This window comes from Neoarius graeffei, chromosome 19 (assembly GCF_027579695.1).
Source record: "Neoarius graeffei isolate fNeoGra1 chromosome 19, fNeoGra1.pri, whole genome shotgun sequence".
Classification (NCBI taxonomy): domain Eukaryota; kingdom Metazoa; phylum Chordata; class Actinopteri; order Siluriformes; family Ariidae; genus Neoarius; species Neoarius graeffei.
In genome coordinates this window covers 24,243,007-24,382,286 of record NC_083587.1, presented here as the reverse complement: position 1 = coordinate 24,382,286, position 139,280 = coordinate 24,243,007, and the positions used below count along the sequence as shown (strand labels likewise).

Below are 139,280 nucleotides of genomic sequence, written 5' to 3'. Positions count from 1 at the left end.
TACTTCGGTCCTTTCCGATATATTCCGATTGGTGTGTAAACAATGCTATATTTACCGCAGTGCTTGCTAGCTGGTGCTGACAAATTGATACGCACAAGATTCAGTAAAACGCGACTACATGCTCTCTACTTATAAATGCGTGACAAAATGAATAGATACACGATATCACTCTCGTGCCCAAAAAGTGGATGTGCAACAGACAGATAAAAACACACATATTATCGCGTATTATGCGCCCTAGATTAGGCTCTGAGGCTGCATCCTGGCCCTGTTCATAGTTTTGATTTTCATTGATAACTAAATGTTACTATACATTCAATACTTAAAGTTTTAACAAGTACTTTTTAAATTGAGATAACCTGTAGACACCCTGAGGTACAGTACGGGGATACACAAATAACACACTGTAAATTAGGGGTGTGCAAAAATATCGATACGGCGGATATATCGCGATACTTTGTCTTCTGATTCAATATCGATACTCAAAATTTGAATATCGATATTTTTTCAAATAATAAATCATGTTTCAGGCGGGTTGTAAATCCAGTACGACTTCCGCACCTCCGCTCCGCGAGGTGTCGCTGTGCCGCTCCCTCACTGCAAGGCACTCTTCGTCTTCTCTTTTTTCCCCGGCGGTTGCAGTGAGGAAAAAAAACAAGCAAGCATGGCTGTTAACGTAAACCTAGAGACGCCGCCGAACTTTAAGGCAGATGTTTGGAGGCACTTTGGATTCCAAAGGAAAGGAGAAAAAAAACAGTGAGCCGGTGTTCTGTAAAGTTATCCTACCTCTTGGATTTGTCCTACCAAGCCTACTGCGCATGCACAAAATCCAGGAGGGTAGGAAAATTCAACAGTAGTTTTGTCCTACCGATCAGCTGGGCTGATAGAAAATCGGTGAGTATTTCACGCATTTGCCGATTTTTATGTTTTGTGCGTATTGGTCGAGTCTTTGGCCGAGTCAAATAATTTGTAATGCCTTGTTTTGAATAATGAACCGGTCTGTATGAGAACTTGCTAATTCATGTGTTCTGCGCATGCGCAGTAGGCTTTGCGCATGCGCAGTAGGAGACTAAGATGCACACTGCACTTTTCAATGTGTTTCAGACAGTGTGTTGTTCCTGCAAAATAAGCACAAGTTAAATGTTCTCCGGTATATGTTCTCAAGTTTACAAAGAACAAATTGATAGTGTTAGCACTGAAATGTATGTGCAGTCTGCAGTGCAAGTTTTAAGTTTTCATAAAACAATTTGATTCTGCTTGTTAAGCAGCACTGATGTGTCCATGCTTACAGAAAAGTTGATAATACTAGCACAGAAATGGGAATTTTCTGTATGTTGTAGTGAAGCAACTCTTGGTTTTGCCAGCAGTGGAATAGAGACAAATATATGTCTGGCAAGAGTGTGTAGTTATGTATGTGAAATGTAATTTTACAGTGGTCAATAAATTCTGATTTTCTTCAGTGACACAGATATCGTGATGTGGTTGAAATTTCTTGCAATATATCGATTATCGCAGAATCGCTGTACCGTGATATTATCGTTATCGTGGGCAAAATATCGCCATAGTATCGTATCGTGAGGTATCTGGTGATACCCAGCCCTACTGTAAATGGGAATATTATTCTGGTATCACTCTATTAATCAGTCCCCCCAGGATTTCGCAGGCCTTTTTTGTGATTGTTGTGGGCTAAAATGTCTGATATTGCGGGGTTTTTCCAAAAAATTGCGATGAAAGTTGCGGTGTTTTTTAGGTTTTTGTTGCGATTACATTGCGGGAGTAAGTGAAAGTTGCGAGAAACTGTTGCAATTTTCTCTTTTTGTGATTAAAATTGAGTGATATGTTAAATATTAAGTTATTACTGAAAAAAATTTATTAAAAAAAACAAAGACACTGAGAAATGGTCCTATAAACATCTTTACCAATATAAAAGATTACCAGGACTACAAAAATGCAGAAAAATAGGCTTTACTTATCCAAATGCACCTGTTGGTTCAAAAGTTAAAGTGCATAGAACCTCACAGCACAACATGAAGTTACCTTAAAAGATAATATAAATGCCTCAGCCAGTGGCGACCCTAGAGTAATTTACTCCCTGGGCGAAACCCCCTTCTGGTGCCCCCGCCCGTCTTTTTTTTTTCGGGAGGGTTTTTTTGGGGACCTTTTTTTTGGGGGGGACCGTTTTTTTTTTCGTGCCCGCGCTCGTGCCCCCCCCCCCCCCCGCGTTGGGCTCTGTATTAGCCAACAGAATGTTAACAGCTTTACATGGTCGTTTAAACATTTCTCGTCGTGTGTTGTACATCGCGGACACGGCCCGTTATAAATTTGCTGTTACCAAAATGGCAATGATCAAGTCGTAGTGTATTACTTAAGATTGTGTGTAATGTCATAGTAGTGTAGTACTATGGTAGTAAAGTCTTTTTGATGACTAGTACAACGTTCCGCTGGCGGGATTGTGCATATTATGGGGCTACGACAAGTTAGGCACACACACACACTGATGATGTCACCTGCGCAACTTTGGTATAGAGGGCCATAGACATCCTATTATTACGTAGACAGAGCGTTGGCTGTTCTGACGCGAGAAATACAGTCGCCATCTTGGAGTCGTGAGATAAGCGCGAGATCATAGACATCCTATTATTATTATACTGTCTGCAAGGGGGTGTATGGGGGATGCAAGTGACCGAAGGCAATGGAGGAATGGGTGGTCTGCTGTAAGTGTGATAAGTGGTTTCACGAGTCATGTTTTAATGTTGTATGCTAATATTATATATATTGTTATTAAATGTTTATTCATATACTACCTTTTTTATTTATTTACTAGTTTATTCATTTACTACATTGTTATATGTTTTATGTTTGACATTAATTTGTTATAAATAAATGTTTTGATATGCTTTAAAACAAAAAAAAATGTTTGTGGTCAATATATGGTCATCGCACATTGTCCTACATACCAAACAAAGTGCCCCACTCAACCTGAATACATCAGCTTTGCTGAAGGGGGGGTCAGATTGTGTTGAAGGATGTAAAAGGCTCTTATAAATTCACTGACTAGATTAATTTCCCCTTTGATATGTTCTTAACAATCTATTTAAAGAAAACATACACACATTTGAATCATTATAATGGATTTAGATTGTTAAAACCACATTTTATTTAAAAAAGTGTCCCACTTTACCTGAATTTACCCTATCCATTGCAACAGATTGGTGGTTGTAGCCGATAGAAAAACGTTAAGCTGTTTATATCTAATGTATTTAGTATTCACACATTTTTTGTAGGATATTAATCACCGTTTCCTCAACTTCAACAATCTCTGATGTCTGTTCACTTAATATCAGGATATTCTATTAACGTGAAGCCAACTATGAATAATAACCCTGCCACTATCCTTTTTTGTAAGACAAAAAAAATGCGAGCCAGCGCATTACACTGAGTGCAGCGTATCACCACTCCAAGATGGCGGCCCCGCGTCTCGTCAGCGCTTTTAGAATTTACATTGGATGCTCCGTCTACGTAATAGGATGTCTATGTAGAGGGCTACCGCATTACATCACCGCGCCGCGAGATTTTGTTAAGCGTCATATTGGAAGACCAAGTACACATCTATGCAAGTGCATACATTCATAAAACAAACTACACCTGAAATGTAGCCAGGGCCGGTTCTGCCCTAATCTGGACCCGGGTGCAACATCGCGCAAACCCCCCCCCCCCCCCCCCCCCCCCCCAAAAAAAAAACACCAGTCTAAATCAGGACAACCATCACATAACTATAACTATAAACATTTTATATCAACTATTTTAACTAAATGGGCTATAATAAATAAGCCTGCAGGCAGCCACGGCGGGTTGCCTCAGAAAAGTAACCATTCAATGACACAACTGAAAGCCTGCAGCCACGGCAGGCTGCCTTAAAAAGTAACCATTTGTCCTACCTTAAAACTTGTTTTGCATTTTCTGCCTCCTTTTTTGTATTTTTGACCCTCCGTTTATTTTCTTTCCTTTTCTGAAAACCCGATTTGTGTCCAGACATTTTGTTCTGCTACCAACGAACTAACTCGTCAGGTCTCGTCTCTCGAGCCCACGATGATTCCCGTGGGAAGGGCAACAACTGATACATTTTTACAAACAACCAATAAACAGCCAATAGGGAGGTTGCAACGTTCAGGCTCTCCTTTGCTCACAGACACTCAGTAATGCACTTATTCTCTGTCTCCTGGCAGAAAGCTCCTTGGTTCGCTTGTGTCTCAATCACAGCTGGTATTCTGTAGAAAGACTTCTTTTCACCTTTCCCATCAGCTTTGTTGGAACACCCTAACACAGCACAAAAGTTTACCATTGTAGGTTTATGATGAATCAAGTGCCTCGTGGGTTTAAATTCCAAGCGCTGCCATTATTTCCCCCTAATCACAAGTTTGTTGGTCTTCCAATATGGCGCAGGGTTTGTTTACTTCCGGTTTCTGGTGACGTCAGTGAAAAGGGTCTATTAGGCTTCCCCATCCAAAATGTTCACACACACACACACACCCGCCCGTCTTGTTTTTTTTTTCGGGGTTTTTTTTTGTGGGGACCTTTTTTTGGGGGGGGGAATGTTTTTTTTTTTCGCGCCCGCACTCGTGCCGCACTCGTGCCGCCCCCCCCCCCGCGATGCCGCCCCAGGCGGCTGCCTGGTTGGCCCGCTCCCAGGACCGCCCCTGGACTCAGCTTTCATGTAAGAAAAAAAGCTATTAATACTAGTACTGTGTGCAGGCAGTCTCTCCTGAAGACTAAATTAAACAATAATTATAAACTAATAAAATAAATGGCTCCGGCTTCATAGAAGAAAAAAAACAATTTGAACAGAATCTCACAGTATGATGCTGAAGCTGCCTAAACAATGGAAAATAAAATACCGTTTTGGCAAAAATGTTGGCATCCATTAATTTCTTGTATTAAGTAAAAAAATAATGTAAAGTGCACACAGTCCTTCACTGTAAACATAACACACTTTCAGTAACAGAATTTAAGCCTATATAAACACTGACTCGCACATGCTGCTTCTCTTGAACCTATACACGGAAGTAAGGCATAAGGTAGTTTGTCGACGTCACCTCAAGACGACGCCAACGATTGGTCAAATTTGCGGGAACGTTGCGGTGATTGGATATAATTGCAACACCGCCCTGAATTCGCGGGGATTGGTTGAATTTGCGTTGAAGTTGCAAATCACAACATCCTGGAGGGTCGGATTAATTTCAAACATCCATTCATGATCTGTAGCCACTTATCCTGTTCTACAGGGTTGCAGGCAAGCTGCAGCCTATCCCAGCTAACTGTGGGCAAGAGGCAGGGTACACCCTGGACGCATTCAACCATTCACACCTACGGTCAATTTAGAGCCACCAATTAGCCTAACCTGCATGCCTTTGGACTGTGGGTGAAACCAGAGCAAACCCAAGGAAAGCATGCAAACTCCACAAAGAAAGGCCCTTGTTGGCCGCTGGGCTCAAACCCAGGACCTTCTTGCTCTGAGGCGACAGTGCTAACCAATACACCACCGTGCCACCTTATTTCAAACAGTTCTGTCCAAATGAATACATTCAAACCAGAAAACATGCATCAATGTTTATTCTTACCTTTAATTTTTATTACAGGTACAAACTGGATATATAGACAAACATATTGTACCAAATATAACTTCATATATTCCCTTTAACACTGATCCAGATAGATAGATAGATAGATAGATAGATAGATAGATAGATAGATAGATAGATAGATAGATAGATAGATAGATAGATAGATGTGGTCAGAAGTTTACATCAAGTGACATGAATGTCAAGGCAACATTTGGGCTTTCAGTAATTTCTTTGAAATGTTCTTTTTCTGTGGCAGAATGATTGTACAGCATACATCTTTAATTTAAAGAAAAACACTAGAATGTGGTGCACTTGTAAGTTTTAATTTTCTTTAGCTTTTCTGAAATCAACACAGGGTCAAAAATTTACATAACGCTCTCTGAGGTTATTAATTCAGAGGTGCTGAAACTTCCAAAATGTCTCTTATCTTGCCACGGCTGAGGTCTCTTAACTTCCTGTTAGTGATCATGATTGACTACAGCTGGTAGCTTCTCTGTGCCTTCATAAAGAGGGTTTGTTTACAGCACTCATTGAATTGACCAACACACAGTAAAATGGGGAAATCCAAGGAACTCGGTGCAGATCTGAGAAAGAGGATTGCAGATATACACAACTCCAGAATGTCTCTTGGAGCCATTTCTAAACAACTGCAAATTCCAAGATCAGTTCAAACAATTGTATCCAAGTCACTGTAGTCACTTTGCTTCAAGAAAACCCAAACTGTCACCCTCAGCTGAAAGGAAATTGGTTTGGATGGTCAGGAACAACCTGGGAACCACCATGGCACAGCCCTGCCATGAACTGGCAGCTGATGGATTACTGTCTACAGATCAGATCACCATGGACTAAGAGGCTGCTATCCAAGAAATAACCCCTCTGCTCCAAAATTGACACCTTCAAGCTTAACTAAAGTTTGAACCTGACCACACGGAAAAAGCCTTCTGGAGGATAGCTGTATAGTCAGATGAGACAAAGATTGAGTTTTTTGGCCACAATGACCACCATATACAGAGGGACACTGTACCAGCTGCTGGTGATGGTAGGATCATCAAGCTCTGGGGCTCTTTTGCTGCCAGTAGAACTGGTTCATTGTACAAATTGGATGGAATAATGAAGGAGGAGGACTACTGTGGTGCTTGAAAGTTTGTGAACCCTTTAGAATTTTCTATATTTCTGCATAAATATGACCTAAAACATCATCAGATTTTCACACAAGTCCTAAAAGTAGATAAAGAGAACCCATGAGACAAAAATATTATACTTGGTCAAATGAGACAAAAATATTATACTTGAAACAAATGAGACAAAAATATTATACTTGGTCATTTATTTATTGAGGAAAATGATCCAATATTACAGATCTGTGAGTGGCAAAAGTATGTGAACCTCTAGGATTAGCAGTTAATTTGAAGGTGAAATTAGAGTCAGGTGTTTTCAATCAATGGGATGACAATCAGGTGTGAGTGGGCACCCTGTTTTATTTAAAGAACAGGGATCTATCAAAGTCTGATTTTCACAACATGTGTTTGTGGAAGTGCATCATGGCACGAACAAAGGAGATTTCTGAGGACCTCAGAAAAAGTGTTGTTGATGCTCATCAGGCTGGAAAAGGTTACAAAACCATCTCTAAAGAGATTGGACTCCACCAATCCACAGTCAGACAGATTGTGTACAAATGAAGGAAATTCAAGACCATTGTTACCCTCCCCAGGAGTGGTCAACCAACAAAGATCACTCCAAGAGCAAGGCGTGTAATAGTCGTCAAGGTCACAAAGGACCCCAGGGTAACTTCTAAGCAACTGAAGGCCTCTCTCACATTGGCTAATGTTAATGTTCATGAATCCACCATCAGGAGAACACTGAACAACAATGGTGTGCATGGCAGGGTTGCAAGGAGAAAGCCACTGCTCTCCAAAAAGAACATTGCTGTTCGTCTGCAGTTTGCTAAAGATCACGTGGACAAGCCAGAAGGCTATTGGAAAAATGTTTTGTGGACGGATGAGACCAAAATAGAACTTTTTGGTTTAAATGAGAAGCGTTATGTTTGGAGAAAGGAAAACACTGCATTCCAGCATAAGAACCTTATCCCATTTGTGAAACATGGTGATGGTAGTACCATGGTTTGGGCCTGTTTTACTGCATCTGGGCCAGGACGGCTTGTCATCATTGATGGAACAATGAATTCTGAATTATACCAGCGAATTCTAAAGGAAAATGGCAGGACATCTGTCCATGAACTGAATCTCAAGAGGAGGTGGGTCATGCAGCAAGATAACAACCCTAAGCACACAAGCCGTGATACCAAAGAATGGTTAAAGAAGAATAAATTTAATGTTTTGGAATGGCCAAGTCAAAGTTCTGACCTTAATCCATCGAAATGTTGTGGAAGGACCTGAAGCGAGCAGTTCATGTGAGGAAACCCACCACCATCCCAGAGTTGAAGCTGTTCTGTATGGAGGAATGGGCTAAAATTCCTCCAAGCCGGTGTGCAGGACTGATCAACAGTTACCAGAAACATTTAGTTACAGTTATTGCTGCACAGCAGGGTCACACCAGATACTGAAAGCAAAGGTTCACATACTTTTGCCACTCACAGATCTGTAATATTGGATCATTTTCCTCAATAAATAAATGACCAAGTATAATATTTTTGTCTCATTTGTTTAACTGGGTTCTCTTTATCTACTTTTAGGACTTGTTTGAAAACCTGATGATGTTTTAGGTCATATTTATACAGAAATATAGAAAATTCTAAAGCTGGCCTCACCAACACGGTGCCCGCGGGCACCAGGTAGCCTGCCAGGAGCCTGGGAGGCGCCTGCGATGGATGTTCTAAAAATAGCCAGTGACTACTGCACTGTTCAAATCATATTTGGTAATCTTTAAAAATAAATTTTTTTTTATTGTTTTCATGTTTTAAGATGCCTTGAAGTTTAATCCAGAAATACAGTTAGGTCCATAAATATTTGGACAGAGACAACATTTTTCTAATTTTGGTTCTGTACATTACCACAATGAATTTTGAACAAAACAATTCAGATGCAGTTGAAGTTCAGACTTTCAGCTTTAATTCAGTGGGTTGAACAAAATGACTGCATAAAAATGTGAGGAACTAAAGGATTTTTTAAACACAATCCCTTCATTTCAGGGGCTCAAAAGTAATTGGACAAATTAAATAATTGTAATTAAAATGTTCATTTCTAATACTTGGTTGAAAACCCTTTGTTGGCAATGACTGCCTGAAGTCTTGAACTCATGGACATCACCAGACGCTGTGGTTCCTCCTTTTTAATGCTCTGCCAGGCCTTTACTGCAGCAGTTTTCAGTTGCTGTTTGTTTGTGGGCCTGAAGTCTGAAGTTTAGTCTTTAACAAGTGAAATGCATGCTCAATTGGGTTGAGATCAGGTGACTGACTTGGCCATTCAAGAATATTCCACTTATTTGCTTTAATAAAGCTCTGGGCTGCTTTGGCTTTATTTTTTGGGTCATTGTCCATCTGTATTATGAAACGCCGACCAATCAGTTTGGCTGCATTTGGCTGGATTTGAGCACACAGTATGTCTCTGAATACCTCAGAATTCATCCGGCTGCTTCTGTCCTGTGTCCAGAGTGTTAGGGTTTTGCTGGGATTCGAACCTGGTTCACTGGTGTGATAATCCAGCAAACCCCCACTAGGCCACCAGGGGGATGACTCAAGTGCAGAGGCATGAGGCGGAAGTAGAAAAGTATCAAAAACAGTTGATTTACACTATGTACAATCCAAGGGAAAAAACAAAAAGAATAATCCAAAGCTCAGAAGATAAACAAAAATAAAATATCCCAAGGTTCAAAGTCCAAAATCCAAATAAGAAAAAAGGCAAAAATTCAAACGCTCAGAAGATCAAAAAGGTCAAAAACAAAATCCACAAAGTCCAAAAGAAAGAAGCAAAAACCAAGAATACAAAGACACAGGCAAGGTACATGGGACAGAGGGAACTAGCACTAACAGCATAACATAGGAAAAAGACTCTGTGACAAGGGAAAAAACAGAGGGGTATTTATACACACACTAATTAAGGAACAGGGCGGGGCAGGAAACAGGCAATGAAGACAAACACAAAAACACAGTGGCGGCCTCTAGAGGCCAAAACAAACATGACAAGATGGAAATAACAGTGGCCTCTAGAGGCCAAAACAGTCCCAGTCCTAACAGGACCCCCCCCCCAGGAGCGTCTCCTGACATTCCCAGGGCGATCCGGATGGGCCGAATGGAAGTCCCGGCATAGTCCTTTATCTAGAATGTCCCGGGCGGGGACCCAACAGTGTTCCTCAGGGCCATAGCCCTCCCAATCAACTAGATATTGAAGCCCGCCGCGGACCCGGCGGGAGTCAAGCAGGCGATGCACGGTGAACACAGTCTGACCCTGGAAGATGCAGGGGGGTGGGGGGTTCCTAGGGGCAGGGGCATACGTGGATGTCAGTACGGGCCGCAACAGGGAAACATGGAATGTGGGGTTGATCCTCAGAGTCCGGGGCAACTGGAGCCGATAGGTGACAAGGTTCACCCTGCGCACCACCTTGAAGGGGCCAAGGTAGCGAGGAGCAAGCTTGCAGTTCTCCACCCACAGCGGAAGGTCCTTAGTGGACAGCCAAACCTGCTGCCCAGGGCGGAAAGCGTGGGTAGGTCTTCTATGGCGGTTGGCCTGAGTCTGGTTGGTTCTGGAGGTCTGGTTGAGGGTCCTCCTGACCTTGCTCCAGGTCTTGCAACACCGTCTCACATATTGGTTGACTGAGGTCACCCCCGCGTCCTCCTCCTGATCCGGGAAAAGAGGTGGCTGGAACCCGAATTGGCACTGGAATGGCGACAGCTTTGTGGCCGATGACTGCAGGGTGTTGTGGGTGTACTCTGCCCATGGCAGCCAGGTGCTCCACAATGTTGGGTTATCCATAGCCAGGCCTCACAGGGTGGTTTCCAGGTCCTGGTTGAGCCTCTCCGTCTGGCCATTGGACTGTGGGTAAAACCCAGAGGAGAGGCTGGCAGTGGCTCCGATGACCTTGCAGAACCTGTGCCACACTCGGGAGGAGAACTGGGGCCCTTGGTCTGAGATGATGTCCTGCGGGAGACCAAAGATTCGGAAGACATGAGTGAATAATAGTTTATCAGTTTCAAGAGCAGAAGGGAGCTTGCACAGTGGTAAAAAGTGGCTGGCCTTGGAGAATCTGTCAACTATGACCAATATGACAGTGTTACCTTGTGACTCAGGGAGATCCGTGATGAAGTCGACTGCCACGTGGGACCAGGGACGCCGGGGAATGGTTGGAGGATGCAGGAGACCCTGGGGGTGCTGTCGTGGGTTCTTGCTTCTGGTGCACACTTCGCAGGAAAGGACAAATGACCTCACTTCCTTCTCCATGCTAGGCCACCAGAAGCACCTTCTCAAAAAGTCCAGGGTCCTTCGAGCTCCCGAGTGGGCGGTGAGAGGGGACGAGTGACCCCACTGGAGAACCTTGGCCCGGGCTTGATGTGGGATGTACAAGAGGCCCGGTGACCCCGTCCCAGGACCAGGGTCCTGGCGTTGGGCTCATCGGACGGCCTCCTCAATACCCCAGCGGACAGGGGCCACAATCCGGGACACAGGAATAATAGGCCCGACTTCACTCCCCCTGTTAGTGGCACAGAACAGCCTGGACAGTGTGTTAGGTTTGGTGTTCTTGGAGCCGGGGCGGTACGATAGGATGAAGTCAAACCGACTGAAAAACAGGGCCCACCTAGCCTGTCGTGGATTCAATCTCTTGGCTTGCTGGAGGTACTCCAGGTTCTTGTGGTCTGTCCAAACCTGGAATGGATGTTGTGCTCCCTCCAGCCAGTGCCTCCACTCCTCAAGGGCCAGTTTGACCGCTAGCAGTTCTCGATCCCCCACATCGTACCGGGACTCCGCAGGACTCAGGCGGTGGGAGAAGTAAGTGCAGGGGTGCAGCTTTCCTTCCGAACGTTGAGAGAGCACAGCACCGACACCACTGTCTGAGGCGTCCACCTCCACGATGAATGGGTGCCGTGCAGAAGCAGTCCTTGAGGTCTTTGAATGCCTTTTCTGCCTGAGGAGACCAGACATAAGATCCACCTGTCCCTTTGGTGAGGTCCGACATGGGTGCTGCTACAGAACTAAAGTTCCTGATAAATTTGCGGTAGAAGTTAGCAAATCCTAAGAACCGCTGAACCTCTTTGACGGACTTGGGAGTGGGCCAGTCCCGGACGGCCAGGGTCTTGGCTGGGTCCATTTGGAGTTGGCCTGTCCATACAATAAAACCCAGAAAGGAGACCTCGGGAACATGAAATTCGCATTTCTGGGCCTTGGCGAACAGATTGTTCTGTAGCAGCCTCTGGAGAACCTGGCGGACATGGTGGCGGTGCTCCTGCATGGTCTTGGAAAAGATAAGGATGTCGTCGAGGTGGACAAAAACGTACAGGTTAATCATGTCCCTCAAGATGTCGTTGATTAGGGCCTGAAAAACAGCTGGTGCATTGGTGAGTCCGAAGGGCATCACCTGGTATTCGTAGTGCCCAGACGGGGTGTTGAAGGCAGTCTTCCACTCATCTCCCTGTCGGATACGGATGAGGTGGTATGCGTTCCGTAGGTCCAACTTGGTGAAGACGGTGGTGCCTTGGAGCAGGTCGAATGCTGTGGACATCAGCAGAAGGGGATATCGGTTGTGCACAGTGATCTTGTTCAGGCCCCTGTAGTTAATACATGGTCGGAGCCCCCCATCCTTCTTGCTGACAAAGAAGAAGCTGGCACCAGCGGGTGAGGTGGAGGCTTGAATGAACCCAGAGACCAGGGCGTCTTTGAGGTATTCCTCCATGGCCTTGCATTCTGGCTGAGAGAGGGAAAACAGTCTGCCACAAGGAGGGGTAGTCCCAGGGTGCAAGTCGATGGCACAGTCGTAGGCACGGTGCGGAGGAAGAACGGCGGCCCTGCTCTTGCTGAAAACTTCCTTAAGATCCCAGTACTCTGTGGGAACTTGAGATAACTCGGTGAGATCAGGAGGCTCAGCAGGAGACACAGGAGAGTTAGAGAGCAGACAAGAGGCATAGCAAGCAGGACCCCACTCCACAACCTGGCTAGTGACCCAGTCTATATGAGGGTTGTGGCGGGTAAGCCAAGGAAGACCTAGAATAACTGGGAACTCTGGTGAAGGAATCAGGTGCAGGGATATTTCTTCCTTGTGACCTTGAGACTGGAGGAAGACTGGAGAAGTTACTTGGGTGACTCTTCCGTCACCTAAGGCTTGGCCATCGAGGGCAGACACAGACAGTGGGACTTCAAGAGGTCCAGTCGGGACATTGATACTTTGGGCGAAGTGAATATCCATAAAGTTTCCAGCCGCCCCGGAGTCTAACAAGGCCTGACAGACTCACCCCAGGAGATGGAGACCGGGATGTAGACTCCTTGGCCAGGGAGTTCAGGAGAGAGGGTAGGCCCCGTCACAACCCTCCCTCAGCTGGACGGGGCGGTCCTTTTCCCAAGAGTTCGGGACATGATGCTCGGAAGTGACCAGGCTTGCCACAGTAGATGCAGCACTTGTCCCTCCTTCTGCGCTCCCTCTCAGATGCGGAGAGGTAAGTACAACCCACTTGTATGGGTTCTGGACAGTCACTGGAGGAGGTAGACGGGCTCCAGGTAGAGGCAGGGAGCCTGGGGAGGCTCAGGACTTGGCGGCATTCTCTCATCCTGTTGTCCAGACGAGTAGAATGTGAGATCAGTGTTTCAAGGTCACTTGGGCATCCGATAGAAGCCAGACCATCTTTGATGGGGTCAGACAGACCATGGTGGAAGGCTGACACCAGGGCAGTCTCGTTCCATCCACTTACTGCTGTGAGCGTCCGGAACGAGATGGTGTAGTCTGCGACGCTTCCCCCTTGCCGGATGGACATGAGCTTTCTGGCTGCGTCTTTACTGATGTCTGCTTGATCGAAGACACGAAGCATCTCCTCAGTAAACAGCTGGAAATCAGAGCACTCAGAGCACTATCTGTCTCTGCCAGATAGCAGTGGCCCAGGCTCATGCCTTACCAGCTAACAAGGTTATCACAAAGGCAATCTTGCGGCAATCCGTAGTGTAGGTGGTAGGCTGAAGCTCAAAGGTGAGTTGGCACTGGGTAAGGAACTCTCGACACTCACTGTGCTCGACACCTCTGTGGTGCAGGAAGGCTGGGTTCACGAGGTGAAGAAGGCAGCATGGCAGGAGGCACTGGAGCGGATGGTGGAACAGAATCAGGCGGAGGAGATGGGGGCAGAGAAGTCATCTGTGCCAGGGTTTTCCCAATCTGCTGAAGCAGTGCCTCGTGGCGAGTTAGGGTCTCACGTTGGCTTGCGGGAGTCCATCCATGAGTATCCATTGTGGATCCAAGGCGTGTTAACGCAGCCATCATTCCCTGAAGGTTGGCCGGGTAGACAGATGAAGCAGCCTCTGCTGAGTCAGTCATGACGGAGTCTTTCTGTTAGGGTTTTGCTGGGATTCGAACCTGGTTCGCTGGTGTGATAATCCAGCAAACCCCCACTAGGCCACCAGGGGGATGACTCAAGTGCAGAGGCGTGAGGCGGAAGTAGAAAAGTATCAAAAACAGTTTATTTACACTATGTACAATCCAAGGGAAAAAACAAAAAGAATAATCCAAAGCTCAGAAGATAAACAAAAATAAAATATCCCAAGGTTCAAAGTCCAAAATCCAAATAAGAAAAAAGGCAAAAACTCAAATGCTCAGAAGATCAAAAAGGTCAAAAACAAAATCCACAAAGTCCAAAAGAAAGAAGCAAAAACCAAGAATACAAAGACACAGGCAAGATACATGGGACAGAGGGAACTAGCACTAACAGCATAACATAGGAAAAAGACTCCGTGACAAGGGAACAAACAGAGGGGTATTTATACACACACTAATTAAGGAACAGGGCGGGGCAGGAAACAGGCAATGAAGACAAACACAAAAACACAGTGGCGGCCTCTAGAGGCCAAAACAAACATGACAAGATGGAAATAACAGCAGCCTCTAGAGGCCAAAACAGTCCCAGTCCTAACACAGAGGTGGAAAAACCCGGGTTCAGAAAGTAAAAACCCTGCCACATTTTTGCTCCAGCCAATTCAATGAACCAGCTGATCCTAATTACCACATCCCCTAAGCCAGGTTGATGAGCTAATTGGTGAAATCACCTGTGTTGAGAGCACAGGCAGAAGGAAAACCTAAGCAGGACTTTTACTTTGTCAATCCAGTTTTTCCACCTCTGCCTGTGTCACATCATCAATAAACACTAGTGACCCAGTGCCACTGGCAGCCATGCATGCCCAAGCCATCACACTGCCTCCGCCATGTTTTACAGATGATGTGGTATGCTTTGGATCATGAGCTGTACCACGCCTTCACCATACTTTTTTCTTTCCATCATTCTGGTAGAGGTTGATCTTGGTTTCTTCTGTCCAAAGAATGTTCTTCCAGAACTGTGCTGGCCTTTTTAGATGGTTTTAGCAAAGTCCAATCTAGCCTTTTTATTCTTGAGGCTTATGAGTGGCTTGCACCGTGCAGTGAACCCTCTGTATTTACTTTCATGCAGTCTTCTCTTTATGGTAGATTTGGATATTGATACGCCTACCTCCTGGAGAGTGTTGTTCACTTGGTTGGCTGTTGTGAAGGGGTTTCTCTTCACCATGGAAATTATTCTGCAATCATCCACCACTGTTGTCTTCTGTGGGCATCCAGGTCTTTTTGCATTGATGAGTTCACCAGTGCTTTCTTTCTTTCTCAGGATGTACCAAACTGTAGATTTTGCCACTCCTAATATTGTAGCAATTTCTTGGATGGGTTTCTGTTTTTGCAGCTTAAGGATGGCTTGTTTCACCTGCATGGAGAGCTCCTTTGACCGCATGTTTTCTTCACAGCAAAATCTTCCAAATGCAAGCACCACACCTCAAATCAACTCCAGGCCTTTTATCTGCTTAATTGAGAATGACATAACGAAGGAATTGCCCACACCAGCCCATGTAATAGCCTTGGAGTCAATTGTCCAATTACTTTTGGTCCCTTTAAAAACAGGGTGGCACATGTTAAGGAGCTGAAACTCCTAAACCCTTCATCCAATTTAAATGTGGATACCCTCAAATGAAAGCTGAAAGTCTGGACTTTATGTCCATGTCCATTATATAACTATAACTTGAATATGTTTCAGTAAACAGGTAAAAAAACAAAATTTGTGTCAGTATCCAAATATATATGGAACTAACTGTATATTCTAAAAATCCCCCAACATTTTTTATATTAAAATAGAAGCTTAACGTAAATCATTTTCTTTACCAGGTCAAAGTTAACCCTACTATGCCACCGTGCCAACTCCCCCTTGCGTTTCTCAGTCATTAGCCCGCCAATGGATAGTGATCAACACAGTGCGATAAGTTGTAAATTTTCTGTAAAAGGAAGTTTTGTAAAAAAGTGTTTAAAAGTGATGCTGGAAAGCAAGAAAAAGAAGACTTACCACTTTCAGGATGAATGGGAGAAAGAGTTCTTCTTTACTCCAGTTGGTGAACATTGTCTGTGTCTGATCTGTGGAGCTGCCGTAGCCTTGGCTAAGAGACACAATGTGGAAAGAAATTTTTCTACATGCCACAGAATGTTTGATGCTAGCTATCCTCCAGGCAGCGTATTACGTGCTCAAAAGACTCGTGACCTCAAGGCAGCTTTGGGCAGACAACAGTCTTTTTTCACCAAGCCGGCAAAGCAATCAAAAGCGGCTACGGAAGCTTCCTTCAGAGCAGCACACTATCTGGCTAAGCACAAAAAGGCATTTTTGGATGGAGAGGTGGTCAAAGGGGTGATGTCAGTGGTTGCAGACACTTTGTTTAAAGATCACAAGAATGGGAAGGAGATCCTCACTGCCATCATGGATGTTCAGCTAAGTGCCAACACTATCGCCAGGAGAGTATCAGCAATGTCCACTAACTTGGTGGAACAGCTGAATGGTGACATGAGTACATGCAGGTACTTTAGTATCCAATGTGACAAGTCGGTGGATAAAACCAGCACGGCGCAGCTGATGGTCTTAGTCAGAATGGTGTTCAGTTATTTCACTGTGAAGGAGGAGATGCTTACTTTGCTGCCCCTGAAAACCACAACAAGGGCTGTTGACATCTACAAGACCATAAAGCACTATTTTACAGAGAAAAACATCCCACTTCAAAAGTTGGTATCGGTAACTATCGACGACGGCGCCGCCGCAATGACTGGCCATCATTCTGGTCTTACTGCGCACTGCAGAAGTGATCCAGATTTTCCCCGTTTCCTCAGTTACCACTGTATCATCTATCAGCAGGCAATTTGTGCCAAAGTGATGGGTTTTGATCACATCATGACTCTGGTAGTGAAGATTGTCAACAGTATCTGTGCGAATGCCACACAACACCGGGCATTCAAACTTCTTCTGGAGGAGCTGTCAGTTCAGTACGGTGACCTCTTGCTGCACACAGAGACACAATGGCTCAGCAGGGGTAGAGTTCTGCAGCGCTTTTTGTCACTTCTGGATGAAATCAAAGAGTTCATGGAATCCAGAGGGCAGGACACTACTTTGCTCCAGGACACTGAGTGGGTGCTTGACCTTGCCTTTCTGACAGACATCACAGGGAAACTGAATCACTTGAACTGTGAACTGCAAGGCAAAGGTAAGACTGTATCGGACATGATCAGTGCTGTGAACGCATTCAGAGCAAAGTTGAACATTTTCTCTGTGCATTTGCAAAGTAAGAAATTCCTGCATTTTCCATCTGTGCAGTCAGCTTTGAATGGAAATGCCCCTGCATCTGTAGCCTTAGATGGGGCTGTAGAAAAGTATACCCACCCAGCTAATATCTAGGCTTGAGCAGGAGCTTGAAGAAAGATTTCATGACTTTGATAAACTGCAGCCTTGTGTTGCATTCATTGCTAATCCTTTCATGCAATGTGACATCACATACATTTCTGAACAACTAGGTGAAGTATTCAACATGAATGCTGATGAGAGTGAAATGGAAATCATTATGTTGCAAAATGACATTACTCTCAAAGCCCACCAGGGATCCTCAAACTTCTGATATCTTGTGGACTCAGAAAAATACAAAGGTGTGCACACAGTAGCCTTGAAAGTTGCGTATCTGTTTGGTTTGATGTATCTCTGTGAGTCAGCTTTTTCTAACATGAATTTCATTAAAAACAAACACAGAACTTACTTAACTGATCTACACCTTGATTCAATCAGAGTTGCTGTGTCAAGCTACAGCCCTGACTACAGTGGACTGGTGGACTCAATGCAGTGTCCGGCTTCCCATGAGGAACCATTTGCATGCAAAAATCAATGCATGAAATGCATTTTAAAACTTAGAAGAGAAAAGAATATTAAGAGAATGCTAAGAGAATGATTTCTTGAATGTTATGAATCTGCAATAAGGTGAAATCATTTAAGGATGCAGTTAAGAGTTTCAACTTGTATGCTGTGTTAGAAGTGCGAGTGTTATATTACTGTTGCAGTGCAGAACTGTTGTATGTTGAAAAGGGATAATTATAGCCTTTTATTATTGTGCCTTTGGCATTTCCAGACCTGTTTAACAGCTATTAATTGCTGTGAGAATATCAGAATGTCTTTTTGTTTGAATAATTCTAATAAGAGGGCAAATGTACTTTCCCAACATGAGATTACAAGAAACAACAAAATACAACAGAATATGTTCATTATTATCATTATTAACTTATTAGCATTAGCTAATAAGGGTTAGCATAATTAAACTTTGGAATTTGCAAAAAAAGTTGGTAATTCCTAACAGTATTGATATGTTGAGATTATGATTATTCATAATTAAAATGTTCATGTTAAAATGCCAGTTTCTATTCCTTGATTGTTGTTAATTAAAAGCACATAATCCTACATAGTTTTATTTTAAAGGGATGTTAAGCCTTTCATTTATTTTAAGTAAATTATTTTGAATGACTAGCCCTCCATATAGTTTCTCATCCTTTGGGTAGCCCTCAGTCCCAGAAAAGTTGGAGACCCCTGTTCTAAAGGGTTCACAAACTTTCAAGTACCACTGTACCTCAGAATTCTTCAGCATAAACCATCAGAAACTTGAACACAACTTGGGAGTTATAACAGGACAATGAACCCAAATACACATCAGAGCTGGTTGTGGAGGATAATGTTGTCATGCTCCGCCCCGGACATCCACTACGGAGATTACGGATCTCTCACGCCAGCACCGATCCAGATCTGGGACAGAAAATCCTTCTCCCCTGTACTCACTTCCTGGTTTTCACTGCTGCTTATTTAAAGGCCATTCTCAGACTCTGTTTTTGCCAGAACGTCTCATTGGCTTCTCTAGCCGTTTCTGTGCCTCTCTTGCTCCTCATGGTTTTCCTGTCTAGCAATTTTCTCTTTTCCATGGTTTTTGCACTAGTGTTTTTCCGGTTCTTGTTTTTTTGCACTGTGGCAGCGGGGCGTGGTCAACCGTCGGTCTGTGACCGGACGGCGGAGTCAGGGAAGGTAAGTGGCAGAATCACTGCACCTGACATCAATTAAACTGTTTGTGTGTCTTCCCCAGTGACCACGCCACTGGCGGCTCGTTAATAGGGGCGATTTGGGCGACGCACTCCCAAACAGGGAGGGAGAGGGGTTTTTTATCTACTCCTAATACCACGGCAACAGTAATGTCATTGTCCAATCAGGCTAAGGTCGCGCCTGGTGTAGCCACGCCCTTTTGGGGCGATTTCTGTCAGGTTCAGATTTGCCCCAAAATCTCCCATTGACACTAATGGTACGTACGTTTTTTTTCGAAAATCATGCTCCCAATGCATTTTCTATTAGGTTTTATGTGCTCGCACAAGCAACGTGCTTACGTCATACACCTGTTGCGCCGTGCAAGTGTTGCCAGATTGGGCGGTTTTAAGTGCATTTTGGCGGGTTTTGAACATAATTTTGGGCTGGAAAACGCAACTTGCGCGGGAAATATGTGAACATTCTATGAAGAAGATGGTGGCGAGTGTTGAGTGCAACAATACGATAGCGTCTCTGAAAGAAGTTCCCTTTAGTCATCGTACCAATGAGGAGAAAACGGCAATCAAACAGCTAGGACCTCCTAGACCGAATTTAAACATCAAGCAAGTGTCTACGAAGGGGGAGAAGACCTACTCAAGAGGTTTTAACAAGAACTGGTACCACCGGAAGGCTTGGCTAGCTGGCTGTGATGTAGTCAATGTTCTTTTTTGCTACCCTTGCATTCTCTTCCACCCTGGAAGTAGCACAGCAGACGGTACAGTGATATCTGATATTTGAATTTACTAGGCAAAAGTTGTTTTCGTGTGTGTGTGTGTGTGTGTGTGTGTGTTACCAATGGCAGTTTAACAATGTCATGCTTGGAATATTTCAGTAGCCTCAAGTTCTCTCTGACTTGGTGTAAATTAAGCATATTTTCAGTTTTTATATTTTGTACAGTATGTGGTCATTGGAGCCAGCAACACCTTACCTTTTTTCCAACTTGTTAAGCCAAGTTGCACTGACTACAAAACCTTGTGTAACCTTGTGTGTATATAGCTAAATAACTCAAGCCTTTTGTGTTCATTGACATGCTTGTAATACTTTAAATTTCCTTTTAAGGCATGGCTTTCTGGAGGAATTCTTGGGAAAAAAACTGCAGAATTTATTTAGAATTATTATTTGTTGTTAAAATGGTGCAATTCCATATAAAAAACATATAATTGAGCTGCACGTTTGTTTGATAGTTATGCTTTTCTTCATCTTTTTCAAAACTTAAATAAACACTTGTTTTGGATTTATATCCTGCCACTTTAATTGCATTCTTTAGAATGAAGAAATTAGAATATGTTTATAATTAAGAATTTGTGCCTACTTATTATAGAATACTGGAATAATATGAGAAAATAAATGAGTAATGTAATATTAATTGATTGTGATGCCAAATGTTTTGCTTTGAAGGCTTCACAATGAATCTTCCTTAGTTTTAGCCTGGCAAGCCAGACTAAATGTGAATATTTGCCACTCGTAGGCAAAAATATTTTTGGCCGCTAGGTGGGTGGGTCTAGTTTACTAGGCTACCTTAGTTTGCCACCTTTAACTTGTTTAGTGTTGCCACCTAGTGGAGAGAAGAGATATTGTCTATATTGATATCTGAATTTACCAGACAAAATCAAGTTCGGCCAATTGATTTGCTACCTAGGTCAATTTACTTCAGTCCTGTGGACATTTACGGTCCGTGTAGACATAACGGGGGAAAATTGCCCCCCCTGAAAAAAAATTCAGGAGCCGCCACTGGACCATGCCCTATATAAGGAGAGAGAGAGAAGAGGAAGGGGGCTCTCTCCCGAACCAGATGGCTAATGTGTATGTGCGCGTGTCTGGATGACTGGGAGTTTGTGTGTGACTGAAAAGTAACACAATAAAGAGTTTTGACAACTCAGTTCTGGCCTGCCGTCCTTCTGTGCTCCACCCACCCGCTCAAACTCCTACAGTGGTGCCGAAACCCGGGACGGAGCACAGAGGAGAACAGCCCCATGGAGTCGTCCCCCTTCGCAGACCTGGTCCACACCCTCACCATGGCCCAACAGAGCCAGCACCAGGCGTTGGTCGCCCTCCGAAAGGAGCTAGAGCAAAGGTTCGAGGCCCTGGTACTGGCACAACAGGAAGATCGTCAGGCGTTCCGGCACCTCCTCGCATCAGTGGGGTCCACCACCTCCACGGGCCCTCCCCACCTCACCCTAATGAAGATGGGCCCGCACGATGACCCCGAGGCCTTCCTCGTGCTATTCGAACAAGCAGCAGAGGCCTCGGGCTGGCCGGTGGAACAGCGCGCGGCGCGCCTCCTCCCCCTGCTAACGGGTGAGGCACAGCTGGCTGCACTACAGCTCCCCGCCGACAGCCAGCTGGTCTACGCGGACCTGCGCCGGGCCGTCCTCCAGTGTGTGGGGCGCACCCCTGAACAACATCAATAGCGCTTCCACACTCTGCGCCAAGAGGTGGTCGGCTGCCCGTTCGCGTTTTGCCAGCAACTCCAGGATGCCTGCCGGCAGTGGCTGAGGGCTGACAACCGCGACGCCGAGGGAGTCGTCAATCTGGTGGCACTGGAGCAGTTCATCGCACAACTTCCCAAAGGGACCGCAGAGTGAGTCCAGTGCCATCGCCTGGCGTCGCTGGATCAGGCCATCGAGTTGGCGGAGGATCATTTGGCGGCTGTTCCCACAGCAGGATCACAGATCCCCTCTTTGCTTCTCTCCTCTCTCTCTTCCCCCCCTTCTGTGTCTCGTCCTTGCCCCGTTCCCCCACCGCGGAGGCGGGGGCCGGCTCCCTCACAGCCGGCTTGCCACACCCGCAGTGCCCTCCCGTTTCCCACTTCTGTGTCTGTCTCTCCCCCCCTCAGGTGAGTGAGCCCCAGAGCGCTGGTGCAAAGAGAGAGCCCGGGCCGGTTTGCTGGCGCTGCCGACATGCCAGGAACCACCCTCGATCGGGCCGGAGCGTATCGTATACTGGTGAGTGTCCAAGGGGATACATATCAGGCTTTGGTGGACTCTGGCTATAATCAGACCTCAATCCACCAAAGCCTGGTGCAAGACAAGGCATTGGGGGGAGCACAATTGGTGAAGGTGTTGTGTGTGCATGGGGATGTTCACAACTACCCTTTAGTGTTGGTCCACATTCTATTTTGAGGGGAGAAATTTAGTGTAAAGGCAGCGGTTAATCCTCGCCTTACCCACTCAATAATTTTGGGGACTGATTGGCCGGGATTTGGGGAGTTAATGAGTCATTTAGTGAAGAGTGGGTCCTGCTGTAGTTCAGCGGGGGGAGGTCCTGGTGTGGCATTGGCGGGAGCAGCTGTCACAGAGCCGTCTACGTCATCTCCACATCAGAGTGAGGAGCAGCAGGCTCCCCCTCCCTCTCTCGGGGAATCCCTCGCGGATTTCCCATTAGAGCAGTCACAAGACGAGACTCTGCGGCATGCGTTTGACCAAGTGAGAGTAATCGATGGTCAAATGCTCCAGCCAAACGCCACCCCGTCCTTCCCCTATTTCTCTATTATGAAAGACAGATTATACCGAGTGACGCAGGACACTCAGACTAAAGAGCAGATCACGCAACTTTTGATCCCAAAGAGCCGCCGGGAATTATATTTCAGGTGGCTCACTTTAATCCCATGGCTGGATACTTGGGGCAGGATAAGACACTAGCCCAAATAATGTCCCGGTTCTATTGGCCAGGGATTCGCGGCAATGTCCGTAGGTGGTGTACGGCATGCCGCGAATGCCAGTTAGTAAATCCAGCGGCCATTCCAAAAGTGCCTTTGTGCCCTCTACCATTAATCGAGACCCCGTTTGAATGAATTGGGATGGATCTCGTTGGGCCATTAGATCAGTCAACATGAGGGTATCGCTTTATTTTAGTCCTGGTGGACTATGCAATGCGATACCCGGAAGCAGTGCCTCTTCACAATATCTCAGCACACAGTATTGCGGAAGCACTCTTCCACGTCCTCTCCCAAGTCGGAATCCCCAAGGAGATTCTGACTGATCAAGGCACTTCATTTATGTCACGCACACTGAGCGAACTGTATGGGTTATTGGGAATTAAGCCGATCCACACCAGCATTTATCACCCACAAATGGACGGTTTAGTCAAAAGGTTCAACCGCACACTCAAGAATATAATTAAAAAATTCATAAGCGAGGATGCACGCAATTGGGATAAATGGCTCAAACCCTGTTATTCACAGTGCGAGAGGTCCCCCAAGCCTCCACGGGGTTCTCCCCATTCGAATTATTATATGGGCATAAGCCATGCAGCATCCTAGATGTACTGCAGGAAAATTGGGAGGAGGTACTGTGGCAGCGGGGGCGTGGTCAAGTGCCGGTCTGTGACCGGAGGGCGGAGTCAGGGAAGGTAAGTGGCAGAATCACTACACCTGAGGTCAATTAACCTGTGTTTGTGTGTCTTCCCAGTGACCGCGCCCTATATAAGGAGAGAGAGAGCAGAGGAAGAGAGCTCTCTCCTGAACCAGACGACTTGTGTGTGTGTGTGTGTGTGTGTGTGTGTGTGTGTGTGTGTGTGTGTGTGTGTGCGCATGGAAGAGAGTAATTTTGCATCTGAAAAGAGCAAAATAAAACAGTTATTGAACTTTATTCTGGCCTGCCGTCTTTCTGTGCTCCTCCCCCTCCTACGAACTGCTACAGTGGTGCTGAAATCCGGAACTGAGCACAGGAAAAGAACAGCCCCATGGAGTCCTCCCCTTCACAGACCTGGTCCACACCCTCGCCACGGCCCAGCAGAGCCAGCACCAGGCGCTAGTCACCCTCCGGAAGGAGCAAGAGCACCGGTTCGAGGCCCTGGTGCTGGCGAAGCAGGAAGATCGACAGGCGTTCCAGCACCTCCTCACGTCGGCGGGGTCCACCATCTCCACCGCCGCGGGCCCTTCTTCCCTCACCCTAACTAAGATGGGCCCGCATGACGACCCCGAGGCCTTCCTTACGCTCTTCAAGCAGGCAGCAGAGGCCTCGGCCTGGCCGGTGGAACAGCGCACGGCATGCCTCCTCCCCCTGCTAATGGGAGAGACGCAGCTGGCTGCACTACAGCTCCCCGCCGACCAGCGGCTGGCCTATGCAGACCTTCGTGGGCTGTCCTCCAGCGGGTGGAGCGCACCCCCGAACAGCAGCAACAGCACTTCCGCGCTCTGCATCTGGAGGAAGTCAGCCGGCTGTTCGCATTTGGCCAGCAGCTCCGAGACGCCTGCTGGCAGTGGTTGAGGGCTGACAACTGCGACGCCGAGGGAATCATCAATCAGGTGGTGCTGGAGCAGTTCATCACCCGCCTACCAGAGGGAACCGCGGAGTGGGTCCAGTGCCACCACCTGGTGTCGCTGGATCAGGCCATCGAGTTGGCGGAGGACCATTTGGCAGCTGTTCCGACAGCAGGACAGCAGACATCCTCTTCCTTCCTCTCCTCTATCTCCTCCTCTCTCCTCCTGTGTCTCGTCCTCACCCCGTTCCCCCACCGTGGAGGCGGGGGTCGGCCCCACCCCAGCCGGCCCACCGCACCCACAGTGCCCTCCCATTTTTCCCTTCTGTGTCTGTCTCTCCCCTCCCCCAGGTGAGTGAGCCCCAGAGCGCCGGTGCAGAGAGGAAGCCCGGGCCGGTTTGCTGGCGCTGCGGGGAGCCGGGCCACCTCCAACAGCAGTGCTCGGCAATGGAAGTGGGCACGATGGTTCGGATCCCCGATGCGCCAGGAGCCGCCCTCGATCGGGCCGGGGCGTATCGCATACCGGTGAGTATCCAAGGGGATACATATCAGGCGTTGGTGTGCTTTGGCTGTAATCAGACCTCAATACACCAAAGCCTGGTGCAAGACGAGTCATTGGGGGGAGCACAGGGGGAAAAGGTGTTGTGTGTGCACGGGGATGTTCACAGCTACCCTTTAGTGTCGGTCCACATTTTTTTCCGAGGGGAAAAATTTAGAGTAAAGGTGGCGGTTAATCCTCACCTCACCCACTCGATAATTTTGGAGACTGATTAGCCGGGATTCGGGGAGTTAATGAGTCATTTAGTGAAGAGTGGGTCCTGCCGTAGTTCAGCAGGGGGAGGTCCCGGTGTCGCATTGACGGGAGCAGCTGTCACAGAGCCATCTACGTCATCTCCGCGTCAGAGTGAGGAGCCGCAGGCTCCTCCTCCTTCTCTCGGGGAATCCCTTGCAGATTTTCCATTAGATCAATCACGAGATGAGACTCTGCAACATGCGTTTGACCAAGTGAGAGTAATCGATGTCAAATGCTCCAGCCAAACGCCACTCTGTCCTTCCCCTATTTTTCTATTATGAAGGATAGGTTATACAGAGTGACGCAGGACACTCAGACTAAAGAGCAAGTCACACAGCTTTTGATTCCAAAGCGCCACTGGGAATTGGTATTCCAGGTGGCTCACTTTAATCCCATGGCTGGACACTTAGGGCAGGATAAAACACTAGCCCGACTAATGGCCCGGTTCTATTGGCCAGGGATTCGTGGCGATGTCCGTAGGTGGTGTACAGCGTGCCGCGAATGCCGGTTAGTAAATCCAGCTGCCATTCCAAAAGCGCCTTTGCGCCCTCTCCCATTAATTGAGACCCCGTTCGAAAGAATTGGGATGGATCTCGTTGGGCCATTAAATCGGTCAACACGAGGGTACCGCTTTATATTAGTTCTGGGGGACTATGCAATGCGATACCCGGAAGCAGTGCCTCTTCACAATATCTCAGCATGCAGTATTGCGGAAGTGCTCTTCCGCATCATCTCCTGAGTTGCAATCCCAAAAGAGATTCTGACTGACCAAGGTACCTCATTTATGTCACGTACACTGAACGAACTGTATGGGCTATTAGGTATTAAGCCGATCCGCACTAGTGTGGATCACCCACAAACGGACGGTTTAGTTGAACGGTTCAATCGCACCCTCAAGAATATAATTAAAAAATTCTTGAGGATGCAAGTAATTGGGATAAATGGCTCGAATCCTTGTTATTTGCAGTGCAAGAGGTCCCACAAGCCTCCACGGGGTTCTCCCCGTTCGAATTGTTATATGGGTGTAAGCCGCACGGCATTCTAGATGTGCTGCGAGAAAATTGGGAGGAGGGACCTTCACCAAGTAAAAACAAAATTCAATACGTTATTGACCTGCATGCAAAACTCCACACACTCACACATCTAACCCAGGAGAACTTGCGGCAGGCCCAAGAACGGCAATCCCGCCTGTACGACAAGGGTATGCACTTTAGGGAGTTCACACCGGGAGAGAAAGTACTCGTACTGTTGCCCACATCGAACTCCAAATTGATCGCCAAGTGGCAAGGACCCTTTGAGGTCACACGGCGAGTCGGGGACGTCGACTATGAGGTGAGGCGAATGGACAGGGGTGGGGCGCTACAGATTTACCACCTTGATCTTCTCAAACTCTGGAATGAGGAGGTCCCCGTGGCGTTGGTATCGGTGGTTCTGGAGAAGGCGGAGCTGGGGCCGGAGGTTCAAAAAGGGGCATTGGCATCACGTACCTCTCCGGTCCCCTGTGGAGACCACCTCTTCCCGACCCAACTCACGGAGGTTGCCCAGTTGCAGACCGAGTTTTCAGACGTGTTCTCACCCCTCCCCGGCTGCACCGACCTCATAGAGCACCACATTGAGACGCCCCCAGGGGTGGTAGTGTGTAGCCGCCCTTACAGGCTACCTGAACACAAGAAAAAAGTGGTTTGGGAAGAACTCGAGGCCATGCTCGAAATGGGCATCGTCAAGGAGTCCCACAGTGACTGGAGCAGCCCAGTGGTCTTGGTACCCAAAGCCGACGGGTCGGTCCGGTTCTGTGTAGACTATAGAAAAGTCAACGCGGTGTCTAAATTCGACGCGTACCCAATGCCTCGTATTGATGAGTTGCTTGATCGAGTAGGCACGGCTCGCTTTTATTCAACACTGGATTTGACAAAGGGTTATTGGCAGATCCCCTTGACTCCATTATCCTGAGAAAAAATGGCCTTTTCCACACCATTTGGCTTACACCAGTTTGTCACACTTCCTTTTGGGCTGTTTGGGGCGCCCACTACGTTTCAGTGGCTGATGGATTGGGTCCTCCGCCCCCACGCCACCTATGCGGCCGCATACCTCGACGACATCATTATTTATAGTAATGACTGGCCGCGGCACCTACAACACCTGAGGGCCATCCTTAGGTTGCTGAGGCGGGCAGATCTCACAACCAACCCGAAGAAGTGGGCGATTGGGCGGGTGGAAGTACAGTATCTGGGCTTCCACTTGGGCAACGGGCAGGTGTGTCCCCAAATTAACATGACAGCAGCAATTGCGGCCTGCCTGAGACCCAAGACCAAAAAGGGGGTGAGACAGTTCCTGGGACTGGCTGGCTACTATCGTAGGTTTATACCTAATTATTTGGATGTCACCAGCCCGCTGACTGATCTCACTAAAAAGGGAGCACCAGATCTGGTCCAGTGGATGGAGCAATGCCAGTGGGCTTTCTCTGAGGTGAAGGCTGCACTGTGTGGGGGGCCACTTTTACACTCCCCTGACTTTTCTCTCCCCTTTATGCTGCAGACAGACGCGTCGGACAGAGGGCTGGGGGCTGTTTTGTCCCAGGAGGTGGAGAACCATCCAGTGCTGTACATCAGCAGAAAGCTGTCGGAGCGTGAGGGGTGCTACAGCACCATCGAAAAAGAGTGCCTCACGATCAAGTGGGCTGTCCTCGCCCTCCGAAACTACCTGCTGGGACGCCCTTTCACCCTCTGTTCGGACCACGCACCCCTCCAGTGGCTCTACCGCATGAAGGATGCCAATGCGCGGATCACCCGTTGGTATCTGGCACTCCAACCCTTTAACTTCAAGGTGATCCACAGGCCGGGGGCGCAGATGTTTGTGGCGGACTTTCTCTCCTGTCGGGGGGGGGGGAGTTGGCTGCAGGCCGGACAGCTGCCCGGCCTGAGTCGGGCGGTGGGGGTATGTGGCAGCGGGGGCATGGTCAAGCGCCGGTCTGTGACCGGAGGGAGGAGTCAGGGAGGGTAAGTGGCAGAATCACTACACCTGAGGTCAATTAACCTATGTTTGTGTTTCTTCCCAGTGACCTCGCCCTATATAAGGAGAGAGCAGAGGAAGAGAGCTCTTTCCTGAACCAGACGACTTGTGTGTGTGTGTGTGTGTGTGTGTGTGTGTGCGCACGCGCATGGAAGAAAGTAATTTTGCATCTGAAAAGAGCAAAATAAAACTTTATTGAACTTTATTCTGGCCTGCCGTCTTTCTGTGCTCCTCCCCCTCCTACGAACTGCTACAGGTACCTTCACCGAGCAAAAATGAAATCCAATACGTTATTGACCTGCGTACAAAACTCCACACACTCACACATCTAACCCAGGAGAATTTGCGGCAGGTCCAGGAACGGCAAATCCGCCTGTACGACAAGGGTACGCGCCTTAGGGAGTTCACACTGGGAGATAAAGTACTCGTACTGTTGCCCACGTCAAGCTCCAAATTGATTGCCAAGTGGCAAGGACCCTTTGAGGTCACACGGCAAGTCGGGGACGTTGACTATGAGGTGAGGCGAACGGACAGGGGTGGGGCGCTACAGATTTACCACCTCAACCTACTCAAACTCTGGAATGAGGAGGTCCCCGTGGCATTGGTGTCATTGGTTCCGGAGAAGGCGGAGCTGGGGCCGGAGGTTCAAAAGGGAACATTGACATCACGTACCTCTCCGGTCCCCTGTGGAGACCACCTCTCCCCGACCCAACTCACAGAGGTTGCCCAGTTGCAGACCGAATTTTCGGACGTGTTCTTGTCCTTGCCCGGCCGCACTCGCCTCATAGAATAGAATAGAATAGAATAGAATAGAATAGAATCTTTATTGTCATTGCACATCAGGTATACAATGAAATTGCAGTGCTTCTCCGGCCGGTGCATAATAAATATAAAAAGAAAAAAAAACAGTAAAATATTAAAAGAAAACAGTAAAATAAGAATAAGAAAGGAGTAAAACAGAAATAAGAAAGGAATGCATATTTACATCATTTACACATTACACTAGCATACACTCTCTTATGAGTTCAGGGACCTGATGGCCCAGGGAAAGAAACTGTTTTTAAGTCTGTTTGTCCTGCTTTTGAGGCACCTGTATCTCCTGCCAGAGGGCATGAGGGTAAACAGGTGCTGTCCCGGGTGTGAGGGGTCAGCAGTGATTGCCCTCGCTCTCCTGAGACACCGTGTGCTAGCGATGTCTTCTAGCAAGGGTAGAGGACTGCCAGTGATGTGTTGTGCAGTTTTAATGACCCTCTGCAGGTTCTTTCTTTCTGCCACAGAGCAGTTGGTGTACCAAGCTGTAATGCAGTATGTCAGGACACTCTCGATGGTGCTGTGGTAAAAGGCCACTAACAGTTTCTCCTCCAGATGGTTCCTTCTGAGTATCCTTAGGAAGTGGAGTCACTGTCGGGCCTTTTTTACCACCGTGGATGTGTTGGCAGTCCAGGAGAGGTCCTCGGCTATATGTGTCCCAAGAAACCTGAAGGAGGACACCCGCTGGACACAGTCCCCATTGATGCTCAGTGGGGCTGGATCCCCCCTGTGTTTCCTGAAGTCAATCACCATCTCCTTAGTTTTGCTGGTGTTGAGCAGCAGGTTGTGTGCAGAACACCAAGCTGCCAGCATGTTGACCTCATCCCTGTATGCAGTCTCATCCCCTCCGCTGATAAGGCCGATGACTGTGGTGTCATCCGCAAATTTAATGATGGTATTGGAGGGGTGGATGGGTGTGCAGTCAAGCGTATACAGGGAATACAGGAGACGGCTCAGCACACAGCCCTGAGGAGAGCCTGTGCTGAGGGTCAGGGTGGAGGAGCAGGTGGTGCCTACCTTAACCGTTTGAGGGCGGTCAGTCAGGAAGTCTTTGATCCAGGTACAGATGGAAGGGAAGAGAGCGATGTTAGTCAGCTTTTCCACCAAGATGTCAGGAATAATGGTGTTAAATGCTGAGCTGAAGTCTATGAACAGCATCCTGACGTAGTTCCCTGGCTGCTCAAGGTGGCTGAGTGCTGTGTGCAGAGCTAGAGCGATGGCGTCCTCTGTCGATCTGTTAGCTCTGTAGGCGAACTGATGTGGGTCCAGGTTTGAGGGGAGGCAGTCCTTGATGTGGTGAAGGATGAGCCTCTCAAAGCATTTCATGACTACTGATGTTAAGGCAATAGGTCTGTAGTCATTGGGACACTTTGGGGCAGGAGTCTTTGGGACAGGGATGATGGTAGCTGATTTCAGGCACTGGGGGATAGTAGCCTGTGACAGTGAGAGGTTGAACAACCTGGTCCGGCTGCTTTACTGATGTTCACAGTCTTCAGCACCTGCCTCACCTGGTGTTCCTGGAGTGTGAGTGTGCTGTGACTGGAGGTCTGTGGTGGTCGTGCAGCTGTGTGTGGAGCCTCTGCTTCGAAGCGGGAGAAGAAACTGTTTAATTCCTCAGCCAGCGATGCATCAGCGATGGTAGTGATGGGTGTGGAGCCTTTGTAGCTGGTGATGCTCTGTAGCCCCTGCCACACCAGCTGCGGGTTATTGTTGGTGAGATGGTCCTCCACTTTCCTCTTATAAGCAGCCTTAGCAGCTTTGATGCCTCTCCGCAGCTCTGCCCTCGCCACGCTGTACTGTTCTCTGTCACCTGATTTGAAGACAGAGTTTCGGTTTCTCAGGAGTGTCCGGACATCCGAGGTCATCCATGGTTTTTGGTTGGGGTAGATCAGGATGCGCTTCACCACAGTAACTGTCAGTGCAGTTCTTTATGTAGAATAGAACAGTCTCTGTGTGCTCCTGTAGGTCAAGATGATCAAATATGCTCCACTCAGTGCGCTCAAAGCAATCTTGAAGCTGGGAGAGTGCTCCTTCAGGCCAGGTTTTAATGTTCTTTGTGACAGGTTTGGATTTCTTCCTGAGGGAGGTGTATGCAGGGACCAAGAGCAGTGAAAGATGGTCTAACATGCCCAGGTGAGGGAGGAGTACTGCTCTGTAGGCTTGCTTCAGGTTGGAATAAACATGGTCTAATGTGTTCTTCCCTCTGGTGGATCACTGTGCGTATTGTACGAAATTAGGGAGCACAGTCTTGAGGCAAGCTTGGTTGAAGTCCCCAGCAACAATAAAAGCTCCCTCTGGATGGGCCTGCATTTGTTTATTAACGGTGGTGTACAGCTGAGAGAGCGCTGTGCTAACATTAGCATCTGGTGGGATATACACAGCAGCAATGATCACTGTTGTCAGCTCTCTGGGCATGTAAAAGGGTCTACACTGCACAATCATTACTTCCAGGTCAGGAGAGCAGAGTGTGTGTATGACCCTACTGTTTGTACACCAGTCCATATGAACATGAATACAGAGCCCCCCTCCTCTGCTCTTACCGGAGCTTTTATTCCTGTCGAAGCGGTGCATGGAGCAGCTGGTTAGCTGAACGGCCGAGTCCGGGATGAGCGGATGTAGCCAGGTTTCCGTGATAATCATCACACTGCAGTCACGAATGTTCCGGTCGTGTGCCATCAGTAACTCCAGTTTGTCAATTTTGTGGATGATGGATCTAGCATTTGTGAGGAAGATGCTTGGTAGCGGGGGTTTGTAGGGCTGCTTTCTTAGCCGTGCTAGTAGGCCGCCCCTGCAGCCCCGCTTCTGCCTCTGCTCTCCGTGCCGCCTCCGGCATCTCTTTGGCCCAACAACAATCCAGGGTGTGACTGGCGATCTTGCTATGTCCAGCGGAATGCTGTGGAGCTGCTCGTAATCCGTCGTAATGTCCACATGACACGAGAATCCCACCTTCCTCAACATAGCTGGGGTGTAGATTTGTTTTTTCTCACCCACACACACTTGTACACACAAAAACATCCATGCCATTATGGAAACTATACACTGAATCCGAGAGCTCAGAGCCGCTGCGTCCTTGCGCGCCACCATCTTGTCAAAAAAAAAAAACACCACGCCCCCGGGGGTGGTAGTGTGCAGCCGCCCTTACAGGCTACCCGAACACAAAAAAAAGGTGGTTCGGGAAGAACTCGAGGCCATGCTCGAAATGGGCATCGTCGAGGAGTCCCACGGTGACTGGAGCAGCCTGGTGGTCTTGGTTCCCAAGGCCGACGGGTCGGTCCGGTTCTGTGTGGACTATAGAAAAGTCAACGTGGTGTCTAAATTCGATGCGTACCCAATGCCTCGTATTGATGAGTTGCTGGATCGATTAGGCACGGCTTGCTTTTATTCGACACTGGATTTGACAAAGGGTTATTGGCAGATCCCCTTGACTCCACTATCCTGAGAAAAAATGGCCTTTTCCACACTGTTTGGCTTACACAAATTCGTCACACTTCCTTCTGGGCTGTTTGGGGCGCCCGCTACGTTTCAGCGGCTTATGGATAGGGTCCTCCGCCCCCATGCCACCTATGCGGCCGCATACTTGGATGATATTATAATCTATAGTAATGACTGGCCGCGGCATCTACAACACCTGAGGGCCGTCCTTGGGTCGCTGAGGTGAGCGGGTCTCATGGCCAACCCATAGAAGTGTGCGATTGGGCGGGTGAAAGTACAGTATCTGGGCTTCCACTTGGGCAATGGGCAGGTGCGTCCCCAAATTAATAAGACGGCAGCAATTGCGGCCTACCCGAGGCCCAAGACCAAAAAGGGGGTGAGACAGTTCCTGGGGCTGGCTGGCTGGCTATTATCGTAGATTTATACCTTATTATTCGGATGCCACCAGCCCGCTGACTGATCTCACTAAAAAGAGGGCACCAGATCCAGTCCAGTGGACGGAGCAATGCCAGCGGGCTTTCTCTAAGGTGAAGGCTACACTGTGTGGGGGGCCACTGTTACACTCCCCTGACTTTTCTCTCCCCTTTATGTTGCAGACGGATGCATCGGACAGAGGGCTGGGGGCTGTTTTGTCCCGGGGGTGGAGGGGAGGACAGCAGGAAGCTGTCAGTGCATGAGGGGTGCTACAGCACAATAGAGAAGAAGTGCCTCGCCATCAAGTGGGCGGTCCTCGCCCTCTGCTACTACCTGCTGGGATGCTCTTTCACCCTCTGTTCGGACCATGCACCCCTCCAGTGGCTCCACCACATGAAGGATGCCAACGCGCGGATCACCCGTTGGTATCTGGCACTCCAGCCCTTTAACTTCAAGGTGATCCACAGGCCAGGGGCGCAGATGGTCGTGGCGGACTTCCTCTCCTGTCGGGGGGGGGGGGGGGGGGGGAGTCAGCTGCAGGCCGGACGGCTGCCTGGCCTGAGTCGGGTGGTGGGCGTATGTGGCAGCGGGGGCGTGGTCAAGTGTTGGTCTGTGACAGGAGGGCGGAGTCAGGGAAGGTAAGTGGCAGAATCACTGCACCTGACGTCAATTAACCTGTTTGTGTGTCTTCCCTAGTGACCGCGCCCTATGTAAGGAGGGAGAGAGAGGAGGAAGGGGGCTCTCTCCCGAACCAGACGACTAATGTGTGTGTGCATGTGTCTGGGTAACTGGGAGTTTGTGTGTGACTGAAAAGTAACACAATAAAGAGTTTTGACAACTCAGTTCTGGCCTGCCGTCCTTCTGTGCTCCACCCACCCGCTCAAACTCCTACATGCATTAAGGGTTATTTCTAGTTCATGGTTTCTTGCACTAAGGGTCTTTTCTTGTTTATGGTTTTTTGCGCTTGCATTTTTGTCTTTGCCTGTCTCATGTTTTTCTCAAGTTGTTTGTTCTCATTTTGCCCAGGCTATTTTTGCTATTTGTTTTTCATCCTGTTTTTCTTTTGCCACACCCTTTCTTCCCTGTATTAAATCATCTTATTTATTGAATTACTGTCTGTGTTCTGTTTTTGGATCCTAACTTCACCATACCTCCACCAGCCCTAACAGTACGTTCTGGCCAACATGGATCCAGCGGAACTCGCCCATCTGAGAATTTTTTTATTTGTATTTGTCCTTTATTTTACCAGATGATATCCCATTTGAGAATGGCCATCCAGCAGCAAGGGACTCTCCTCAGGACCCACCAACAAGACCTACAACAAATTACCCAGAACCTCGCCACCCTGTCCAATGCACTCAACCTTCTCACCACGCAGATGCAGTGTTGTCAAGCCATGCCTACCCCTGCTCAGCCGTCTCCTACTTCAGCTCCTGCCACCACCTTTCTCCACGAACTGAGACTTCCAGCACCTCAGCCCTACAATGGAGAACCAGGTACTTGCAGATCATTTTTGTCTCAGTATTCATTGATCCTAGAACTGCAACTTCTGGCCTTCCCCACAGAACGTTCCCGGGTAGCATATACAATAACGCTTCTCACCGGCAAGGCCAGAGAGTGGAGAACTGTGGTTTGGGATGCCAATGCACCCTTTTGTTCCAGTTTCAAGGATTTCTCAGAGGAGATGAGGTGAACTTTCAACTGCTCTCTGTCCGGCCGGGAGGCAGCAAGAGAGCTCATGGAGCTGTGGCAGGGGTCCCAGTCTACCTCGGATTACACCATCGAGTTCCAGACGTTGGCGGCTTTGTGCAGTTGGAACGAGAACGCCCAGATTGACGCGTTCCTGCACAGCTTGTCCGACGCCATCAAGGACAAGTTGGTATTGCGGGAACTGCTGTCAGACCTCTCCAGCCTCATGGACCTCACCAACCGCATCGATGCTCAGATCCAGCAACAGAGGAGAGAGAAGAACTGCCCCAGATTCACCTCCTCTCCACCTCCCGCCGCGTCCATTGAACCCATGCAGGTAGACCGGGTTCGGGTGTGAGCGGAAGAATGACATCGCTGGTGGAGCATGGGGGCCTGCTTCTACTGCGATCAGCTGGGACACATCTGCCGAGCCTGCCCGCTAAAAGGACGAGCCCACCAGTGAATCAAGAGGCCCTGGTGGGCAACGCTCAGAACCAGTCCCCCGCTAATCGTCCATTACTTCCTGTCATCATTATCTGTGACAATCAGCGTCACCACCTCCAGGCCCTCGTCGACTCAGGGGCGGACAGGAACCTGATCTGCTCTGCCACCGTCAAGCATCTGGGAATCCCACTACTTGCTCTTGACGTCCCTCTCACTGTCCTGACACTCAATGGCACCAGCTTGACCAGCATCACCCACCTTACCGCCCCTTTCACCCTAAGGATTTCCGGTAACCACTCAGAAACCATCCAGCTTCACATCATGAACAACCCCCACATACCCATCGTCCTAGGATTACCATGGCTAATGCAGCACAACCCCCACCTTAACTGGGCTGACAACACTATCCTAGGCTGGAGCCAGTCCTGCCTAGCTTCCTGTCTGAACTCCGCTCTGCCTCCTGCCAAACCACCTCAGCCTTCAGACAGCGAGATTCCTGACCTCTCTCATGTGCTTTTGGAATATCTGGATCTCAAACTTGTTTTCAGCAAGACCCAAGCAGTGTCCCTTCCTCCTCACAAACCCTATGACTGTGGAATCGACCTCCTACCCAGGACAGTGCCACCCAAAGGATGACTCTACTCTCTCTCTCTCTCCCGTCGAAAGGCAAGCCATGGAGAAGTACATCTCCGGATCTTTGGCAGCTGGGATCATCCATCCTTCCTCTTCCCCAGCAGGGACGGGATTCTTCTTCATGGAAAAGGACAAGTCGCTCTGCCCCTGCATTGACTATCGGGGTCTCAACACCATCACGGTCAAGAACTGCTACCCACTACCGCTCATGACCATGGCCTTTGAACTACTCCAGGGAGACAAGGTATTCACCAAGCTAGAGCAACGCAATGCATACCATCTCATCAGGATCAGGGAGGGGGACGAGTGGAAGATGGCCTTTAACACCATGTTAGGACTAGGACTGTTTTGTCCTCTAGAGGCCGCTGTTATTTCCTTTTCATGTCATGTTTGTTTTGGCCTCTAGAGGCCGCCACTGTTCCTGTGTTTTGTGTTTGTGTTAATTGCCTGTTTAGTCCTGATTATCTTCACCTGTGTTCAATTTAGTTTGTGTATTTATACCCCCTGAGCTCAGTCCTCTTGTCACGGAGTCTTTGTGCTGTTATGTTTATCTCCAGTTTCCTCTGTACTGTGTTCTTTGTTTTGCACTTTGCTTTTCTTTTGGATTTAGTAGTGACTGTGTTTTTGGATCTTCTGAGCTTTTGCATTTTTGCCTTTTCCTTTTTGGACTTTGAACTTTTGGATATTTTATTTTTCCGTTTGTCTTCCCAGTGTTGGATTATACGCTTTGTTTTTTTTTTTTGTTTTTTGTTTTGCCCTGGATTGTATATAGTGTATATAGTATAAATAAACCTTTTGATACTTTTTCTACTTCCGCCTCACGCCTCTGCATTTGAGTCATCCCCCTGGTGGCCTAGTGGGGGTTTGCTGGATTATCACACCAACGAACCAGGTTCGAATCCCAGCAAAACCCTAACACACCACCACTGGTCACTATGAGTACCTCGTGGTCCCTTTCGGCCTGACCAACACGCCCGCAGTCTTCCAGGCACTCGTTAACGACATCTTAAGGGACTCCCTAAGCATCTTCGTTTTCATGTACCTGGGTGACATCCTGATCTTCTCCCGCTCCCTGGAGGAACATCAGGGTCACGTCCGTCAGGTCCTCCAGTGCCTGCTAGAGAACAAGTTGTTCATCAAGGCGGAAAAGAGCGAATTTCACCAGAGCTCTGTCTCGTTTCTGGGATTCATCATCTCCCTGGCAAGGATTCAGATGACCCCCTCAAGCTCGAGGCAGTTGCCAATTGGCCCACCCCATCTTTGAGACGAGAGCTCCAGCGCTTCCTAGGATTTGCCAACTTCTACAGGTGCTTCATTCGCAACTTCGGCATGGTGGCTGGACCTCTCTCAGCCCTGACCTCGACCAAGACCCAATTCAAGTGGGGGGAGGAAGCAGAGAAAACCTTTTCCACACTCAAGCACAGGTTTACCACAGCATCCATTCTCACCATATCCGATTCTACCAAGCAATTTATTGTCGAGGCCAAAGCTTTCGAGTCAGGGGTCAGAGCTATACTATCCCAGAGGGCCAGTAACGACAAGGTCCACCCATGCTTCTTCTTCTCCTGCCGGCTATCCCCAGCCGAACGGAATTATGACATCGGTGACTGAAAACTACTGGCTATTAAACTAGCCTTGGAGGAGTGGAGGCACTGGCTTGAGGGGTCGGAGCTTCCCTTCCTAGTCTGGACTGACCATAAGAATCTGGAGTATCTCAAGTCCGCCTTAATTCCTGTCAAGCTTGTTGGTCTCTCTTCTTCTCCCAGTTCAACTTCACACTCTCCTACCGCCCAAGCTCCAAGAATGGCAAACCCGACGCCCTGTCCAGGATGTTTTCTTCCCACCAAGAGGAGTCTAAGCCGCCCGAGACCATCCTTCCTCCATGCTGCCTGGTGGGAGCTGCCATTCTAGAGGTTGAGATGCTTGTGCAGAAGGCCCTGGAGCAGGACCCCGGTGAAGGTAGCCCCAACAACATTCCTCCTAACCATCTGTTTGTTCCCTGTCCTGTACGAACCCAGGTGCTGCAGTTGGGTCATGAGTCCAAGCTGGTCTGTCATCCGGGAACCGCCCGAACCCTGGCACTCATCCAGCAGTGCTTTTGGTGGCCATCCATCAAGGAGGACGTCCAGGAGTTCGTGGCAGCCTGCGACACATGCTCCCAGAACAAGACAACCAATCTACCCCCTGCCAGCTTACTAAGACCCCTCCCAACTCCATATCAACCTTGGTCTCACATTGCCCTGGACTTCGTCACAGGACTCCCCATCTGGTGGCAACGCATGCATCCTCACTGTCATTGACCGTTTCTCCAAGACCGTCCATTTCATTCCTCTGCCCAAGCTCCCCTCAGCCAAAGAAACCGCAGAATTACTCATCCACCACGTCTTCCACCTACATGGACTACCCACTGACATCATTTCTGACTGGGGCCCTCAGTTCACTGCACAGTTCTGGAGGGCCTTTTGCAAACTAATTGGGGCCACCTGTAGTCTCACCTCAGGCTTCCACCCACAGCCCAATGGCCAAGCAGAATGGGCAAACCAGGCTTTGGAGGTTGCACTCAGGTGCATGGCATCCAGGGATGCCAGTTCTTGGAGTAAGTACCTATCCTGGATCGAGTACGCTGATAATACTCTTCCTTCATCTGCCACAGGTCTCTCACCCTTCCAGTGCTCCCTAGGTTACCAACCACCACTCTTCCCCAACCAAGAGGAGGAGGTCGTCGTACCCTCAGCCCAGGCCTTCATACACCGCTGCAGGAGGATGTGGGCGTTGGCCCAGAGAAAACTCATTAGCTCCACCCTAGCATCCAAGAGGCAGGCCGACAAACGCTGCTCTAAGACGCCCACTTACCGGGTGGGGCAACAAGTTATGCTCGCCACACGCCATCTGCCACTCAGAACCGTCTCCTGCAAGCTGGCTCCCAGGTACCTAGGACCCTTCCTCATCAAAAAGGTAATCAACCCATGTTCCATCAGACTGGCACTACCAGTCACCATGCAACGCATCCACCGCACGTTCCACATGCCACAGCTTAAACCTCTGGTCTCTAGTTCTCTTCCACCAGCAACACCCCAACACTCTTCCTAAAGCACCTGGAGGCGCTCGTTGGGGGGGGGGGGGGGGGGGTACTGTCATGCTCCGCCCTGGACATCCACTCCGGAGATTACGGATCTCTCACACCAGCACCGATCCAGATCCGGGACAGGAATTCCTTCTCCCCTGTACTCACTTCCTGGTTTTCACTGCTGCTTATTTAAAGGCCATTCTCAGACTGTTTTTGCCAGAATGTCTCATTTGCTTTTCTAGCCATTTCTGTGCCTCTCTTGCTCCTCATGGTTTTCCTCTCTAGCGATTTTCTCTTGTCCATGGTTTCTTGCACTAAGGGTCATTTCTTGTTTGTTTTTTTGCGCTACCATTTTTGTCTTTGCCTGTCTCATGTTTTTGTCAAGTTGTTTGTTCTCATTTTGCCCAGACTATTTTTGCTATTTGTTTTTCATCCTGTTTGTTTATCTTTTGTCACACCCTTTCTTCCCTGTATTAAATCATCTTATTTATTGGATTACTGTCTGTGTTCTGTTTTTGGATCCTAACTTCACCATACCTCCACCAGCCCTAACAAAAGTAAGCCAACATTAAGCTTAAAACAAGTCCTGACTTCAACCCTGTTTGAAAATATATGGATCGTGCTTATAAGTTGAGTCCATGCCAAGAAAAAAAAATGTAATTGAACTCTACCAATTCTACCATGATGAGTCGTGAAATATCCAACCAGAATTCTGCCAGAAGCTTCTTCATGGTAAACAAAAATGTTTGGTCAAGGTGAATCTTGCAAAGAGACATTTTACCCAAATATTAGGTGTGCTGTATGTATATTTTTGACCATGTGTTGATTTCAGAAAACGCAAAGAAAATTAAAACTTATGCACCAAATTCTAGTGTTTTTTTAAAGATGTATGCTGTACATTCTGCCACAGAAAAAAAACAGTACAAAGAAATTACTGAAAGCCCAAATATTGCCATGACATTCATGTTACTGTATGTAAACTTCTGACCGTGTGTGTGTAATTTATTTTAAAGAGACTGTAAATGACTGATATTTATCACTGCCATTTTATTCATTGAAGCAGCTCATTGCTTGACAGTTCAGGACTTAATACATGTTCAGAAGTATTCGATGGCGTCCTGATGGGTTTTGGCTGTCTGTATTCCATTAAGTTGCAGGCTGCCGCCAGCATGTGGCAGCATTTTATAGACACGCAGGTGAACAAATTCCTCACCACCTACATGGACCTGCAAAGCACACATGTAAACAGATATTTACCTCTATTGATGATCGTTAAACACAAATTCAACTGTGCAAGCGTGTTTGAGTCCTACCTTGATGAAAAAGTTTGTCCCAGCTACCACCTGTGACTTGTAGGATTTAGCAGTGAAGATGTCAAATGTTTTTCCAGCTTTTTCCTCTGCATGAGGTTTCATCTGTGATTTCAAAAACAGTCATTAGTAGTCAGGACTTCCATGACTTGACTTATGACCTCTACACATAGCAGTTATTGATCATGTTTGTGATTCAACAATATGACTCCTAATAACCTTTTACTGACTGACACACACACTTTTAACCAGCAGTTTTACTATGAATGGAACAGCCTACATTTTTCTTTACAACCCTATTTCCAGAAAAGTTGGGATGTTTTCTAAAATGCAGTAAAAACAAAAATGTGATTTGTTAATTCACACAAACCTTTATTTAACTGACAAAAGTACAAAGAAAAGCTTTAATAGTTTGACTGACCAACCTAGATGCATTTTGTAAATACAAACAAAGCTAGAATTTGATGCTTGCAACACAATCAAAAAAGTTGGAACAAAGGCTTTATTACCATCGTATTACATCACCTTTCCTTAAAAAATTTTAAATCAGCTGGGATCTGACAATACTAATTGTAGCAGTTTTGCAATTGGAATTTTTGGCCATTCTTGCTGGATACAAGACTTCTGCTGCTCAACAGTCAGTGGTCGCCGTTGTCTGATTCTCCTCTTCATGATGACACATACATTCTCAATAGCAGACAGATCTGGACGGGCAGCAGGCCAGTCAAGCACACGCACTCTGTGTCTACAAAGCCATGCTGTTGTAGCCTGTGTAGAATGAGGCCTGGCATTGTCCTGCTGAAATAAGTATGGACTTCCCAGGAAGAGACGCTGACTTGAATATGTCTCTCTAAAATCCCAATATATCAAAAGGTACCTTCACACACGCATGCAACTCACCCATGCCGTGGACACTGATGCCCCCCCACACCATCACACATGCTGGCTTTTGCACCTTTCTCTGATAACAATCTGGATGGTCGTGTTCACCTTTGGCACTGAGAACACGACATCTGGTTTTCAGATGCAGTGGTGGACTATTAAGAGACAACAGTTTTCCAAAGTACTCTCAAGCCCATTAGATTGATTTTATTATCATTGTAAATAAATACAATGAAATTAAATACAATCCTTGGTGCAAAAAATGTGCAAAAATGAAAAAAATTCATTGAAGGAAGGCAATTAATTTTCTTTGGGTTTTCTGAAATCAATACAGGGTCAAAATTATACATACCTTGTCAAAAATATACATACAGCACACCTAATATTTGGGTAAAATGTCTCTTTGCAAGATTCACCTTGACCAAACATTTTTGTTTACCATGAAGAAGCTTCTGGCAGAATTCTGGTTGGATATTTCACAACTCTTCATAGTAGAATTAGCAGAGTTCAATTACATTTTTTTTCTTGCCATGGACTCAATTTATAAGCACGATCCATATATTTTCAACAAGGTTGAAGTCAGGACTTGTTTCCAGCTTAAATGTTAGCCTACTTTATCCTCCACAACCAGCTCTGATGCGTGTTTGGGTTCCTTGTCCTGTTATAATTCCCAAGTCGTGTTCAAGTTTCTGATGGTTTATGCTGAAGAAATCTGAGGTAGTCCTCCTTCTTCATTATTCCATCCACTTTGTACAATGAACCAGTTCCACTGGCAGCAAAAGAGCTCCAGAGCTTGATGATCCTACCACCACCAGCAGCTGGTACAGTGTCCCTCTGTACATGGTGGTCATTGTGGCCAAACAACTAGATCTTTGTCTCATCTGACTATACGGCTATCCTCCAGAAGGCTTTTTCTTTTTCCGTGTGGTCAGCTTCAAACTTTAGTTAAGCTTGAAGGTGTCAATTTTGGAGCAGGGGGTTATTTCTTGGATAGCAGCCTCTTAGTCCATGGTGATCTGAACTGTAGACAGTGATCCATCAGCTGCCAGTTCATGGCAGTGCTGTGCCATGGTGGTTCCCAGGTTGTGCCTGACCATCCAAACCAATTTCCTTTCAGTTGAGGGTGATAGTTTGGGTTTTCTTGAAGCAAAGTGACTACACCTCACAATAACTTGGATACAATTGTTTGAACTGATCTTGGAATTTGCAGTTGTTTAGAAATGGCTCCAAGAGACATTCTGGAGTTGTGTATATCTGCAATCCTCTTTCTCAGATCTGCACTGAGCTCCTTGGATTTCCCCATTTTACTGTGTGTTGGTCAATTCAATGAGTGCTGTAAACAAACCCTTTTTCTGAAGGCACAGATAAGCTACCAGCTGTAGTCAATCATGATCACTAACGAAGTTAAGAGACCTCGGCCTTGGCAAGATAAGAGACATTTTATTCTTAAAGGTCTTTTTTTTTAGGGTGTCGCAAGCATCAAATTCTAACTTCGTTTATATTTACAAAAACACAATTAAGTTGGCCAGTAAAACTATTGAAAATCTTAGCTTTATACTTTTGTCAGTTAAATAAAGGTTCACATGAATTAACAAATTACATATTTTTGTTTTTAATTACATTCTGGAAAATATCCCAACTTTTCTGGAAATGGGGCTGTATAAAGGAATCCCCATTAAATTGAAATCCAGTTTAAAAATGTATTTATTTTCTCAGATATTTAAATATTAAATTAATTGATATATAATAAATTTTTTGAGGTCATGATTTTCATGTGGTTAGTCAGCTGGGATAGGCTCCAGCTTGCCTGCAAGCCTGTAGAAGAGGCCAAGCATACTTGCCAACCCTCCCGATTTCGGCGGGAGGCTCCCGATTTTAGCCTCCGTCTCCTGCCTCCCGATTGTATTTGTTAAAAACTGGGTAATCTCCCGGTTTTGGGAAATCCCTACCGCCAAGTTAAAAATACTCCCGATTATGTCCAATCAGAATCGTATGAGAAACACTGCTGACATCAACTGATTTTTAACCAATCAACGAACAGAACGACAGTCACTTCCGTAATGTAGGATTCACCCAGGCTGTCCGGCATTTTTTACAAGCAGTCATTCATCATGGCCACTAAACCTAATACCAAATGGCAAAAATATGAATGCAAATACCAGGTTGCATGGGAGAATTAATTTCCATGGATAAGCAAATTTCGACCAGCCAGACCAAAGCATTTTGCAAGGTAAGCGATTCACTGACCGCACAGGTCAAAGTTTAGAAGTCTGTATGTTTACATCCGGGTCTCACGAATTTATTTCAGTTGGAAAATTTTTAACGCTGGGTTGGGTGGCCGTAACTATCGAATTTGTTTGGTGAGTGTATTTGAATAGTGTGGCAGTGTCTTAGTGCTATTTTGAATTTATGTTTGAAAGTTTTAAGCGAAAGTTTACAAGTGAATTATCTGACTGATTTTGATAGAGTTTTGAGGTTTTAAGTGAAAGATTATTAGTGAGTGTATTTTGGTAGTACTAAAATTTTGCATTCGAGTGAATTCCTTTGTGGAGTATATTTTGATAGTATGGTATAGTGCCATTTTTAAATTTTGTTTGAAAACTTTCAGTCAAAGTTTGCAAATGAGCAAATTCCTTTGATGCATTCCGATAGGATTTTGATAGGATTTCTAGTGCTTTTTAAAAATTCTGTTGGAAAGTGTTTAGTGAGAGAGATTCATTTTAGTAGTATTAAGACAGTGCAGTATTAATTTAACTGAGTTGTTACTATTTTGGTTAAATCTTATTAAAATTTTATTTAATTCATATATGATATTATAGGGGGCGGCATGGTGGTGTAGTGGTTAGCGCTGTCGCCTCACAGCAAGAAGGTCCTGGGTTCGAGCTCCGGGGCCAGCGAGGGCCTTTCTGTGTGGAGTTTGCATGTTCTCCCCGTGTCCGCGTAGGTTTCCTCCGGGTGCTCCGGTTTCCCCCACAGTCCAAAGACATGCAGGTTAGGTTAACTGGTGACTCTAAATTGACCGTAGGTGTGAATGTGAGTGTGAATGGTTGTCTGTGTCTATGTGTCAGCCCTGTGATGACCTGGCGACTTGTCCAGGGTGTACCCCGCCTTCCGCCCGTAGTCAGCTGGGATAGGCTCCAGCTTGCCTGCGACCCTGTAGAACAGGATAAAGCGGCTAGAGATGAATGAATGAATTAATTAATTTATTTATTTTTATTTTGAACATGTATAAAAAAAGTATGTAACTATTTGTACATACAAAAGAAAGAAAACGAGAAATTAAAAATAAATAAATAAAATAACATAAAGAGCTAAGACATTACAAAACACCGCACATTGTTCGAAAAAGGAGTGGGAAGAAGTACAATACTTTTTTAATTTCCCACCCTTTTTTAACTACCCCAAAATCCAAACTACATTAATACACCTATAAAAATATATACCATAAATACACTTCATGAATATCTATATAAATATATAATTACAAAAATAAATATGTGGGCGGCACGGTGGTGTAGTGGTTAGCGCTGTCGCCTCACAGCAAGAAGGTCCTGGGTTCGAGCCCCGGGGCCGGCGAGGGCCTTTCTGTGTGGAGTTTGCATGTTCTCCCCGTGTCCGCGTGGGTTTCCTCCGGGTGCTCCGGTTTCCCCCACAGTCCAAAGACATGCAGGTTAGGTTAACTGTTGACTCTAAATTGACCGTAGGTGTGAATGTGAGTGTGAATGGTTGTCTGTGTCTATGTGTCAGCCCTGTGATGAACTGGCGACTTGTCCAGGGTGTACCCCGCCTTTCGCCCGTAGTCAGCTGGGATAGGCTCCAGCTTGCCTGCGACCCTGTAGAAGGATAAAGCGGCTAGAGATAATGAGAATGAAAATGAGAATAAATATATACTACATACCATATATATATACACACTTCATAATTATCTATATAAATATAATTACAAAAATAAATATATACTACATACCATATATACACTTCATAAATATCTATATAAATATATAATTACAAAAATAAATATCTACTACATACCTATCCCTGTAAATATGAATATATAAACTATCCCCATAAATAAATACCATACATTTAGAGATAATGAGATGAGATTACTATGTACTTTTTGACAGAGACTTGTTTAAAAGCAGCTACATTTGAATTAGTGGTGGAGGAAAACACTTAAAAAAAACAGGTCAGATGCATCTACATTTGAGATCTACGTGACACTTCAACCAGTCACATGATACTTTGTGCCAATCCGCCCTAATGATGTCATCATAATTACACATCATTATTTTCTATTGCTATTTTCCTGTGGAATCAGGGTCGGGACATGGAGAATATACACACTTAAAAAACTACTACTAAACTGCATCATTCCTTGTCACCTGGGTGGCAGCCTAAAAGAGTATTTAAAATATACTGTACATTATCTACTTCCGACAAAGGTGCATGCTGTGAACCCCAAACCCCCACCAAACTCCTAAAGCACACAGCTACCTCTTCACAGATTTTCTGCACTTCCTCAGTGGCATCCTTTTCCTCGGTGGTTCCTCCGCACAACAAAGGCATTTTCGATGTCTGGAAGCAAAAGTAAATAAAATTGTTTACTCTAATGTTCCCAAAGCCTTCCTAAAGTAATGAAACACACTGGATAACCACAACCTGCTACTCCTAAAATCACCTGACAGGAAATACAGACCTCCAAAAACAAATACGTGTTTCTTAACAGAAAAGGAGCTGCACAAGATAGCCAATCATAGGGTTAGAACCCGCCCCTAAAGAGAAAATCCAGCCAATCATAAGGCTGCTTCCTGTGTCGAAAGAAATTATCTTAACGTCATTACATGTGTCTAAATCAAAAGCACGTTTTAACAACATTCAGAAATGGTTTATTGTTCTTATTCTGCTTATTAAAAAAACAACCGGGGAGGGATGCAAAGTTTGTAAAATGCATAAACTGTGAAACACACTGTGTCCGAAATCACTCCCTACTCACTCACTATTTAGTGGACTACATAGTGAGTTCGCCATTTTGTAGTGCTGTCCGAATGTATATTATACATTAGGGCTTTTCAAAGTGTGGGGCGCGCCTCCCCTAGGGGGCGCCAGAGTTCTTCAGGGGGGCGCAACGTGAGGAAAACAAAATGGACCGATTTTTAGTATCTAAAGCCATATGCCTAAAGCTACAGTGAGTGAGGAGACAGAGTCTGGGCCAAGCAAAAAAAGAAGGAAGTATGACCACGATTATTTAAAGTTTGGATTTTCATGGACTGGATCTGAAGATGCTCCACTGCCACAGTGTGCTGTCTGCCAAGAGGTGCTAGCTAACAATGCTAGATGTTTAAAATGTGTAAAAAAAAATGTTTTAAAAAAGCACAGATGTTTAAAATGTGTAAAAAAAAAAAAAAAAGAGGTTTTAAAAAGCACAGATGTTTAAAATGTGTAAAAAAAGAGGTTTTAAAAAGCACAGATGTTTAAAATGTGTAAAAAAAAAAAGAGGTGCTAGCTAACGATGCTAGGAGATGTTTAAAATGTGTAAAAAATGTTTTAAAAAAGCACAGATGTTTAAAATGTGTAAAAAAAAAAGAGGTTTTAAAAAGCACAGATGTTTAAATGTGTAAAAAAAGAGGTTTTAAAAAGCACAGATGTTTAAAATGTGTAAAAAAGAGGTTTTAAAAAGCACAGATGTTTAAAATGTGTAAAAAAAAGAGGTTTTAAAAAGCACAGATGTTTAAATGTGTAAAAAAAAAAGCGGTTTTAAAAAGCACAGATGTTTAAAATGTGTAAAAAAAAAAAAGGTGCTAGCTAACGATGCTAGGAGATGTTTAAAATGTGTAAAAAATGTTTTAAAAAAGCACAGATGTTTAAATGTGTAAAAAAGAGGTTTTAAAAAGCACAGATGTTTAAAATGTGTAAAAAAAGAGGTTTTAAAAAGCACGGATGTTTAAAATGTGTAAAAAAAGAGGTTTTAAAAAGCACAGATGTTTAAAATGTGTAAAAGATGTTTTAAAAAGCACAGATGTTTAAAATGTGTAAGAAAAGATGTTTAAAAAAGCACAGATGTTTAAATTGTGTAAGAAAAGATGTTTAAAAAAGCACGTTTAAAATGTGTAAAAAAAAAGGTTGTAAAAAGCACAGATGTTTAAAATGTGTAAAAAAAAGAGGTTTTAAAAAGCACAGATGTTTAAAATGTGTAAAAAAAAAAGAGGTTTTAAAAAGCACAGATGTTTAACATGTGTAAAAAAAGAGGTTTTAAAAAGCACAGATGTTTAACATGTGTAAAAAAAGAGGTTTTAAAAAGCACAGATGTTTAAAATGTGTAAAAAAAAAAGAGGTGCTAGCTAACGATGCTAGGAGATGTTTAAAATGTGTAAAAAAAGAGGTTTTAAAAAGCACAGATGTTTAACATGTGTAAAAAAAGAGGTTTTAAAAAGCACAGATGTTTAAAATGTGTAAAAAAAAAAGAGGTGCTAGCTAACGATGCTAGGAGATGTTTAAAATGTGTAAAAAAAGAGGTTTTAAAAAGCACAGATGTTTAACATGTGTAAAAAAAGAGGTTTTAAAAAGCACAGATGTTTAAAATGTGTAAAAAAAAGAGGTTTTAAAAAGCACAGATGTTTAAATGTGTAAAAAAAGAGGTTTTAAAAAGCACAGATGTTTAAAATGTGTAAAAAAAGAGGTTTTAAAAAGCACAGATGTTTAAAATGTGTAAAAAAAAAAAAGAGGTGCTAGCTAACGATGCTAGATGTTTAAAATGTGTAAAAAATGTTTTAAAAAAGCACAGATGTTTAAATTGTGTAAGAAAAGATGTTTAAAAAAGCACGTTTAAAATGTGTAAAAAAAGGTTGTAAAAAGCACAGATCTTTAAAATGTGTAAAAAAGAGGTTTTAAAAAGCACAGATGTTTAAAATGTGTAAAAAAAGAGGTTTTAAAAAGCACAGATGTTTAAAATGTGTAAAAAAAAAGAGGTTTTAAAAAGCACAGATGTTTAAAATGTGTAAAAAAAGAGGTTTTAAAAAGCACAGATGTTTAAAATGTGAAAAAAAGAGGTGCTAGCTAACGATGCTAGATGTTTAAAATGTGTAAAAAATGTTTTAAAAAAGCACAGATGTTTAAAATGTGTAAAAAAAAAGAGGTTTTAAGGTTTTAAAAAGCACAGATGTTTAAATGTGTAAAAAAAGAGGTTTTAAAAAGCACAGATGTTTAAAATGTGTAAAAAAAAGAGGTTTTAAAAAGCACAGATGTTTAAAATGTGTAAAAAAAAAGAGGTTTTAAAAAGCACAGATGTTTAAAATGTGTAAAAAAAAGAGGTTTTAAAAAGCACAGATGTTTAAAATGTGTAAAAAAAAGAGGTTTTAAAAAGCACAGATGTTTAAAATGTGTAAAAAAAGAGGTTTTAAAAAGCACAGATGTTTAAAATGTGTAAAAAAAAGAGGTTTTAAAAAGCACAGATGTTTAAAATGTGTAAAAAAAAGAGGTTTTAAAAAGCACAGATGTTTAAAATGTGTAAAAAAAAAAAAGAGGTGCTAGCTAACAATGCTAGATGTTTAAAATGTGTAAAAAATGTTTTAAAAAAGCACAGATGTTTAAAATGTGTAAAAAAAAAAGAGGTTTTAAAAAGCACAGATGTTTAAATGTGTAAAAAAAGAGGTTTTAAAAAGCACAGATGTTTAAAATGTGTAAAAAAAGAGGTTTTAAGGTTTTAAAAAGCACAGATGTTTAAATGTGTAAAAAAAGAGGTTTTAAAAAGCACAGATGTTTAAAATGTGTAAAAAAAAAGAGGTTTTAAAAAGCACAGATGTTTAAAATGTGTAAAAAAAAGAGGTTTTAAAAAGCACAGATGTTTAAAATGTGTAAAAAAAAGAGGTTTTAAAAAGCACAGATGTTTAAAATTTGTAAAAAAAAAGAGGTTTTAAAAAGCACAGATGTTTAAAATGTGTAAAAAAAAAAAGAGGTGCTAGCTAACGATGCTAGGAGATGTTTAAAATGTGTAAAAAATGTTTTAAAAAAGCACAGATGTTTAAAATGTGTAAAAAAAAAAGAGGTTTTAAAAAGCACAGATGTTTAAAATATGTGAAAAAAAGAAGTTTTAAAAAGCACAGATGTTTAAAATGTGTAAAAAAAAGAGGTTTTAAAAAGCACAGATGTTTAAAATGTGTAAAAAAAAGAGGTTTTAAAAAGCACAGATGTTTAAAATGTGTAAAAAAAAAGGTTTTAAAAAGCACAGATGTTTAAAATGTGTAAAAAAAAAGAGGTTTTAAAAAGCACAGATGTTTAAAATGTGTAAAAGATGTTTTAAAAAGCACAGATGTTTAAAATGTGTAAAAAAAATAGTTTTAAAAAAGCACAGATGTTTAAATTGTGTAAGAAAAGATGTTTAAAAAAGCACGTTTAAAATGTGTAAAAAAAAAGGTTTTAAAAAAGCACAGATGTTTAAAATATGTAAAAAAAAAAAAGAGGTTTTAAAAAAGCTCATGTTTTAAATGTGTAAAAAAAGATTTTTCAAAAAGCACAGATGTTTAAAATGTGTAAAAGAAAAAAATAAAAATGTGTACAACAACCATTTTTTTTAAATACGAATGGAACATTAAGTATAGCAACAAACAAAAATTGTAAGGGGGGCGCTGTTGTTTATTTGCTCTCTGAGGCGGGGCTGACTCTCCCACACTTTGAAAACCCCTGGTATACATGTATGTATTTATTATTGATAAATCTGGCACGTTTTAATTGTGTGTCAGTAATGACGTAATTAACAACGCGACGGAGTAGGAGTAGTTTTTGTTTGTTTTTTATCTTTATTGAAAACAACAGCAACAAAATACAAATACAGTTATTAATACAAACCAAGATCCAGGGGGAATTTTCAAATAAAAGCACTGAATAATGAGCACAAATTAAACGTTTTAGCAGCTTTCTTGTTTTTAGAGTCAGAGATGATTTTGATATACTCTTCAGTTTCCTTTTCAAATGAAGGTTTTGAATGACTAAACTTGGCTTTATGAATGTGGTATTTTCCTAAAATGATCAACAAATTTATTATCGATAACTATTTCTGTTTTTGCTTTTGTTGTTATGGAAACTAAACAGTACATATTTCCAACACAGAGAAAAATCAGAGTCAAGCTTGGCTGTAATGTACCGGGCTATTTCTGTCCAGAATGTCATGGTAAAGGGACATTGCCAGAACAGGTGCATTATTGTTTCTGGGTCCATCTCACACAATGAACAGTCCATACAAATGTCTCTCTTAAGCATATAATGCTTGGCAGGATAGCATCTATGAATCAGTTTGAAAGACGCCTCCCTTACTTTGTTTGTAAGGTATCTGTATGGGAGGTTCCACACACTGGTCCAGTTCAGGTCACCAACAAGACCAGTCCAGTACTGAAGCACAGAGGGGATAGTGGTGATATCTGCTTGGAATAATGCGCGAATATTGCGATTATTGTTCTTGGATGTCACAGAGAAGCATACATAAGATAGCCTTTTATTATCCCACAAGGGAAAATTTACATTGTTACAGCAGCAAAATATATAAAGAGAGAAAGATAAGGCAGTGAAGGAGTAGTGCAAAAGGACTATACCGTTCAAAAGTTTGGGGTCACTTTGAAATTTCCTTATTTTTGAAAGAAAAGCACTGTTCTTTTCAATGAAGATCACTTTAAACTAATCAGAAATCCACTCTATACATTGCTAATGTGGTAAATGACTATTCTAGCTGCAAATGTCTGGTTTTTGGTGCAATATCTCCATAGGTGTATAGAGGCCCATTTCCAGCAACTCTCACTCCAGTGTTCTAATGATACAATGTGTTTGCTCATTGCCTCAGAAGGCTAATGGATGATTAGAAAACCCTTGTACAATCATGTTAGCGCAGCTGAAAACAGTTTAGCTCTTTAGAGAAGCTATAAAACTGACCTTCCTTTGAGCAGATTGAGTTTCTGGAGCATCACATTTGTGGGGTCGATTAAATGCTAAAAATGGCCAGAAAAATGTCTTGACTATATTTTCTATTCATTTTACAAATTATGGTGGTAAATAAAAGTGTGACTTTTCATGGAAAACACAAACTTGTCTGGGTGACCCCAAACTTTTGAACGGTAGTGTATATAAGAAATAAACTACAAATTTAGAGATAAAAAAATTTAACAAATTTGCATAAATTAAATGGTTTGCAGATATATAGTTAACATAAGTGTATTACAAAGGTGGTACTGCACGTGTAAGTATTGCACAGGTATTATTACCAGTATTACCCAGATAGTACTGCACAAGTAAGTCGGTATATTGCACAAGAGCCATTTTAACCATGTGTAGCTAGCAGTTTGCTGTCAAGTACTAATGCTGATAGTCAGTACACACAGTATACGTTCAGAGGGGTTTCTATGGATGTAGAAGTGATCTGGACAGTATTGTTCATTATTGTGAGGAGTGTCTGGTGCTGTGCTTGGTGAGGTGCCGGTTGTACAGTCTCACAGCAGTAGGGAGGAAGGAGCTGCTGTATCTTTCCTTAACACACCGCAGATGGAGGAGCCGGTCACTGAAGGAGCTGCCCAGTGCTGCTGCTGTTTCCTGCTGTGGATGGCAGATGTTCACCATTAAGGATGACAACTTGGCCAACATCCTCCCCTCCCCCACTACATCCACTGAATCCAGTGCACAGCCCAGGACAGATCCTGCCTCCCTAATTAGTTTGTTCAGTTTTTTCCTCTCTGCTGTTGTGATCCTGCTTCCGCAGTAGACAACTCCACAGAATATGGTTGATGCTACCACAGAGTCATAAAAAGAGTCCAGAAGTGGACCCTGTACTCCAAAGGCCCTGAGCCTCCTCAGCAGGTGGAGTCTGCTCTGGCCTTTCTTGTACAGGGCATGTGTGTGATCAGTCCAGTCCAGTTTATTGTTCAGATGAACACCCAAGTACTTGTAGCTCCTAACAATCTCAATGTCCTTTCCCTGAATGTTCACTGGGGTAGATGAAGAGAACCTCGTCCTGCGGAAATCCACCACCAGTTCCTTGGTTTTACTTGTATTGATCTGGAGGGAGTTCCGTTGGCACCAGTCCACAAAGTTCCTTGTCAGTTCTCTGTACTCGCCATCATCACCATCTAGGATATAGCCCACAATAGCAGAGTCATCAGAGAACTTCTGTAGATGACAGGTAGTTGTATTGTATCTAAAGTCCGTAGTGTAAAGTGTGAACAGAAATGGGGCCACGACTATCCCCTGTGGAGCCCGTGCTGCAAAGAATGGTGTCTGACACACAGTCCTTTAGTCTCACATACTGTGGTCTGTTTCTGAGATAGTCCATAGTCCATGAGGTCAGATGATGGTCCACCCCTGTGCTCTGTATCTTACTCCTCAGAAGAGTCGGCTGGATGGTGTTGAAGGCACTGGATAGATCAAAGAACATTATTCTAACAGTGTTTCCAGCCTTTTCAAGATGAGAGAGAGATCTATGAAGCAGGTAGATGACTGCATCTTCCACCCCAATGCCTGGCTGGTAAGTAAACTACAGGGGATCCATAGCTGGCCCCACCAGTGTGCGGAGATGTGCCAGAACAAGTCTTTCCAGAGCCTTCATCAGGTGAGAGGTCAGCGCCATGACCCACTGAGGTCAATATGGGGTCCATATTGGGGTCCACAAACCGGTTTTTCAGCCCCTCTTAGAAAGAAATGGACTAGTGTCCAAAAGTGTTTTTAAATTTGATCAATGATCTCACTATATAGGAGCCATTCCACCGAATTGGTGCCATTTCTGTCCATAGAAAATTATATATATATAAATGCACATAAAAATTTACTTTAAAATACATTTCCTTATTACGCAGAATGTCCTGCACATTAATCTGATTTCAAATTTAAGATATATAATTGTAAGGATTAATAAAAACTACCTAAAACACTGAAAAATAGCATGTGTTACCTGTCCCCACACTCTAACTTACTTAAAGGGATAGTTCGGGATTTTTGACATGAATCTGTATGGCATCCCCATCGATAGTGTCGTGCAAACACACTGACCTTACCCCTGACAGCATCCTGTGAGTCCAGTTCTTGTCCAGTTTTGGTCCAGACGAAAGTAGTCCGGCAAGTTTGTTGGGGTCACGAAAGTAAAACGTTTTTCGTCTCAAAACAGTATGTGTTCAAAAGAGTGATATATTTGCATCACAAAACCATTGTCAAATAAAAAGTCAGACCTCGAAATCGCTTGGTGCTATTTTCTCTCCCTTCTTATCACTGCGCGCTGCCGGCTTCATCCAGCTGCGGCTCCAGCTTCAAGAATAAGCTGGAGCCGCATAAGTAGGAGTCCCGGCGGGTGGTTTGTATTCGATTCGTTTATATCCCGACCTTGTCAGCTGTCAGATTTATGTTCATGGACCCGGTAAGCTGGTAAATAATATTTATTTATTTTTTCTTTACCAAATTCTAACAGAAAACGAGAGCGCCCGAAAGGGAAAACCGAGCCGCCTCACGGCTGTAATGCAAATTGCTTTCCTCCTCAGTATACAAGTGCGCTTCCATGGCAGGGAAAAAGAAACTACCACTGCTGCCTATGTAGTGCCCTATTTATACAAATAGGAGTCATTCAGGATTCAGCCATGACACGGAGCAAAAACATGGCTGAATCCTGAATGACTCCTATTTGTTTAAATAGGGCACTACATAGGCAGCAGTGGTAGTTTCTTTTTCCCTGACATGGAAGCGCACTTGTATACTGAGGAGGAAAGCAATTTGCATTACAGCCGTGAGGCGGCTCGGTTTTCCCTTTCGGGCGCTCTCGTTTTCTGTTAGAATTTGGTAAAGAAAAAAATAAATAAATATTATTTACCAGCTTACCGGGTCCTTGAACATAAATCTGACAGCTGACAAGGTCGGGATATAAACGAATCGAATACAAACCACCCGCCGGGACTCCTACTTATGCGGCTCCAGCTTATCCTTGAAGCTGGAGCCGCAGCTGGATGAAGCCGGCAGCGCGCAGTGATAAGAAGGGAGAGAAAATAGCGCCAAGCGATTTCGAGGTCTGACTTTTTATTTGACAACGGTTTTGTGATGCAAATATATCACTCTTTTGAACACATACTGTTTTGAGACGAAAAACGTTTTACTTCCGTGACCCCAACAAACTTGCCGGACTACTTTCGTCTGGACCAAAACTGGACAAGAACTGGACTCACAGGATGCTGTCAGGGGTAAGTCAGTGTGTTTGCACGACACTATCGATGGGGATGCCATACAGATTCATGTCAAAAATCCCGAACTATCCCTTTAACTCTACTCAACTATGAAATATTATGATTAAAATCCTTCAGAAACAGTATTTCTTTTGCACTGTTGTGTGACTCCGTATCCTATCCATGGTTTAAATATATTTTTTTCATAAGAAATCCACAATATCTTAGTTAAAATACACATTTTAGTCGTGTCCCTGGGTTTTCACTCAGTCCTGTTACCCAAACATATTACCCCATCTGACAAATTTGGAACATCCCATAAATCACATGTTCAACATGAAGTTACATCAGTTGTGTCTTCTGAAGGCCATGGGAAGACCAAAAGTTAGTTCTCTTATTTACTTTTCTGTATATTTGATGATTTTTTAACTTTGACTGATAAGGCTAATGTCAACATACTGTCCTGTTACTTAAATTATTTCTTAGATGATATTTGTTTATTTTAAAAATACATATTTTTGGTAAATCACTAGAATGTGCTTAGTGTTGTCATGCTATTAGCGATGACGCCATGTGGCTTAATTCCATGTACAGTATTAGCTAATCCTAGGCTAAAAACTCAGTCCTGTTACTTTCAGTCCTGTTTCTCATATAAAGAGTATGCAGCCATCTTTGACTTCCAAACCTTGTTAAAAAAAATGAATAATGTAGCCTGACGTTGACCAATACACATTTTGAATAGTTAAATATGTGTGTTATTATAATCAGTGTTGAAAAGATATAACAAATTAATTTGGGAGTGGTACAACAAGCAAATGGCACCCATTCGGTGGAATGTCCCATAGTCTTCTATGTAGTAATCCCCTATTTAGTGAATAGGGAGGAGTGAATGAGTGAGTGATTTTGGACACAGGGACAGAGTTGCTTGGTAAATTTGCTGACCGTTGCCTACCAATGATGTGCTACATCATGATCACCCATTTAAGAATTGGACATACAGGGCTTAACTATTCTCTTAACAAAACAGGCAAACACCCAACCGGGAACTGTGAATATTGTAGCCATCCGGAATCAATAGATGTGATACTTCACTGTAAGAAATATGAACGTAAAAGAAATTAGCTTTATAAATCTCTCAGAATGGTTAATCATCATAATTTCACATTACCTGGTTTATTAGGGAGAGCATCAAATTTCTGAAACATTCAGAAAGCTAAAAGAATGTCTTTCCCCCCAGCACCTGTTCCACACTCCAGCCCAGTCGGTGGCGGTAATGCACCTTTAAGTTGGTTTGCCAACCACCATAAAACCATAAAGAAGAAGAAGAAAACCTTAAAGAAGAAGAAGGATAAGAACGTGTCTGTGCTGAACGAGATAGAAAGCTGAAGTGTCGTTTATTTTCATCTCATCTCATCTCATTATCTCTAGCCGCTTTATCCTGTTCTACAGGGTCGCAGGCAAGCTGGAGCCTATCCCAGCTGACTACGGGCGAAAGGCGGGGTACACCCTGGACAAGTCGCCAGGTCATCACAGGGCTGACACATAGACACAGACAACCATTCACACTCACATTCACACCTACGGTCAATTTAGAGTCACCAGTTAACCTAACCTGCATGTCTTTGGACTGTGGGGGAAACCGGAGCACCCGGAGGAAACCCACGCGGACACGGGGAGAACATGCAAACTCCACACAGAAAGGCCCTCGCCGGCCACGGGGCTCGAACCCGGACCTTCTTGCTGTGAGGCGACAGCGCTAACCACTACACCACCGTGCCGCCCGTCGTTTATTTTGATAGTATTTATTTATTACTAGTTTGTTTGTTTTTATTATTGGATATTTTAGTCCGTGAAACTCGACCCTCGGAAACAGAACTCTGGAAAATAGTTCCGCAAACATTGGTTCCAATGTCCATGTTGTATCCCAGTACTGTAATATACATGTATTTTGTTAGCTTTTTTTATGTTTTGCCATATGTCATACTTTTACAAAGAAAGAATCTATGCTTATTCAATTTTGCAATTAAATGTTACGACCAATTAAACTACAAAACGCAACATAGTTAATATTGTCACTGTTTTATTTGTCTTTATGAGACAACTGGTTTCATCAGTGTTTTCACAGGTAAAAGTTGCTGTCATTTATATCACTTTTATAGTATGTTTCATTTCCTGATGCACAAATCAGGCTCAGTTTTGTTTTATTTCGCCATTTAATTGTAATATGAAGTATCTCTATTTATACAGACACTTGTGTGAAACGTCCTGTTATATTCATTCTTAATGTTTAACTCTGGTGTTGGTGTGATAAATAATACACAGTCTCACGGTTTTGAAGAGTTTTAATTGTGCATTTTTCCTGGTTGATCGCTGATTTTCTGTATTTTTGTCGCAAAAAACTAATTGCAGTCCGGTTCCAACCACCAGAGGGAGGCAGAGACAAAAAAAAACACCCTCTAAACTGCCAGGTTCAGTTGGGTGTCGATCAAGTATCAGTGATAATACAGTTTAAGTACAGTATAGCTCAAGGGAATGCAGATATCTATAATGTTAAGTGTAGATAGATCACACATCACATATTCTGGCACATCATACACTCATAGTTGAGTATTTTTAGTGGGGTAAATATTATTATTACTGGCAGTTAGTAATTTTAACTGTTCAGCTAATCCTATATAGACCTTAAGACTATAAATTTAGTCTGCATTTATACAAAACCCTGAGGATTTAATTACACTTTGGAATCAGTTTTCTCACTAGGATACTAACATTAGAGCAGAGGGTGCGTCGGGCACAGTAAAGTGCAGAAAACCCACTGGGAGAATCAAGTCAAGTTTATTTGAAGAGCACTTTTAACAACAGACATGGTTGCAAAGCAGCTTTACAGAAAATTAAAGACTTTAAACATGAGTTAATTTTATCCCTAATAAATTTATTTATCCCTGATGAGCAAGCCTGTGGCAACGATGGCAAGGAAAAGCTCCCTCAGACAACATGAGAAAAAAACCTTGAGAGGAACCAGACTCAAAAGGAACCCATCCTCATCTGGGTGATAACAGAAAGCATGATTATAAATCTCATCTCATCTCATTATCTCTAGCCGCTTTATCCTTCTACAGGGTCGCAGGCAAGCTGGAGCCTATCCCAGCTGACTACGGGCGAAAGGCGGGGTACACCCTGGACAAGTCGCCAGGTCATCACAGGGCCGACACAGACACAGACAACCATTCACACTCACATTCACACCTACGGTCAATTTAGAGTCACCAGTTAACCTAACCTGCATGTCTTTGGACTGTGGGGGAAACCGGAGCACCCGGAGGAAACCCACGCGGACACGGGGAGAACATGCAAACTCCACACAGAAAGGCCCTCGCCGGCCCCGGGGCTCGAACCCAGGACCTTCTTGCTGTGAGGCGACAGCGCTAACCACTACACCACCGTGCCGCCTATGATTATAAATATTTATATAAATAAATATTCCATTTTCAGAATCACAATCAACTCAGACATTCATTACATTGCAGGCATTTAACAGATGCTGTTATCCAGAGCGATATACAACATACCAAGCACAACCTGGGGAGCAGTTGGGGGTTAGGTGCCTTGCTCAAGGGCACTCCAGCCATTCTTGTTGGTCCAGGGAATCAAACAAGCAACCTTTTGGTCCCAAAGCTGCCTCTCTAACCATTATGCCATGGCTTCCCGTTTAATTCAATTCAGTTCAGTGCCTTTATAAATTTTTTTGCACAATGTACAACAAAAATTAGGTGTCTCCAGTGGTACATAAAATAAACAGACACAGACAAGTAAACAAATTACATACTATATGAAAATAAGCAGGGGTGGCATGGTGGTCAGTGATGTCGCCTCACAGCAAGAAGGTCTGGGTTCGAGCCCCGTGGCTGGCGAGGGCCTTTCTGTGCGGAGCGTGCATGTTGTCCGCGTGGGTTTCCTCTGGGTGCTCCGGTTTCCCCCACAGTCCAAAGACATGCAGGTTAGGTTAACTGGTGACTCTAAATTGACTGTAGGTGTGAATGGTTGTCTGTGTCTATGTGTCAGCCCTGTGATGACCTGGCAACTTGTCCAGGGTGTACCCCGCCTTTTGCCCGTAGTCAGCTGGGATAGGCTCCAGCTTGCCTGCGACCCTGTAGAACAGGATAAAGCGGCTAGAGATAATGAGAATGAGATAAAAATAAGCAGTAAAATAGCAATAAATAACTATAAAAATAAAACAAAGGGGTACTAAAGCAGAACAAATGTTGTACATATCCAGTATCTTATTGCACTATCCAGGATATCCACTGTGTTGTTATTGTACTTATTGTATCATGATTACTTAAAGGTTTATTTCTTTAATGGCACTTCGGTAAAAACTTCAGAAATCTGGAAGTGTGAGTTTTTAAGGACCTGTAGCGCCTTCCAGAGGGCAACAGGGTGAAAAGGTGGTGACCTGGTTGAGACGAGTCTCTAATAATGTTTGTGGCCCGAGAAAGACATCAGGTTCTGTAAGTGTCCTCTAGTAATGGTTACTGAGTGCCAGTGATTTGTTGTGCCAATTTTGTTACTCTCTAAAGAGCTTTCTGGTCTGCTGCAGTACAGCTGACAAACCACACCAGCATGCCATATGTGAGAATGCTTTCAATGGAACAGTGGGAGAAAGGCAGAAGCAACTGCTGGGACAGGGTGGCTGTTTTCAATGTCCTAAGGAAATACAGTCACTTCTGTGCCTTCTTCACCAGAGCAGTGAAGTTTAGGGTCTAATGTGGTTTAATGTGCCTCAAGACCAACCTCTCAAAGTACTTCATGACAGTGGGAGTGAGAGCTACTGGTCTGAAGTCATTAAGGTGAGTGATAGATAAGGTTAGGTTAACATGGGGTGGCCTTAGGCTGAGGTGCCCTTGAGCGAGGCACCTAACCCCCAACTGCTCCCCGGGCACTGTTAGAATGACTACCCACTGCTCTGGGTATGTGTGTATGCTCATTGCTCACGTGTGTGCGCATGTGTGTGTTCACTGCTTCAGATGCGTTAAATGCAGAGAGGAATTTGACAAGTGTGTGTGTGTTGAATAAAGTTCTTCCTCTAGATGTTTTCTTTGGGACAGGCACAATGGAGACAGATTTTAGGCATTTGGGAATGGTGCACATTGCCAAGGAAAGGTTTTGCTGAATACCTCCACCAGCTGATCTGCACAGTATCCAAGTGCCCTCCCTGGAATACCGTCAGGACCAGCGGCTTTCCTGGGGTTACACCACAATGCAACTTCCTGACCTCATCTGTACTAACAGTAAGTGCCAGGCTGTCTGAGGGTGAGAGATTCCTAGTCTCTGTGCTATTCATCTCAAAATGGGCGAAGAAGTGGTTCAGTTCCTCTCCTAAAGAGTCACTGCTGCTGGTGGTTGCATATTTGTTTATTTATTATTGATTTTATTTATTGTTTATTTGCACATAAAAGAAACAAGTCATTTTGTTAAAACAGAGAAAAAAGAACATGCAGGGGAAGACCAGAAACCTCCAAGGTTTTTTGAGGGTTTTCCCCTATACTATGATTAATTACTGTATGGTCATAACAATTTCTGTGGTTATAACATACATACGGCGGCACGGTGGTGTAGTGGTTAGCACTGTCGCCTCACAGCAAGAAGGTCCTGGGTTCGAGCCCCGGGGCCGGCGAGGGCCTTTCTGTGTGGAGTTTGCATGTTCTCCCCGTGTCCGCGTGGGTTTCCTCCGGGTGCTCCGGTTTCCCCCACAGTCCAAAGACATGCAAGTTAGGTTAACTGGTGACTCTAAATTGACCGTAGGTGTGAATGTGAGTGTGAATGGTTGTCTTTGTCTATGTGTCAGCCCTGTGATGACCTGGCGACTTGTCCAGGGTGTACCCCGCCTTTCGCCCGTAGTCAGCTGGGATAGGCTCCAGCTTGCCTGCGACCCTGTAGAACAGGATAAAGCAGCTAGAGATAATGAGATGAGATGAGATAACATACATACATAAATAAGATCAAACAAAAGAAAAAAGCAAATCATTATCGAAATACAAGAAAATAAGGAAAAACTAACGAACTAACTAACTTATGAGATAATACAATCAAATAACATATCAAATTAAACAGAAGTTTAAGAAAACCAAATACACAATTTAAACTAATAAGTAATAAATCATAAGTACATAGTAGAAAAAGTAAAAAAAAAAAGAGTAAATACCAAATCTTTACGCATATAAGTAAACATAAAAAACAAGAAAAACAAACAAATCAGGAGGTGGTAGTTGGCTTGTCTATGAAGTCATTTTTTATATACAGTTAGGTCCATATATATTTGGACACTGACACAAATTTTGTTTTTTTTTTTACCTGTTTACTGAAACATATTCAAGTTATAATGGAAATGGACATAAAATCCAGACTTTCAGCTTTCATTTGAGGGTATTCACATTAAAATTGGATGAAGGGTTTAGGAGTTTCAGCTCCTTAACTTGTGCCACCCTGTTTTTAAAGGGACCAAAAGTAATTGGACAATTGACTCAAAGGCTATTTCATGGGCAGGTGTGGGCAATTCCTTCGTTATGTCATTCTCAATTAAGCAGATAAAAGGCCTGGAGTTTATTTGAGGTGTGGTGCTTGTATTTGGAAGATTTTGCTGTGAAGAAAACATGCGGTCAAAGGAGCTCTCCATGCAGGTGAAAGAAGCCATCCTTAAGCTGCGAAAACAGAAAAAACCCATCCGAGAAATTGCTACAATATTAGGAGTGGCAAAATCTACAGTTTGGTACATCCTGAGAAAGAAAGAAAGAAAGAAAGAAAGAAAGAAAGAAAGAAAGAAAGAAAGAAAGCACTGGTGAACTCATCAATGCAAAAAGACCTGGACACTCACAGAAGACTCACAGAAGTAGTGGATGATCGCAGAATAATTTCCATGGTGAAGAGAAACCCCTTCACAACAGCCAACCAAGTGAACAACACTCTCCAGGAGGTAGGCGCATCAGTATCCAAACCTACCATAAAGAGAAGACTGCATGAAAGTAAATACAGAGGGTTCACTGCACGGTGCAAGCCACTCATAAGCCTCAAGAATAAAAAGGCTAGATTGGACTTTGCTAAAAAACATCTAAAAAAGCCAGCACAGTTCTGGAAGAACATTCTTTGGACAGATGAAACCAAGATCAACCTCTACCAGAATGATGGAAAGAAAAAAGTATGGTGAAGGCGTGGTACAGCTCATGATCCAAAGCATACCACATCATCTGTAAAAAATGGCGGAGGCAGTGTGATGGCTTGGGCATGCATGGCTGCCAGTGGCACTGGGTCACTAGTGTTTATTGATGATGTGGCACAGGACAGAAGCAGCCGGATGAATTCTGAGGTATTCAGAGACGTACTGTGTGCTCAAATCCAGCCAAACTGATTGGTCGGTGTTTCATAATACAGATGGACAATGACCCAAAACATAAAGCCAAAGCAACCCAGGAGTTTATTAAAGCAAAGAAGTGGAATATTCTTGAATGGCCAAGTCAGTCACCTGATCTCAACCCAGTTGAGCATGCATTTCACTTGTTAAAGACTAAACTTCAGACAGAAAGGCCCACAAACAAACAGCAACTGAAAACCGCTGCAGTAAAGGCCTGGCAGAGCATTAAAAAGGAGGAGACACAGCGTCTGGTGATGTCCATGAGTTCAAGACTTCAGGCAGCCATTGCCAACAAAGGGTTTTCAACCAAGTATTAGAAATGAACATTTTATTTACAATTATTTAATTTGTCCAATTACTTTTGAGCCCCTGAAATGAAGGGATTGTGTTTTAAAAAATGCTTTAGTTCCTCACATTTTTATGCAATCATTTTGTTCAACCCACTGAATTAAAGCTGAAAGTCTGAACTTCAACTGCATCTGAATTGTTTTGTTCACAATTCATTGTGGTAATGTACAGAACCAAAATTAGAAAAATGTTGCCTCTGTCCAAATATTTATGGACCTAACTGTATTTTTTGAAAGTGGGTAGGGACAAACAATTTCTTAGGGATTGGCTTAAACTGTTCCATATGAAGGGGCCTCTAAACATTACTGTGAATTGCCTTAGATTAGATTTTGTCATTACTGTCCTTAAATTGTTTTTCTGTCTGGTACTGTGACTATGGATATCTAAATTGAATTTGAATAAATCCTTGTAATGCTCTGGTAAATAAGAACTTTTATGGATTACTTTATGAATGAAAACGGCTGTTTGAAGTTTGTTTACGTCATATACTGTCAAGACTTTCAGATCATAAAATAGAGTCGCTGAGTTTGCTAAGAAAGAGACATTTGATGCAATTCTCACAAAGCACTTTTGTAACTGGTACAGCGGTTTGATGGAAGTAGTATAAGTATTTGCCCAGATAATATTGCAATATGTTAAATAGGGGTATATCAAGCTGTAATACAAAGTCATAAATATTTTATGTGAAAGGCAACTTGCAACTTTTCTTATGATTCCAATATTCTTGTAAATCTGTTTGCAAATATGATCAATATGAAACTTCCATGTGAGTTTTTCATCTATTATGACTCCAAGAAAATGTGTATTAATTACCTGTTTAATGGGTTTGTCATCTATGAATATCTTAGCCGTTTCTATACTGTATTTCTTATTTCTTCCTGTAAAGATTATGAAATTTGTTTTATCTATATTGATGGACAACTTATTTGCCTTGAACCAGTGATTTAGCTTGCCTAGTTCATCATTTATCATTATTATAAGTGTATCAAAATTTTTATGAGACATGAATAGATTAGTATCGTCTGCAAATAGTAATGTAAAGAGTTTGTCTGATACCAAGGCGAGGTCATTCACATAAATCAAGAACAAAAGAGGACCAAGTATGGATCCTTGAGGGACTCTACATGTTACAGTTTTATGGGATGAGACAAAACTATTACTAAAAACATATTGCTTTCTATCTGACAGATAATCTTTTAACCATTAGAAGGCAAAACCTTTAAAACCATAGGAGTTTAGTTTATCGAGTAGTATATTGTGATCTACAGTGTCAAAAGCTTTAGATAAGTCGAGAAGAATTCAGACAGTAAATTCGTTATTTCCAGGGCTGAAGTAATTTGCTGCTTTCGTAACTTGTGAGGTGCTGAATGCCTTGCCATACCCATCATGGGTCCTCATCACTAAAATGTCATAATATTTAATGTCTACATGTAGTCTGCCTTATCCTCCCTGATGGCCTTTTTCACACTGGACCTGGCAGTACCATATAGATCGCTGTTGCCTAATCTAAAGGCTTGGTTGCATTCCTGCAGCCAACGTATGACATCCTTGGTCATAAATGGTTTATTGTTTTGAAAACACCTGATGTGTTTTTCTACTCACACAATCAACACAGGTCCTTATATAGAACAGAACAATGGATGTGTACTCGTCTATGTTGTGCAAATAAATCCTAGTGCGTGTGCTCAAAACAGTCCTGGAGTTGAGTAGAATGATTTATGGTTTTCATATGAGGTCTGTATGGAGGGGAGAAGAAAGAGGGATAGATGGTCAGTGGGGGAGAGTGGAGACTTTGTATCCTGTAGACATCTTCTTTTTCGGCTGCTCCCGTTAGGGTTCGCCACAGAGGGAATCATCATGATACATATATTTGATTTGGCATAGGTTTTTACACCAGATGCCCTTCCTGACACAAGTCTCCCCTATCTATCCAGGCTTGGGACTGGTACTAAGTATGCACCAGCTTGCACAACCCCAATGGCTGGTTATTTTTACCTAATCTGCATGTTTTTGAACTGTAGGAGGAAACCAGAGCACCCGCAGGAAAACCACACAGACAAGGGGAGAACATGCAAACTCCACACAGAAAGGCCCCCATTGGCTGTGAGGTTCAAACCCTGAACCTTCTTGCTGTGAGGTGACAGTGCTAACCACTGCACCACCAGGACACCACTCTAGACATGATTTAATGTATTTAAACCTCTTGGAGGATATGTCACATGTTGGTGTAATTTAGGGAGGACAGTTTTAAGATTTGCTTGGTTAAAATCTCCAGCTACTATAAATATCCCATTAGGGTATGCCATCTGTGATTTACTCATGGCATTTAGCAGGGCATCCAGTGCTGGCTTGATGTGGGATGTACCGTATACAGCCATAACAATATAACAGCTAAACTCCGAAGGCAGATAGAAGGGCTGACATCTAACTGTAATATATTCCAAATCTGGTGGACAATGTGTGTCAATGATGATTGCATTTGTACACCATCGATTATTAAGAGTATATGCATATTCCTCCTTTTTTGCTCTTATCTTTGAGCAGCCAAAATTCTCTCAAAATCTTTTGTTTTTAACAAAGCAACCTTGGTGGCCATGTTTGTTTACAAATTGTCACTGTCGCTCGCTAACGTGGAAGTTTTACATCTCCAATGTGTGACATCATGTTGTCTTGACAACGTGCAATATTGTAACAATATTGCATGCTCATTCTCCATTGGGTAGAGTGGCATAATACACAGAGGATAAGCGATATGATAACAATATTGTATGCTATCAATAAACCCACTAGAAGGGAATAGAATACATGTTTTTATTCCATGGAAAAAGTGGCCCGTATGTATAATAATATAGACTAGTATATCTAACATAAGCAGTATATAGTATTCATAATTATATTTTTAATCATATATTATCACCTGTAATTATGAATCACTGTGTTTTCATAAGCTTAGAATGAGCCCTTCATGTGTACATGGGAAGTGTAAATGCCAGATCATGCCATGGACCTCCCAGCCTTGAATACTCGCACCCTGGACAGAACTTTCCTCCACACTGCTGTCCAGGTATGGAATAGCTTTCCAGAACATGTAGTTGGACCCGTAGACACTGGCCCCCAGGCCTTTAAATCCAGGGTCCACAGGCGTTTTCTGACCACTCCTCCCACTACCTGATGAGCTACAGTGAACCAGATGATTGGCCAAGTGGAATTGTATTCTATCTTGCTATTGTTCACAATTGTACACAATAAAAAAAAAAAAGTCATAGCCTAAAGGTTAGAGAAGCAGCTTTGGGACCAAAAGGTTTCTGGAACAGCAGGAATGGCTGAAGTGCCCTTGAGCAAGGCACCTAACCCCTGACTACTCCCTAAGCTGCCCAATGCTGTGGGTATGTCAGGGTCTTGTTCAAAGTGTCTATTGTCATATACACAGTAAGGACATGTCCACTTGCACAATGAAATTCTTAGTTTGCTGTCCACCATGAATGCCAGTTATAAATAAATAAACAAATTGTTGTACATTGGTCTGGATAAGAGCATCTGCTAAATGCCTGTAATATAATGTAATAAGCTGGTGATGGAGGAATATTCAGTTGGTTGTCTTTGAAGATTCTCAGTCATCCAGGTCATAGTAAAATGTGGGTGGTAAAAGAGAGCAACTGGACTTGCTTGAAGATTCTTGAAAACATTTCACCTCTCATCCGAAAGGCTTTCGGATGAGAGGTGAAACCAGGGCCGTAGCTAGCATTTTAAAATCACTGAGGTCCGTGATGCGCAAAGCGCACGCTGAAAAATTTTCGACATACTTAAATGAGAGGGGTGAATTACACACCACACAAGAGATCTCATCTCATCATCTCTAGCCGCTTTATCCTGTTCTACAGGGTCGCAGGCAAGCTGGAGCCTATCCCAGCTGACTATGGGCGAAAGGCAGGGTACACCCTGGACAAGTCACCAGGTCATCACAGGGCTGATACATAGACAACCATTCACACTCACTTTAGAGTCACCAGTTAACCTAACCTGCATGTCTTTGGACTGTGTGGGAAACCGGAGCACCCAGAGGAAACCCACATGGACACGGGGAGAACATGCGAACTCCGCACAGAAAGGCTGTTGCCGGCCACGGGGCTCGAACCCGGACCTTCTTGCTGTGAGGCGACAGCGCTAACCACTACACCACCATGCCGCCCCCGTTTTAATGTTCTTCTTTTTTTTATCCAGTTGAATATTTAGCCTACAAATGTATTTTCAGCTCTTAAAAATGACCGAGGTCCGGACCTCAGTGGCCTCATAGCTGGCTACGGCCATGGGTGAAATGTCTTCAAAAATCTTCAAGCAAGTCCAGTTGCTCTTAGCCTGGGCCCGCCCATCCTAAGCGTGACGCAACACGAGGGCCTGTTGCGAGCTTAGTCTGGCCAGGCAAGCTATCTACAGCTCTTCCAAGCTCCCGAAAAATCGGGAGCCAATCAACTTTGAGCATCTCCAACGGCCCTGGGTAGAGGCGTGTTCAAGGCAGTGACGTAGTAGAACTGCGACTGGAAGCCATAGATTGTTTACAGAATCTATGCCGGAAGCGCTTCATTCACATCATGAACATGGAGCAGTGGCAAGCCTTTGACACAGCGGTAGATGCTGTATTGAAAGCATTCAACGGGAAGTTCTCATTGAAAATGGAGCAAAGAGCAGCCCTGGAGGTATTTATCTTCTTCCTATTACTTAAGCAGTTTCCATCGCGTCACATACGTCAGAGGAAAGAGTGATGTGATTGGTTTAAGCTTCGTCACAGCCTTTTCTGGCTTCGGCCAGTAGCAAACTGAGGCATTTCAGAGAGGCGGGTCAACCACGTGCTTTGGGAAACGGTTGGGCTTAATATCTTTGCCAGACCAAATGCTCACAGAGCTTTGAAGTCGCGTTAGCCAGACTAAGTTGCTCTCTTTTCCCACCCACAATTCAGTTGGTTGCAATCTGCTACCTTCTTCTTCTTCTTTCGATTATTGGCGTTTCACAATATTTAATTGTATATCGCCACCTACTGTACAGGAGTGTGTGAGTTGGTCAGGTCAAGTCATCGGCATGAGGAAGAGAGAAAAAAAAGGGGAATAGGAAAGTATACAAACTAAATTCTTCCCATTAGTCCAGTGTCTGTAAGATACATCATAAGGGCTTTAATCCTCTTTCCCTGCATTCCCTCCTCCTTCAGAATGTTATGTCTCCTTCTTGTTCTAACCATTTTTCCCTATGATCGTTATACTTCTTAAGACCAATTTATGCTGACAACGCAGTCCTCGCAGACGGTGTTGCAGATAGCGTCTGCGTAGCCCCCCCACCTTCACAGACGCTCTGCGTGCACCTCCCAAAAATTGTGACCACCGCAGAAGCCTCGCAGACAGCGTCGCAGACAAGAGGGCTCTGATTGGTCCACTCTACATCCGCTGTACACGCACTTCCGCTTCCCTACTTTCCTGGTTTGGTTTGTTTTCACGACCGCCATTTTTAAAAACACGAGCGAAGATGGAGCAGCACGAAGAGCAGTTGATCGAGGAAGTGAGGAAGTACGTACATCTATACGACTCCAGTTCTAGTCATTATAAGTAACCGGAGGATAAACACTCCACTAACCACACCCACCAACTACTCCTAGCGATTTCGCGACTTCGCGCCCCCTTGCATTGTAGCGGTGAATAACATCGCACACGCCTATTACTCCCCGCTCAACGATAAATTACAACTGTCTGCCAAAAGCTGTCTGCGAAAGCCTTGTCGCAAGAGCATGCAGAGGCCTTTACAGCTGAAGAGAATGTGTTCTACTGCCGCTTTTCCACTACCAACGCGGCTGAGTTGGGCTGAGCCGTGCCGTGCTGAGTCGGGCTGAGTCGAGCTGAGCGGGGCTGTTGGAGTTGCATTTCGACTACAACCGCGCTGAACCGTGCTGGCTGGAAGTGGGTGGACACATTGGGTGGAGTTAGCGAAAGTGGGTGGACGTCAGGTGATGTCGTTAGGCAGCACAAACAGTGACATCAGTGATCTTTTAAGCGGTAGTCTCACGACCCGAATAGTAAACAATAAACATGGAGGACATGGAGTCGTTAGTGTTGCTGGTCTTGGTGCTGTGGCTTGTTGTCACCGACAACGCCAAAAGATACTGGCAAGAGCGTATAGATGAGGCGAGGCGCATAAGGCTTCAGAAATTCTTGTAATTCGTAATTATTCTTCTTCCGGGTTTACGGTGTTTACAGATCCCAGCGTGCTCGCGGGGCGTGTGTGGGCATGTGAGGACACGCCTCCTCACCAATCAGTGCACAGGGGAGTGTCTGCTCACGCCCCCAGCCTCACTCGGCTCGCTTTGGCTCGCTTCAGCCCCACTCCAAAACGGTGCGAGTTTTAGGGGCTAAGCAGGGCTGAAGCGAGCTGAGTCGTGCTGTTCTTTGGTAGTCGAAACGCGAGCCGTGTCGGGCTGAAGCGAGCTGATGTGAGCTGAAAAAGGGTAGTGGAAAAGGGCCATAAGTCTTCCTTGACCTGACACTCAGCACAAAGCCCATCAGTTTTATCTGCTACCTCATCACTAGAGGTCACTAAAGCCTCCATAGTTCACCTTTAACCGTGAGGTTTCTATTCATGTCCAGTAGGTGATACATAGCCATGTCACATTCAGTAAATCAGGTTATGCTGGGAGACAGGAAGAGGTATGGTTTTCCAGATTAAGGATAGGCCACACAGGGCTGAACAGCAGCCTATTTAAGATTCAGAAACATCTTACTGGTTTGTGTGAGGACTGTGGAGGGACAGAAGATGTAGAGCATGTTTTACTTAAATGTACGCATTATTCAAGGCAAAGAGAAGGACTGAAAAAGGCTGTGGAAAAATCTAAACTGACACTGTCTTTAGAAAATCTACTAGTTGAACCTAGATCCAAACACATCACCGATGCAGTATTAGCATTTCTCAGGGACAGTCAACTATCTAAGCGCATCTAGGGGATTTCAGCTTTCACGTTTTGCAGTTGGTCATTTGTTTCTTTGATTTACTTTTGTTTAATTATGCAATTATTTATCTGGTATTCAGTTGGAATTTTTTTTTCTTTCTTTCTTTCTCCCTCTCTCTCTGGCTACCGCACCCTCTCCTCATTTACATCTCTCTTTCATAGCACATTATGAGGAGTGCAAGTAATTAATTCAAGTGTACACACCCCAGTCCTGTAGATGGCGGTAATGCACTGCGTTTGCCAACCGCCACATAAACCTGACTGAAGAAGAAGAAGAAGATGTCCAGTAGGTGGCGATGGTTGTTACTCATGTTCTCCAAGCCGAAAATGCGCCGAAGAAGAAGAGCGAAGTGGGCGCGGGAATTTGTGTTGACGATTATTTAGCGAGTTAGCTTCTTTATCGTTCGTTTGCAGTTTCTTAGTTCTGGAAAATATCGTAATGTTGTAAAAGTTTTATTTATAAATAAGAGAAATGTTAACGTTTACGTTGTGGTTGAAAACTTTCCAAACTGAGCCAGCTAGTTAGTTAATGTTAGCTAGCTAGCTAGCTAAAAACAATATTGAAATCAATGAGTAGCTAAGCTAAGCTAGTACTTTGTGCTGAACAGTTTAGCCTTCAGAATAAACTCCTCCGGCGCTGACGCTTTTCTCTGACAGCAACGCACTCAAAGATGATGAACTTGGTCAGTTGCTAAGAACGTTAGCTAGTTAGCTGTGTTGTCAGCTAAGTTGACTCGGGTTAAAACATTAGCATTGGACTGGACGCTGAAGGAAAACTGACATAAATTAAACACGGACCAGTTGATGATAATGCACGCAGCTTGTATGATTGTATTAATCTCATTTTTATGAGTGACTTACACTGACGGCATTAATAATGTTCTTCTAGGGGAGAGCGAAGAAGAAACTTCGTTACTTTCAGTCAGAGGAAAGGTCAGTGATGTGATGTGATGTACACTTAATGTGGAATACAGTACACAGGGAAGCTGTCAGGTTAAAGGAGTAAAGTGTGTGTGTGTGTCCTTCCCTTCAAGAACTCCATGTCAGCTGAAGATTAAAGATGTCTTTAGTGTACGAGACCTTGACAATATTTTTGACGATTTAGGTAAGTCTTTCCTTCTTTTAATTATTATTCCTGATGATGGATCATTTACCTTCCCCCTAAGCATAGCCCTCATCCCCTCTATATTTATTTTCAAATATGAAATTATTATTATTATTATTATTATTATTATTATTATTATTATTGGGGCGGCACGGTGGTGTAGTGGTTAGCGCTGTCGCCTCACAGCAAGGAGGTCCTGGGTTCGAGCCCCGGGGCCGGCAAGGGCCTTTCTGTGTGGAGTTTGCATGTTCTCCCCGTGTCCGCGTGGGTTTCCTCCGGGTGCTCTGGTTTCCCCCACAGTCCAAAGACATGCAGGTTAGGTTAACTGGTGACTCTAAATTGAGCGTAGGTGTGAGTGTGAATGGTTGTCTGTGTCTATGTGTCGGCCCTGTGATGACCTGGCGACTTGTCCAGGGTGTACCCCGCCTTTCGCCCGTAGTCAGCTGGGATAGGCTCCAGCTTGCCTGCGACCCTGTAGAACAGGATAAAGCGGCTACAGATAATGAGATGAGATTATTATTATTATTATTATTATTATTAGTGTGCTTGCAAAAGCACACTATTGTTCTTAAGTATTATTATTATTATTATTATTACGTTTCACCAGGTGGCACGGTGGTGTAGTGGTTAGTAGGGATCGACCGATATGTGTTTTTTTTTTTTTTTTTTTAGGACCGATACCGATTATTAAGATATGGAATTGGGATGCCGATAACCGATAAATGTAAACATTATAATTCACATGAAATTAAACATAGCACACACTGACACAGACATGAAATTTTGTGCAGGGAGATGCCAGCAGCATTTGTACAATAAAGTCAAACATTAGTTAGAATAAAAAATAATAATAAAATAAATATCCACCAATAAAAAATAAATCCCTCCCTACTATATTACAGCTCACCATTTTCAGTGGAAAATAAATGAAAACACACTCTGGATTCTTTTACACTAAGAACTAAGTAAGACTTACCAACTTCAAGTAGTTTTTAAATAACACATCAAGTGTAGGGAGCTGCCTGCAGCATTTTTTAAAAAGTCAAATCAAACATAAAGTAGGCTATCACTCCCTATTATGTAACAACAGTATTACATAGCTTACTAGCACCAGATCACACCTGGCTTGTTTAAATGTTCAAATAGCGCTTTATAAAGTTACCTAACATATACAAGTGCAATGCGCTTTTTGAGCACGAGTCACGTCGTGAAGTTTACTCATCACCATAACAAATAGCCAGTAGGCTTGCGCTAGCCTACAGAACACAAACACTACGTTTTATTTCGTCTTCCCTTGACCACCTCTCTGTATGGCTGTCATTCTACTGTTCGAGTAGAACTACTGACACATTCACAACGTTTCCAGACGGGGATTTAAAAATGACTGCAGCCTACGTTATGCTGGGGACTGCTTACTATGGACGTTACATGTAGTTTCAGCGAGACTAGTTGGTTGTAGGCTAATTCAAATGCTTCCTTCCGTAAGCTAAGTTTGCCTGGCTACACAGATGCAAATGGACAATTTTAACAAGTAGTAGATGAAGAATGTAAACATATAATGATGTTGTGCTTTTGCAACTTGTGTGTTTGTGACTTATTGCGGCAAAAGCAGCGTGCCCTTACCTTGAAGTGGGATCTGCTTCTACCCGAGTGCCCATACGGCCGCCTTGAAACAGTTCACAGCGTTCAGCTACGCGTGTCGATTGGCTATATCTCTTGTGCCAAACAAATCAGATGTTGTGGTGGGCGGGACCGTGTTCTTGAACTCAGAGAGGCGAGTGCAGGAAAGGCCGTGCAGTGACAGTCGCGTTAGGAACGAAATGGCTGCAAAAAGGCATGTTATCGGCGTATCGGTGGAAATTATGGCCGATACCGATAACCCTAAAAATGCAGAATATCGGCCCGATATATCGGCCAGGCCGATTATCGGTCGACCCCTAGTGGTTAGCACTGTCGCCTCACAGCAAGAAGGTCTGGGTTCGAGCCCCGTGGCTGACGAGGGCCTTTCTGTGCGGAGTTTGCAGTGTTTCCCACAGACCAGGTAGCAATTTGTGATGCTCCACTGTGCCGATGAGGGAATCGTGCGCTGTGGTGTCGTGGCGGTCGGTGGAGTCGGTCATTGGGGTGTATGCAAAGTGTTTACAGCGGGCGGTGTTCAAACACAGTATTTTTTCTTCAGAGTCACCTGCTGGGACTATTTTAAAGCTACAAGAAGCATTTGAGATTATTCAGTTCAATCTAAATTCTTTTAAGTTCTTTAAGAGAAGACAGCTAAAACAATTTTTACCAGAACCCTGCCTGGTTTCATTCCTCGACCCAACTTTACATTACAGGGCAGGCCACTAGTTTGCTGGGCTTGATGTTGGTGGAAAACCTGTCTTTTAAATTTATGAAAATTACTCACCAAAATTGAAGTTAAAGTTTAAAGTTATTTTTAATTAGCCTAACAGGCCTACTTGCAGTCCAGGTATATGCGCAACGGCAGGCCTGTGGACACGCCTCTCTGTCTGTCTGTGCGCGCGCGCGTGAACGAGAAGAGCGAGCACTATGAATGAACGAAACGATACGCAACGGAGTTTTTTTTTTCAAAATCGCGAGTCTGATTGTGTGGCGATAGGAATCCATTGTGTGGCGCTGTGCCACACAATGGTCTATGTATGGGAAACCCTGGTTTGCATGTTCTCCACGTGGGTTTCCTCCGGGTGCTCCGGTTTCCCCCACAGTCCAAAGACATGCAGGTTAGGTTAACTGGTGACTCTAAGGTGGGGTTTACATTAGACCGTATCAGCGGATCATCAGATTAACGTTTTTAAAACGATTAGCGTGCACACAGCAATGCCAATACATGATTCGCGTGCACACAGCAACGCCAATACACGGATACGCTCGGCTCCGCAGGCATCCTGCGCTCCAAATCACTCTGCCCTGAACAGCGAGTGCCCTCTGGAGGGTGCGCACTCCAGCCCTGCGCAGCTCACAGAGCGCGCGAGTGAAGCGCGCAAGCAGTGATTCGGGACTGAGCCGCTGTGTGTGTGATCCAGTGCATATCGGGCATGCGTGTCACTTACCACTTGCAAGTGGAAGGATGGCAAGCCTAAAGACAATCATAACTACACAATGGGCAGTATTTACATCAGTATTTGCAGTATTTTCATACTTTTATACTCTTTAATGAAAGGTGATACAAGGCGGAAGTCCGCGCCGTTTTTCAGCAGTCGCGTCACATGACCAACGCCAGCGAATCAGGAAGGTGGATGTCACAGTGACGTTGTCCAATGAGACGCCAGCTAGAGCTCAGCACAGCGTATCCGCGTATTCTGAATGTTTACACAGCACCGGACCAGACACGATCTGGATTGAATACGTGGACCCTGGCGGATTCCCGTTTCCAGGCGTTTTAATGTAAACGGACAGTGCATCCGCGAAGAAAACGAGACAGATACGGTCTAATGTAAACTTGGCCTAAATTGACCGTAGGTGTGAGTGTGAATGGTTGTCTGTGTCAGCCCTGTGATGACCTGGTGACTTGTCCAGGGTGTACCCCGCCTTTCGCCCGTAGTCAGCTGGGATAGGCTCCAGCTTGCCTGCGACCCTGTAGAACAGGATAAAGCGGCTACAGATAATGAGATGAGAATGAGACGTTTCACCCGTTTTTTTTTTGGAGCCGCTACTCCTCCTACAGCTTTTGAGATACCAACACCATTCCAACTCCGAAACGTCCATCCTGAAGCAGTGTAGTGTGCTTTTTTTTTTTTCAGCTTTTGGATCGAGACACCTGTTCTCTTGTTCTTGTCATTTTTTTTCCCCCCATAGAGAATGAATAGGGCTCACGAATCGAATCGTCCTGCTCGGACACGCTTCATCGCAGACACACCAAACCTCATATGATACCTCAGGCCAACTCCCCGGACACACACATGCATTCAGTTCTGACCCGCACTCATTTTTTTCATGCCCCACTTTTTCATCCATTCACTTCATTCATTTTTGGCCCCATTGAAAATGAATGGCGTTTCGGGGAAAAAAGCTTTCACTCTCTCTCAATTTTTTTAACTGAGTGACCAAACTTCAAAAGACTTCATATGATGCCTCGGGGCAAGTCCCCACACATATCCATCCCCTCATCTGAGACCTGCACTCATCTTTTTCTTGGTTTTCTCACATCCTTTTTTCCCTCCGTAGGCTTCCATTGATTTTTGGCCCCATTCAAATGAATGGAGTTTTGCTCAGTAACACTTCATCACATATCCACTGGTGCAGTGTGCTTGTATACAGCTTTTGGATCGATGCACCCGTTCTGTCATCCTTGTCGTTTTTCTGTTGCTTTTTCCCATAGAAAATGAATAGGACTCACGAATCGAGTCGTCCTACTCAGACACGCTCCATCGGAGATGCACCAAACTTCATGTGTTACTTCAGACCAACTCCCCTAACACATTCATGCAATCGGGTCTGAACTGCACTCGTCTTTTCCTTTTTTTCCTTCTTTTTTTTTTCTTCTGTTCTGCTACAGCTCAGCAAGCACACTTTGCATTTTCTTTGCGGAAATGCAGTCTAGTTGCCCATACAACCCTTTCACTTTCACACTCTGCATTGTTTACACGAAATACATGTTCCAACTACTCAGCACTATAACTCTGGCCAACTGCATTAGTATAGGTAATCGTATGGGGCCGAGTAAAATTAAGGATTAATTTCACGAGTGATTTCGAAGTTCAAAATGTTGAAATCACGAGTGAAATCGATGGGTCATTCCATGTCAAATCTCCGAATGCTCCCACTCGACCATCTCAGATTTGGCTGAAAAAATTCCAGTAGGTTCTCACACTTCACAATAGGAAAAGTCCCAGATTTTAGCTCCCAACTCCTTAGTTTTGTCATGAAAAATATATTTTTGCAACTAACCCCGGACCCGTTTTGAGCAGAGTTTTTTGGAGAGCCACTTTGAGATTGCTGTATCGAGAAAAGTATTTAAGCTAGGTCCTTCACATTTTCAAGGGTCAAAATCTGGCACCAGTACTTGTAGAATATGGACTTTTACACGTGTGCTTTTGGGTTATCATAGAATTCTGGGGGGTTTGAATTTGCTCGGAAATTCTACACTACGCTCTGTGGCAGCATATTTGAAGGACTGTAGAAAGTGCAATTTCAAAGACAGAGGCTTGATATTGCACATACACCTTCCCATATATATACTGTGTACTTTGTATTCTAAAACTGCCCCTCTGTGATGAGCGGTTTGGAAGATATTAAAGTTTAAAAATGGAAAAAATTAATTTGGTGACATTTTCGGCATGTTATAGCAAAAACATGACAGCATCCACCAACATAAAATTGACCGTTTTAGAAAGATTAGGTCTCTGTTTTTAACATATCCAAAATTTGTGATGGTGTTCTGCCTTATTTTTGCAAAATGATTTTTTGAAAATGTGGTGTTCGCATACACGCACAGCATTCATGGCCTGTGAAAGCATTTTCAAATGCTAACAAAATGCCCTGAATTTATAACACACAGCTTAAACTCAACAAAATGCTTCATTTGGTTCATGGTAAACTATACCTGAAGGACAACCTATATGCAACCTTTAGATATTGAAATATTGGCACTCCAATATGGGTGAAAACTGGAACTTGTTTTCATTGCATTTCTGTTGTACCATAATTTAGAAGAAAAAGCAACCTGTATGCTTCAGTTAGTATTTATCCATGATAAAAAGCCTTTGACAGTCCAGTAGAATTGATTTATTTATGACACTTATTGAATTTATTATAAAGCTGGTGTGTGAACCTGGAATTTTTTTCAGCCAAATCTGAGATGGTCGAGTGGGAGCGTTCGGAGATTTGACATGGAATGACCATGATCCTTAATTTTACGAGGAACCATACGATTACTTGTTTATAACATCTCATCTCTCACCTCATTATCTGTAGCCGCTTTATCCTGTTCTACAGGGTCGCAGGCAAGCTGGAGCCTATCCCAGCTGACTACGGGCGAAAGGCGGGGTACACCCTGGACAAGTCGCCAGGTCATCACAGGGCTTGACACATAGACACAGACAACCATTCACACTCACATTCACACCTACGCTCAATTTAGAGTCACCAGTTAACCTAACCTGCATGTCTTTGGACTGTGGGGGAAACCGGAGCACCCGGAGGAAACCCACGCGGACACGGGGAGAACATGCAAACTCCGCACAGAAAGGCCCTCGCCAGCCACGGGGCTCGAACCCAGACCTTCTTGCTGTGAGGCGACAGCGCTAACCACTACACCACCATGCCGCCCTGTTTATAACATATCGGGCCAAATTCATACTTGGGAAGCCATTCATGTTCACATTTGTCATTCACGTTTTCTGAACCAATCACGTTTGAATCGGTTTCTAAAGCATCTTTCATCATGACACGGCGACACGACACAAGGATTTTGAGGTTTATCATTTCTTCGTCAAATATAGCGAAATGCGGCATTGCTGAGTCAGCAGAGTCGGCCATTTTGTTGGCAATTTGCTAATTTTTGTAACTGTAACCAAGCAACGAATTAGCCAATAGCATTTCAGAAATACGGCCCCGTGTTAAGGAAAAAAGCCCTCCTTGATTGACCAATCAGAATTGAGTAATTTGGCCCTATGTATTATAATCAGTGTAAATGTATCCTGTTAACAAATTGTAAATGTGCAGTTATTTCGAGCAGTATTAATCTTGGGGGGGAGAATCTGTGAGACCATGGGAACCCGTAATGATATTTGAACATTGAAATTGATTATATAGCCCAGTATTGGTTTTTGTACTGTTATCAGCAGCCTGGGCTTGGCCACTGGAAACCTCGACCGTGCCGTGGATTGTGGGATATGTGAAAGGGGCGAATTTTGGATTGTTTTCTGGAACCAAGCGATACTCGAATATCTAATATTACAAGCAGCTGTCAGTCACTGACTGTGTGAAAACTGTGCCATGATGTAGATTCTGATCCAGGGACACCGCTGCTCTCGCCACTGCCCAAGAGCCCGGGGTTAGATGAACATCATCGGAGATGCCAGACACCAGTTCTGAAGCCAGCCCCACCTTTCAGAGGGGCGATCAGTCCTCTCAAGGTGTGTTGTGTTTTATTTCCTGGATTTCATTAGGCAGAAACTTACACATCAGATTACTTGGGGGGACACACACACCTCTGACACTTAGTTGGTCCAGAAGGCCATGAATAGTATAATTCATTTTTAATAAATATTTGTGAATATAATTATGATCAGGGCATGTGGTAAGGAAGAAAACTATTATATACAGTATATTCAGAATCTGGTCATGTCATCACATGTTGCTATGATTTATAATTTAGTTACGATGTGACACATTCATATCTGACTTGTGTTTTTAAGTGTGTGTACATTTACAAATAAGAAGACTAATTAATTTAAACTTCAACTTGATTGACCTTTAAATCTTTATAATTTGCATGGACTGCTGCACTTTTATGTATGGAAGATACTGATGTGCTTTGCAGTTGTTTTCAGAAATATCCTCGTGCTCGTTCAGGGAGTCTAGGACTAAGGATACCATCAAGAACATTGTGAGAGCTCGTCATTTATTATTATTCTTGGCACTTAATAAAAATATAACATCTTTAAAAAAAGTGAGCTGATACAGACCTATGAATAAAACAGATCAAGTATAAGAAAAGAAACAGTGGTGTATAAACAGGACCATTTGTCTGTGTGTAGTTGACGGAAGATTCTTAGAGCCTTAAGACGGAAGAGCCTTATTATTATTATTATTATTAGTAGTAGTAGTAGTAACGTTATGTATTGTTGTATCAAACAAAAAATATATGTAATTGTTATACCTAATACAATTATTATACCTAATACAATTGTTATAATTAACTTAAAAATGTTATTGAAATAAAATGCTAATTAAAAAAAACCTAATAAAATATAATTGTTTTATTTATATTGGCATAGAAGTGAATCAAAATAATTTCCACTTCTGTTTTGCAGCCTTTACACTCGTTCATTTTTTGCTCCCAGCTCTCTGTCCATTTGACCAGGGATGAAAGTCTTCCGGATTTACCCGGAAATCCAGATAATTGACAAAACTCTTGAAAATCTCCGGTTTTCCGAATGGAGAAATTTATTTTTCGGATTTTTCACGTTCCTAGACGCGGTGTAATACTTCGCATCGTCCTTGCATGGGCGCAGTCCTTAAATAGCCTAAACACAGTTCATTGATTAAAGACAGGTGTTCTTTGTTAACGGCGCGCATGCCGGAGCTCGTTAGGCGCGCCTTCAGGTGCACATGCTAAGGCGTGCAGGACTGACGCCGTTCTGCGCAAGCGCAACACGATCGCACTAGAAAGCATGGTGTAGCTGCAGTCTTTTTAGTTGCAAATTACAAGCATTTCCTCGTGTTAATAATTCGCCATGTCACAACAAGCAAAACTTTCCTCCTTCTTTTGACGTGAAGAGAGGTCAGCAATTTATTATAGATTTTTTTCCATCAAAGTTGCATTTTGTGGTTTCGAAGCTAAGTTTTAGTGCCGTTTCTAGAACACAACATCAAGAAAACGTGGAAGAAACAGCAATAATAGAAGAGCCGGTTTCTAAGCTACCTAAAACTAGCAATGGTAATTATTTTGTTACATAATGTACTCAGGCTGCCAGTCAGTGTGTGATACACACACACACCCTACGCCCCTGATTTATATGAGAAATTTGGTATTTATTGGTGTTTTAAATTTACAGACAATACGAACTAATGTAAACAATTGGCTTCAACTCGCATAAATCTGAATTGGAAATGTTTAGTTCACTTTAGCTTCTGCAAACGCACAACTCTACTAAAAGATTGATAAACGAGGCTCAACGTGCCCAACATTGAAACCTGAAAGCTTTAGAAACTCTAACAGACCTTTACTTTTTAACAGCACTGTTTTGGGATTTTGCTGAGTTTACCTTCAACTGTCTCTGATATTTTTCAAAGTAATGAACTGTGTAGCAGGAAAATCACCGCGTTTTCTAAACGCACTCCTGAAAATTACTCATTAACTAGGGGAATTAAATTTGATATTTTTGACATGTTAATCATTAATGTACATGAAAGAAAAAGGCTTAAAAGTTATAACTTGTTTTAGTGAAAATAAGTACTAGAATGCAGAATTTTGCGTGTTTGTTATTAAAATATTTTCGGGGCACGTTGCCCCCCAATCTTAGTTTGACTTTCAAAAGTTCAGGGTTTTTTTTTTCTTTGCTCCACTTTCATTTCTAATTTGACATTTTATGGAGTTTTGTAGGCATCACTACAGGCACCTGAGCTGTGTCACAAACACATTGTGCATGTTAAGGCTGGTCAACATACACATTCAAGTCTAAAGAAAATCAGCGTTTCTGAAACTTTTGTAAATCTGGGGGAACTTTTTAATTTACACACAACTTTACTAAAAGATTGATAAATGAGGCCCATTGTGTGTGGGGGGGAAATAATAGAGCTGCTTATAAATATGAAGAATTAACATAACTCATTTCACAGTTCCACAGCTGCATGCATTATTTGGCTTATGGCAGTGTTTTCCCCAGAAAAAAATTAAAGCCCTAAATTCTGGCATGATAATACACAGACAATTAAGTGCCAATGGTGTGAAAGCAAGCTCCAAAGGCGCGAAGCAAAACTAGGGGGGGTGCAGGGGCATGCTCCCCTGGAAAATTTTTTGAAAATAGATGCTCTCAGGTGCATTTTCAGGGTCTCTGAGAGGTTTTAGATCCATGATTATAGGATAGATTTTAACAGTGCTTCAATGATTTCTGATCTAAATAGTATTAGTGTATACACATTTGAAATTTCACCTTAAAGTTCAACATGCAAGTTAAACTGTTTTGTTATAGATTACTGAGGTCTATGATAGATTGAAAATCTACGGGGATACCTTAATTATCTATGATCAAGTAGTGTTGTAACAAAAATGTGCATGAAAATATGAACAGTGGTTTGCTCCATCTTGTGCAACCCAATGAAGAGAATCGATCATCATGACCTCCTTTTGATCACAAAGGGATCTGAACCTAAGAACTGCCACCTTAAAATAAGTTGCTGTATTACTATAACTGTAATGATTTAGAATGTTTCTGATGCAATTACCGTAATATATGTATAACTAAGATGCACTGAACAAAGTAAGGCGACTGCCTATTATAAAGTTTAAATTTTGGCACTTTATTAAATGGACTAGATTAAGATTAAAACATATATTTAAAGGAAAAGAAAACTTAATTTCTACAGTTTAAGTTTGCAGAAAGATTGTGCTTTTAAACACATTTCATGAAGGGAATTTGTTAAGTATCAAATGTAGCATAATTTCGAATAATAATGATAAGCGTATTTGGCAGTGTGAGGTCACTGTGAGCCTTTAACAAAAGAATAATCCGGAGCCTTCTTTTGTTAAATGGATCCCAGTGACATCACACTGCCAAAAATGCTTATGATTATTATTTGAAATTATGCTGTATTTGACACATTTGGACAACTTCACTTCGTGAGAGTGTTTATAAGTACATAATCTTTCTGCAAACCCAAACTAACGAATTAAGTTTTCTCCTCCTTTAAAGCAGATTAATTCTCCTTGGCTTTTGCTTGGCCCAATGTTGGGCAGCCCTCTCATAGTCCATCTCGCTGTCATCCCTGCTGATGTGGATCAAATTGTCCAGCGAGTCTTCTCCTCGCTTATTAAAGTCAGTCGGCTTTGTCCGTCTGGTCGGGGACAGCATCGGCAGCCAATGAGATCGCTTATAATGAATTGGAAGCTTCCGGGATGTCTGACGTTTTCTTTCGATATTTTTATTGGACGGTTTGAACACGTGATCTTGACGTAGCCAACAGATTAGTTTGTTTACATCATACCACGCGGACATATTACTTTGGCAGAATCAACAGAAACATTGGTAAAAAAGACCGCTTGCTTAACACAAATATCAATCAATATGTAAATGGATCTGTTATTTGCTCTCCTATGTATCTAGTTACTTGTGGGTAGGAAATTTAACGTATCGGTATAAATCTAAGCGTGTCGGATTTTAACTAAAGCGACTAAGCGTATCGGCAGGCAGAGCAAGTGTATCGGGCCTGATACGCTAAAACGCTTTGGGGAAAACCATGTATGGTCTTTTTTTTTTTTTCTTCTCTCTTATCCTTAGAGTTCAGATGTTTTGGAAGCAGAAGCTTGTATTCAGACGGACCATTTAAGCAATAAAGGTAGTAGATTTTTTGTGTGTATTTATCTTATTTTAACAGCATTTATTAAGGCTGTAGTTTGTGCCAAATAGCTTTCACTTGTGCACTTGTTTTCTTGTATCTGTCCTCCATCAGGAAGTCCATTTGAAGAAATTGCTCCAATTAAGACCTCTAGTCCGATTGAGCTATTAGCAGCTGAAGGTGTTGGAGAGCATGCAGAAAGGCGTAAAACCTGTCCACTGCTCTTTGGCATTGAGGATGAGGAGCCAGTTGTGGGTGACTTGAGCAAACCACAGACAAATCAGAGATCAGAATCCCCAAAGGATGTTCCTCAAGGGTGGGAATATCAGAATTGGTTTTCTTTTGCAAAAGTTGGTTGATTTTGACATTTAAAAAAAAAAAAAAAATTTTTTTTTTTAAAACAGGGATAGTGAATCATTGGAGTCTCCTCCAGTGCGATTGAAGTTTGGAAAGCCCACAAAGCAGAATGATCCTGTAACAAGGTTGGTTATTTGATTTGAAGTGTAGATTAATGGATTTGCTGATCTGTCCATGCTAGACTTCACATTATCTCTTCCCCCCCCCCCCCCCCCCCCCCCCCCCAACTTTCAGCTCAACACTGCCAGAAGCACCAGGCCAAGTGTGCAAGACCTCAGCACCGGAACCTGAAGGACTGCAAACGTGAGAGCTTCTTGATTTTGTAGAAATGTTCAACCATGAAATAGTAATTGCAGTTTGTAACAGATATTTAATACTGTACACCCGCATTCTCATACTGAATCGGCTTTTGTGTTTGTCAGAGCTGCACACTTAAGTTTATCCCCTGTAGTTTTGATACAAAAGCGCCAGCCTGGCCCTCTTCCACAGGAGCAACCTGACAAGCAGGTGCAGGAAATGGCTATGGAAGTAGGGATGAAACAATCATTGTTCCACAAAAAGCTCAGAAATTCCTTACAACCTAAAGCCTCATGGTGAGTTTGTAAATTGATTGAGTTTTTTGTTTTGTTTACAGTGTGCATTATATCAGTGTACAAAAACGTAACCTGCTAAAACAAAATACAAATGGAAAGAAATTTCATGCAGGATGAATCGCAAAACCTGTTTGATTTATTTTTAACAGCGCAAAATGTGAATAGCTTTCCGGAGAGTGAATTCCAGCAATTATAGAAGCTGAAAGTTTAGATCGTGTCCCGCTTTGGGTAAAAGAATGACATCTGCATGTACACTACCGTTCAAAAGTTTGGGGTCACTTTGAAATGTCCTTATTTTTGAAAGAAAAGCACTGTTCTTTTCAATGAAGATCACTTTAAACTAGGGGTTTTCAAAGTGTGGGAGAGTCAGCCCCCCCTCGGAGAGCAAATAAACAACAGCGCCCCCCCTTACAATTTTTGTTGTTGCTATATTTAATGTTCCATTCGTATTTTTTTTAAAAATGGCTGTTGTACACATTATTTTTTTCTTTTTCACATTTTAAACATCTGTGCTTTTTAAAACATCTTGTTTTACACATTTTAAACATCCCATAGCATCGTTAGGTAGCATCTCTTGGCAGACAACATACTGTGGCAGTGGAGCATCTTCAGATCCAGTCCATGAAAATCCAAACTTTAAATAATCGTGGTCATACTTCCTTCTTTTTCCAGTCCCCCCAGGATTCCGCGGGCCTTTTTTGTGATTGTTGCAGGCTAAAATGTCTGATGTTGCGGGGGGTTTTCCAAAAAAATTGCGATGAAAGTTGCGGTGTTTTTTAGGTTTTTATTGCGATTACATTGCGGGAGGAAGTGAAAGTTGCGAGAAATTGTTGCGATTTTCTCTTTTTGTAATTAAAATTGAGTGATATGTTAAATATTAAGTTATTACTGAAAAACTATTGATTAAAAAAACAAAGAGAAATGGTCCTATAAACAACTTTACCAATATAAAAGATTACCAGGACTACAAAAATGCAGAAAAATAGGCTTTACTTATCCAAATGCACCTGTTGGTTCAAAAGTTAAAGTGCAGAGAACCTCACAGCACAACATGAAGTTACCTTAAAATATAATATAAATGCCTCAGCTTTCATGTAAGAAAAAAAACTATTAATACTAGTACTGTGTGCAGGCAGTCTCTCCTGAAGACTAAATTAAACAATAATTATAAACTAAAAATAAATGGCTCAGGCTTCATAGAAGAAAAAAAAACAATTTGAACAGAATCTCACAGTATGATGCTGAAGCTGCCTAAACAATGGAAAATAAAATACCATTTTGGCAAAAATGTTGGCATTCATTAACAACTTGTATTAAGTAAAAAAAATAAATAAAGTGCACACAGTCCTTCACTGTAAACATAACACACTTCAGTGTTGCCAGATACTGCTGACGTTTTCCAGTCCAAAATATGTTCAAAACCCGCCAAAATACACTTGAAATCGTCCAATCTGGCAACACGACGCGCATGCTGCTTCTCTTGAACACACGGAAGTAAGGCGGAAGGTAGTTTGTCGACATCACCTCAAGATGACGCCAACGATTGGTCAAATTTGCGGGAAAGTTGCGGTGATTAGATATAATTGCAACACCGCCCTGAATTCGCGGGGATTGGTTGAATTTGCGCTGAAGTTGCAAATCGCAACATCCTGGAGGCTCTGTTTTTTTGCTTGGCCCAGACTTTGTCTCCTCACTCACTGTAGCTTTAGGTACTAAAAACCGATCCATTTTGTCTCTCACGTTGCGCCCCCCCTGAAGAACTCTGGTGCCCCCCAGGGGGGGCGCGCCCCACACTTTGAAAAGCCCTGCTTTAAACTAATCAGAAATCCACTCTATACATTGCTAATGTGGTAAATGACTATTCTAGCTGCAAATGTCTGTTTTTTGGTACAATATCTCCATAGGTATATAGAGGCCCATTTCCAGTAACTACAGTGAGAGTAAAAAGTATTTGATCCCTTGCTGATTTTGTTGGTTTGCCCACTAATAAAGACATGATAATTCTATACTTTTAATGGTAAATGTATTCTAACATGGAGAGACAGAATATCAAAAAGAAAATCCAGAAAATAACTTTAAAGAATATATTTTAATTGATTTGTATTTCATTGAGGGAAATAAGTATTTGATCCCCTAGTATGCATTAGGAGTTCTGGCTTTCACAGACCAGTTAGACACTCCCAATCAACTTGTTACCTGAATTGAAGACACCTGTTCTAACTAATCACCTGTATGAAAGACACCTGTTCACAGAATCAGACAATCAGACAGATTCCAAACTCTCCAACATGGGTAAGACCAAAGAACTCTCTCAGGACCTCAGAGACAGGATTGTTGACCTGCACAAATCTGGAATGGGCTACAAAAACATTAGCAAGATGCTGGGTATTAAAGTAACAACCATTGGTGCAATTGTGAGAAAATTTAAGAAGTATAACATGACCATCAATAGACCTCAGTCTGGTGCTCCACAGAAGATTTCACCTCGTGGGGTGGCAATGATCATGAGAACTGTGAGAAATCGGCCTGCAACCACACAGCGGGAGTTAGTGAATGACCTCAAGGCAGCTGGGACCACAGTCACCAGGAAAACAATTGGCAACACTTTGCGCCGCAATGGATTAAAATCCTGCATTGCCCGAAAGGTACCCCTGCTTAAGAAGGCACATGTGGAGGCCCGCCTAAAGTATGCCAATGATCACCTCAAAGATGTACAAAGTGATTGGGAGAAGGTTCTGTGGTCAGACGAGACCAAAATTGAACTATTTGGCCTAAACTCTACTCGTCATGTGTGGAGGAAGAAAAATGCTGCCTATGACCCCAGTAACACTGTGCCCACCGTCAAGCATGGAGGTGGAAGCATTATGTTTTGGGGGTGTTTCTCTGCCAAGGGCACAGGGCTACTTCACTGTATCAGTGGGAAGATGGATGGAGCCATGTACCGTGCAGTCCTGAGGGACAACCTCCTCCCCTCTGCCAGGAAGTTGAAAATGGGCCATGGTTGGGTCTTCCAACATGACAACGACCCGAAGCATACAGCAAAGGCAACAAAGGAATGGCTCAAGAAGAACCACATTAAAGTCATGGAGTGGCCCAGCCAGTCTCCAGACCTCAATCCAATCGAAAATCTATGGCGTGAGCTGAAGGTCCGAGTTGCCAAGCGACAGCCCACCAACCTTAATGATTTAGAGAGGATCTGCAAAGAAGAGTGGGCCAAAATTCCCCCTGATATGTGTGCTAACCTTGTGGTTAACTACAACAAACGTCTGTCCGCTGTGCTTGCAAACAAAGGCTTTGCCACCAAGTATTAAGTGCTTTTGGCTAGAGGGATGAAATACAAATCAATTAAAATATATTCTTTAAAGTTATTTTCTGGATTTTCGTTTTGATATTCTGTCTCTCCATGTTAGAATACATCTACCATTAAAAGTATAGAATGATCATGTCTTTATTAGTGGGCAAACCAACAAAATCAGCAAGGGATCAAATACTTTTTACTCTCACTGTATCACTCCAGTGTTCTAATGGTACAATGTGTTTGCTCATTGCCTCAGAAGGCTAATGGATGATTAGAAAACCCTTGTACAATCATGTTAGCACAGCTGAAAACAGTTGAGCTCTTTAGAGAAGCTATAAAACTGACCTTCCTTTGAGCAGATTGAGTTTCTGGAGCATCACATTTGTGGGGTCGATTAAATGCTCAAAGTGGCCAGAAAAATGTCTTGACTATATTTTCTATTCATTTTACAACTTATGGCCCTTTTCCACAACCCTTTGTCAGCTCACTTCAGCTCGCTTCAGCCCGACATGGCTCGCGTTTCGACTACCTCATTACAGCACGACTCGGCTCGCTTCAGCCCTGCTCAGCACCCAAAACTCGCACGGTTTTGGAGTGGGGCTGAAGCGAGCCAAACCGAGCTGAGTGAGGCTGGGGGCGTGAGCAGACACTCCCCTGTGCACTGATTGGTGAGTAGGAGTGTCCTCACATGCCCACACACGCCCCGCAAGCGCGCTGGGATCTGTAAACCCGGAAGAAGAAGAATTACGAATTACGAGAATTATGAAGCCTTATGCGCCTCGCCTCATCTATACGCTCTTGCCAGTATCTGTTGGCGTTGTTGGTGACAACAAGCCACAGAACCAAGACCAGCAACACTAACGACTCCATGTCCTCCATGTTTGTTGTTTACTATCCGGGTCGTGAGACTACCGCTTAAAAGATCACTGATGTCACTGTTTGCGCCGCTTAACGACATCACGTGACGTCCACCCACTTTCGCTAATTCCACCCAATGTGTCCACCCACTTCCGTTCAGCACGGTTGTAGTTGAAATGCAACTTCAATAGCCCCGCTCAGCTCGACTCAGCCCGGCTCGGCTCGGCTCGGCTCAGCCGCGTTTGTAGTGGAAAAGCGGCATTATGGTGGTAAATAAAAGTGTGACTTTTCATGGAAAACACAAAATTGTCTGGGTGACCCCAAACTTTTGAAAGGTAGTGTATTCATCTGACAAAGAAAAAGCTGTTTCTTTTGTCCATTTCCAGAGTCATGGCACAACTAGCAAATTGTTAAAAAAACAAATTAAGAAGCAACCTTAAAATCGGCTTCATCTTTCCAATCAGTGAAGTTAGAGAAGTTTAGAAGTCGTCTAAAATTATATTATTCATTATCCAAGTGATACAAATGCTATTGTTACGTTATATTTACAGTATTATATGAAAATGTAAAGGCTAATTTGAATTGCCAGAATAAAACCATTTACATCGGAGTACATGATGAGTTTTTATCGCTCAGAAATACAAAAAAACCCAAAACTTTGCACCCAATAAAAATGGCAGAGAAGCCAATCATGTAAATCTAGTATGACTGACAGTTGCACAGGTGTTTTGACCCTCTGTAAGCCCCACCCCTTTCCCCAAACCTCATATTGGTCTCTCCATCACTTTCAGTTTTCCTGCGAAAGATGTGCTGGTGTAGCCCCCTCACTTTTACTACAGTTTCCACCTCATACAAGTGATTTGTGAAAGGACGACTACATACAAAATATAGTTGTTGATTAAAAGTGGCTGTTTAATGTCATGAATGATTACTTTTTATACTCTGTATTTCTTTGTGACATTCCCCAACCTTGAAAGTCAGTTAAATTGCCTTTCTCATGGTTAGTTTCAGGAAACCGGAAACTCTGAAACAACCAGCTCATGCTCCTTCACCACATGTTCAGGAGGAAGACTTCATGATCCTGGAGGATGACCATCCCATTCGCTTCACCATTCCAAAGAAGACTGGGATTAAAGAAAAACCTGCACCGCCGACTGGATCTGTGGAACCAGATTCGCAAGAGGAAGCTTTTCCAAAGCAGGCCGAAGGAGCCGAGAAACAGAAAGATGAAAACAAAAAGAAAACCAACAAGAAAACAAAGCAGGGAAAAGCTAATGCTACGGCCACTAAAGACGCTACGGTTCAGTTAGCTCCAGAAGAGAGCAAGGATGAGGTCATCGAAGATGTGGGAGGTGGAGAACAGATCTGTCTTTCTCCAGACACCAATCAAGATGCTGATACACCCGGTATGCTTAGAAAATAGAGACCATGGATGGTTATTTCTTCACTGCCCAGATATTGCTATCTCTTAGGGTGTTACTGTACATTGGCAGGTGTGTAGGTTGCTTGAAACTGTAGCACTTGGTAAGGACAGCTAATGTCTGAATCGGAGTTAAATTGAGAGGCTGTGGCTGAACTATGTTATTCTTTGGTCTGAAATATGGAGATAAAAAACGTAAACATATAGAAATCAAGGAAAAGCGGCACAGTGGTGTAGTAGTTAGCACTGTCGCATCACAACAAGAAGGTTCTGGGTTCGAGCCCCATGGCTGGCGAGGGCCTTTCTGTGCGGAGTTTGCATGTTCTCCCCGTGTCCGCGTGGGTTTCCTCCGGGTGCTCCGGTTTCCCCCACAGTCCAAAGACATGCAGGTTAGGTTAATTCGGGGGTTTTCAAAGTGTGGGAGAGTCAGCCCCCCCTCAGAGAGCAAATAAACAACAGTGCCCCCCCCCCTTTACAATTTTTGTTGTTGCTATACTTAAAGGAACAGTCCACCTTACTTCCATAATGAAATATGTTCTTCTCTGAATTGAGACGAGCTGCTCCGTACCTCTCCGAGCTTTGTGCGACCTCCCAGTCAGTCAGAAGCGCTGTCACTCCTGTTAGCAATGTAGCTAGGCTCAGTATGGCCAATGGTATTTTTTGGGGCTGTAGTTAGATGCGACCAAACTCTTGCGCGTTTTTCCTGTTTACATAGCTTTATATGACCAGTGATATGAAACAAAGTTCAGTTACACAAATTGAAACGTGGCGATTTTCTATGCTATGGAAAGTCCGCACTATAATGACAGGCGTACTAACACCTTCTGCGCGCTTCGACAGCGCATTGATACCTTCACTCCTGTTTTCCCCCTCTCCCCCGCCCCCGTCACGTTGGTTGTATTGACGGAAGTTAGGGGGGGCTGGGGAGAGAAAAAAAAAAAACAGGAGTGAAGGTATCAGTGCGCTGCCGAAGCGCGCAGAAGGTGTTAGTACGCCTGTCATTATAGTGCGGACTTTCCATAGCATAGAAAATCGCCACGTTTCAATTTGTGTAACTGAACTTGTTTCATGTCACTGGTCATATAAAGCTATGTAAACAGGAAAAACGTGGAAGAGTTTGGTCGCTTCTAACTACAGCCCCAAAAAATACCATTGGCCATACTGAGCCTAGCTACATTGCTAACAGGAGTTACAGCGCATCTGACTGACTGGGAGGTCGCACAAAGCTCGGAGAGGTACGGATCAGCTCGTCTCAATTCAGAGAAGAACATATTTCATTATGGAAGTATGGTGGACTGTTCCTTTAATGTTCCACTTGTATTTTAAAAAATGGTGGTTGTACACATTTTTATTTATTTCTTTTACACATTTTAAACATCTGTGCTTTTTTAAAACTTTTTTTTTTTTTACACATTTAAAACATCTTGTTTTACACATTTTAAACATCTCCTAGCATCGTTAGCTAGCACCTCTTGGCAGACAACACACTGTGGCAGTGGAGCATCTTCAGATCCAGTCCATGAAAATCCAAACTTTCAATAATCGTGGTCATACTTCCGTCTTTTTTTGCTTGGCCCAGACTCTGTCTCCTCACTCACTGGAGCTTTAGGCATTAAAAATCGATCCATTTTGTCTCTGGCAAAGGCTAGCTGAAGTTCGCTAAATGTCCGCAATAGTAACTTATTCTGGTTTATTTTTCCTCACGTTGCGCCCCCCTGAAGAACTCTGGCGCCCCCTAGAAGAGGCGTGCCCCACACTTTGAAAAGCCCTGGGTTAACTGGTGACTCTAAATTGAGCGTAGGTGTGAATGTGAGTGTGAATGGTTGTCTGTGTATGTGTCAGCCCTGCGATGATCTGGCGACTTGTCCAGGGCGTACCCCGCCTTTCGCCTGTAGTCAGCTGGGATAGGCTCCAGCTTGCCCGTGACCCTGCACAGGATAAGTGGTTACAGATAATGGATGGATGGAAATCAAGGAAAAGCATGTGGCATGAGCCATGGTGCTCAACAAATTGTCTATACACACATGCAAACTCCTCACCTTTCGGCGAAATTCGCCGTTTTGGTCCCAAAATAGGTCACTTGTGTGAATCGTGTAGATCCGAAGAGTTTTTTTTTTTTTTGGGGGGGGGGGGTAGGCAGGCTACAACGCTATTGTTGCCAAACACTTCACTTACAAGGTTACAGCCAATCAAGATAAACAGTTACTAACACGCGCTTCTTTTCCATTGGAGTTCTGATCAGCTGGTGCACAACCCACTGCTGGTTGCCAGTCCTCGCTTACGAATATTCCACAGATTCAGACCGCAAAGTCACCTTTTTATAGAGAGATCTGGCAACCTCATCTCGCGACTGAATCTGAATACCAATGGAACAGTTTCCAGCGCGCTCGGGGGTGAATAACCATGGGCGGATCTACCGGGGTGGCATATGCCACTCTAAAAGAAAGCCTTGCCACCCCTGCTGCTACCCCAGTTGGCAGCGACGAATTCAAAGAAAAATTACGGCCAATTTGACATTTACGTGCGCGAATTTCCAATGTCCGACTGCGGCGAATGCAGCACGAGATAACGCCAGAGATTGGTTGTTTAGGAAAATTGAGAGGCGCGAAGCGAGGGAGCCAGGAGTCGCGAGGAAAGGAGACACGGGAGGAAAGGGGTAAAAGCTGATTAACTATCTATCAAAAAATGAAATTATAATGAATGAACAGTGCTAGTATAGTTGCGATGCTGATTTTGAGAGGATAAAAATCAGGTTGGAGAACGTTATTTAGCTAACTATACATGTAAGGCAAAAAAAAAGTGTTTCCGGTAACCCGACCGATCGAGAATTTCCGCGTCGAAATTGCCGACCGTAAAGTTTTTATTACAAATTTCCCTCGATATTTTAGTGTAAGTGGCGTTAGTTTGTCATAATTTTTTGTTTCAACGCATTCAAGTTGTGAAAGAAACGATAAAAAGTAAAATGTTTTGCCACTTCTATCAGCCCTCCTGGCTGTAATGCAAATTGCTTCCTCTTCAGTATACAAGTGCACTTCCCTGGCAGGGAAAAACACTACATTTTGCCGCCTATGTAGTCCCCTATTTATACAAATAGGAGTCATTCAGGATTCAGCCATGTTTTTGCTCCGTGTTTTTGCTCGACCCAAGTTCTACAGTAGGCTCGGCGAGGCCGGCTGCTTTTAATGGAAGTAGCCTAGCCTAGGACGTTAAACCATATTTTCACGTTATTTCTTGATAAGGTGTTTTCACATTATCACATGAAAATATCATGAAATTACGTGATATGTTATTACATGATAAATATATTGTAAAAACGTGATAACTCTGTTAACAATATCTTTTCACGTAATTACTTGAGTCTAAGCCAATTTTTTTTTTGAGTGTGGCAGCAATACGCTTCCGCAGATCATAACTCGAACTCTTGCGATATTTTTTTTATTCGTTTAAAGATTTAAAACACTTATTTTATTATAATGTGTGGTATAAAGGATTCTGTGCCAAAATACTATTTTGTAAGATGTTTACTTGTGTTAATTTTTTCGAACAAAATAAAACAAATTAAGAAAAAAAATTCCCTACCTACCGACCTTATTTTAGTATTTCATGTTACCTGAAACACTTTTTTTTTTTTTTTTGGCCTAATGTTAGCTAGGTCTGACATTAGTTTTGTGTAAAGTCGGCCACAAAAGTTAATATTGATTCACCGTCTGTCAAGGAAAACATTGCTATTGGCTGAAGCTTATGATTCAAATATTGAGGATCTTAAACATGAGTTACATCAGACGAGGAGAGTACTAGACAGAAAAAAGGGGGAACAGGAGAGTCCTACCACTCTCATGGAGTTCACTGTTTTTGGACCCATACAAAGATGTTGTTGTTTTTTTTTTTTAGTTGTTCAGGTTGTGTAAAGTAGCGGTTGTCTTGCCTGTGAGCAGTGCATCCTGTGAACGAAGTTTTTCATCTCTCAGGCTCATAAAGACTTATTTGTGGTCGACTATGACAGAAAAGAGACTATCAAGTTTGGCTGTACTCAGCATTGAATCAAAGCGCACAAAAGCATTAGATCTTGATAAATTTGTGAAGCGTTTTGCTGAGCAACATGGAAATCGCCGCATTCAGCTGTTGTAGGCATGACAAGTTCATGTTATGCTCACTGGTGAGCCTTTACAAAGCGTGAGGAAAAAAAACTATAAAATGTGACACTGGTGTAAATGGTTTAAATCATGCTGAACTTGAAGCAGTGTTGTTATTGTTGTTTTTTAGTGTCTGTTCTTTTGCATATACAGTATAAAACTGTCCAGAAACGGTATAGACCTCATCTGAGAATGTGTGTTCTTCGTGAACAATAAAAGCATGAGATTAAGTTTGTCTGTATGAGTTTGTAAATGGCAGTCTGTGCCCTTTTGTAGTGTGTACATACTATTTGTCGTCAAACTGTGATTAAATTCAGTATATATACATGTCTGTAATACGTTGCCACCCCTCAAAAATTCCTGCCCCCCTCTTGCCACCCCATAAATATTTTTCTAGATCCGCCCCTGATTTCACATAGGTGATGTCTTTAAGAAAATTGACAGACAGGGATTGGCCAGGTGTGTCCTCTGGGGTAGGTCTGTTAGATAGCACAGGCAGTAATATATACCTTTTTGTAAATAGCCCACTGTGTTGTACACAGGGGTGAAAATTAACTTCACAAAATATCAAACTTTACCGGCCACTGACAAATAAATGGTACAATTTACCGGCCACTCAACAGTAACTTATTAAGACATGTTTATGGAAAGTTATTTTGTACTGTATTAAATTCAAGATGTCACTGGTTGCAATTTTTTTTGTAACGTAGACTACGAAATGTACTTTTGCGCGCGTGCCGTGTCCCCGTGCATCCTTCTCACCTTTTTCACCCCTGACCAGTTTGCATGCCTGCTATAGCTTAAATTATATTGTAAATAGCTAGCTTAAAACATTGTGTGTACGGTGTTCAGGATTTATTTTAAATATTGTTTGTTCTCTGATCTACAGCACATCATAATATTAGAGAAATAATGAATTTATGCAGCAATTATGTGGGTTAGTTTAACAGCACACACATAAAAAACATAATACATATACATGGAAGGTGAATGTTGATTCCATTTACTTTGTTCACTTACAGTGGATCGTTCAACAAACTGAGGCATATACACCTTATATTACACAGAATACACAACCCTCTCGTGTATGTTTATTACAATGGAGTCAGAGTTGTTTATTTGACAGCTCGTCTTGTTAGATGTCTGGTGACCACTGCTTAATAGCAAGGTTTTTATTCCTCCTGTTCGGCAGTCTCATCTCATCTCATTCTCTGTAGCCACTTTATCCTGTTCTACAGGGTCACAGGCAAGCTGGAGCCTATCCCAGCTGACTACGGGCGAAAGGCGGGGTACACCCTGGACAAGTCGCCAGGTCATCACAGGGCTGACACATAGACAACCATTCACACTCACATTCACACCTACGGTCAATTTAGAGCCACCAGTTAACCTAACCTGCATGTCTTTGGACTGTGGGGGAAACCGGAGCACCCGGAGGAAACCCACGCGGACACGGGGAGAACATGCAAACTCCACATAGAAAGGCCCTCGCTGGCCCCGGGGCTCGAACCCAGGACCTTCTTGCTGTGAGGCGACAGCGCTAACCACTACACCACCGTGCCACCCTGTTCAGCAGTCTTTTATACATTTGTTTTTTCATTCACAGTTATAGGAAAACAGAGACCAAAAGGCAAAACCTCTAAGCCTGAACAGCATAGCAGGAAAGATGGAAACGATGGTGGTGCCAAAATTCCAGCTGAAAAGCCTCCAGGTAAAACGAAGAAATCTGCAAAATTGCCCAGCAGTACTAATGCAGGACAAGAAGAACCTGTGTCACATGTGAAGAAGAAACCTGCTACAGGTTTAAGCTCTGCAAAACCAAAGAAACAAGATGAAGACAGGAGTGCGTTAAAGAATAAGAAATGGGCTAAAGAGCAGGAGCGTATGGTCGAGGTGCAAAATCACACTGAACCACCACCGGACCGTGCTGAACAACCAGAGGTTCAGAGCACAAGTACAGGTAATGGAATGATAATGATAATTTTCTTTAAATTTAACGTTCATCAGCCCTTTTGCTTTGTCAAAAAAGATTTTTGTTAATTGTATGCAAACTGTTTCAAGATTTAAAACCTCTGGACATTTTGTTGTATTGTTTTCCTTTGGAGAGCTTGTTGAATATACAGGCAGTCGTCGACTTACGACTGTGTAAACCGATCTGGTCGTAAGTCCAGAGATGCCAATCACTACGATTTGTGTGTAGTCACTACGTTTTTGACAATAGCACTACGAGGCTACGACCGTCTATTCAGTTTATATGGGATTCATACGATTTTGGCATGGATGCGGTTTGAAACGCGTGAATCTCTAAGGGTTCATGATATTTTGCCAGTGTTCGGTACATTTGAGGCCAATTATCGCTTGATGATTCAATATTTTGACTGTATTTATGGTCAAAGTTTGCTTCGATGGGCGTCGCCATCTTTGTTGACGATCGTTCTGTGCATGCGCGAATTAATTATCGATGCCGCGATGGAATGTCGAGCAGCCCACGTCACTAGGTATTGAGGGGCTGTCTGGGTGTTGTAACCTCACAAACATGCTACTAAAGAAAAACTGTTGGAACTGAAACAGTCATCTTCTGAAGTAAATCAATCAGAACTGAATAATTAATCTGACTTGATATTTGATGAGATTAAAAGTGAAAGGAAGTTGATAAAAATTAAAAGTAATCAAAGTGACTTGACATTAATCATGGGAATAAAAAGGAAATAGACATGTTCCAGTACAACTATTTGAGTATTGCTAATTGAGTGTTCCAGCATATTCTCTATAAATATTGATGGCATGTAATCTGCATTTGTTTAGTAAACTATTGCTGCTTTTCCATTACCAACGCGGCTGAGCCGTGCCGTGCTGAGTCGGGCTGAGTCGGGCTGAGTGGGGCTGTTGGAGTTGCATTTCGACTACAACCGCGCTGAACCGTGCTGGCTGGAAGTGGGTGGACACATTGGGTGGAGTTATCGAAAGTGGGTGGACGTCAGGTGATGTCGTTAGGCGGCGCAAACAGTGACATCAGTGATCTTTTACGCGGTAGTCTCACAACCCGGAGAGTAAACAATAAACATGGAGGACATGGAGTCGTTAGTGTTGCTGGTCTTGGTGCTGTGGCTTGTTGTCACCAACAACGCGGACAGATACTGGCAAGAGCGTATAGATGAGGCGAGGCGCATAAGGCTTCATAATTCTCGTAATTCGTAATTCTCCTTCTTCCGGGTTTGCGGTGTTTACAGATCCCAGCGTGCTCGCGGGGCGTGTGTGGGCGTGTGAGGACACTCCTCCTCACCAATCAGTGCACAGGGGAGTGTCTCCTCACGCCCCCAGCCTCACTTGGCTCGGTTTGGCTCGCTTCAGCCCCACTCCAAAACGGTGCGAGTTTTGGGTGCTAAGCAGGGCTGAAGCGAGCTGAGTCGTGCTGTTTTTAGATAGTCGAAACGCAAGCCGTGTCGGGCTGAAGCGAGCTGAAAAAGGGTAGTGGAAAAGGGCCATATTTGAGTATTTGCTAATTAATAATAATAATACATTTTATTTATAAGCGCCTTTCAAGGTACCCAAGGACACTGAACAGTAAAAAACAAACAATAAAAGCAGAACAAAATAACAACAATAATAAAATAAGTAATCAATAATAATAATAACGTTATTAAAAATCAAAGAGAAAAAGCCAAGCTAAAGAGATGTGTTTTTAGCTGTTTTTTGAAAGAGGACAGTGTTGAGCATTGGCGCAACGCTAGTGGCAGGGCATTCCACAGCTTAGGGCCATTTACACTGAAAGCCCGGTCACCCATAGAACAGAGCGGAGAGTAAGGGACTGCTAATAGGTGGGCATCTGTGGAGCGAAGATTTAGAGGTAGCTAATATGGAGTTAGGAGATTTGATAAATAGGGAGGGGCCAGGTTATGTAGGGATTTGTAAACAAGCAAGATAATTTTGTACTGAATGCGGTATTTAACTGGGAGCCAGTGCAGGTTATATAGAATAGGAGTGATATGATCCCAGGGCCTGGTGTGAGTGAGTACCCTAGCAGCTGAGTTTTGGACATATTGCAGCCTATTAAGTCGCTTGGCTGGGATGCCATCGAGCAGGGCATTGCAGTAGTCCAGTCTTGAGGTGACAAAAGCATGTATAAGCGTTTCAGCTGCAGATGAGGTCAAGGAGGGATGGAGTTTGGAGAAACTTTTCAGGTGAAAAAAAGCTGTTTTAGTGATACTTTTAATGTGTGAGTCAAAAGAGAGAGTAGAGTCCAGAATAACACCCAAATTTCTTACTTCAACAGTAATGGAAGTGAAATAACCAGGAATAGATAGCTGTGAGCGCTCCAGTTTTTTTTCAAGATAGAAGGGGTGGAAACGAGGATGGCTTCTGTTTTGTCTTGATTTAATTTAAGAAAGTTCTGCACCATCCAGTTGTTAACTGCATTTAGACAGTTGACGAGATTGGACGGAGGGAGTGGGTAAGAGGGTTTGGTTTGAATATAAATTTGGGTGTCATCTGCATAACAGTGAAAGTTAAGCCCATAATGCTGTATTATGTGGCCAAGAGGAAGGATGTATATTACAAATAATAAGGGTCCCAAGACAGAGCCCTGAGGGACACCATGGAGGAGGGGTGATTTCGGGGATCTAAAGTCTCCAATTGATACAAACTGTTCTCTCATGGTAAGATAAAATTTGAACCAGGCTAAAGAAGAACCAGTGATGCCAAGCAGAGTTTCTAAGTGGCTCAATAAAAGATTGTGACATACAGTGTCAAAAGCTGCTGTAAGGTCGAGGAGAACAAGTATACTGACATGGCCAGTGTCAGCAGCTAACAGCAAATCATTGACAACCTTGACTAGGGCAGTCTCAGTGCTGTGCATGGCCCTAAACCCAGACTGAAACTTCTCCCAAAGATTATATTGAGTTAAATGCTCTTGGAGCTGATTGGCAACAGTATGCTCTAGGACTTTTGCAATGAAGGGAAGATTGGAAATGGGGCGATAATCTTTAAAATCATCAATAGCTGCTCCAGGTTTTTTCAAGACAGGAGTGATAGCTGCTGTTTTGAGAGCCTGAGGGACTAATCCAGTTGAAAGAGATGAGTTTATTATCTTAACCAGCAGGGGACAGAGAACTGGCAGGCAAATCTTAACCAAAGAGGTGGGCATAGGGTCGAGGAGACAGGTGGTAGGCCTGGATTTGGATACTAAGCCGAAGACATACTGCTCATCAACTAATGAGAAAGCAGAGAAAGATCCAACTGGTGGTGGACAGGAAAAGGGGACATTAGAGGGAGTGAGGGAAGTGGATTTGATCTGCTTGTATATAGAGTTGATTTTATTTTGGAAAAATTCAAGAAGTTTACAACAAATCAGTGGAAGGAGTAAGAGGAAAGTTTTTAGCAGGCAAAAGAAGTTTGTTTACAGTAGAAAAAAGCACTGTAGGGTTTCCTTGGCTTCTGATAATGATGGTGGTGTAATAGCTGGTCTTGGCATCAATTAGAGACTCTTTGTAGGCAGAGACATGGTTACTGTATGCTAGTACAGGACTTTTCAAAGTGTGGGGTGCGCCTCCCCTAGGGGGCGCCAGAGTTCTTCAGGGGGGGCGCAACGTGAGGAAAAATAAACCAGAATAAGTTACTATTGCGAACATTTAGCGAACTTCAGCTAGCCTTTGCCAGAGACAAAATGGATCGATTTTTAGTACCTAAAGCTACAGTGAGTGAGGAGACAGAGTCTGGGCCAAGCAAAAAAAGAAGGAAGTATGACCACGATTATTGAAAGTTTGGATTTTCATGGACTGGATCTGAAGATGCTCCACTGCCACAGTGTGTTGTCTGGCAAGAGGTGCTAGCTAACGATGCTATGAGATGTTTAAAATGTGTAAAAAAAAAAAAGAGGTTTAAAAAAAAAGCAGAGATGTTTAAAATGTGTAAAAAAAAAAAAAAGAGGTTTTTAAAAAAGCACAGATGTTTAAAATGTGTAAAAAAAAAAAAAGGTTTTAAAAAAGCACAGATGTGTACAAGAGGTTTTAAAAAAGCACAGATGTTTAAAATGTGTAAAGGTTTTAAAAAAGCACAGATGTTTAAAATGTGTAAAAAAGGTTTTAAAAAGCACAGATGTTTAAAATGTGTAAAAAAGAGGTTTTAAAAAAGCACAGATGTTTAAAATGTGTAAAACAAGATGTTTTAAAAAAGCACGTTTAAAATGTGTAAAAAAAAGATGTTTAAAAAAAAGCACGTTTAAAATGTGTAAAAAAGGTTTAAAAAAAAGCACAGATGTTTAAAATGTGTAAAAAAAGGTTTTAAAAAAGCACAGATGCTTAAAATGTGTCAAGAGGTTTTAAAAAAGCACAGATGTGTAAAAAAAGGTTTTAAAAAAGCACGTTTAAAATGTGTCAAAAAAAGATGTTTTAAAAAAGCACAGATGTTTAAAATGTGTACAAAAGGTTTTAAAAAGCACAGACATTTAAAATGTGTAAAAAAGGTTTTAAAAAGCACAGATGTTTAAAATGTGTAAAAAAAGGTTTTAAAAAAGCACAGATGTTTAAAATGTGTACAAAAGAGGTTTTAAAAAAGCACAGATTGTGTAAAAAAAGGTTTTAAAAAGCACATGTTTAAAATGTGTAAAACAAGATGTTTTTAAAAAATCACAGATGTTTAAAATGTGTACAGAAGAGGTTTTAAAAAGCAGATGTTCAAAAAGTGTACAAAAGAGGTTTTAAAAAGCATAGATGTTTAAAATGTGTAAAACGATGTTTTAAAAAAATCACAGATGTTTAAAATGTGTACAAAAGAGGTTTTAAAAAAGCACAGATGTGTAAAAAAAAAGGTTTTAAAAAAGCACAGATGTTTAAAATGTGTAAAACAAGATGTTTTTAAAAAATCACAGATGTTTAAAATGTGTACAGAAGAGGTTTTAAAAAGCAGATGTTCAAAAAGTGTACAAAAGAGGTTTTAAAAAGCATAGATGTTTAAAATGTGTAAAAAAAAAAGGTTTTAAAAAAGTACAGATGTTTAAAATGTGTAAAACAAGATGTTTAAAAAAAGCACAGATGTTTAAAATGTGTAAAACAAGATGTTTTTAAAAAATCACAGATGTTTAAAATGTGTAAAAAAAAAAGGTTTTAAAAAAGCACAGATGTTTAAAATGTGTACAAAAGAGGTTTTAAAAAACAGATGTGTAAAAAAAGGTTTTAAAAAATCAGATGTTTAAAATGTGTAAAACAAGATGTTTAAAAAAAAGCACGTTTAAAATGTGTAAAAAAAAAAAGGTTTTAAAAAAGCACAGATGTGTAAAAAAAAGGTTTTAAAAAAGCACAGATGTGTAAAAAAAAAGGTTTTATAAAAGCACAGATGTTTAAAATGTGTAAAACAAGATGTTTTAAAAAAAATCACAGATGTTTAAAATGTGTACAAAAGAGATTTTAAAAAAGCACAGATGTTTAAAATGTGTACAAAAGAGATTTTAAAAAGCATAGATGTTTAAAATGTGTAAAAAAAGGTTTTAAAAAAGCACAGATTTTTAAAATGTGTAAAACAACATGTTTTAAAAAAAATCACAGATGTTTAAAATGTGTAAAAAAGGTTTTAAAAAAGCACGTTTAAAATGTGTAAAAAAAGAGGTTTTAAAAAGCACAGATGTTTAAAATGTGTAAAAAAGGTTTTAAAAAAGCACGTTTAAAATGTGTAAAAAGAGGTTTTAAAAAAGCACAGATGTGTAAAAAAGGTTTTAAAAAAGCGCAGATTTTTAAAATGTGTACAAAAGAGGTTTTAAAAAAGCACAGATGTGTAAAAAAAAAGGTTTTAAAAAAGCACAGATGTTTAAAATGTGGAAAAAAAGTTTTAAAAAAAGCACGTTTAAAATGTGGAAAAAAAGATGTTTTACACATTTTAAAACGTGTGCTTTTTTAAAACATCTTTTTTTGACACAATTTAAACGTGCTTTTTTTAAAACTTTTTCCACATTTTAAACATGTGCTTTTTAAAACCTCTATTTTAAACATCTGTGATTTTTTAAAAACATCTTGTTTTACACATTTTAAAACGTGTGCTTTTTTTAAAACAAGATGTTTTTAAAAATCACAGATGTTTAAAATAGAGGTTTTAAAAAGCACATGTTTAAAATGTGTAAAAAAGAGGTTTTAAAAAAGCACAGATGTTTAAAATGTGTAAAAAAGAGGTTTTAAAAAAGCACAGATGTGTAAAAAAGGTTTTAAAAAAGCGCAGATTTTTAAAATGTGTACAAAAGAGGTTTTAAAAAAGCACAGATGTTTAAAATGTGTACAAAAGAGGTTTTAAAAAAGCACAGATGTGTAAAAAAAGGTTTTAAAAAAGCGCAGATTTTTAAAATGTGTACAAAAGAGGTTTTAAAAAAGCACAGATGTGTAAAAAAAAAAAGGTTTTAAAAAAGCACAGATGTTTAAAATGTGGAAAAAAAGTTTTAAAAAAAGCACGTTTAAAATGTGGAAAAAAGATGTTTTACACATTTTAAAACGTGTGCTTTTTTAAAACATCTTTTTTTGACACAATTTAAACGTGCTTTTTTTAAAACTTTTTTCCACATTTTAAACATGTGCTTTTTAAAACCTCTATTTTAAACATCTGTGATTTTTTAAAAACATCTTGTTTTACACATTTTAAAACGTGTGCTTTTTTTAAAACAAGATGTTTTAAAAAATCACAGATGTTTAAAATAGAGGTTTTAAAAAGCACATTTTTAAAATGTGTAAAGAGTTTTTTAAAAAGCACAGATGTTTAAAATGTGTAAAACAAGATGTTTAAAAAAAGCACGTTTAAAACGTGTAAAAAAGAGGTTTTAAAAAAGCAGATGTGTAAAAAAAGGTTTTAAAAAAGCACAGATATTTAAAATGTGTACAAAAGAGGTTTTAAAAAAGCACAGATGTTTAAAATGTGTACAAAAGAGGTTTTAAAAAGCACAGGTGTTTAACGTGGAAAAAAGTTTTTAAAAAAAGCATGTTTAAAATGTGTCAAAAAAAGACGTTTTAAAAAAGCACACGTTTTAAAATGTGTAAAAAGGTTTTAAAAAAGCACAGATGTTTAAAATGTGTAAAAAGGGTTTTTAAAAAGCACAGATGTTTAAAATGTGTAAAAAAGAGGTTTTAAAAACGCACAGATGTGTAAAAAAAAGGTTTTAAAAAAGCACAGATGTTTAAAATGTGTAAAACAAGATGTTTAAAAAAAGCACGTTTAAAACGTGTAAAAAAGGGGTTTTAAAAAAGCAGATGTGTAAAAAAAGGTTTTAAAAAAGCAGATATTTAAAATGTGTACAAAAGAGGTTTTAAAAACGCACAGATGTGTAAAAAAAAGGTTTTAAAAAAGCACAGATGTTTAAAATGTGTAAAACAAGATGTTTAAAAAAAGCACGTTTAAAACGTGTAAAAAAGAGGTTTTAAAAAAGCAGATGTGTAAAAAAAGGTTTTAAAAAAGCACAGATATTTAAAATGTGTACAAAAGAGGTTTTAAAAAGCACAGATGTTTAAAATGTGTAAAAAAAAAGGTTTTAAAAAGCACAGATGTTTAAAATGTGTAAAACAAGATGTTTAAAAAAAGCACGTTTAAAATGTGTAAAAAAAGAGGTTTTAAAAAAGCACAGATGTGTAAAAAAGGTTTTAAAAAAGCACAGATGTTTAAAATGTGTACAAAAGAGGTTTTAAAAAGCACAGATGTTTAAAATGTGTAAAAAAGAGGTTTTAAAAAAGCACAGATGTGTAAAAAAAGGTTTTAAAAAAGCGGAGATGTTTAAAATGTGTAAAACAAGATGTTTAAAAAAAGCACGTTTAAAATGTGTAAAAAAAAAGAGGTTTTAAAAAAGCACAGATGTGTAAAAAAGGTTTTAAAAAAGCACAGATGTTTAAAATGTGTAAAAAAGAGGTTTTAAAAAAGCACAGATGTTTAAAATAGAGGTTTTAAAAAGCACATGTTTAAAATAGAGGTTTTAAAAAGCACATGTTTAAAATGTGTAAAAAGTTTTTAAAAAAGCAGATGTTTAAAATGTGTAAAAAATGTTTTAAAAAAGCACAGATGTTTAAAATGTGTAAAACGATGTTTTTTTAAAAAAGCACAGATGTTTAAAATGTGTACAAAAGAGGTTTTAAAAAGCATAATGTTTAAAATGTGTAAAAAATGTTTTAAAAAGCACAGATGTTTAAAATGTGTAAAAAAAAAAGTGGTTTTAAAAAAGCACAGATGTTTAAAATGTGTACAAAAGAGGTTTTAAAAAAGCACAGATGTTTAAAATGTGTAAAAAAGAGGTTTTAAAAAAGCACAGAAAGCAGATGTTTAAAATGTGTACAAAAGAGGTTTTAAAAAAGCACAGATGTGTAAAAAAAGGTTTTAAAAAGCATAGATGTTTAAAATGTGTACAAAAGGTTTTAAAAATGCACAGATGTTTAAAATGTGTAAAAAAAGGTTTTAAAAAAATCAGATGTTTAAAATGTGTAAAAAGGTTTTAAAAAAGCACAGATGTTTAAAATGTGTAAAAATGGTTTTTAAAAAGCACAGATGTTTTAAAATGTGTACAAAAGAGGTTTTAAAAAAGCACAGATGTTTAAAATGTGTAAAACAACGTTTTTAAAAAAAGCACAGATGTTTAAAATGTGTAAAAAACAGGTTTTAAAAAAGCACAGATTTTTAAAATGTGTAAAACAAGATGTTTTAAAAAAAATCACAGATGTTTAAAATGTGTACAAAAGAGATTTTAAAAAATCACATGTTTAAAATGTGTACAAAAGAGATTTTAAAAAGCATAGATGTTTAAAATGTGTAAAAAAAGGTTTTAAAAAAGCACAGATTTTTAAAATGTGTAAAACAACATGTTTTAAAAAAAATCAGATGTTTAAAATGTGTAAAAAAGGTTTTAAAAAAGCACGTTTAAAATGTGTAAAAAAAGAGGTTTTAAAAAGCACAGATGTTTAAAATGTGTAAAACAACGTTTTTAAAAAAAGCACAGATGTTTAAAATGTGTAAAACGATGTTTTTTTAAAAAAGCATAGATGTTTAAAATGTGTACAAAAGGTTTTAAAAATGCACAGATGTTTAAAATGTGTAAAAAAAGGTTTTTAAAAAAGCACAGATGTTTAAAATGTGTAAAAAAGGTTTTAAAAAGCACAGATGTTTAAAATGTGTACAAAAGAGGTTTTAAAAAAGCACAGATGTTTAAAATGTGTAAGAGGTTTTAAAAAAGCACAGATGTGTAAAAAAGGTTTTAAAAAGCATAGATGTTTAAAATGTGTAAAAAAGAGGTTTAAAAAAAGCACAGATGTTTAAAATGTGTACAAAAGAGGTTTTAAAAATGCACAGATGTGTAAAAAAGGTTTTAAAAAAGCACAGATGTTTAAAATGTGTAAAAAAGAGGTTTTAAAAAGCACATGTTTAAAATAGAGGTTTTAAAAAGCACATGTTTAAAATAGAGGTTTTAAAAAGCACATGTTTAAAATGTGTAAAAAGTTTTTAAAAAAGCAGATGTTTAAAATGTGTAAAAAATGTTTTAAAAAAGCACAGATGTTTAAAATGTGTAAAACGATGTTTTTTTAAAAAAGCACAGATGTTTAAAATGTGTACAAAAGAGGTTTTAAAAAGCATAATGTTTAAAATGTGTAAAAAAAAAGTGGTTTTAAAAAAGCACAGATGTTTAAAATGTGTACAAAAGAGGTTTTAAAAAAGCACAGATGTTTAAAATGTGTAAAAAAGAGGTTTTAAAAAAGCACAGAAAGCAGATGTTTAAAATGTGTACAAAAGAGGTTTTAAAAAAGCACAGATGTGTAAAGTTTTTAAAAAAGCACAGCTGTTTAAACTGTGTATAAAAGAGGTTTTAAAAAAGCACAGATGTGTAAAAAAGGTTTTAAAAAAGCACAGAGGTTTTAAAAAAGCACAGATGTTTAAAATGTGTACAAAAGAGGTTTTAAAAAAGCACAGATGTGTAAAAAAAGGTTTTAAAAAGCATAGATGTTTAAAATGTGTACAAAAGGTTTTAAAAATGCACAGATGTTTAAAATGTGTAAAAAAAAGGTTTTTAAAAAAGCACATGTTTAAAATGTGTAAAAAAAAGGTTTTAAAAAAGCACGGATGTTTAAAATGTGTAAAAAAGAGGTTGGATAGCACAGATGTTTAAAATGTGTACAAAAGAGGTTTTAAAAAGCACAGATGTTTAAAATGTGTAAGAGGTTTTAAAAAAGCACAGATGTGTAAAAAAGGTTTTAAAAAGCATAGATGTTTAAAATGTGTAAAAAAGAGGTTTAAAAAAAGCAGATGTTTAAAATGTGTACAAAAGAGGTTTTAAAAATGCACAGATGTGTAAAAAAAGGTTTTTAAAAAAGCACAGATGTTTAAAATGTGGAAAAAAAGATGTTTTTAAAAAGCACACGTTTTAAAATGTGTTAAACAAGATGTTTTAAAAAAATCAGATGTTTAAAATGTGTAAAAAGGTTTTAAAAAAGCACAGATGTTTAAAATGTGTAAAAATGGTTTTTAAAAAGCACAGATGTTTTAAAATGTGTACAAAAGAGGTTTTAAAAAAGCACAGATGTTTAAAATGTGTAAAACAACGTTTTTAAAAAAAGCACAGATGTTTAAAATGTGTAAAAAACAGGTTTTAAAAAAGCACAGATTTTTAAAATGTGTAAAACAAGATGTTTTAAAAAAATCACAGATGTTTAAAATGTGTACAAAAGAGATTTTAAAAAATCACAGATGTTTAAAATGTGTACAAAAGAGATTTTAAAAAGCATAGATGTTTAAAATGTGTAAAAAAAGGTTTTAAAAAAGCACAGATTTTTAAAATGTGTAAAACAACATGTTTTAAAAAAAATCAGATGTTTAAAATGTGTAAAAAAGGTTTTAAAAAAGCACGTTTAAAATGTGTAAAAAAAGAGGTTTTAAAAGCACAGATGTTTAAAATGTGTAAAACAACGTTTTTAAAAAAAGCACAGATGTTTAAAATGTGTAAAACGATGTTTTTTTAAAAAAGCACAGATGTTTAAAATGTGTACAAAAGAGGTTTTAAAAAGCATAATGTTTAAAATGTGTAAAAAATGTTTTAAAAAGCACAGATGTTTAAAATGTGTAAAACAAGTTTTTAAAAAAAGCAGATGTTTAAAATGTGTAAAAAAAAAAAGTGGTTTTAAAAAAGCACAGATGTTTAAAATGTGTACAAAAGAGGTTTTAAAAAAGCACAGATGTGTAAAAAAGGTTTTAAAAAAGCACAGATGTTTAAAATGTGTAAAAAAGAGGTTTTAAAAAAGCACAGAAAGCAGATGTTTAAAATGTATACAAAAGAGGTTTTAAAAAAGCACAGATGTGTAAAAAGTTTTTAAAAAAGCACAGCTGTTTAAAATGTGTACAAAAGAGGTTTTAAAAAGCATAATGTTTAAAATGTGTAAAAAATGTTTTAAAAAGCACAGATGTTTAAAATGTGTAAAACAAGTTTTTAAAAAAAGCAGATGTTTAAAATGTGTAAAAAAAAAAAAAGTGGTTTTAAAAAAGCACAGATGTTTAAAATGTGTACAAAAGAGGTTTTAAAAAAGCACAGATGTGTAAAAAAGGTTTTAAAAAAGCACAGCTGTTTAAAATGTGTAAAAAAGAGGTTTTAAAAAAGCACAGCTGTTTAAAATGTGTATAAAAGGTTTTAAAAAAGCACAGATGTGTAAAAAAGGTTTTAAAAAAGCACAGATGTTTAAAATGTGTAAAAATGGTTTTTAAAAAGCACAGATGTTTAAAATGTGTACAAAAGAGGTTTTAAAAAAGCACAGATGTGTAAAAAAAGGTTTTAAAAAGCATAGATGTTTAAAATGTGTACAAAAGGTTTTAAAAATGCACAGATGTTTAAAATGTGTAAAAAAAGGTTTTTAAAAAAGCACAGATGTTTAAAATGTGTAAAAAAGAGGTTTTAAAAAGCACAGATGTTTAAAATGTGTACAAAAGAGGTTTTAAAAAAGCACGTGTTTAAAATGTGTACAAAAGAGATTTTAAAAAGCATAGATGTTTAAAATGTGTAAAAAAAGGTTTTAAAAAAGCACAGATTTTTAAAATGTGTAAAACAACATGTTTTAAAAAAAATCAGATGTTTAAAATGTGTAAAAAAGGTTTTAAAAAAGCACGTTTAAAATGTGTAAAAAAAGAGGTTTTAAAAAAGCACAGATGTTTAAAATGTGTAAAACAACGTTTTTAAAAAAAGCACAGATGTTTAAAATGTGTAAAACGATGTTTTTTTAAAAAAGCATAGATGTTTAAAATGTGTACAAAAGGTTTTAAAAATGCACAGATGTTTAAAATGTGTAAAAAAAGGTTTTTAAAAAAGCACAGATGTTTAAAATGTGTAAAAAAGGTTTTAAAAAGCACAGATGTTTAAAATGTGTACAAAAGAGGTTTTAAAAAAGCACAGATGTTTAAAATGTGTAAGAGGTTTTAAAAAAGCACAGATGTGTAAAAAAGGTTTTAAAAAGCATAGATGTTTAAAATGTGTAAAAAAGAGGTTTAAAAAAAGCACAGATGTTTAAAATGTGTACAAAAGAGGTTTTAAAAATGCACAGATGTGTAAAAAAGGTTTTAAAAAAGCACAGATGTTTAAAATGTGTAAAAAAGAGGTTTTAAAAAGCACATGTTTAAAATAGAGGTTTTAAAAAGCACATGTTTAAAATAGAGGTTTTAAAAAGCACATGTTTAAAATGTGTAAAAAGTTTTTAAAAAAGCAGATGTTTAAAATGTGTAAAAAATGTTTTAAAAAAGCACAGATGTTTAAAATGTGTAAAACGATGTTTTTTTAAAAAAGCACAGATGTTTAAAATGTGTACAAAAGAGGTTTTAAAAAGCATAATGTTTAAAATGTGTAAAAAAAAGTGGTTTTAAAAAAGCACAGATGTTTAAAATGTGTACAAAAGAGGTTTTAAAAAAGCACAGATGTTTAAAATGTGTACAAAAGAGGTTTTAAAAAAGCACAGAAAGCAGATGTTTAAAATGTGTACAAAAGAGGTTTTAAAAAAGCACAGATGTGTAAAGTTTTTAAAAAAGCACAGCTGTTTAAACTGTGTATAAAAGAGGTTTTAAAAAAGCACAGATGTGTAAAAAAGGTTTTAAAAAAGCACAGAGGTTTTAAAAAAGCACAGATGTTTAAAATGTGTACAAAAGAGGTTTTAAAAAAGCACAGATGTGTAAAAAAAGGTTTTAAAAAGCATAGATGTTTAAAATGTGTACAAAAGGTTTTAAAAATGCACAGATGTTTAAAATGTGTAAAAAAAAGGTTTTTAAAAAAGCACATGTTTAAAATGTGTAAAAAAAAGGTTTTAAAAAAGCACGGATGTTTAAAATGTGTAAAAAAGAGGTTGGATAGCACAGATGTTTAAAATGTGTACAAAAGAGGTTTTAAAAAGCACAGATGTTTAAAATGTGTAAGAGGTTTTAAAAAAGCACAGATGTGTAAAAAAGGTTTTAAAAAGCATAGATGTTTAAAATGTGTAAAAAAGAGGTTTAAAAAAAGCAGATGTTTAAAATGTGTACAAAAGAGGTTTTAAAAATGCACAGATGTGTAAAAAAAGGTTTTTAAAAAAGCACAGATGTTTAAAATGTGGAAAAAAAGATGTTTTTAAAAAGCACACGTTTTAAAATGTGTTAAACAAGATGTTTTAAAAAAAATCAGATGTTTAAAATGTGTAAAAAGGTTTTAAAAAAGCACAGATGTTTAAAATGTGTAAAAATGGTTTTTAAAAAGCACAGATGTTTTAAAATGTGTACAAAAGAGGTTTTAAAAAAGCACAGATGTTTAAAATGTGTAAAACAACGTTTTTAAAAAAAGCACAGATGTTTAAAATGTGTAAAAAACAGGTTTTAAAAAAGCACAGATTTTTAAAATGTGTAAAACAAGATGTTTTAAAAAAATCACAGATGTTTAAAATGTGTACAAAAGAGATTTTAAAAAATCACAGATGTTTAAAATGTGTACAAAAGAGATTTTAAAAAGCATAGATGTTTAAAATGTGTAAAAAAAGGTTTTAAAAAAGCACAGATTTTTAAAATGTGTAAAACAACATGTTTTAAAAAAAATCAGATGTTTAAAATGTGTAAAAAAGGTTTTAAAAAAGCACGTTTAAAATGTGTAAAAAAAGAGGTTTTAAAAGCACAGATGTTTAAAATGTGTAAAACAACGTTTTTAAAAAAAGCACATGTTTAAAATGTGTAAAACGATGTTTTTTTAAAAAAGCACAGATGTTTAAAATGTGTACAAAAGAGGTTTTAAAAAGCATAATGTTTAAAATGTGTAAAAAATGTTTTAAAAAGCACAGATGTTTAAAATGTGTAAAACAAGTTTTTAAAAAAAGCAGATGTTTAAAATGTGTAAAAAAAAAAAAAGTGGTTTTAAAAAAGCACAGATGTTTAAAATGTGTACAAAAGAGGTTTTAAAAAAGCACAGATGTGTAAAAAAGGTTTTAAAAAAGCACAGATGTTTAAAATGTGTAAAAAAGAGGTTTTAAAAAAGCACAGAAAGCAGATGTTTAAAATGTATACAAAAGAGGTTTTAAAAAAGCACAGATGTGTAAAAAGTTTTTAAAAAAGCACAGCTGTTTAAAATGTGTACAAAAGAGGTTTTAAAAAGCATAATGTTTAAAATGTGTAAAAAATGTTTTAAAAAGCACAGATGTTTAAAATGTGTAAAACAAGTTTTTAAAAAAAGCAGATGTTTAAAATGTGTAAAAAAAAAAAAGTGGTTTTAAAAAAGCACAGATGTTTAAAATGTGTACAAAAGAGGTTTTAAAAAAGCACAGATGTGTAAAAAAGGTTTTAAAAAAGCACAGCTGTTTAAAATGTGTAAAAAAGAGGTTTTAAAAAAGCACAGCTGTTTAAAATGTGTATAAAAGGTTTTAAAAAAGCACAGATGTGTAAAAAAGGTTTTAAAAAAGCACAGATGTTTAAAATGTGTAAAAATGGTTTTTAAAAAGCACAGATGTTTAAAATGTGTACAAAAGAGGTTTTAAAAAAGCACAGATGTGTAAAAAAAGGTTTTAAAAAGCATAGATGTTTAAAATGTGTACAAAAGGTTTTAAAAATGCACAGATGTTTAAAATGTGTAAAAAAAGGTTTTTAAAAAAGCACAGATGTTTAAAATGTGTAAAAAAGAGGTTTTAAAAAGCACAGATGTTTAAAATGTGTACAAAAGAGGTTTTAAAAAAGCACGTGTAAAAAAGGTTTTAAAAAGCATAGATGTTTAAAATGTGTAAAACAAGATGTTTTTTAAAAAAGCACAGATGTTTAAAATGTGTAAAAAAGAGGTTTTAAAAAAGCACAGATGTTTAAAATGTGTAAGAGGTTTTAAAAAAGCACAGATGTGTAAAAAAGGTTTTAAAAAGCATAGATGTTTAAAATGTGTAAAAAAGAGGTTTAAAAAAAGCACAGATGTTTAAAATGTGTACAAAAGAGGTTTTAAAAATGCACAGATGTTTAAAATGTGTAAGAGGTTTTAAAAAAGCACAGATGTGTAAAAAAGGTTTTAAAAAGCATAGATGTTTAAAATGTGTAAAAAAGAGGTTTAAAAAAAGCACAGATGTTTAAAATGTGTACAAAAGAGGTTTTAAAAATGCACAGATGTGTAAAAAAAGGTTTTTAAAAAAGCACAGATGTTTAAAATGTGGAAAAAAAGATGTTTTTAAAAAGCACACGTTTTAAAATGTGTTAAACAAGATGTTTTAAAAAAATCAGATGTTTAAAATGTGTAAAAAGGTTTTAAAAAAGCACAGATGTTTAAAATGTGTAAAAATGGTTTTTAAAAAGCACAGATGTTTTAAAATGTGTACAAAAGAGGTTTTAAAAAAGCACAGATGTTTAAAATGTGTACAAAAGAGGTTTTAAAAAAGCACAGATCTTTAAAATGTGTAAAAAAGGTTTTAAAAAAGCACAGATCTTTAAAATGTGTAAAGATGTTTTTTAAAAAAGCACAGATGTTTAAAATGTGTAAAAAACAAAAAAAGATGTTTTAAAAAAGCACAGATGTTTTAAATGTGTAAAAGAAAAACAATGTGTACAACAACCATTTTTTTTAAATACGAATGGAACATTAAGTATAGCAACAACAAAAATTGTAAGGGGGGTGCTGTTGTTTATTTGCTGTCTGAGGGGGGGCTGACTCTCCCACACTTTGAAAACCCCTGTGCTAGTGCATAAACTGTCAGGCCAGTTTTACGACTAAGTCTCTCCAGCTGCCGACCAACAGCCTTCATTTTACGAAGCTCAGGTGTAAACCATGGAGCAGAGTGAGAGAAAGAGACAGTACGCATCTTCAGGGGGCCAAGGTGATTGAGAGAGTCAGCAAGGTGAGAGTTGTAAAACATGACTAACTCCTCAGGGGATGAGTTTAATGATTTAATGGTCAGAATAGGATGTAGTGTGTCAAATAAATCAGCTGTAGCTATGTTTTTTGTGTTCCTGTATGTGATGGTGCGAAATTCACGCCTACGATGGAGAGGCTCAGGGACAGCAATATTAAAAAAATAGCCATGTGATCAGAAACACAGAAATCTCTGGAATATAAATTTGATGGTGTAATGCCAGAGGTACAAACAAGATCTAAGATATGACCCTTTGAGTGGGTGGGAAAATCTACATGTTGGGTAAAATCAAAACAATCAAGGACAGCCACAAAGTTTTTAGCAAAATCACAGTTATCTGAGTCAACATGAATGTTCAAATCACCAAGCACCAGTATAGATGGACACAGAGCACTGACAGATGAAAGCAGCTCAGACAATTCATTAATAAAAACAGAGGAAACTCTGGGAGGCCGGTAGATGAGCAAAAGCAGTAGAGGTAGCCCACCAGTAAATTTCAGAGCAAGACATTCAAATGATGAAAAATCCTGCAAGGGCATAGATACAATCCTGTAACTGGAGCGATAGATCACAGCAAGACCGCCCCCCACCCAGTTAAACATGGCTTCTCCATATACTCATATCCTACAGGAGTAGCTTCATTTAAAGCCAGAAAATCATTTGGTATTTGCCAAGTTTCAGTTAAACAAAATACATCTATGCCAACATCAGTGATCAAGTCATTAATGTAGGGTGCTTTTTTATTAAGAGATCGCACATTTAATAAAGCAAACTGCGCATTTCTTGAGGAAGGGCAGTTCTGCAAAGTTTTAACGAAATTTATGGGACACAAGTTCGTAAAGTCAAGAGCGCCTCTCAACGACAGTCCGCTTGGTGTTACGATTCCAGCTCCAAAACGAATCAACGTTGTTTGGATGTTGATGGCGAGCAAACATCCGTCCAGAGCCCCCCTATGTATATATTTAGGCCGACGCAGGAACCCAAGATGTTTGTGCGCAGGCAGGGTGTCAGGGAATTTATATGTTTTATTCCCCAAATAGTGGAGATAGGCAGACGAATATTTAAGCACCATGGAGAAGTCCCAGGAGAGCCGATACGAAAGTTTTGGCTCACTGTAAAGCCAGTGTAGGTGGCTTAGATCAAAAACAAGGAGCCAGAGTAGAATCACTGTTGCACGCACCATCCAAGCAAGCAAGCGTAGGCTACACACAGAGCAGCTAGCCAGACACCTGTGCCCTTAACATGTTAGCCAACAGGATACTCCACTTAACACTCCAGAGGGCAGGCAACAGAAATAGCCAGCTCTAGGGAGAGCAGTAGTTCATTCTAACAAAAAAACAGACCTGTTTACTCCTACGATTTGTCCGTAGTTCCTACGATTTTTCAAAACAAAATACGGACTACGAATTATTGTCCAAAAACTACGATTTATGGCCGAAATGTTGCCAAATGTTTCATCAGGCTTTCGTCTAAACGGGGGAACAGGGGCACTGCGCCCTCTTACTCTCGGCGTGCGCCCCCTTACCGACTCCGTGAAAACATCCCAGCAACACTACGTGACAATGTGTCTGATCATCAAATACGTTATAATTACTCCAAAAATATTCCAATCATAGTAGATACACCGCCAGACGGTGCAAAAACAATCCGAATTGGCGTTTTCCAGACTGAGGCGCCATGTTGTTTACTTGTTGCGGCTGCTCTCGCGAGATTTGACATGGGTTACATACAAGGTCAGCTGACTTGTAGAGCAAGATTTCTCGAGACTGAATGACCTTTCACCCACCGGCGCGGGAGCTTTTGACAGAAGTAGTTCGCGAGTTGTTTTTGTTGACACTTGGGCATTTAAAGATGTCATCCCGCGGCACGAAGCGGAAGAAAGCCAAAGACTGTCCGGGGCAGAAGATGATTACTTCTTTCTTTTTCAATGTTGACAGACAATTTGTTACAATTTCCCTCTCAGATAGCCTCAGAATGTCCCATTGGAGCATTTTTCAAAGGCTTTGCACGGCGGGGGGGGGGGACAACCGGCACACACCCCCCCCCCCCCCCCCCCCCCCCCCCCCCCCCGGCCATGGTGAGCGCCCTCATACTAAATTTTTCTAGAAAAAACCCTGTTCATGACTTACTTTATAATCATATTTATTGTGGGAATCGAACATCGATCGTATAGTCATGGGCGCGGCCATGTTTAATCACGTTTAAGCCACGTTTACCATACGTTGCATTGTGGGAAGGTTCCATTGTTTCAACTTTGGTTTCTGAGCACACAATCATGGCGGCCGCGAAGCGAAAGGCTGATGGCATTATTGATAGTCCTGCAAAGAAATACCAGAAGTCATCGCAAAAATATAAAGACTCCTATCACGATCTGTGGCCATGCCTTATGGTCTCTGAAATATTTTTTCTTATTGTAGCATCCTAAATAAGTATTACTGCTAGTCTTCTGGTTATTTCAGAGATACTGAAATAATGAAATGTACTGTATGAGGAGTCAACAAGTAGACCTTAGAGTCTAGGCTTGGTAATATGAGGATTATGGAGCAGATCTAGACTCTTACATGGGTTTGCTTTTTGGTTCTCACAGGTGCTTAACTTGACAGAAAAAAATAAGACCAGTGCTAGATTTTAATTTTTAAAATTTTGTTCATGTAATCTATCACTTTCAACTTGAATGAGTACTATCATCTAATAGGCTGCTTTCTACTTTTTGTCTTCGATACAATACATAGATTGGACCCCAGTAAAATTCCTACTGACAGCTTACCAAAACTACTGACAAGATACTGCAAGACTACTGACAGGGCAAATTTGGGGTAAACAGGTCTGAAAAACTTACCCTCATAGCAAGTAAGAGACTTACCCAAAAGAACAGGTAAGGCGGACACACCTAAGAGGGCTCACGCAAGGTAATACAGGGTAGTCAGCGTTAGTAGTAGCCTAGTCCATCAGTTTGGCCAACAGTTCAGTAAACTCCTGCTTAAAGTCCGGACAGGTAGATAAGATGAATCCCCAGTCAATACACAGTCTATATCCTGATTTCAGCAGTAGCAGATGGCTTATCTTAGGATGTCAAGAGCAAACAGGTTTCCGAGGGCGTTGGAAATCTGACACAGGTAGTCCTGGAATCCGCTCAACAGGTAACGTTACTCTTTAGGCAAGTATTTGCAGATGACATTCAAGGAAGCGCGAGATAAGAAACCCATCTCCAAAGAAGATTAGGGAAAAATAAAAACACACAGATAGCGTGAAAGTAAAATGCTAAAAATAATAATCAAACAAATACGGGACCGAAGAGTAGCGGCAGCCAAATGCGCCAGCGTTCACTCAAAACCGGAGTCATGAAGCACAAAATATGACTTATTGAGTATAATTGAGTGTTCCAGTATGTTATCTATAAATATTGATGGTATATAATCTGCATTTGTGTAGTAAAGTTAAGAAAATAATATTCACTGTTTGAAAGTTGATTGTATACAAATTACCAGAGAAGTCTTTACTTTGTGTGAATGTGGTGAGTTATGAGTATCACTTGTGAGAAAATCATGAGTGATTGTGGTTTGGTTTTATTTTTCAGATAATTGAAAAAAAATAAAAACAGTTTTCTCCCCCCAAAACCAACATGTCCAGTTCATTTTAGTCACCTGTATTCACTCAGAATGGCCCTAAAAAAAAGCACCAATTTCCAAAATTTGGCGCTCCGCTTGTATGCATGTGTCACTACACATTGATTTCACAAAAGGTTGGCATCTCTGTAAGTCGGCCTATGTTAAGTGAACGCAAGTATATTGTGATGTGTAATGATATTGTAATCGTCATCTTATTTCATTACCTTGGCTCATTATTTGGTTTAAGTCAAACACTGCATACTACACTGCATACAGTACAAGTCGTTTAATACATGAAACAAAAAATACGAAATACAGGTGTGAAAAATAGATAGCATTTTAGTTTATAACATACCAAAATACAAATGTAAAACAGCAAAATACAAAACTTAGTGACCGCTGGCATCACTGGTGCTTGGCTGTGGGTCGTCTACGTCATCGTCAGCTGTTGCAGCGCTCAGGCTGGCGGGAGCATTTGCTCGTTTCATAAACCAGGAGCTGGGGCGGAAACTGTATGACGGAGCGTGAGAGAGACTGCACGTCTGCCGGGAGCTGGGGCGGAAACTGTCGTACGCTCAGCTGGGAAACACTTGCCAGTCATAACCAGACAGTCGTAAAGTCGATCGGTCGTAAGTTGCATAGGTCGTAAGTCGACGACTACCTGTACTGTAGAAAATGCACCCAAAATTTTAATAAATTTGATTTGTTTGCATGTAATGGAAAGATTTTTCATTGTTGGTTAAATGACAGATGTTAACATTTCTTAAATAGTTTTTTATTTATTTATTTATTTATTTATTTTTTAAAGATGTATCAGTTAATAAAGCAAATGAAGAGCCTGCATCTAAGCAGTGTGCTCCAAAGAAGCCAGGAAGGATAAAGAAGACAGAGAAAATGCAAGAAATCTTAAAGAAGCAGGTCCCTGTGCTTGAGCCTGCAGAGGTTTATCCAGAGGCTTCTGCAACCAGCAAGAGGAAGAGAAAACCACCCGGGGAATGGTGGCTTACACAGCACAATGAAGAAAACATGCAGGAACAACAGGAGGTAGTTCAGCCATCACAGGAGCTCAAATCCAATAGGAAAACCCCAGTATTAACAGAGTTGACGGAGCAAGAGTTCGCTATGACTTGTCAGGAAATCCAGAGCCAGCCTGTTACTGTTCAAAAACTGTTCACAAAGGTGAAGAAGTCACAGGCTGATAAATGTCAGTCCGAACCTGCTGCTTCCCAGAAAAATCCTAAATCGGCAGGTGGCAGACGGAAACCCAATTCAGGAGCTCAAGCCCAGCGTGAAACGACACCAATTCTGATGGTTGAAGAAGAGGTGAACAATAATGAGGCTTCAGGGCAGATCAGTCCACTGGCATGTAGTCAACTTCCTAGACAGCTGTGTGTAACTCCAGGTAAATATACGCAATGAAAGATTTGTCTCTTAATAGGCATTTGTTTATTTTGTGTCTCTCTTGGATGAATGCACATGCAACATGATTTGTGTCTAATTTTGACTATCTACTTTGGCAACAAACGATGAATACGTATTGAACTTTTCCTCACAGGAGACAAAAGGGTGTTTGATCGCATCTACACACAGAAAGGTCAGCGTGGATCTGCTCAGAAATGTCCTCCACCATTACTTGATGCACAAGACAGCGTTCCAGTAAAACGCCAGAGAAAACCACCCCAGACCTGGTGGGAGGTTCCACAGTCTCAGGGGTTTATTGAGAACACTCGGTCTCCACGAAATTCTTCCTCACAAGCATCCAGACCACAGATGGGCCCTCCACAGAGTGCATTTCATAAAATGACCAGTTTACAAGAGACAGTGGGTCGTAGCCAGAAAAAAAAGAAAATTGACATGATTAAGACTCCAAAGTCAGTTAAAAGATCGTTGGCCACATTTGATGCCATATATAACTCTGGGAAACTGGGTCCCTCGACAGAGAGAGGTCACAGAATGCGGCAAAAGGGCCGCAGAAACTTGCTGCACTCTCTGGAGGATCAGTCGGAGCATTCCAGTGAGAACATCCATAGCGACCATCAGCAGAAGGCTAGCGGCCATGCTACGTTTGACGTGTGCGAGAGTGGTGGTGTCTCAGAGTCCAGTGTTGCTTGGAGGAAATCTAATCTTCGAGCATCAAGGAGATCCAATAGAGCATCTGATTAGTAAGTCTCCTTAGAACAAACACACACAGTGGTGATAAATAACCTGTAATAACTCCTCTGAAGTGTGTGTATGTGTGGTGTTTTTTTTTTTTTTTTTTGATTTAGTGACCTTGCTTTCAAAAGTGGTCCTTCATCTCTAATCGAGCTGGAGCGATATGAAGAGCATGAGGATGCTGGTAAGTGGGAAATAATTATCCTGAATATATGGTTCATTAATCAGAGGTATTCAGACTGTGGAGCATGCCCAACTGGAGTATTACAGAGGGTGAGGGATGAGATGGAAAATTTTGGAAAAGGTTGCGTCAGATCTGCCAACCTTTTACAGATTGTGTATGTGCTTCGCATTTTCACATCAGAACATGCTGCAATCTATGCCAAAATGGCTCTTTTTTGGGGGGGGAGAGACAGAGAAAATGGCAAGTCAGCTAAATAACATTCTCTGGAAAAACAGTTCCATTCCTCTAACCTTAAAGTGCATGTCACGGGTAAATTCAGGAGCAAGATCAATGTAATTCTCCTATTTTATATTAAACTTCGGTCAAATATCTGTCACGTTTTACATTTTTGTGCAATTTTTTTATCTTGCGCAATACCAGAAAAATTCAGTTGAAATCAAGCCATTTGAGGCGAATTGGTCCGCCTCTGAAAAAACTTGCCATTTGGATTTCCCGGCAAACATTGATTTTCGTGACGTCACGTGCGGGACGCCTCCCTCTGAATCCTACGTCAGGGATTAGTACTCATCGTTTCCCAAAAGATCGGACAATGAGAGAGAAATGGGAGCGCTTCGTACGAGGCACCCGGAAAAATTGGCTCCATGCAACAGACTACAGCATCATATACAGTGCTCACTTCACAAGGCCCGACGACTTTGAGAACTGTTTGCAGTGGGAAATGGGCTTCGCGAGGCAACTTGATCTGAAAAAAGACGCAGTTCCACCTGTCAGAATGCCCAAAGCAACACCGTCTCCATCTGTGTCAGCGTCACCAAAGGAGCCAGCCGTGTTCGTCTCCCCTGACAGAAGGCGAAGTGCTGCATCCACTGAGGCCCTCGAAGCCGAGGACCAAGCAGAGCCGAGAAAAAGACCAAGAAAATTGGCAATTCACAAGTTGACTGTTGCCAGGGTAAGAAATGAGAGACTATACTCTAAATTAGGTGTTCCTGTGTTTGTGTGGTACACGGATAATGTTATTTATTGACACACACACAAGTAAACAACACGAAAGCATTGGGTGATAATACACTTACTTTACATGTATTATTTACATCCCCGGTGTTGTCTCCATCGTCTTCACTACTTGAATCATCATCATCATCAAATCCAAACAGATGAAGCCCCAACTCTGACATCTCATTACATTCTTCATCCAAAGGTGAAGTAACATTGTGCTCAGGTGACAATTCCATATTTCAATGCAAAATCGCTAGCTGCTAAACTTGGTCTACACAGGCTGTGCACTGAAACCGTACAAGCTCTCGCAGCCTGCTGGCGCTTCTGCAGGTGACGTCACGAATCTGGCTCCAGACTCCCTTGGGATTTTTCCAGACGCCTTTTGTTGTTGTTGTTTTTTCCTGCTGAAGACAGATGGCCTTGTGCAAAATTACCCTTCTGGATGAGTGTGTAAAATGACATACTTTTTCATATTTAAAAAAAAAAAAAATGTGGTCAGGATATGCACTTTAAACTAGTAAGGCCAAACAAAATAATACATGTGTTTCCTGTTATCCGACCGACCCTGTAAAAACACTGCGACCCTTCAACTGTTTATGACCACGATAAACAAACTATTTCTCGCGCCCGACCCTACCTGCTTGGCAGCCACCTGGCAAGTCAAACGAGAACCGCTAGGGCATGTCATATAAAACCACTCGGTATTTGCATGGATTAAAGGGATAGTTCGGGATTTTTGACATGAATCTGTATGGCATCCCCATCAATAGTGTCGTGCAAACACACTGACTTACCCCTGACAGCATCCTGTGAGTCCAGTTCTTGTCCAGTTTTGGTCCAGACGAAAGTAGTCCGGCAAGTTTGTTGGGGTCACGAAAGTAAAACGTTTTTCGTCTCAAAACAGTACGTGTTCAAAAGAGTGATATATTTGCATCACAAAACCGTTGCCAAATAAAAAGTCAGACCTCGAAATCACTTGGCGCTATTTTCTCTCCCTTCTCATCACTGCGCGCTGCCGCCAGGTGACCGTGAAACGCAGACCCACTAAGCTGGTGGGAGACCAAGGCTGCACTCTATCCACGGCTTACACACGTGATGGCACGGAGGATGTGTATAGTGGCAGCATCTGTCCCCCCAGAGAGGATCTTTTCAAAAGCAGGACAGATTATAACTGAGAGGAGAAATAGAATCAGAATTAACTAGTTAATTGCAGCAATTAAAGGAATAGGTAGGAAAAGGAAGGCGCAAAGACACCGCGCAGCGCCTGAAAACGGGTTTTCAGGCGCTGCGCACCCGTTTTCAGGCGCTGCGCGGTGTCTTTGCGCCTGCAGCAGTGCTTTGCCTGTGCTGTGGCTGAAAATAGTTCCAGATATAAATTGGTCTAGTAAATCCCTTTGTGTTAATTTGCATTGATATGTGTACTTGATGTGAATGTACAAGTCATGAGAAATAATTATAAAAAATCTTATTTAATTCACTTTTGCAACGACAATGCTAGCTGGACACGCCGGATTACAGCGACTACGCTAAGCTAAGCGTAGCTAACAATAACAATTACAGCGACTACGCTTAGCTAAGCTAAGCGTAACAAACCTGGGCGTTTATAGATCAGGACAATGGCTGGGTTGGCTACAAAACACTTTGGCTCACTCATCCAACTCTAGGGACTGCAGGGACTGACTCAATTTCATCTGGGGGTGGCGTATTCCTTTAAATGAAAAATAAAATCTTGGGAGCCGAAAGAGCCGGCTCCTTATAGTAAGAAGACCCAAAAGAGCCGGCTCCCGAAAAAGAGCCGAAATTCCCATCACTAGTAAACAATGAATGAAACAGCCATGGCTGTCACCTGGCGGCAGCGCGCAGTGATAAGAAGGGAGAGAAAATAGTGTCAAGCGATTTCAAGGTCTGACTTTTTATTTGGCAACGGTTTTGTGATGCAAATATATCACTCTTTTGAACACATACTGTTTTGAGACGAAAAATGTTTTACTTTCGTGACCCCAACAAACTTGCTGGACTACTTTCGTCTGGACAAGAACTGGACTCACAGGATGCTGTCAGGGGTAAGTCAGTGTGTTTGCACGACACTATTGATGGGGATGCCATACAGATTCATGTCAAAAATCCCGAACTATCCTTTTAAAGTTTTCCGTCGCTACGACGGATTTCCGTCAACTGGGAGCGCTAAAGGTCAATAATGAGATTGATGCAGATCCGAGGGGAAAGGGGGGGGTAGGCCCATAGGTCTGACACCGATGTGATTTAGAACTTCACCAAGCTGCTGTGATTGTCTGTTGTTGAACCCTTTCTTGTGCTATGTTTGAGTATATGTAAAGGAATAAGTTGTTGCGCTAGATAGGCCTAAATAAATAAATACAGCCTCCGCTACTGTCTAGTCCCGGGGAGGCTCGGCGTAGGCCACTGATGAAACTATTTGGCTGTCCGACTACTAGGCAACTAGGTTACTTGTCTACTACTAATACTAGGCCTTTTGTAGTAGTAATAATGATATTTGCCTACTGAAAGGTGACCAGGTGAAAAGTTGAAGCCGCAGCAACACCTTTGCTATTAAGCGTTTTGTAGGTTATACAGGCTTCAGCAGACAACGTCCTGGAAAGGCTGTGTTTTTCTTTGGTTTGATTAGCCTACGATTTAATCTTTAAACATTATGGTTTCAGCAGTTCGCTTAAACATTGGAGGCTGCAGAGTCGGGCTGCAAGATTTCCCGACACTTGTTTAAGATGCCAAACTTCATAGTAAGGAGAAAATAATTCCACAGTATTTAGTGCCTCGTCAGTCTCAAAAATTAATAGTGAAGGAGCAACGCGAATTAAGTCCCAAAAAAAATCTCGTAAGCCTATATTTTACATTTTCAAACAAGTCCGTAATTGGAAGTCGGTCAGTGGAGTGTAATGAAGTGTCTCATTCACTAAGCACAAAAGGTCGGAAAACAGTGGAGAAAACAGCTATTGCTTAAATATGCTACGAATGTTTTACATTAGTAATTTAATGTATGTGACAAATAAATTCATTGATTAAATAGATAAAGAATCCAATACTCCGAAGCTCAAAATTCAGGAAAGTGGCTCCGGTGTCGCAAGTGCACAAGAACAGTTATTTGAAAGTTAACCTAATGAATTTGTACGTGCGCGTGCGATTTCATGAAGAACCGGGACAATTGGCATTCGGTGAAAGATTCACACCTATGACTCATTATATTCGCGCGCGCCCTCTCGCCCACTGTTGCTTCGTTTTCCCGATTTACATGTGTGTCTGAAGATGGAGTTTTCAGAAATCTCCACTGGTCTGTGTATCATCCAATCATTCAAGTATTCCATTCAATCTGGAAAACGAAAAAACAAAACAAAAAAACACTCAATATTTCGTTTTTCTGTATGACAAAAAAATGAGGGATTGGTGTTTTGTTTTTTCCTTTTTCCAACTCAAAACAGAACAAATAATAAACAGGGAAACCAAAATGAAATAACTCTAATTTACGATTATTGATTTTCTCTATTCCCCACGCTACATTAGCCTTCCCATGATCCTCAGCGACAGTCCATCATCTCTGCGTCTATGAAACAGAAAAATTGCATCTGCATGTATATATCAAGTAATTTATTCATACATCCTATTCATTTAATATATTAAGCTGTTAATGTTAAGCTGATGATCTCTTTATTATTATCTCAATATAATAGTAATAATAAATAATGATAACAATAACATGGCATTCATTTTGTCGCTTTCAACATGTTGTGTCAGACCAACTTTGCTTTTTATTAGAGGACATGCTTAGCATTTTACGATGACTCATGTCCGGAGGAAAATATGAGGAGGAGTAAAGGCCTCTGCATGCTCTTGGGACAAGGCTTTCGCAGATAGCTTTTCGCAGACAGTTGTAATTTATCGTTGAGCGGGGAGTAATAGGCGTGTGCGATGTTATTCACTGGCACAATGCAAGGGGGCGCGAAGTCGCTGGGTGTGGTTAGTGGAGTGTTTATCCTCCGGTTACTTATAATGACTAGAACTGGAGTCGTATAGATGTACGTACTTCCTCAATCAACCGCTCTTCGTGCTGCTCCATCTTCGCTCGTGTTTTTAAAAATGCCGGTCGTGAAAACAAACCAAACTGGGAAAGTAGGGAAGCGGAAGTGCGTGTACAGCGGATGTAGAGTGGACCAATCGGAGCCCTCTTGTCTGCGACGCTGTCTGCGAGGCTTCTGCGGTGGTCACAATTTTTGGGAGGCGCGCACAGAGCATCTGCGAAGGTGGGGGGGGCTACGCAGACACTGTCTGCGACGCCATCTGCGAGGACTGGGTTGTCAGCATAAATTGGCCTTAACAAGTCACTGGCACTCCAACTTACGAGATTCTCCGCTTCTTTTGCTGGACAGCTTGAAAGTCAGACTCGGGAACAGCCATGATCTTCCTAGAGTTTTGCTTCCAGTAAAAGGAGCCTGAATGAGCGCAAAAAATTATAATGCATGAATAAGAACTAATTCTTGAGACTGACATGAATACAAATGAATTTAGTTTTATCTAAAATGAAAGTTAAGTTGCTCGTATAATCGTAAATTAGAGTTATTTCGTTTTGGTTTCCCTGTTTATTATTTGTTCTGTTTTGAGTTGGAAAAAGGAAAACAAACACCAATCCCTCATTTTTTTTGTCATACAGAAAAACAGGAAAACGAAATATTGAGTGGGTTTTTTTTTTTGTTTGTTTGTTTTTTCGTTTTCCAGATTGAATGGAATACTTGAATGATCAGATGATACACGGACCTCCACTCTGCCCCGAGTTTGCGAAAGTAGCTGTTTTCAGTGACTGAAACCTCCGTATAGGTGTGAATGAGCGGTGTAACCGAATAAATAAATATGCGTCTTTTTTATCCGGCTACATGTAGGCTATCACTGCGCAAAGCCTCTTATGTTGAAATGGTAGTAATATTTGTTAAAATAATAGTAGGCTAATTTCCACATTAATCGGTAAAATGGCACAAGGGATGTGATGGGGGGGATGGCCATTTTATAAGGGAAATGATTTGAGATTTTTATTTCAGAAGGGGGATGCCTCCCCCTACATCCCCCCTCAACTCGAGTACTGCGTATAAGGCCACCGGACATAGGCCCTTCGATTTCCATCACTAGAGCGCGTCAAATTACTTTCGGTTTTGCCAGCATGGACGCACTTCTTTTAAATGAAGGCACAGATGTGTCAGACATCGACAAAACGGTAAAGAATAAGTGGAGATGGGCTTGGCGAAATGAAATGGGCGATAATGGCAAGCCATTTAGTTCATGGTGCAAAAAGATGAAAATGGCAGGTGTGTGCTTTTGTGTAGTTTGCCATAAAAAAAAGTCTGTGGAAGCAATGGCAAAAAACTAGATGCCTTCGGCGTCACTGCGAAGAAGTAGAAAAAGTTAACTTTCACTTTACTTTTCTTGTTTCCTGGTTTTATGTCAACAGATTTTCTTATTTTTCTTTCTGTTCCACTCTTTTGAAAGCATGGTTCAAGTTTGACTGCACTTGCACTTTTCTCTTAACCACTGTTGTGCATTACTAAAGTATTGTTGAAATAAATTTGCACTTTGTGCTGAAAACTTGATGTTTCATCATTTATAGCCAGTAATGACAATGGTCAAGTCTTGCCTTAGCTTTAGTCATTGTTAAAATTATGTAAATGTACTATAAGTAGGGGCCGAGGGGATAATGGACAACACGGCGTTTAAAATTTGACGCATCGCTGATGTGGTAGGGGCCAACGACATGGAGCTTTTTTTTTCAGTCAGATGATTTTTTTTTTTTTTTTGCTTTAATCCATGTATTTGCCAAAAGACACGAGGCCCGTCAGGAGTAAACTGACAACCAACACACACCTCCCTCTACCCCAGCCCTTTCAAACCAGCATGGGCATGGCCTGGTAGGACGCTGCCTCGGCCAGTCATTCGCCACCGTGCAAGCGCTGCTCAGCGACTTAAGTTTTGATTTGATCCATGGCTCCAGCCCACCTTTAAACGTTTATAACTCGGACACCGAAGGTCGCAGCAAAGCCAAATTTCGTAGGCATTTCTAGACAGTGGTCACCGTTAGATGCAATCGAATACATAGCTGAACAATGCTGCGTATTCTTGCTAGTGTTATAATGATGATTATCTTAGGTTTTTAAGTAGAAAAACTGGCCACCCTTGTGTTCATGCCTCAAAGGGTCGGATGTAAATGACTGCTTGCACATGCGCAGTATATTTCATCGATTCTTCCGGGTGCCTATAAAATGGAGGTTCGCCTCGGAACAAAAAGCGACACAGTGGACAGAAATGTTTGCTTGTCAGATCAGCCGACTGCAATGCAAAAGATATTCACAACAATTAAAAATATTTCCAAATGAAGAACTATAGAGTAACTACAACATTGTTTCCTACAACAAATCACACAGTTCTGACATTCTGGGATCAGTTGCAAACGTTTAATGAGTATTTTGCAAAAAAAAGTTTTCAAAGGAAACTTCTCACTTTTTTTTCCTACCTATCCTAGAAAATTTGTCGTAAACTTTTGGGGTAAACAATTTTTTTTTTTTTTTCCCCTACCTACCTACCCTATTTTGAAAACCCAGGAAACACACATTATTTTGTTTGGCCTAATATATTCCATACATACATACACTCAGTCATGGATTTTTCTGTATTTTGACTATTTTCTGCAATACTGAAGACATCAAAACTATGAAATAACATTTGGAATTGTGTGGTAAACAAAAAAGTGTTAAATTCTTCAAAGTAGCCATTGTTTACCTTGACACTTTGCACACTATTGGCATTATCTTAATCAGCTTCATGAGGTCGTCATCTGGAATGCTTTTCAATTAACAGGTATGCCTTGTCAAAAGTTAATTTGTGAAATTTTTTTCCCTTCTTAACGCGTTTGAGATCAAACAGTGAAGAATAATACAGTAAGTAGCCCTATCTCACATCACAACTATAGTAATCCATATTATGTCAAGCACTCAACTAAGTAAAGAGAAACGACACCATTGGTACTTTAAGACATGAAGAGTCTTAATTAATTAAAAGAAAAAAACCATTGAGTTGGGTGCGTCCAAACTTTTGACTGGTACTGTATATTTTAAAAAATGGAGCATGCTCTCCAAAAGCTATGAAGTTAGCTTTATGGGTGGAAAAGTTTGAATGTTTGTGCTCTATATTTGTTTCATCTAGGCCAGGGCTGAACGATATGGACAATTTCATATCTCGATACTCATGCCAGATATATCGATACGATATGACTACGGGTTTGGTGAAAACCAAGCATTTTTCAGAAAACTAAAAACATCATTAATACAAAAAAATGTGGAAAGTGCAGTTTTATTTTTCAGAACTCACTGCCAGTCATCAACATTAACATAAATTATGAATAAATAAATTACAAGTCAAACATTTTACTGCAGCTCTGCTTTAACAATAAATAACAAATGCATCCGTATTTGTTATTTATTGTATGCTCCCTGGGGAAGAAGGACATCTGCAGACAGCGGGTCTTGAGTTCGAAGTTTGTTGTAATAAAATGGACCGTTAAACTGATGTAAGGTTCGGTTGTCCGGCTCAACCACAGGTCCGTGGTTGTGGCGAAATGATCGATTTCACGGAGCTCGATTATTCATTTTACACTCTATAATGAGTTTCGGAATGGCCACTTGATTAAAATGTGTTCGGGATGGTATTTTATAACGCTTGTCCAGCGTCCGAACCATTTTTTTTAAAGCCCTCTTTCGAGACTGTGTACACAGGTACCATGTCTTTTGCAATGTGGTATGTTATAGCGTCTGTAATTTCTTTATGTCTGGTGGACGTCGACTCGTACTGTGTAACGCTACTGAATGCATCAGCAATCAAACTTTGCTTTGGCTTATTTTGGGATGACTGAGAAGTCCCCGGTGTTTCTCTCATTGTCATACACTCTTCGTGCAGCACGCGACGGTGTTGTTTCAGGTGGTGAAACATGTTTGTTGTGCTACCTTGCTTCGTCGCAATTTTTGCTAAGCACGACCTGCACAACACCTCACTCTGGTTAGCATCGTCCTTTTTGAATCCAAAATACCTCCAAATAACGGAGGATGATTTATGTTTTGGCACCAAGTCAGATTCTGCGCCGCCACCGGCCGCATTATCTTCCGCACTCATTTTCTTTCTTTCTTTTTAATTTCCCCGCTGTGTCTGTAGTGTGCATGCGCGTCGGTCTCCGTCTCCCTCACTCCCGCCCTCATATGTTTGTCATTGGTTGGCTTCAGCTGTCGATCCACAGCAAGCATGAAATAAGGTTTGTGGTTGGCTGGCCTTAGTGGTGCATTCAAGGGCAATTGTAAAAATGATGTTTGTTGTGACTGCCAGAGCTGTACATGCAGGGCGAGCGCGGGGAGGGGAAATCTATATCGTTGCTTTTTCGATATTAATATCTTGAATGTTCATATCTAGATATAGATACGATAATGATGTATCGTTCAGCCCTAATCTAGGCTGTGTGAAATTTAATGCATCAATTAAACTCTAATTTCAGATTTGCCATCATCTAGGATAATTACTCAAACGCAGTTCACACCCCGTGTTCTGTCCAATTGTGATCTGTGTGGTCCTCCACTAAAGCCTGTTGTTCTCGATAATGAAGACTGGGATAACCTGTGTGTTTGGTTCAGTCATATCTGGCCAACCACTTCAAAAGGTGAATTGTCAGTGTTGTTATTCAGCTATAGATATGCAAGATGTAATATTGTGTGAACAACAATTGAAGGTTACTGAGTATGAGTGAATTGTTAGATGTTAACGAACTTCAGTTATGAAGTTAACACAAGTTTTTTTTTTTTGCTACTAGATGGTAAAGGCATCAACCCAGATGACTTCCACTGGCACTGTTATGCTGGACGAGCCATGGGTCATATGGTCGACCTTGAGAACAACACATTCTCAAGTGGCAAGATTTTATTGGGCTCATACATGAAGAAACCTGCACAGATGGATCTTAATGCAGTTACTGTAAGTGGTGTGTGTGAGTGAGTGAGAGACCAATTTTGGGACTGTCTGAATAACACCACTATTGCTGTGTTCACATATATACCGGTACAAAAGTGGTATAACTGTATCGATACAAAGTATACCGGTACAGTAGTGCATCTGTCCACACTAGCGAGAAATGTTTGCGGTTTTCTTTCACGGTAGTTGAAATGTGCGTGCGCGAAATGTTTCTGTGGTTACCGAGTAACTTCCTTCCGAGAATATGGCGGATGAAACAACGTATGTGTGCTTTTTGTTGTCAATGTACAGTCTGTATTTCTGGTGGTCATTTATTCAGTCGAATCGTATAAAACGCACGAGGCAGTTGAGAAAGAAACAAAGAAAACGAATCTCCGTTCTTCACTATTTTATTCAGCGAAGACATCGATTGAGGTGTGTGACTTTGCGCATGCGCATTATATTTGTATCGATACAGAGCCGCTTCATCTGTCCACACTACGCGAAGCGCTACAGTACCGATACTGTACCGGTACGAAACCCATGCATTTGTGGGTTTCGTACCGATACAGTTATACCGCTACAGTACCGGTATAGTTGCTAGTGTGGACAGGTGTTGCGGTACGAAAGTAGTTTCGTATCGGTACAAAATCCCTAGTGTGGACTAGGGATGTTAACCGATGACCGTTTGACTGATGGTTGACCGAATCAACGTCAACCGGTTAATTTTTTTTTTTTTTTTTGGTTGTCGGTTAAAAAAAAATCAATCGTTTTGGAGCGGAGAGCCAGGAATTCTGTGTTGTAAACGCTTGGGGCATGCCATGTGGTGTAAGGACGACAGCTGACAAATCAGAAACACCCATTCAGTCATGTCCCGCCCCAGCTGCCACTCGGCGAAAGAAAAGTGTAGACACAGGCTTTTTAGCTTACAAATTACTATTCTGTTTTGTTTTTTTATTATTATTAGAAGGCACATCGAGTTTAGTCCTGCCTTGGCCAGTGCATTCTGAAAGTATGTTTCGGTCTGTAGCCAACAACGCATGTTATTGCAGATCATATCTCTCCACACAAACTAAAGGCGCAGATGCCGACTTTTTCACGGCTGAATCGCGCAGATCCGATTTTTTTTTTTTTTTTTAAGGGGGGCGTTGGAGTGTCTGATTATAATTTCATCAAAGTAAATTCTGTGTATAAGCAAATGCCGTTCCAGTCCATGAAACATAGGAAGTATAAGTATGAGAAGAAAACAGTAAATCAGAAAGCTGCGCACGTTTGCCCGGAAGCTGCGCAATCAGTAAATCAGAAAGCTGCGCAGCTTCAGCGCAAACGTGCGCAGCTTTCTGATTTACTGTTTTCTTCTCATACTTCCTATGTTTCATGGACTGTAACGGCATTTGCTGATATACAGAATCTACTTTGATGAAATTATAATCAGACACTCCAACGCCCCCCTTAAAAAAAAATCGGATCTGCGTGATTCAGCCGTGAAAAAGGCGGCATCCGCCAAAAGGCGCGCCGTTTGCATCCCTGTTAATTCCAATTCTAGAATTTTAAACTCATAGGTTAACCGACTTTAACCGGCTAATGAGGCTCGGTGGTCGGTCAAGATTTTTTTTTTAGTTTTCGCCATCCCTAGTGTGGACAGGGTATATGATTATGAACGCTAATGTCCACCAAGAGTATGTGATCAGAAGTGATTATGCTTTCTATCGGATATAGACATATCTATAGCTTTTTCTTTTTCATTAAGGTATTTAATGTAGCATCCAGTTGTGTGCGGGTGGAAATCGACGGCGTCAAGGAGGTGTACGACTCGGGGCATACGTTTATGACACCTTGTGGTAAGAAACTAAATTATAATGAATTCAGTTGACTTCAGTACATTTTTGTTGAGATATTATTTAATATTTTATTTTTCTTATGTCTTTTCTCTAGGGCAATCCTACAGCATTCACAACATGTGCCAGGAGCCGGCTGTTTTGTGGTACCACAGGATGTTACCAAATTGCACACCAAACTGACCTGGAAGAAACATCACTGCAGAAAAATCATGTCTTTTGGTACATGTGTTCATGGATATGATGAGAATAAGATATTAATGTTGTAACATGATGTAAATATGTTTTTAAAATCACATTACAGAGAGCCTAGAAGGCTTAAATATTTGGCTTTAAAGGAACAGTTTTGTTTTTTAATGTAAATAACATTGTTGCACCATTACAGATTGAAAAGACAATATGACTCAGTTTGTTAAACTGGTTATTTAAAGCATCGCTTCCTGTTTTTAACATTCAGATGCAGTGTCCCTGAAAAATGTCAAATAAATGAACTTGTCAGTAGGGGGCATTGTACCATAATGCAGCAGTCCTTCTGTGAAATTCATATTTGGTGATTTGTGGCTGAACGCGTGTTGGAGGAATCCTGATTACCTGTTGGCATTAGTATGTGAAGTGGCCTTACAGGTTCTTGTTGGGCATTTAGCATATAAACATTATTAGTATTCGTCTTTTAACAATGCATCAGTGATGAATCTGCATTGAAATGTGTTCTATTAGAAATGATTGAAACATCTGCCTCGTGTGCTCCATGTATTCTGCAGTGATTAGGATGCTGCCTCAGACCACTGATTCTCCTGGAATCGTGCTTCAGTTACACTTGTTTTTAACCTCCGATCCTAACTTAAAATGCAAACCCAGCAATCAAAGAAAAGCAGTGGATTATCTTCCTTTAAAAGCACCTCAGGCGATGACTGACTTTACGCACGTACAAGAAGTGGTTAAGATGTAGGCTGCATTTGCTGCTGCTTGCATTCACTGGTAATACAGATGTGTTCGAAGACATCACCCTTGTTTACACAGAAACGTTCAGTCCTGTTATGGTCATGTTCAACTAAATCGAGCACTTTGTTTATGCTGAGATTGTGTGCTGTTCATAAGTGTGAAGACAACCCGTGTTGAAAAGCTTTCTGAGCCAGGAGCTGACACGGAGATGTAATAACGACACATTATGGGATTTAAGTTAAAGTCAGCACCATATCAATCACTGCTAATTTTATGGATTTAGATGTGGAGTTGATCATCACCCAGACTTTTTTGGTTCTCAGTGTTTAACTGGTTTTTGCAATTGTGTTGCTATTTTAGACTGTCGGATCACTTTATGATGCATTATTCCCCTCATGCTCCAAGATGTCTTTCATTTTTGACCTAAGTGGCAGTTTGGGGAGTGCTGTTCAAGTAGAAATAATCACCCGGGTGTGTGGGGTTGATTATTTTCCGATAACATGACATTCCAAGGTTTTATTCATCTTATATTGCAATTATTTGTTGTTATTATTAATTTGTTAACCAATGACATAGTTTATCCATTTATAGTTACATTTAATGTTGCAGAACATCCCCCCCCCCCCCCCCTTTGAAATTAGAAAGATGACAAATGCAGTTTTCAACCCGGAAAGTACAAAACCTTTTGTCCTGAAGACTTTACTGTCTCAGAAAATTTAAAAGTAACAGGTTTATTGCTGACACTGATGCTTTCTTCCAAAAATACTACATAAATATCTTGTCACCAATCAAAAGAACAAAAAAAACCCTACCATATCCCCTTTAAAAATATCCAGTTACACTACCATTCAAAAGTTTGGGGTCACTTTGAAATGTCCTTATTTTTGAAAGAAAAGCACTGTTCTTTTCAATGAAGATCACTTTAAACTAATCAGAAATGCACTCTATACATTGCTAATGTGGTAAATGATTATTCTAGCTGCAAATGTGTGGTTTTTGGTGCAATATCTCCATAGGTGTATAGAGGCCCATTTCCAGCAACTCTCACTCCAGTGTTCTAATGGTACAATGTGTTTGCTCATTGCCTCAGAAGGCTAATGGATGATTAGAAAACCCTTGTACAATCCTGTTAGCACAGCTGAAAACAGTTGAGCTCTTTAGAGAAGCTATAAAACTGACCTTCCTTTGAGCAGATTAAGGCCCTGTTTACATTATTTCGAATCAGCGGATCATCAGATTAACGTTTTTAAAACGATTCGCGTACACACACACAATTTCTGTGCCCGCAACAAAACCATTCCCCGTGCACACAGCAACGCCAATACACGGATACGCTAATCACATGACTAATTAGACGGCACATCACATGATCCCAGTGCATATCGGGCATGCGCAAGTCACTCACCGCTTGCAAGCACATAAAGTGTGTGAGAGATTGAGTGAGAGAGAGTGTGAGAGAGAAAGAGAGCATAAGAATCAAAATTTGAAGTTCTTTATGGAAATCAGGGACGCCGTGTCATTGGGACTAAAGAGGAGAAGGTTTTTCAGCAGTCGCATCACATGACCAATGTGGCATGACCAACGCCAGCGAATCAGGAAGGTGGATGTCACAGTGACGTTGTCCAATGACTACGTCAGCTAGAGCTCAGCACAGCGTATCCTCGTTCCTCAATGTTTACACAGCACCGGATCAGATACGTACTGGGTTGAATACGTGGGCCCTGGCGGATTCAAACTGTTCCGCCTGTGGAGTTGTTTCTCGGCGTTTTAATGTGCACGGACAGTGCATCCGCAACGACAACGATACGGGTACGGTCTAATGTAAACACCACCTGAGTTTCTGGAACATCGCATTTGTGGGGTCGATTAAATGCTCAAAATGGCCAGAAAAATGTCTTGACTATATTTTCTATTCATTTTACAACTTATGGTGGTAAATAAAAGTGTGACTTTTCGTGGAAAACACAAAATTGTTTGGGTGACCCCAAACTTTTGAACGGTCGTGTATGTGGCGCGTCCACTATACAAGTCCTTGTCTAAGATGTTAACTTAGAAGCGATAACACATTTGCTTGACCAGTCAGAATTGAGAATTCAGCAGCGCTGTGGTGTAAATCTGCACTAATAGGCATTAAACTGTTTTGTTGAGATGCATACTGCACACACAATGCATTAAAAAATTTCCTATTAATTACAATGAAATTAAAAACGCTCTGCGAAATGTAAGTACTGTATGTTATGAGTCAACGGTTTTGATCGATGATGCATTGTTTCAGGTTAAGTAACGGGGATTAGAACAACATCAGCATTCTGTCTCATTGATATCTTCTCTTTTATCTTGAAGCCTTGGGTTTTAGAGATAGCAATGCCTAGAAAAGATCAGAGCAGAAGGAGGAGTGGATAGATTTCTTTTCTAAAGTGAGTGCCAGTTGGCTACCTGAAGTCAGATATCGAATGGACTGAGCACTGATTTTTCTTAAACTATGAGTTTCTGTCTCGTGCCAGTCTGGATGAAGCTGACGCCAGTAAAAACGGCTAACCTTTGAACCTTGTTTGTTAATTCGAACCATGGAGTATTCCAAAGGTTATGATTGGGGGGGGGGTGACCTTGTTGGGCTTACATACTCACAAATACGTGTCATGTTATTATTCTTGGCTTTTACATTCAGCTGGTATGGATACGAACAGCATGTCTGTGTTCAGGGACTAGTTTTGATGTCTGGAGAAGAGCACTTGATCTGTTGATCAAGAGCGCTGCAGTCACTGAAAACCGTATAATTCAGGAAATTGACGATCTGATGCAAACCAACTCTTCAAATCAAGTGTGTTCTTCGAAGTAAACCAAAGCAACGTATTGCATTAAGTTACAGGCTCCTGGCAGCACTGACTGTGTGTTCTCAAGTTTTCAGAGAATGTGGCGGGCAGGAGTTCAGCTTGGATGAAGGCGGTGGGAGCGGAGGATGAGAAAGTGGTTTACTGAGGCAGTCAAAATAAAATAAAAAAAAATTCATGCCTCTCAAAAGAAGATGCTTCACATCTTTATCCTCCCACATACTTTTCCTTCCATGTCTTTGTGAGATCAAACCCAGGTACTTAGGCAGTAATGGAAACCTTTATCACTGCATTCTAGGATGAAAATAGTTGCACTGAAGATTTGCAAAGAGCTGCAGTTTAGGTGTGGGGGCCTTGTGGCAAAAAATTAAATAAAAACATCGCAACACGTCAATGTTTTCTAAATTTTAAATGTCTCATGATGCAAATTTTTTAGGGTTTGTTGATAAGTTGGTCTAAACACAGCAGTAATATTGTCATGTGCTAACCTGTTCAAAAAGAGTTCAGTGTGAGGCTTGGGGAAAGTTCTACACTATATGGTGAAAGGTTTTTGGACACCTGATCATTGTACCTATAGATACACTACCGTTCAAAAGTTTGGGGTCACCCAGACAATTTTGTGTTTTCCATGAAAAGTCACACTTTTATTTCCCACCATAAGTTGTAAAATGAATAGAAAATATAGTCAAGACATTTTTCTGGCCATTTTGAGTATTTAATCGACCCCACAAATGTGATGCTCCAGAAACTCAATCTGCTCAAAGGAAGGTCAGTTTTATAGCTTCTCTAAAGAGCTCAACTGTTTTCAGCTGTGCTAACATGATTGTACAAGGGTTTTCTAATCATCCATTAGCCTTCTGAGGCAATGAGCAAACACATTGTACCATTAGAACACTGGAGTGAGAGTTGCTGGAAATGGGCCTCTATACACCTATGGAGATATTGCACCAAAAACCACACATTTGCAGCTAGAATAGTCATTTACCACATTAGCAATGTCTCATCTCATCTCATTATCTCTAGCCGCTTTATCCTGTACAGGGTCGCAGGCAAGCTGGAGCCTATCCCAGCTGACTACGGGCGAAAGGCAGGGTACACCCTGGACAAGTCGCCAGGTCATCACAGGGCTGACACATAGACACAGACAACCATTCACACTCACATTCGCACCTACGCTCAATTTAGAGTCACCAGTTAACCTAACCTGCATGTCTTTGGACTGTGGGGGAAACCGGAGCACCCGGAGGAAACCCACGCGGACACGGGGAGAACATGCAAACTCCACACAGAAAGGCCCTCGCCGGCCCCGGGGCTCGAACCCAGGACCTTCTTGCTGTGAGGCGACAGCGCTAACCACTACACCACCGTGCCGCCCCCATTAGCAATGTATAGAGTGGATTCCTGATTAGTTTAAAGTGATCTTCATCGAAAAGAACAGTGCTTTTCTTTCAAAATTAAGGACATTTCAAAGTGACCCCAAACTTTTGAACGGTAGTGTACTGGTTGAAAATCTTATTCCATAATTATTCCCCTTTGCTGTTATAATAAGCTCCATTCTTCTGGGAAGGCTTTACACTAGATTTTGGATCGTGGCTGTGTTCATTCAGCCCTAAGACTATACAGCATACAAAGACATTCAATACAATTGTGTGCTTCCAATTTTGTGGAGGCAAACAATTTATCGTAGGCAGTCCACATAAGGAGGAAACCAGAGAACCCTGAGGAAATGGAAATGTGCGACAATCCAAATAGACAGTAATTCAAGCTCAGGATCGGACCTGGGATTATAAGCTACAAGGTTGAACCTTGGAGTTGCTTTGTCTTGTTATAGAGGTTACTTTATTAAAACCCTAAACTGAACTGGGGTGGGTTTCCCAAAAGCATCGTAGCACAAAGATCATCGTTAAATGGTAGCGCGAGCATCGTAATGAACACACACTCTCCTTGTTAAGATGCTCTTAGCGTTAAGAGGCTTTTGGGAAGCCCACCCTGTTACTGTGTACATTCCATGCTACTGTGTGACACATGCATGTGCTCAACAAATTCTAAACAAATACCAGGGTTGTACAATTCAACTTTGAAACTGAAAGACGAGAAGTATCTACATTTGAACTAACTCAGGAAATTCAAGACTATTTCTTTTATATGTGGAGGTGGTGGTGCGGGGGGGGGGATGTGTCATACTGTATGACTCAAATCCTGCAAAAGACAGAAAAAATAAATATTTGAGTTTTTAACAGGAACTTTGAAGGCCATAATGAAAATGTGAAGTTAAAAAAATATATTTTTTTGCTTTTGTATATTTTCTTGAATAAGAATATTATTTCAGTAATACTTGTGTGAAATATAGATCTTTCACATTTTAAGGACCGTAATTAAGGATAATTACACAAGTATTGTCCACACTTGCCAAATACTGACTGCATGGAAAAGCGTATTGTTATACAGTTCCTCACGATAACAAGACTGTTGTTGTTGTTTTTTTTATCTTATCACCCAGACTTAATTGTTTCTTTACACTTGATAAACCGAATTTGTTTGTGGCACTGAAAGATGCAAGAAAGCAAGGCAAGAGATGTTTATAGGAGGCTTCAATTTTCTGATTTTTTTTTTGCTGCCAGTTTGACAATTTACTGAAAGTATATTTGTGTGTGTCTTGGCTCTCGGGCTATAAATTCCTGCCCTCATTTCTATAAAGTTGCAATGCTTTGGCATCTCTAAGTGTAAATGTTGTCATGCAGAACTGACCTTAACTGAACTGCGCTTCATGAGTTCCCTTTATTGTTTACCTTCACCCTAACCGCTCAGCGTGCCTAGAACTCATTAAAAGCACATTAGCTGTGTAAAGGGCTTTATTTTCCAAAGAGCTTCACTTATATAGCAGATGTAAACAACTTGGCTCAAAACAATCAAAGGAAATGGTATAATGATATAAATGGAGTCCATTTTGTTATGCTCTTCTCAAAACTGTGCAAAAGAAATATGTTTCGGGCAGCACGGTGGTGTAGTGGTTAGCGCTGTCGCCTCACAGCAAGAAGGTCCTGGGTTCGAGCCCCGTGTCCGGCGAGGGCCTTTCTGTGCGGAGTTTGCATGTTCTCCCCGTGTTCGCGTGGGTTTCCTCCGGGTGCTCCGGTTTCCCCCACAGTCCAAAGACATGCAGGTTAGGTTAACTGGTGACTCTAAATTGAGCGTAGGTGTGAATGTGAGTGTGAATGGTTGTCTGTGTCTATGTGTCAGCCCTGTGATGACCTGGCGACTTGTCCAGGGTGTACCCCGCCTTTCGCCCGTAGTCAGCTGGGATAGGCTCCAGCTTGCCTGCGACCCTGTAGAAGGATAAAGCGGCTAGAGATAATGAGATGAGATGAGAGAAATATGTTTCTCGCAGCGTTAATAAATGACCTACAAGCTTTCAGTCTGCCTTTAACGGCTCAATAATCTTTAAGCAGATTTTGTAGCATTCGCTCAGCTTTGAATGCTATCTGTTACACAAACGTATCCGGAGCCTCTGTAAATTTAACCTGTTTAATGGCATTTTTGTAGATGTGAATGCAAATCTGGAGATTATAAACATTGTGTGCTGGTAATAAGGTGCATGCTTAATGATGGAAATGCTACACTAGAACGGAGTCTTTCCAGGAACATCTAATTAGGCAGAAAGTTCACAAGGTGTATTGAACATACCTGTGAACGAATAAGCTGATTTATGTGTGTGTCATACACAGTGTTACATTTGCTGGAGTTAGCCCTTAGTTCAGTAAAATCCTGTTTAAAATTTAATAAATGATAAATTTTGTGAATTATGAAAATTTGATCTTTAGGACTGTAGTAAATCAGCAATCCAAAAGGGCTACCATATCCCAAGGCACTGTAGTAAACATCCCCTCTGTTTTTTTTTTTGGACTCATTAAAATCGCAAGCAGCGGTGAGCGAGGGTGAATGCTTTTCCTTGGGATTTTGAAAGGATTTCTAAGAAGAATTAAAGAGTACTGGGTCTATTTGTTAACCCAGAAATCCACACTATTTTCCCAGCATCTCATCTCATCTCATTATCTCTAGCCGCTTTATCCTTCTACAGGGTCACAGGCGAGCTGGAGCCTATCCCAGCTGACTACGGGCGAAAGGCGGGGTACACCCTGGACAAGTCGCCAGGTCATCACAGGGCTGACACATAGACACAGACAACCATTCACACTCACATTCACACCTACGGTCAATTTAGAGTCACCAGTTAACCTAACCTGCATGTCTTTGGACTGTGGGGGAAACCGGAGCACCCGGAGGAAACCCACGCGGACACGGGGAGAACATGCAAACCCCGCACAGAAAGGCCCTCGCTGGCCACGGGGCTCGAACCCGGACCTTCTTGCTGTGAGGCAACAGCGCTAACCACTACACCACCGTGCCGCCCCATTTTCCCAGCATGATGCATTAAAAATATAAATGAAGTAAAGGTTTGCATAACATTTTCCACTTGCAAGTGCATAAAAAGTGTTGTTTTGTCTCAGTGTGGGCGTCGAAAATGCGTTCTTCCACACTCCTTGCTGTCCTGTTATTATCACTGTGCTGGAGGTGATACTCCTGAAGGAAAGTGCTTTTCTGAGCTAATCTCTATTTTTTTTTTCAAGACCCCGGTGACAATCGATTTCCTATAGCTGTCAGCTACAAGCTGTTGCTCAGAACCAGTGTGAACGTCACGCTTGCGTTTGCTCGTTAACGGAAAACGGAAACAGGCTTTGCATGTCAGAATCTCTCCAAGCTGGTAACATGTCTGGAGCCCCTTTAGATTGTTTGTGTGTTTGATATTGGGTGAGCACTTAGAGCCTGATAATGGGCACTCGAGTTTTGTTCATTCCCTTGTGTACTGTGATGTGCCTGAGGTGATGAGATGTCTGACTTGAGCTGTCACTTTCATTTGCTCCACTCCAGCTGTGGGTCCTAAGAACATGGTGGACAGATAAAGTGTCCACATTGACTGCTTCACTGGTTCCATCAAACAAGGTGTCTGCTGTGATTTATGCCTAGCCACAGGGACAGCTGGGAAATGAGCATGTGCATAGCAGATCCTCAGGTGGGAGGAAGGCAGGTGTGGAATGTACTGATACTCAATTATGGATTGGAGTTGTCTTTGGAAATGAGAGCAGCACTCTAGATCAGGGCTTGAGTTTTGTTGTTTATGTAGAACTCAACCATCTTTGGACCAGTTCCACTTTTGCAGCTGAACAGAGTTCCAGAATGAAATGCAGTCGCGCCATATTGCTTTTCATTAGTCACATGCAGAAAATATATGTACCACACTGAAAAGCAAAACCTTCACTGTGAAAATGGTCTTGAGTTGATCCAGTAATCGGTAAAGTTTTGTTCTGCCTGTATGAGCTGAGAGCATGTATTCATTCTTCAGCATCACTCGGTGATTGGTGGAATATAAAGTTTTACTGGCTGTTTGTATAAGCCACAAAACTCATCTCATTCTCATCTCATTATCTCTAGCCGCTTTATCCTTCTACAGGGTCGCAGGCAAGCTGGAGCCTATCCCAGCTGACTACGGGCGAAAGGCGGGGTACACCCTGGACAAGTCGCCAGGTCATCACAGGGCTGACACATAGACACAGACAACCATTCACACTCACACTCACACCTACGGTCAATTTAGAGTCACCAGTTAACCTAACCTGCATGTCTTTGGACTGTGGGGGAAACCGGAGCACCCCGAGGAAACCCACGTGGACACGGGGAGAACATGCAAACTCCACACAGAAAGGCCCTCGCCGGCCCCGGGGCTCGAACCCAGGACCTTCTTGCTGTGAGGCAACAGCGCTAACCACTACACCACCGTGCCGCCAGCCACAAAACTATTTTTCATTTATATTTAATCATTTGGCAAAGGGAATTACAAATGTAGCAGAACATTCTGACCGTTCTACCCAGCAGCATATTCATCAATCGGTTCATCTTTTTCGGGGTTCAGCAGGGGGTGTAGCCAACTCCACCGCCTGCAGTATGTTTCCTGTAGAACAAAGTGAGTTTGAGGGTGGCACATTTCCCTTGTTAAGCCAACTCGTATATTTTTTTTCAAATGCCACGTCTCATGAGAGAGCAGTTCTGCATGACCTGCCAGATGCATTGCTTATTATTCTGTCCACATTCACTGGATATGAGCAGTCCCGTGCTCTGATAGCCTAGTAGTAGAGTAGCCAATCAGCTCATATTCTTGGGTTTCAGTCACATGACTTTTCTTAGCGATTTCACTTCCGGTAAAACTACCGGTGGTCAGCCAAACCAAAACAGCTGCTGTAGTGCAAACAACTAGCGATAACTTATCAGAGTACGCTCGTAATCTAGAAGCCACTGCTGGCTTTAGATCTATTCAGAAGATTGCTATGTGCAATGGAATCGACCCCTACAGTCTGGGAAAGAAGGATTTGTCATACGATCTCGAAAACTACCCTTCAGTCGAGTTCCCCGACATCTCCAACTATCTGGTGTTGCAGACCTCCTACACTGCAAAACACGTGGAAGAATATGGAAGCTTACAACTTTTTTGTATGTGGCTGGGTAAAGGACCTCGGTATCAAATCGCTGCCGAATGAATCCTGTATTGTTTTTGCCCGTGTAAGTATTTTTTTTAAAGCTTTTCGTTCACATCTTTACAACAAAGCGCTGCAAGTTGAAGTGCAAACAAACAACAGTTTGCTTGATTCTCACTTGTGTTGGCTGTTATCTCTCAGGTAAATCATTCACAAAGATCATCAGAAACCCCTTTAAAGACCTGGATCTTAGTTAAACAAGACGGAGAAGTGATCACGGCACATTGTAACTGTACGGCTGGGTGGGAATTTTGTCGCGACCTTCATGCATATGGACTTTATTAATCGTGGTTGTTTTGATCACGTGCACTTGCTGAAAGACTCATTGAAAAGACCGCGAGGACACCCTGTTAAAGAAAGCGAGACACACGTTGTTTTCAGTATGGCGGCCATCGAGTGAGGAGTAAACAAAGAAACAGCTGGGGACTTTAGCGCTTCGTGACTAAAAATAGTACCGTAAAATAACAACACACAGCAAGAAAAGTACTTGGAAAACACTAAGGCCATAGCTGAGAGGGAGATACAAACCTTTCACCAAGTGATCACTGCAAACTCGAGCATGTTTCAACTCGACTCCCTTCGATTTCAGTGAGAGGTTCAAAAGCCACCTTGCTCGATGTATTTTTGTGAAATCCTGTGTTCGTTCACCCTTTTTTATTAGTTCACGGGGAACCCTGAAGAAACTTATCAGTTTTACGGTTTGATCGATTCGAACAACCTAAAACAACGCAAGCGTAAGGCATTTTTCATGCGAGCAATGCACCTTCTCCGTACAAACGCTTTGTCAACTGAGCTTTGGTAGACCACCAGCTAAGGTTTTGAATAACTAATGAGGCGGATGTGACGTCAAGTGAAACCCAAGAATACCGTAAGTAGAGAAAAACAAAATGGCAGAATGTGTTGCTGAACCAGCCGAGGGCGAAATAAAAACTCTACTCAAACACAAAACCCCAGACAAAATATGAAATAAAAGTATTTGATGGTAAGAACGTCTCTTTTCTATTATTATTATTCAAGAATTATTATTATAGCATGTGTCACAAA

At 41.5% G+C, this 139,280-nt stretch overlaps 2 protein-coding genes across 2 annotated transcripts; one reads left to right on the top strand and one right to left on the bottom strand.

Moving 5' to 3' along the window:
* Positions 1 to 39,720: 39,720 nt before the first annotated feature.
* Positions 39,721 to 45,593, bottom strand: LOC132867892 (cystatin-B-like). The gene is made up of 3 exons (XM_060900864.1): positions 45,383 to 45,593; positions 40,007 to 40,108; positions 39,721 to 39,919 (listed from the first exon to the last, which is right to left on the bottom strand). Exons 1-3 carry the CDS (start codon positions 45,452 to 45,454, stop codon positions 39,791 to 39,793), a joined length of 303 nt encoding a protein of 100 aa, XP_060756847.1. The 5' UTR covers positions 45,455 to 45,593; the 3' UTR covers positions 39,721 to 39,790.
* A 23,513-nt stretch (positions 45,594 to 69,106) lies between these two features.
* si:ch211-161h7.4 (uncharacterized) lies at positions 69,107 to 128,610 on the top strand. Its single transcript, XM_060899910.1, has 18 exons — positions 69,107 to 69,478; positions 69,685 to 69,728; positions 69,830 to 69,900; positions 76,864 to 76,994; positions 81,081 to 81,138; positions 81,253 to 81,454; positions 81,543 to 81,620; positions 81,730 to 81,798; positions 81,918 to 82,088; positions 87,250 to 87,650; positions 93,404 to 93,757; positions 114,519 to 115,112; positions 115,266 to 115,872; positions 115,978 to 116,048; positions 125,593 to 125,754; positions 125,905 to 126,065; positions 127,792 to 127,882; positions 127,977 to 128,610. The coding sequence occupies exons 1-18, from the start codon at positions 69,467 to 69,469 to the stop codon at positions 128,060 to 128,062; spliced, it is 3,363 nt and encodes a 1,120-aa protein (XP_060755893.1). The 5' UTR covers positions 69,107 to 69,466; the 3' UTR covers positions 128,063 to 128,610.
* The last annotated feature ends 10,670 nt before the right edge of the window (positions 128,611 to 139,280 follow it).

Coding starts and splice junctions, on each gene's coding strand:
- LOC132867892 (XM_060900864.1), bottom strand. CDS start 45,454: ATGCCTTTGTTGTGCGGAGGAACCACCGAGGAAAAGGATGCCACTGAG. Junction 40,109..45,382: donor TGCAGAAAATCTGTGAAGAG/GTAGCTGTGTGC, acceptor TTGAAATCACAG/ATGAAACCTCATGCAGAGGA. Junction 39,920..40,006: donor GGACAAACTTTTTCATCAAG/GTAGGACTCAAA, acceptor TGTGCTTTGCAG/GTCCATGTAGGTGGTGAGGA.
- si:ch211-161h7.4 (XM_060899910.1), top strand. Junction 93,758..114,518: donor GGTTCAGAGCACAAGTACAG/GTAATGGAATGA, acceptor TATTTTTTAAAG/ATGTATCAGTTAATAAAGCA. Junction 125,755..125,904: donor CTGGCCAACCACTTCAAAAG/GTGAATTGTCAG, acceptor TTTTGCTACTAG/ATGGTAAAGGCATCAACCCA.